At 32.0% G+C, this 110,613-nt stretch overlaps 14 protein-coding genes and 1 pseudogene across 20 annotated transcripts; 11 read left to right on the top strand and 4 right to left on the bottom strand.

Moving 5' to 3' along the window:
• Positions 1-3,001: 3,001 nt before the first annotated feature.
• Positions 3,002-18,514, top strand: LOC114191063 (histone-lysine N-methyltransferase EZA1-like). Its single transcript, XM_085670014.1, has 19 exons — positions 3,002-3,037; positions 3,512-3,616; positions 8,834-9,105; positions 9,250-9,411; positions 9,919-10,003; positions 10,141-10,299; positions 10,390-10,437; positions 10,523-10,591; positions 10,698-10,835; positions 10,917-11,008; positions 11,247-11,394; positions 15,391-15,596; positions 15,757-15,888; positions 16,310-16,397; positions 16,826-16,873; positions 16,951-17,079; positions 17,578-17,655; positions 17,772-17,966; positions 18,212-18,514. The coding sequence occupies exons 1-19, from the start codon at positions 3,002-3,004 to the stop codon at positions 18,242-18,244; spliced, it is 2,223 nt and encodes a 740-aa protein (XP_085526140.1). The 3' UTR covers positions 18,245-18,514.
• A 2,780-nt stretch (positions 18,515-21,294) lies between these two features.
• Positions 21,295-23,646, bottom strand: TBL6 (TRICHOME BIREFRINGENCE-LIKE 6). Its single transcript, XM_028061482.2, has 5 exons — positions 22,745-23,646; positions 22,436-22,628; positions 22,155-22,345; positions 21,792-21,950; positions 21,295-21,691 (listed from the first exon to the last, which is right to left on the bottom strand). The coding sequence occupies exons 1-5, from the start codon at positions 23,455-23,457 to the stop codon at positions 21,391-21,393; spliced, it is 1,557 nt and encodes a 518-aa protein (XP_027917283.1). The 5' UTR covers positions 23,458-23,646; the 3' UTR covers positions 21,295-21,390.
• Positions 23,647-25,039: 1,393 nt separating this feature from the next.
• LOC114179430 (cytochrome c oxidase subunit 5C-like) lies at positions 25,040-26,378 on the top strand. Of its 3 annotated transcripts, none has more exons than XM_028066712.2 (2): positions 25,040-25,194; positions 26,001-26,378. In XM_028066712.2, the coding sequence occupies exon 2, from the start codon at positions 26,030-26,032 to the stop codon at positions 26,222-26,224; it is 195 nt and encodes a 64-aa protein (XP_027922513.1). In that variant the 5' UTR covers positions 25,040-25,194; positions 26,001-26,029; the 3' UTR covers positions 26,225-26,378. The 3 variants fall into 3 exon arrangements, with proteins under 3 accessions (XP_027922513.1, XP_027922962.1, XP_027921935.1); XM_028067161.2 differs by having other exon boundaries at positions 25,046-25,249; positions 26,006-26,378; XM_028066134.2 differs by having other exon boundaries at positions 25,049-25,249.
• A 1,762-nt stretch (positions 26,379-28,140) lies between these two features.
• On the bottom strand, positions 28,141-34,906 carry LOC114182129 (Prolyl oligopeptidase family protein). Of its 3 annotated transcripts, none has more exons than XM_028068914.2 (11): positions 34,594-34,906; positions 32,979-33,966; positions 32,083-32,211; positions 31,243-31,542; positions 30,711-31,169; positions 30,503-30,568; positions 30,201-30,261; positions 29,954-30,103; positions 29,637-29,774; positions 29,187-29,494; positions 28,141-28,620 (listed from the first exon to the last, which is right to left on the bottom strand). In XM_028068914.2, the coding sequence occupies exons 1-11, from the start codon at positions 34,847-34,849 to the stop codon at positions 28,608-28,610; spliced, it is 2,868 nt and encodes a 955-aa protein (XP_027924715.1). In that variant the 5' UTR covers positions 34,850-34,906; the 3' UTR covers positions 28,141-28,607. The 3 variants fall into 3 exon arrangements, with proteins under 3 accessions (XP_027924715.1, XP_027924709.1, XP_085530482.1); XM_028068908.2 differs by having other exon boundaries at positions 29,175-29,494; positions 34,594-34,903; XM_085674356.1 differs by lacking the exon at positions 28,141-28,620 and having other exon boundaries at positions 29,171-29,494.
• Positions 34,907-39,956: 5,050 nt separating this feature from the next.
• LOC114167576 (calvin cycle protein CP12-2, chloroplastic-like) lies at positions 39,957-40,690 on the top strand. The gene has a single exon (XM_028052711.2). It carries the CDS (start codon positions 39,972-39,974, stop codon positions 40,494-40,496), a length of 525 nt encoding a protein of 174 aa, XP_027908512.2. The 5' UTR covers positions 39,957-39,971; the 3' UTR covers positions 40,497-40,690.
• Positions 40,691-50,461: 9,771 nt separating this feature from the next.
• Positions 50,462-51,711, bottom strand: BZIP53 (basic region/leucine zipper motif 53). Its single transcript, XM_028085113.2, has one exon. The coding sequence runs from the start codon at positions 51,197-51,199 to the stop codon at positions 50,765-50,767; it is 435 nt and encodes a 144-aa protein (XP_027940914.1). The 5' UTR covers positions 51,200-51,711; the 3' UTR covers positions 50,462-50,764.
• Positions 51,712-56,670: 4,959 nt separating this feature from the next.
• Positions 56,671-64,715, top strand: LOC114162647 (vacuolar protein sorting-associated protein 51 homolog). The gene is made up of 20 exons (XM_028046608.2): positions 56,671-57,065; positions 57,175-57,314; positions 57,460-57,514; positions 57,721-57,828; positions 57,938-58,036; positions 58,195-58,272; positions 58,560-58,637; positions 58,907-59,011; positions 59,961-60,061; positions 60,159-60,226; positions 62,068-62,141; positions 62,284-62,350; positions 62,614-62,723; positions 62,868-63,125; positions 63,214-63,330; positions 63,483-63,554; positions 63,656-63,706; positions 63,853-64,089; positions 64,177-64,353; positions 64,437-64,715. The coding sequence occupies exons 1-20, from the start codon at positions 56,892-56,894 to the stop codon at positions 64,548-64,550; spliced, it is 2,283 nt and encodes a 760-aa protein (XP_027902409.1). The 5' UTR covers positions 56,671-56,891; the 3' UTR covers positions 64,551-64,715.
• Positions 64,716-65,618: 903 nt separating this feature from the next.
• Positions 65,619-70,810, top strand: PRL (Minichromosome maintenance (MCM2/3/5) family protein). The gene is made up of 15 exons (XM_028085389.2): positions 65,619-65,805; positions 65,997-66,064; positions 66,156-66,215; positions 66,294-66,517; positions 66,641-66,818; positions 67,141-67,263; positions 67,392-67,481; positions 67,605-67,747; positions 67,902-68,079; positions 68,426-68,617; positions 68,773-68,945; positions 69,044-69,247; positions 69,440-69,605; positions 69,882-70,103; positions 70,437-70,810. Exons 1-15 carry the CDS (start codon positions 65,769-65,771, stop codon positions 70,539-70,541), a joined length of 2,163 nt encoding a protein of 720 aa, XP_027941190.1. The 5' UTR covers positions 65,619-65,768; the 3' UTR covers positions 70,542-70,810.
• Positions 70,811-71,977: 1,167 nt separating this feature from the next.
• MSH6 (MUTS homolog 6) lies at positions 71,978-80,756 on the top strand. The gene is made up of 21 exons (XM_028080761.2): positions 71,978-72,995; positions 73,434-73,530; positions 73,725-73,827; positions 73,910-73,963; positions 74,047-74,121; positions 74,230-74,298; positions 74,407-74,490; positions 74,655-74,849; positions 75,217-75,719; positions 75,815-75,944; positions 76,533-76,624; positions 76,735-76,913; positions 76,988-77,190; positions 77,277-77,378; positions 77,683-77,845; positions 77,951-78,240; positions 78,397-78,534; positions 79,085-79,164; positions 79,293-79,392; positions 79,629-79,758; positions 80,236-80,756. The coding sequence occupies exons 1-21, from the start codon at positions 72,164-72,166 to the stop codon at positions 80,478-80,480; spliced, it is 3,864 nt and encodes a 1,287-aa protein (XP_027936562.1). The 5' UTR covers positions 71,978-72,163; the 3' UTR covers positions 80,481-80,756.
• Positions 80,757-80,905: 149 nt separating this feature from the next.
• LOC114172685 (uncharacterized) lies at positions 80,906-84,554 on the bottom strand. Of its 3 annotated transcripts, XM_028057040.2 has the most exons (6): positions 82,980-84,542; positions 82,781-82,852; positions 82,135-82,202; positions 81,819-81,948; positions 81,382-81,462; positions 80,906-81,295 (listed from the first exon to the last, which is right to left on the bottom strand). In XM_028057040.2, the coding sequence occupies exons 1-6, from the start codon at positions 83,112-83,114 to the stop codon at positions 81,149-81,151; spliced, it is 633 nt and encodes a 210-aa protein (XP_027912841.1). In that variant the 5' UTR covers positions 83,115-84,542; the 3' UTR covers positions 80,906-81,148. The 3 variants fall into 3 exon arrangements, with proteins under 3 accessions (XP_027912841.1, XP_085530476.1, XP_085530477.1); XM_085674350.1 differs by lacking the exons at positions 80,906-81,295; positions 81,382-81,462 and having other exon boundaries at positions 81,469-81,948; positions 82,980-84,547; XM_085674351.1 differs by lacking the exons at positions 80,906-81,295; positions 81,382-81,462 and having other exon boundaries at positions 81,846-82,045; positions 82,980-84,554.
• Positions 84,555-88,472: 3,918 nt separating this feature from the next.
• LOC114176093 (uncharacterized) lies at positions 88,473-89,302 on the top strand. Its single transcript, XM_028061018.2, has one exon. It carries the CDS (start codon positions 88,552-88,554, stop codon positions 89,041-89,043), a length of 492 nt encoding a protein of 163 aa, XP_027916819.1. The 5' UTR covers positions 88,473-88,551; the 3' UTR covers positions 89,044-89,302.
• A 3,523-nt stretch (positions 89,303-92,825) lies between these two features.
• LOC146889004 (uncharacterized) lies at positions 92,826-94,695 on the top strand (annotated as a pseudogene).
• Positions 94,696-94,778: 83 nt separating this feature from the next.
• LOC114165477 (uncharacterized) lies at positions 94,779-95,890 on the top strand. Its single transcript, XM_085670352.1, has one exon. The coding sequence runs from the start codon at positions 94,779-94,781 to the stop codon at positions 95,718-95,720; it is 942 nt and encodes a 313-aa protein (XP_085526478.1). The 3' UTR covers positions 95,721-95,890.
• A 3,134-nt stretch (positions 95,891-99,024) lies between these two features.
• On the top strand, positions 99,025-100,071 carry LOC114194927 (uncharacterized). Its single transcript, XM_028085332.2, has one exon. The coding sequence runs from the start codon at positions 99,025-99,027 to the stop codon at positions 99,814-99,816; it is 792 nt and encodes a 263-aa protein (XP_027941133.2). The 3' UTR covers positions 99,817-100,071.
• A 4,861-nt stretch (positions 100,072-104,932) lies between these two features.
• On the top strand, positions 104,933-109,698 carry LOC114196284 (putative beta-D-xylosidase 2). Its single transcript, XM_028086883.2, has 6 exons — positions 104,933-105,431; positions 107,097-107,375; positions 107,476-107,645; positions 107,729-107,826; positions 107,923-108,273; positions 108,351-109,698. The coding sequence occupies exons 1-6, from the start codon at positions 105,033-105,035 to the stop codon at positions 109,370-109,372; spliced, it is 2,319 nt and encodes a 772-aa protein (XP_027942684.2). The 5' UTR covers positions 104,933-105,032; the 3' UTR covers positions 109,373-109,698.
• The last annotated feature ends 915 nt before the right edge of the window (positions 109,699-110,613 follow it).

Genomic DNA, 110,613 nt, shown 5'->3' with positions numbered 1-110,613 from the left:
TAGCTCGAGGGAAGGGAGAAACTTATGCCCTAATAGATTTTCTACTTCAATAAAGGAAGTAGAGAAATGAATTGGAAGTCCCTAATGGATGGGCTCTAGACCCTCTAATAAAGTCATGCCGAAACCATTTTAAACATAAAAAAAACTTACACGAATAGTTGAATAATTTTTATATAACTTTTGTAGACCTTGTTCAACTTATACAATATTTTATATATAAGATAAGTAAAGACAGTAAATAAAGTTATTAAAGTTATTGTAAATTCAAATATAAGATATATTTCGTATCAATAAAATAGCCATGACGGTTATATAAAAATTAATTTTTATGAACCACTGATGCAAAATGCTTTATTAAACTGCTAACCAACTAAAGATTTCCTAATATGACTTTTAATATACTTATTGTAAAATAAATAAATTTACTAGATCGATTTAATGGCTTAAAGTTAGATGACAACACAAAAAGGCTTACATAGTCATGATTTAATCATATAAAACTATATTTATTCAGTAAAGCAAACAAATTTTACACTTGTATTCCATCAAACATCATATATATATATATATATATATATATATATATATATATATATTAAATTTTCCAGTAAATAGCTTAATGATTGTCATGATTTTTGTTTGATAAATATTACATCACAGAGAAAAATTACATCCACATTTAACTTCTGCCTATTAAATAAAAGAAAGGTTGCAAGCAAATATTTGTTTTTACTTTTCTTTTGAAGTGGCAAATGCCAGAAACAGAACGAAATCTTCTTTTAACGTTTATTTAACTTCTAGAAATGTGTGTTAAATTAATTTTTAATACTAAAATAATAAATACCTTTCATATTTTAATATGAGAAATTTATTAATATTCATGCACTAAAATTCGTTATTCAATTTTTAAGAAAACATGGAATGAATAAGTTTCAAAAGGACACATTTCAATTCTTAAGAAAAATAAGTTTCAAAGGACTAATTAAACCAAAACATAAATATACTTCTAAAGTTTTTCCCAATACACATTTTATTATTAATTAAACTTTATTAAGAATTACAATACTATTTTAATGATACTCCTTGTTTAATCGCTTCAATAAATTTTTTTAATGAATTTAACTAATAAAAGGTGTTCGATATAAATGTTGTTTTAATTTTCTTACTAAATACAATTTGGGTTTAATTACTCTTTTAATTCCTTTTTTTGTCCAAAAATGTCAAACTGATTTTTCAATTTTTGTAAGTTTCAATTTGGTCTCAATTTTGAAAATTGATGTAATTTGTTTTTTTTATTAAATTTTTTGAAACAAATCAATATTTTTTTTTATCAAAATTAACACTGGAACTATGATTATCTATAACAATATATAGAGGGGATTCCTCTTTTTGTGTTTACTTTTCATTTTCCAATTTTACCCTTAATTACTATTTTAAAAATTAATTATTTTATAATTATTTTTTCTGTAACCGTTTTTTTTTTTAATTTTTTATTTTGACCGTTATTCTAAAAACCTTTTCAAACAATTATTTTATTTAACAACTATTTTAAAATTTATTATATATAATTTAAAAATAAATATTATTAAACTTATAAAAATTAAAAAATTGGATACACAAACGCTGTCGCGCCTGTGTGTTCGCTAGTATTAATTATATCAATAAAACAAATCATTATTATTAACAACTTTAACTTTAATTTAATTTTGATAAAAAGTTACTTATCCGTTTCAAAAAGTTTAACAAAAAAAATTAAATTACATTAATTTTAAAAAATTGTGACCAAATTAAAATTTATAAAAAACTGATAGGCTAATTTAATATTTTTTGAAAAGAAAACATAAATAAAAATATTAACTAAACTTAAAATTTGTATGTTTATTATGTATAAAATTAATCTTAATTGGTAAAAAGTATTGCAGTTGAGATTGGTGGTCTGAACACGCAAGCAATTAGTAAATGGAGCATTAATTTGCATGTGAAACGGTACCGTAAATTGTGCAATTGACAAAATGCTAACTCAGATTTTAAGAATGATATGTTAATATATTGTCTAATGCTCTGTTAAGATGAGGGAGAAATCGAGAGAAAAAAAGAAATTAAAAGTGAAGTTGTTTTGATTAAAAATAAAGTAAAATAAAATCAATTAATTAATTAATTAATAAAGAAAAGTTTAATCGATAAAAATTATATTTTAAAATAAATAAATAAATAAATAAATATATATATATATATAATTGTTTACAAAGTATTAAGTTTTAATATAGTTAATTTTATTTGATTTATTATTTTAATTAATTATTTAATTATATTATTAATAAAATAGGGTTAAATATATGTTTTTGTTCTTTTAATCAATTTTTGTTAAATTTGTTTAATATTTTAAACATTTCTCGCATGATAGTATTTTAGTTGACATCGAAACAAAAATGTGTTAAATGATGTGAACATTTCAAATATCACGAAATGCTCTTTAAACTTTAAATGTCAAATAAATTTGATAAAATCTGGTTAAAAAGATAAATCAATGCATTTTCAAATATGGGAGACAAATTGATCCAAAAATTTTAAGAAGGACTAATTTTAATTTTCACTGTTAATGATCAAAAATATATTTAATCCAATAAAATATTACTCATAATTTCTTTGCATTCTTAAAAAATCAATATTTTGTATGTTTTTTTTTATTTTGTATTTTTGTATTTATTTGTTTTTTTCAATTTTCGAACTTTCTTTTTCTTTTTTGAAGTATATTTGCCGGTTTTCGTCCTTAAATCTAAATAGGCTGTAAGTGACTATATCATATTTTGTATATAAAGAGAAATTGAAAAGAAATTGTTTTCTTTTGTTTTTAAGCTTTCTTTACATTTTGCAATATATTTATCGTTTTTCGTCCTTAAATCTAAATAGCGACTATATCACATTTCGCATATAAGAGAGAAATTAAGAAGCGGAACCAAAGTTATCTCTCTCCTCCTTTGATGAATCTTTGATAGTACCCATGGTTAAAGCAACTAGGTCATCCTCAAATTATCAAGTATGTTTTTCACTTGTCATTTTTGTGTTTTTCCCCTTTCTACGATTCCTTTCATTTAGATGTTTTATTTCTTCTATTTTTTTTTTTCATTTCATCTCTTCATTGAATTTTCATTCCATGACGAATTAAAATTAATTTTATTTTGTATCTAATCAGATAACGAAGGAAGAAATTAAACAAGCATGTGCTCCTCTTTCTGTGAACAAATAATTGACGTCAAAATTTGTTTTTTTTTTATCAGTGTGTTTGGCTATCGATAATTCATTTTATCAACTACTCATTGCTTTGTTTTAATGCATAAGGAGTAAACTTCAATTTTTGTTACTCTTTTTTACACAATCAACCATGATTTTGCATAGAAAAGTTTTACTGTCTGTTTTTTTTCTTAAATATATGAAGTGTATGTTTTTTCTCTCTTTATTTTATCTTAGTAGCAATATGTGCTCAGCTTTAATTGTTTTGTAACATTGATAGAAACAATTTCGAGAGACAACAAAAAAGGTTAGTAGAAGAATCTTGAAGACCAGGATTAAACAATCAGCAAATGAAATCCATGCAAAGCAAGAAAAATCAATTAAAGTAAGATCTTATTCATTCAATGTTTTTAAGAATAATTTTCAATTTCATAAAATTTCTTTGCTAGCACATTAATTTAAATTGCTTGTCTTTTGAACATTTTTATTAAAAAAAAAATTCTCTTATGCTTGAACAAAACACTCAAACCAAATAAGTTTTTTTTTAGGAAAAGAAAAAGACAGGAGAAGTTATCTTAGTTATTGATGTTTTTATTTATAAATGTTAATCCATTTCTATGAAAAAATAGTTATTAACTACGGTTAATTTGTTTTCTTAAAAGAATAAAATAAAATGAGTATAAATATCTTTGAGTTTTATAATTAGGTCCCTTAAATGAGATAATGTCCTGTGTTGAAAAACTAGTTGAGAATTAAATTTAATCTGGAATGAAATTTTGGACTCTTTTATTATATGATTTTTTTTTAAATTTAATAAAAATATGTTGAATATAAATTCTAAATTCATTCTAACATGATGAAATTGAATTGAAATGAATTTATCCTTCCGTACAAGAAAATTTCTTATATGATTGTTACAAACAAAATATATGGAAGGACCCGCTCATATAAACAAAATAAGTCTTGCTACTGAAATATTCTTCTTTTATAAAAAGGGTGAAAATAAAGAAAGAGCACAAATAAAGTAATATTGAAGTGTTGTCTATATTTATTCACTTAATAAAACTTTTAAATAGATAAATACAACTTACAGGAGCACTAATAAAAAATATCTGCTAAAATATTAACCCGCTATTTGATTTAACTTTTCGCAGCTATTTGCACACACGTATAACCTTAACAAATTCTCCCTTAAATTAAAAAAATTATAAATATTTTGTTTAAAAGATGATAGTTATTAAATGTAGACATCTAATAACTTTCTTAACTTTTGAAATACAACAATCTTTAGAGATTTAGTAAAAATATCATCAACTTATCTTCACTTAAATCAAATCAATGACTCCATTATTTGTGAGATCCCTCAAATAATGGTACTTCACATGTATATGTTTGTTTTGTCCGTGTAACACAGGATTCTTGGAAAGTTTAATTGTTGGATTATTGCCACAATAAATTATTGTTGGCCCTTGTTGCAATATGTGTAGTTCTTCAAGTATTTTCTTCTACCAAACAACTTGACAGGCACATGGTGTTGTAGACACAAACTCTGCTTTGGTAGTAGATAAAGTGATAATTGGTTGTTTCTTTGAGTGACAATTGGTTGTTTCTTTGATGACCAAGAAACAACCTCTGAGCTCAACATAAATGCATATCCTAAAGTATTGTTTCTATTATCTAGATCACCAGCATAATCACTGTTAGTAAAACCAAATAAATTTGTTTTTCCACCCTTTTTTTAGAGTAAACCATAACTAATAGTTTTTTTCAAATACCAAAGTATTCTCTTTGCAACTGAACAATGAATTTCCTTTGGGGACTCCATGAACCTGCTAATAAGACTTACAATATGCATAACGCCTGGTCTTATGGCAGTCAAATACATCAAACTTCCCATCATTTGCTTGTAGATAGTACTATCTACATTCTTTCCTCCCGGATCTATAATAAGCTTCATTCCCACTTCAATAGGTGTGCAAATAGAGTTACAATTCTTCATTTGAAATCTGTCTAAAATTTCTTGCACATATTTATTATGAGAAATAAAAATTCCAATAGTAGTAGATTACACCACCTCAATACCCAAAAAATAATGAAGAATGCCAATATCAGTCATATCAAATTCACTCATCATAGACTCTTTGAACTTGTTAAACATGGCAACATCACTCCCAGTAAAAATAAGATCATCAACGTATAAGCAAACAATAATCATTTTGTCTCTATCACAAACCTTGCTAAAAGAGCGTATGTCCATATGGGCACTTGTGAAAGCCTCTTCTTTTAGAAAGTAAGCTTCAATGTGACTATACCCAGCCCTTGGGGCTTGCTTGAGTCCGTACAATGCCTTCTTTAATTTATATACATTCTTATTCCCTTTTTTCCACATATATAAGATGTTGATCAACAAACACTTGTTTTGAGCTGCAATAGCGATTACCAACCTGATTGTATCATGGCAAACAATAAGAGCAAACACCTCTTTTATAATCAACACCAAATTGTTGCTTATAGCCTTTAGCAATTAAGCGTACCTTGAATTTGTCAACCTCGCCATTTTCTCTTAGCTTAGTTTTGTAAACCCATTTCACACCAATTGTTTTGTGCCCTTTGAGGAGATCAGTAAGCTCCCAAGTATTTTTGTGTTCAATGGTTGCAATTTCTTCATTCTTTGTCTTCCACAAATGACTTCATACCATGTTCAAAATTATGTGATTTTTCCTTCCACAAATGCCATTTTGCTAAGGTGAGTATGTTGCAGTCAATTGTTTCTTTATTCTTTGCTCATCACAAAAACTAATAAATTCTTCTGAATTGTATTCTCCACCATGATCACTACGCAATACCTTAATTGGGGTCCCTGCTTCTTTTTCAACTAAAGCTTTAAAACTTTGAAAGGCTGAGAGCTTCAGATTTTTCATACAAATAATAAACCTATGTTTTTCTACTAAAGTTATCGAGAACAATATAAAATATCTTTTACCTCCATTTGACATCTGAGTAATGGGTCACACAGGTTCGTATGCACAAGCTCTAACACCTTCCTTGCTCTTCATGATTTGTCTTTCTGAAATGGTTTCCGATGTTGTTTACCAATGACACATTCTTCACATATTTGAGAAGAAGTTTGTATTTGAGGAGCCCTGTCATCATATTCTTTTGTTGCAATGTCTTTAAACTTCCAAAATTTAAATCTCCATACTGAAAATATAAAGCCAACTTTAATCTTTCAACATTGCAGTAAAACATGAGTTGGTGATGGTATGGAGATATAGTGGAAACATCTTATTAGGTGTCATACCAACTTGGGCAATTAATCCCAATTTTCCATCTTGAAAATTTGGCAAAGTCCATCTTTAATACAAATCTCATATCCCTTTTCTTGTAATTGGCCAATACTAAACAAATTTGTTCTTAAATCTGGAACAAAAAGAACATTAGATATATTTTGAACAATATTTCTTTTTGTTTGAATTGCTACCTCTCATTTTCCCATTACAAAGACTTTAGAATCATCCCCAAACTTCACATTATCACGAAAAGACTCATCTAAAATAGAAAACGCATACTTGTCACTGTTCATATGGTTGCTGCAACTTGTATCCAGGTACCATAAATTATTATGCGTTTCTTCTATGACATCTTTCTTCACTGTCTACAAAGTTTTTTCTCCATTCTCATTATTCAAATTAACTCGACATTCTAATTTATAATGACCATACCTATGACATCAAAAACACTCAACATTTTACTTGTTCGCTAACTTTGTTCTGAAGGATGTAGAATGATGACTTCCTCGTCCTCTTCCTTGGTGGTGGTAATTTTGGTAACCAATACCTCCTCCAATACCTCCTCCCTGGTGATAATCGTGGTACCCACGACGTCCTCCTTGATAATGATTTTGGTAACCACAACCATTGTTTCCTTTACTTCTACCTCTATTGTTTTCTCTACCAGGACCTACTCTGAATGCAAAACTATTATTTGTAGAAGCCTTCAATGTGTGTTCCTCCTTCTCTTGTTGGCAAATTTTTCCTTCATGAATCAACAAAGAACTTTGCAACTCATCAATTGAAAGTTCCTCGGATACATGAGCTTCCTTAACTGAAAGTTTGGAGTTTTGAGTCATGAAGTGGAGTATCTTCTCAACCACAACAACATCATCTATTTGGAGTTTGTTGACAATGGTCATTGTACGTGAGAACCAAGGGCTTGAAGTTGCTGTCTTTTCGCCCTTGTAGAACCTGGTATTTTTTCTTTATGGAATCCTGGATATGTTTGGATGTATCTTTAGAGAGAGGATGGTCTCCATCTCCAAGATTGAACTATCAATTGGTTGGAAAAGATAATTTTTTTGCCTTTAAATCTTTCAAACATAGCCCTTATATTTCCTTTATTTGAACCTTTGTCAATATTGTGACCGACACCTATTAGTTCCTCAATGCTCCCAAAAATAACTTGTCAATACTCTTTCGAGTTCAAGAAATTCTCCATCACCATACTCCAATGATCGTATGGTCCATCAAAACTAGGGATGGATAATTGAACAAAGTTATCAAAAGCCATTATCTGTTTCCAATGGCTCTAGTACCATTCTTACAAACAAAATTTATGGAAGAACTCATTGTTATAAACAAGATAAATGTTGATACTGCAGGATTCTTCTTTTATAAACAAGGGTGAAAATAAACAAAGAGCATATATAGAGTAATATTGAAGTGCTGCCTATATTTATTGGCTTAATAAAACTTTTAAATAGATAAATACAACCTATTAAGTGCTAGAAATTAGAAACCCACTATCAAAAAAAACAAAACTATAGGAGGGCTAATAAAAAATATATGCTAAAAGTATGGTCATTAATCAACTACTTGATTTAACTTTTGATTTAACTTTCGCAGTTCTATGCACACATATGTACAACCTTAACAATAATAACTAATTTTGATGACAAAAAATATCATAGTTACAATAATAACTAATTTATATATTAATTTATAAATTAAAAAAGTTTTTATTATAATTAAAAATTATATTTAATGTTTGAATTGGTGTGTAAATAGGTTACTACCATTAATTATCAAAAGTTTTTACTACCAACTTGGTATCTAGAGTTCAATTTAATCTGACACATCTTATTAGAGTTCAACAATGAGGCTAAATCTAATCTAACTTTAATTTAATTTAACACATGTTGACTTGAGTTAAACTTAACTCAATCAAGTTTAATCTGAGTTGAATCCTAATATTTTATAATTTAAACTAATTAAAAATCACTAACTAATTTTATATGTCAAAATTAAAATATTATTCAATCCAAATAAAATTAAATAGATTAAAATCCAAGAATATAAATTTAGCTTTCAAACAAATCGATTGAAATAAAGTCAAAAGTAATATAAATTTGAATAATTATGGGTTGCTGTTGAAGATTTGAAATTTTTGTCCATACTTGTTATGTTTTCTTTTAATCAATCAGAGTTTTGGTTGGCAGTTTTATAATTCTTTTTTTGGATTTACTTTCTTCAATTGCAAACATTTTTGGTTAATCATTTTTTATAATCTCATTTGTGTTTTTATAATCTCATTTGTGTTTGGATAGGAGAAAGTTGAAAGACACTGGAGTAGTCTTGAGCCTTTGTTTTCAGAGGTTAAATCAGTAATATCAGAAAGGGAGTGTTTGGGTAGTGAAGAGAATATCAATATTCTATCTTCAAGAATTCGAAGTCCATTGTATAAGCACTTAAGTTCCCCCAAGACTATTGCAAATGCAGATAAGGTCATCAGCAACCAGGACTTTTCAATTGAAAAAAGCATTAAGATTCCATACTTGGAAAAAATACCCTCATATATATCTTGGATATATGTGAATAGGTGAGTTTCACTTCAATTTTCAAAAATAATTATTTTGTTGCCATGTACAATGCAAATTCACTAAAGCCAAAACTTCATGCTTCAATAAACTTAAATTGTTGACAAATTCTCTGATTTTTTTTCTAAATCTTTCATGTTAAACAGAAATGAGAAAATGGCTGAAGATCAATCAGTTATTGGCAAAGAACAAATGTACTTTGATATAAAAAGAGGTGAAATGGTTATATGCAGTGACAGTGAGGAAGAGAATGTAAAACTTGAAGATGTTAAACATGACTTCACTGAGGCTGAGGACCAACTTCTGTGGTAAATTAAAATGGAATTGTGGTTGCTTGTACAAGTTTTATTAATTATTTATAAATTAAAAATAAATTGCAATTAGAGTTAGAATTTCTAATCGCAATTTTCCAATGCTAAGGAAAAGAAACTTACATCGTTATGCAGCGATTGAATTGAGAATTATTTGATTTTATAAATTTTTTATTTAGTTTCTCTCAAGATTTTAAACTATATTTTTTAATCTTTAATATTTATTTTAGCATAGATAGATAATATTTATTTTACAAATTTAAAGGTATATCATATTTTGACATTATAGACCAACACACACAAAATTTTAAAAAGGTCATCGGACATTTTCTCCAATTTATGTCATATATAATACTAGGATAAAACGAAGTGATTTTTCATTTTGAAGAAAAAATAAATAAAAAATTTAGTGAAGCCTTCACCAGAAATCATTATATATTCTTTATTTAAATGCTTGAAGCTTCGCTGTTCTAAAGTCACAATTTTCACTCTTGAGTATATTAGGAAGACACTGAATGAATATGGATCAAATGAGAACGTGCTGAGTATCATCGAAGAGATTGTCAAGACTACGGCTTCACAAATCCAGGTAATTTGGAATAACTTATGAACATGATGATATGTTTTTTGCAGTTGATCCTAATTAATTATTGTGAAATTATGTTGCACCAAGAATATTTTGAGTAACCATTTTTGTGTATTAATTTTTCTCATCAAAATTTGCAGGAGAGGTTTGAAAAACTCCAAGAAATTAAAATGAGTGCAAACAAGACTTCTGAAGATTGTCATTGTAGAGGATGTGAATCGGATCTTGGGGCATGTTTGGAGGAAAGCTTGAGTGATACTTCAAAGTCTTTGGATAAATTCTTCTGTCGTCAATGCTTGGTAAATTCTAAAACGTTATCCTTTAAAATTCTTGTCATTAACATTGTGTCTAAAGATTGTAACGGTCTGTCTTATAATTTTCTTGAGCAGATCTTTAATTGTGCTCTGCATGGCATTTCTCAACCTTTAGTATATCCTGTAAGGAATAATTCTTCAAGTTCTTTTCAAGTTAATCTCTGTTACCAACACCAGCAATAAATCAATTTGATCATTTACTTCACAGGAAAAGCAACAACCTTGGTCTGAACCTGAAGGTGACAGACAACCATGCAGCGATCAATGTGTTCTTCTGGTATTCTTCTTTTTTCTTTTTCTTTCTCTTAGATTTCTGGTAATTTGTATATTTTCATGTTAGGGCTGTGGAAGAATATAAATCTAAAACTTTTTCTTGGTTTCAGTTAAAAGATGTCAGGCTTTCTTCAGGTGAAGGGTCTTCTAAAGCCAAAAGAGTTCATCCATCAGAAACATTGCCTCCAAAAGAGTCTCTGAGTTCTTGTAAGAAGATGAAGACAATCTTGTATGATTCAGATTTGGATGTTGTGGGTGCAGGACAAAGCACAATGCATGATCCAAAATTAACAGTTTCTGGTAGTTCTAACCATGGTGAACGAGACAAGGAGGTTGTGGAACTGCATGCAAGTAACCTGGATTGGAAACCTCTAGAGAGAGATTTATATTTGAAGGGGGTAGAAGTGTTTGGAAAAGACAGGTATGGAGTTTCTCACACTGAAAACACTTTGATTCATCTTAAGTTATTACATTATTACCTTCTACAAATCTGGTTTTTGCTGGAAAAATGGTGGCTTCAACTTGCATTGCGTATACACATAGTGGACTTGAAAAATTAGTTCTTATTTTTTTCTGTACATGTTCTGAGAGTGTGTTCAACGTTTGTTGATAACTCTCTGCATTGCGATATTTTACGTGGTGCTATTGACGATTTGCAGTTGCCTTATTACTCGAAACTTGCTTTCTGGGTTGAGGACTTGCTTGGAAGTAGCTAGTTACATGATTGCTGAGGAGGAGAAAATGCTCCATGGATCCATGCCACTTACAGATGCAAATAACAATGATCAGGATAATGCAGAGAGCACGGTGAGAATTGCTAATAGAGATATTTCCTAGCTAGTTCGTATACTATCATTTTTTGTTAGCGGTCAAAAATCTCTGTACGTTGTAATAGATAGGGGACTTAGCTACGAAGATAACCGGTGCACGTGTATGTTGTAACAGATAGTGGACTTAGTTCTTATCTCTATAACAATAAAATGTGAATGACAACGGTGAGAAATACAAAAAACAGAATGTTTTCTCTATTAATACTCTTCTTCGTTCAATTTTGTAAAGTTTTTACATGGGATCATTGAACCTTAATGGTTTAATACATCGCGATCTTTTTCTTCTTTGCATCTTCATCATTGCTTCATGACGACTCCTTCTAATGCGATTCTTGATTCTTCCGATCCCTATTTCATTACTAGTGGTGATAGCCTCGAAATTCCTCTTGTTTCGATTTAATTATCATTCTTAGTCTCGTGATAATTTCTACCATTCTTCGTTAAAAGAACAAGCTTCAATTCATTGGTGCTCTTCCTTGTTCACCACTTGGTTCCGTCCAATTTGGACACTGGGATCGCTATAACTCTATTTGTCATGCCTTGCGCAAAAGATACTACAAGGGAGGCGTATTTAGCATGAATTAAATCAATTTCTTCCTCCAACTTCTTGTCCTTGTGAGATCAAGTGTTCTTACAATCTTCTCCTTGCTAAATGTTTTTATCGTGATAGTTATTGTGTTCTTTTCAAAGGGCTTAATGAACAATATTTTGTTGTTCGATCCCAAATTATGATGATACACCCTTTACCAATTGGTCATACTTTGTCCATTCCCATTCAATAAAAATGCTAATTTGGTGTTTTGGTTAATGATCCCCATACTATATGGTCTCTTTTTCTTCCTTCACAAGAAGACATTGTAATTTTGGTCTTTACTCATAGTCTTCCTCCACTTTTGACAAGGGTTGCGGTTGTCATCACAATTCCAAAGTATGTACTCATTGTGATCCCTCCTCACATGCAGAATTTTCATTCTACTCATAATGTTTAACCGCTTGAAGATATTGATGAAGGTGGTGATACAAATACTGCTCTTTCTAAAAGAGACGTATCTTTTGTTCCAACTCTGACTTTTGCAACAATCAAATTTGAATAGTCCCTTGTTAATCACTTATCTACTTCTCTTACAGTGTTTGCACATTGGCCAATTTATTTCCTAAAGACCTTTGGATCAAACTCATAAAGACAATACTCTCACTCATTCATGTTAAACTACCTAATGATGTTGAAATTCAAACCAATATTTCTGGCACAATTTTTTTTCTCAAAATCTCTTTTTCTCACCAACAGTTTCTCGATTAATTTGTTTATCACCTTGTAAATCTTTTTTTTCTCTTCATAATTGTCAAATTTTGGATCTAACTCCATGAAGATGATTAGTGTAGCTAAAGTTGATCACGGCCTTTACACAATGAAATCTTGTTCCTATACAGTTGTACCCATCAATTGAATGTAATAAAATTGATTTGTTGGGCGAGTTTTGCCATATTCTTTAAACATAAACATTTTTTTTTATAATGATTTTGATTATAAATTATTTGATCTTGTACATATTGACATTTGGGGTTTATTGCTACACGCTCTTTGCATGGTCAAAAATATTTTTCATTATAATTGAACACTCTTGTTGTTTTACTTGGATTTATCCTATCATACTAAAATCAAAAACTGGTTAGTTAGTGCAATCTTTTGTTCCTTTTATTCAAACACATTGTCATAAAATCATTAAAATTATTCGCATAGACAATGATCCTAAATTTGACCTCTCCAATTTCTACAATGAAAAGAGATCATTCATTATAAAAGTTGTGTGAAAACCCCTCAACAAAATGACCTAGTCAAACACAAACAAAAACACATTTTAAGTATTACTAGGTCATATTTTTTTCATTATGGTTTACTGTATTGTTTTTGGAGTTATGTTGTTGCTTTAGTTGTTCACTTAATTATTAAAATACCTTCAACCTTACTTGACAACAAATCACTTTATTATGTGTTATATAACAAAATTCCTGATATTTCACATTTAAGGTATTTGGTTGTCTTGTTTTTACTTCCATTATTACTTATAGAAAAAAAATAGATTCTAAAGCACGCAAATGCATGTTTTAGGCTATCAGATAGGTGTTAAAGGTTTCATTTTATATCACTTACAAAATAGAGAAATTGTTTTGTCAAGACATGTATAATTTTATGAAAATATGTTTCCTCATAAGCAATCACATGGTTGTTCTCCTTACCTTCCACCTTCTCTGATACATATCTTGTTCAACCTACTAAGCTTGATGAAAATTTTCCTCTATCACCCACTAACATTACCCTTCCTTTTGTACTTGTTTCTAACTTGCTCTGACATATAATTCTTATTCCATCAACAACTTCTCTTCAATAAAGAAAGTCTTAGTTACCCATCAAGCCTCTGATCATTATGCACTGACTAGCAATTCATCTACATCATCTCCTTCTATGGTCAGATATCCCATCTTTGATTATCTATCGTACGATCGTCTTTCCCCTTCTTATAAACACTTTTGTTTATTTGTTTCTTGTGTTTTGGAACCCTCAACTTACCACGAAGCTTTTCAATTTGATTGTTGGAAAGAAGCCATTCAAACTGAATTGCTTGCTTTAAGCATGAATCATACTTTGTCTTTGACATGCTTGCCTAAGGGAAAGAAAATCATAGGCTGCTAACGAATTTTTAAAATCAAAGACAAGGCAAGTAGGTCAATAGAAAGGAACAAGGCTTGCTTAGTTGCACAAGGTTTCACTCAAACCTAAGGTATTGATCTTCTTGATACATTTAGTCTTGTTGTTAAGATGACTACCGTAAGATTATTTCTTTTTATTGTTGTTGTTCAACATTGACACTTAGAACAACTGGGCATTAACATAGTCTTTTACATGGTGATTTGGATGAGTAAGTTTATATGAAATCCCCTGCCAGATTGACACTTTTAGATCCTAATTTGGTTTACAAGCTCACCAATATTTTGCTCTGATATTCGAATGTCTATAACTGGCTTATGCTTCTTTCTTTGTTCAACTTTGATTTCTTGGAATCCAAAGAGCAAAATATTGTCTCAACTCCTCTAAAGCATAATATAGAGCATATTAGCACATGTCACTTGTGAAGCTCAATGATTGGTGTACCTTCTTTGAGATTTTTGCATGTGTATCACTCAATACAATTGTAATCTTTTGTGATAACAAATGTACTCTTCATATTACAAATAATCTTGTTTTTAATGAACAAACCAAACACATTTAACTTGATTGACACTTGATATGTGAGAAAATTGAGTCCAAATTAGTACATCTAATGCCACTCCTTTTAAGGAACAACTTGGATTTACTTACTAAGCCTCTTGGTCCAAGACCTTTTCAATACCTTATGTCCAAACATGGAATTATTAACCTCCATTCCAACTTGGAGGGTTATGTCAAAGATTTTTCCTAACTAGTTAGTTTACTATATTTTTTTATTAGCGGTTAAAAATATTTGTATGTTGTAACATATGGTGGGCTTAACTGTCAAGGATAATTGATGCTAGTATATGTTGTAATAGATAGAGGATATAACAGCACAAAGGATAATCGGTAAAAGAAATATAAAAGAAAAATGCTTTCTCTATAAAATTTGTTTTAATTCAATTTTGTAGAGTTTTCACAATAGTCTCTGCATCAATCTCATTTTTTTATTTCTTTTATGTTTTCTTGGCTGTTTTTCGGAGGTGTGGAAGGAGTAATATAATATCAACTCACTAGATAGAAAATTCAAATATGACTTTTGTATCTTAAAAAAATTTATAAATTTGTTGTCTTAATCTTTTTCTTTAATTTTTTTTTTCTTAAAACTTAAATAGTACAATAATCGATAAAAAAAATTCATATACGCATCATAAAACTTTTGGCACTTGAATGTAATTTTGGAATGATATTGAACCTCCTTTTGAATGTGAGTAATTTTGGTAGGAGCAAGAGACGCCATCAAAATCACAGTTGCAGCGAAAAAAGGGAAAATATTCTCGAAAATGCATTGGACTCTCACCTAGATCGAGAAAAAAGTCTAATGGGAAAAAACGAAGTACTACACAGTATACTCCTTGTAGGTGTCACGGAATCTGCACTAAAGAATGCACTTGTCATCGTGATGGTACTCGTTGTGAAAAATTTTGCGGGTATGTCAATTTTCACTTAATAGAGTGTCTCCAAGCCTTTCATATTACTGAAGCAGACACAATAGTTGTACGATGTTTCATATTTCTCATGTTCATGTGTTTGTCTATTTGAATTACTTTGTTCATATAAACTGATGATTTTTTTTATTTCTATATTTAGATGTTCAAGGTTTTGCACTAACAGGTTCAGAGGATGTTACTGTGCCAAGGGTCAATGCAGAAGTAACCTATGTCCATGTTTTGCAATCAACCGTGAATGTGACCCAGATATTTGTCGAAATTGTTGGGCTAGGTAATGTAATTACTTATTTATTTGCATTTTTAAATACAATTGCATCATCTCATTTTCCTTATCTTTCCTACTTTTGTATAAGTTAAAAGATATAATTGTCTAATTGTTTGCTTTGTGCAAGTGATAAAGTGATGATTAAAAGAAGTATTCACTTATACTTATGTGATAATTGGACAATAATGTATAAATTGTTACGAGAATTTGAATTGGACTATTGTTAATTTTTTGGATAGTGTGTAACCAAATTGTTAATTAGATTATGTATAAAAGAAAGTATTCACTTTTTTTAGTTTAAAAGGATGTTCATTTGTTTAAATAATATTAATCAAATGCATTATATTTCTATTAATCATTTCAATTCTAAGTGATTGGAAAACAGTTGCATCTTTCGCAATTTTAAATGACATTTTGTTTTGTATAGATGCAACGATGGTTCACCAGGGGAGCTAGCCGTGGATGGAGATGGTCAATGTGTAAATATGAATCTTCTTTTAGGGAAAAAAGAGAGGGTAAGTAACTAATTATTTGCTTCTCTTTTCAATTTTTAAATTTCTTTTTCACATAATTCAACAATCAACGTATCATAAAATACCTATTAAAAGTTGTTTCTAGATTAGTTGTTTTAAAAACCAATAAACAATGACATATATTTTTGTATAATTTTTTTTTTCTATTTCTTATTATAATACATTTTTTATTAAAATCATATTAGGCATTTTTATTTAGCAAGAAGTAAAGTACAAAAATGAAGTGCACTCCCCCTTGATCGAAAAGAGACCAAAAGTTTACATTGTTATATAGACAAGAACACAAACACAAAGAATATCTAGAAAAACTAATGAGACATACTTGAAATTGAAACACGGGTCTTTAAACTATTTCTATTTATTCATTGAAAAACATTAGTATCTTACATTGTTTTTGTTATATTTTTCAGATTCTTTTGGCAAAGTCAAATGTTGCAGGATGGGGAGTTTTTGCAAAGGTTAAGATGCATTAATTGGTTGTGTTTTAGATAATTTGAAAATATACCATTCTTACCTGTATTTACATGTATTTCAGAACCCAATTAATAAAGATGCTTGTCTCGGAGAGTATACGGGTGAACTAATCACTCACAGAGAAGCGGAAAAACGTGGAAAACTATATAATCGAATAAATCACTCATTTCTTTTTGACCTGAATGATAAGGCAAGTGTTTCTTTTGACCAAATTTTTATCTTAACTTAAACTTCTTCCAATATGCACTTAAGCGTTATAATAATTACCATGAGTGTGTTCAAATAATATTAAGATGAAAAATCTCGTAGTTGTTAGTTAACATGTAGATCATAATTTGTTATCTCTCATATTGAAAATGTCGGAAATAGTTTAAGTGTGAGTCAAAGTCCTACATTAAGACAAAGTTAAATACTATATAAGAATAAAGACTCATAATATCATTGTCTTAAAGTTTTGGAATTAAAATGGTGTCAAAGATATTATATGTGTAAGACTAATATCATATAATCATATAGAATCACAATCTCTCGACGACTATAAACCATATATACGAAAAGATATAACTCATCAAAAAATCCATTAGTTTTATTTTCAATTTGTTAACTTTCATAAATTTACCTTTCCCCTGTCGATTTTTTTTATATAAAAAAGGTAATATATATTTTATATTATTTGGATTTTTCATAGTGGGTTATTGATGCTCGTCGCTATGGAGACAAATTAAAATTTGCAAACCACTCATCAAAACCCAATTGTTATGCGAAGGTTAGTAAAAATACTCCATTTTATGGGAAGATATACAAGTTTACCATTTGAACTCTACATGGTGTACTTCACAATGAAACTGTGATAATTTTTAGATTTTTGTATTGATTGCATAGGTGATGTTTGTTGGAGGAGATCATCGAGTTGGCATATATGCGAAGGAAAATATTAAAGTTGGCGATGAGATTTTATATGATTATTTCTACAAAAAGGAATGTGCACCATCATGGGCTCGTCCACATAATGAAAAGGCTTCTAATCAACATAGATCAATTGTTTCAAAACACAAGACAAAGGTTCATGAGTCCAAGGTAAGGACTTGTGTAGGTTCAACTAATTTTAAGATTGTAAGATCAATTAACTTCAAACCAAATAATGAACAGATAAGTGTTCGCTATTTGATAATTGCTTTTCATTCTTAACTTTTTAAGAAATTAGTTATTGTATTATAGTTTCTTAGTTTTAGATTGTGAAAACTATCAAATAATACATGTATTGTGATACTAAATTCTGTGATTTTGATGATTGATGAATGTTTTAAATTTTTTTTATGTAGGAAAAAAGAAATAAGAAGAGGTCACTTGAGTGAGATATATCTTAAGTGACATAAAGATCAAAGAATGAGTAAATGGTGTGCAAATCTATACCAAAATATTTTCATATAGGTGAGAATAGTATTTTCTCGTCCATATGAAGATGGTTGTTATATTACTCATGTGGAAGGATTGATTCATACATTCATCTTTGATATAAGTTTTACTTAGACTTTAATTACTTATGTTCTTACTGATCATGGAGTTGATTTGTAGTTTGAAGTTAAACAACGTAACTTTCATTTTTTTTTAATTTTGTTTTATGGTCTCAGGAACAAAACATTTATGACTAAAATATTACAATCTAGGTTTGAAATAGAGCTTGTTAAACAATAATTTCCTTGGTATATGACTATGTTCAATATTTCAATCCTCTATTTTAATTTTTGTTTCTTATAAATTAGGTTTTCTAAGGCATTAGATATCCAAAAATAGAAATCAACCTCTATTCATAAGAAATTAAGTTTTGAGAACATTAAAAGGCTTAAATTTATAATAAATGGAAATACGGATTATAGATTCTTCTTTACATAATTTAGGTTCTTATGGACGACCAACTCTCTCTTATAAAGTTCTTTACAATTAGTTTCTATGACTGTTATTTGATAAGAGGGTTATGTTTTTGGTCCCTCAAGTTTCAATGAATTTTGAAATTAGTATATCTTCAAAACTTGATACCAATTTAGTCTTTCATCTTTATAAATGTATGAATTTAGTCCTTCTTACCAAATTTTGTTAAGTTTATCTAACATTTCAAACACATTTCATGATAGTATTTGAATTGTTTACATTGTTTGACACACTTTCACTTCAATGTTAACTTAAATATTATCATAAAAAGCATTTAAATATCAAATAAACTTAACAAAATTTGATAATAAGGACTAAATTCACACATTTCTAAAGATGAAGGACTAAATTGGTATCAAGTTTCGAAGAGGAACTAATTCCAAAATTCATTGAAACTTAAGGGACCAAAAACATATTTAACCCTTGATAAAATATCACATGTTTTTTGTTTGGAATTTACACTTTTATTGATAGATACATGTCTTTACTAATTTACTTAACTTGATTAATAAAATTGTCACAATTATCATTTATTGCACATATCTCTAAAAGGATAAAAAGTTCACTATTATAGTATGTTTGCTGCTCTTAAGAAATATTAAAGAATATTTTTGGATTGTTGTAAAATATCAATATTATATTGATATTCGTCGTATTAGAATGAAATATTAAAGACTTGAACTACATCTTATAATCTAAAATATCTAATCCTTAATACTTAATCAAGATTTATTCTGAAATACCTTGTTTAAATAAGATCTTTTATGAAAATGATGACAATAAAGTTTGTGAAAAATTCCTCGAGTGATACCGATGATAAAAGAAGACCCAAAAAGAAATTCATAAAGAGAACATCAAACTCACTCTTTATATAGTTTTAATTTTTCTTTAAAGTAATCTAAAGAAATTTTCAAATATAGGCAAAATTAGTGATTAAAACTTGTTTATCATTCTTCAACTTTAAAGCTTAGAAGCATCAACTTCAATAAATCAAATAAAAGAAAACAAAAACTTTTTTATTGTTAATATAATACATGATACAGGTATCCAATCTAATCCACACCGAATCCAATGATAATTGGTTTAGGTATGATATTTTTATTTACAAATGCAATAAACTAAACCAAACTATTTATGTATTACGTATTATGAGTATTTATGTTTACATATTTACTTTTATTATTTACCTTTATTTATCCCGATTATGTATTATGAGTATTTATGTTTTGTATCAATGAGTAGTGAAAGATAATATTAAAAGTTATTAATAATGAATATTAATTTGGCATTGAAAATATTTTTCTAAAAATTAAACTAAATTAATTATTTTCATTATTGCGTTTAAGTGTCTCTTAGTACATATAAGCAGGAATATTTATTACCATATTCTTTCTTTAGTTTATAATAATCTAACAATTGATTGAACGTTTCACAAAAAAAGAAAAATAACTTTTTAACAATTCACATTAGGAAAACTAAATTACACACTCCTCCTTTTTTTTCCGGTACTTAAACATTCCTTCTTAAACCTTTCCCAATGGTATTAATGGAAAATGACAAAAATAAAAATATAGAAATAGACAATTTGACTTGCCTGAAATACCAATAAATCCATGCTTTAAGTTACAGCTGTCAAAATAAGTAACTCGATCCGATTTAATTCAACCTATCACAATTAATAACTTAGTGAACTAACACAATTATTAGTAAGCCGAAACAATTTGAATCTGGTTCGACTCACCAGACGTTGGACTCACTTAATTAAAAAAATACAATTTTTTATTTTTTTTCAATCAAAACTAAATTATAATTAAAATTTAAATTTAAATAAACTTTAATATAATCCAAATACAAACTAAAATCACAAAAATATAAATTATGTATTGACTAAAAAAACAACCTAACTTGATCTCAATGCAAAGTCCAACTTAACAAAAAACATTTTTGTGACCTTTTATTTGCTGGTTGGTGAGTCAACCCAACTCACTACGGGTTCAACCTGGGTGAGCCGAGTTCTAGGTAGACCGGATCAAAAATCAATCTGTATTGAAATTTATTAAAAAAATTTAACCCAATCTGACCTAAATCCATGATGGACCAGATTGACTCACAAGTTCCAACCCACTTATAACTTTAGGCTAATTTGATTTCTATTATTAGCATTGGATATCAATATCCAAATGTCATTTTATACTTATTATTTCCCACAGGATGCCAAATATTCACCTTTTTTTGGAGAAATTATATCAGTAATCATATATAGACCTTGATTTCTCAACTAGGGCTTATAAGTAAGATTATTATTTGTATGTTCTACCCGTGTGGTGAGAATAACAACTCCATGAAAGGAATACACACCTCATGGGTCCAGTTAAACCCGTTTTATTGTACTCCAAAATTTGAAGTTTCCTCTGTTAACGTCTACAATGACAAGAACTGCAATCATAAAATGTTAAAAAGTGAAGATAAAAATAAGTTAAATTGGTGAAGAAAGGGAATATATTTCAGAAGCTGTGTATGTATATACAGGTTCCAGAAAAATGAAGGGCTCAAGAGTTTGAAGTAGTGACTGTCATCTACTCTGTAGATGAAAATATAACAATTCATTCCATGTATCTGGAACCCCTGGAAGACACCAATGGCTACAATCTTGAATCCTAGAAGACCGTGTTTTTCTCCCATAAATTGATGGGTGACCATCGATCCTATATGCTGACAAACTAGTTACATTCAACAATGTCACAGGAGTTTTCATTTGCTCTATTATCTGCTCTACGATTATGTTCTTCTCAGGATAAGTAGTGCTTAATAAGGTTTCATTCAGAGGAAGAGTTGCTTCTGTACAATGCCCTCCAGAATTCCAATCACCACCACTGTTGCAAAGCATCAACTTCACTAATCAGCATCTCTTAACATCTTAGACTTGGGAAAATACAAGAGCTATTGTAGAATGAGGGAATATCAGAAACAAACCTGAAATGTGATGGTGCTGAACTTCGGAAGAAAACTCTGGTTTTTCTGTGATTGATGTGTCTGTCCACCCATGAAGACCATGTCGTTAAAGCTTTTCTGAAAGCTGTGGAAACATTTAGCTGGGGATGAACTAGATTTCCTTCTTGGTAGAAATAAATCCTGTTAGAGAATCATAACGGTTATATACAGATCACAGAAATACTGATGTGAATCATGTATTGAGTAATTAGGAATCATGTATTGAGTAATCCTTTCTCTAACATAATTAACACACTGAAGTGCAAGTATTCTACTGAGTAATGAACACATCAACAAAGGTTTCTTTCTAGGCCTATAAACTAAAGGATGAAGAAAAGTGCTAACCCAGCTTTTGTTTTGTAATGTGACCACCAATGCGCAGTGTTGAAAACCAAAACATCAGCTCCCTTCCATCTTGATGAACCATGATCAATGGCATCAATTCGCAAGGTTGGTCTTCGTTTCTGCCCAACTCTTGCCTTGCTTTCATGAACTAAGAAATGACTCACATAGTATTCAACTGTACATTGATAATCCTGCAAGGTTGAAAGGGTAAAGTATGAAAACCTAATACTCCAGGACCAGCCATACATCACAAAAATAGAAGTACGGTTCTGCAGAATTACCAGAAACCTGAAACTATAATTTCCCTTCTCTTTCGTAATTTTCCTTCCATGGGTCTCATGCACTCTCGATGGATCTTTAATACCACCCAATAACATGCACAACATTGATTCCCATTGGTTCCTATTAATCGAGTCACCCACAAAAACAAGCCTTTTCCCTCTAATCAACTCCAGCATTTTAGTTGCATTGAACCTTCGCCAAAAATCACAGTACCAAAAAGCAAAACTTTCATTTTCCTCATAAATACTGCATCTGTAGAAAAATAAACAAAGGAAAAAAAAATCCCAAAAGATTGAAATTAGGAGTACCTCGGAATGTCACAGTCTTTGGGCTGCCATCTCCACTTAGAGTAGTCTCTATCCAATCTTCCATTCCCCACACAATCAAAACCTTCATCTATGAAAGGACACGAATCTTTGGAGTAAAGGGCATAGCTTTCATCAAAAACCCAATACCCTTTTGCTAAATCGCACCCTTCAACTCCCTTCTGCTCAATCTTCTTCAAAACAGGAACTTGAGTATTCCCATCTAAACCTCCAGTTACTATCTTCTTTTGCTCGTTGCTGGGTGCCCTCTCAGGCGAAGTTCCATACTCTTGCATTGCCGTGAAATTGACATTCGAAGCACCGACATGGTGTCGTACAGGTTCAGATTTGGATCCAGAGAGGCTTTCCTGGGTCCGGGAAAGACGGTTATCGATCAAAGTTGAAATTTTCACACCACTCACTGTGAAGTTTTCGGTCAGGGAATGAACAAATAAAGGTGGGAGAGCCACACTGTCACCGTCACCGTCACCGTCACCGATAGAAGAAGAAGAAACAGAAGATGAAGAAGTATTAGTAGTAGAAGTGGAGATGGAAGAAGAAGTGTTGAAATGAAGATGAATCTGTTGGTGAATTGAAGGAGTGTAATTGGTGAGCCAAGTGGTGAAGGTGGAAAGGAAGAGAATCGAGGAAAAGATAGTGAATGAAAAAACCAAAAGCCTAGTGGGTTTGAAGGAGAAACTTCTCTGTCTCTCCATTGCCAAGAACTGTTCTTCAATACGAGTCAATGGGTAGTAGTATCATACTCATGCACGAATGATTACGGAAATTGCAAAGAAAAAACTATTAATTATTGATTATTGTAGAAAGAAGTTAAAGCCAGAAACAATGTGAGTGACAACAGGGTGGTGGATTCAGAATAATAGATCTCTAATTTTTAGTGTCATAGGTGGTTCACGGTGCAGAACTGGTAATGGGCCAAAAATGTTCCCTAGTTTATGTCATAACTAAAAAGAAAAAAGAAAAATATAACAATATATTTGTAGGTAAGCATAGTAGGTGAGAGTAGTATATTTTTACATTACTATTAACAACTTTAAATATTATTATTTTATTTTAAAAAATTATTTATTTATATTATTATGGTTAAATATAATATTTTATTATTAAAAGAATGTAAAAGGAAGAAACAGGTGTGAAATCATAATTTTTCTTTTTAGGGACCGAGAGATACGTCCTTATCCACTATGATTTTGTCTACGCATTATGGGCATTATGAGGTGTTTTTCTTAAGCGAGAGATATATGTGTTAATTTTAACTTTTTAAATATACATTTATTTTTTGAAAATCTTACAAAAGTTTGTGAAATTAAATAATAAAAAATTAATTTCTTGGACAAAAGTTTGAGATTTTACAAACAATAAAAATTAAGATTGAATTACAGTGTCAGGGAATATGTTATTTATTCTTTGACAAAACCAACCTCCACCATTTTCTTAATGATTTTACTTACTTTCTCTAACTAAACCCTCATGACTCATCAACCACTGTTTTAATTATTTTAAGATGGGAATAAAGTCGAAGCTATATAGTGTACTCTACTCATGATCACATGCACCCAATATCATTATTCCTCAGCGAAGCATTTGGAACAAAACACGTTCAGGTCCTACTATCAAAATAATTATTATTTTTTCCCTGTTTTGAGTTTTTTTTCACAGTGGAAAGAATTATATTTTGGTGTATACCATATTATTAATGGGGTTTGCCCAACATAATCCAAAATATTTAGAAGAGATATAAATATAATTTAATCAGTCATTTATTATTTTTATTTGTCATTATTTTGAGATGATTTGATCATAGGGATGGAAACAACTACAATTACAAATTTAATTATTATTTTTTATTTTCATCCTCCTCATCTTACTGTAATTCTTTTATTGTTCTAAATATTAATTATATAATAATTTTATACAATTAAAAAACCACAGTATAAAATAGGATATTATTAGTGATTAAATGTCTAAAATCTAAAATTTTACACAATTAAATACTTAAAAATGAAAGTCAAATTTCTACCTATAACAAAAATAAACAATACATATAAAATATTTAGAAATAATTAAACGTGAAAGTCATCTTTGACATCTTTAATTCCGACAATGAAAAATGAGAAAGCTATATTTTTTATAGTAACGTGAAAGTTAATTTTAGATATTTAGAAATGATAAACGCGAATTATTAGCTTCAGCATCGAAAAATGTGGACATATGCATAGACACATTCATAGTCGTATTATTAATGCCAGCTGAGAAACCGATAATTGATTTGCTTGCACTTGCTTTAAGGTACACGGAAATTGGGCCTGTATTTCAACCCAAACTCTTAATTTGGGCTAGAAAGGCCCAGCTTAAATGCCGCGGAAGTTCATAATGTATATACATTTTCTTCTTGCACATTGTGAAGAAGAGATCTTCAGCCTGAAGCAGTGGTGAGTTCTCTAATTTGGTAGCTGTGTTATTAAATCTTGGATTCTTGTTCAAGTGGTACGTTATCGATCAAATTCTTAATTTATACTAATTTCCTCATTGTTCATTCCATAAGTTCTTTCATTATACATTTTTTGGCAAATTGGTAGGGTGAGAATGCTTGTGGTGAGTTTCAACTGCAATTATTTGAACAATGTTAATGTTGATGTCAGATATGGTGTTTGTTTTAATACAAACTAGATTAATTATTTTCGTTCGTAATAAGCATGTTCTTCATTAGAAGCATAAATCGGAACTGTGGGATGACGATTGAACGAGTCATGTTTCATCTCAGTAAATCTGATTTGATCCTTTATCCTTTTTATGTTGCTGCTGATAATGATAACAGAGTCACTCTCTTTGATTTTGTTTATTTGTAATAATGTAATAAACAAATGTATGTAGAAAAAAGACAAATGCATTTATAAAATTATTAGCAAAAACAACAAATAAAAATAGTAATTATTTTCAAATTAAGTTCATCTTGGTTATACTATTTGATCATGATTTTTAAGCGACATCTGATACTCTTTTACCGAGCAAATTTACTTTTATATTATTATGTTCAATCCCCAAACCTTAATGGCCAAATCTTATTTTTATTTTCTTCACTCTTTCTGGGGTTATCAAGGGAGAATATCAAACTTCTTACTTTCATGATTACGATATAAAAAAAACGTCTAACTATTTTCCTCATGTATTTTCCTTTACTCATCATGCATTCACTTGTGATCAATCTTACTAAAACCGAGGGTTTTGTAACTTGTAGAATAGACAAGTTTAGAGACAGTGAAGGAAATGGCTGGTCCTAGGATTACTCATGCTACTTTGAAAGGACCAAATGTTGTGAAGGAGATAATTATTGGAATGGTGCTTGGTTCAGCTTGTGCCACTGTGTGGAAGATGAATCAATGGAATGAAAAGAAAAAGGTCAGGTCATTTTATGATTTCCTGGAAAAAGGTGAGATTGGTGTTGTAGTGGAGGAAGAATGAAAATGGTTCTGTTTTCTGTAAAAACACTCCATCTTCTTTTTTTTCATTTATTTCTCTCTGCACTCAATTGGCTCTTTTGAGCTGACTTGATGTAAGATAATAAGGATTTTGTACCAAGGTAGAAATTTTATAGAGTTCGTTTTGTTGCTTTTCATTGCAAAGCTATTTTCCCCAAGCGGAGATGTCTTTAATATTGTTTTATCAATTAAAGTTTTTAGCTAGTTTTTGCAACTAATGAAGCGTTTCCAAAGGATAGCGGAAGGAACATAATATGTTACTTGTTTTTGTTAAACTTTACAATACAAAGTTCGGTATTAATGGAAAAAGACAGAAGTTAATGATTCTGGAATATGAAGAGTAATACAACTTCTCTTGATTTCATCCTTTCAAATTAGTTGTCTTGTTTCGAATCATACTGTTAATGCCTCCCACAGATTATTCCTCTCATTGGAAACAAAGCGAATTTACAGGCTGCGTCATGATGGAATTCTAGCCATCCTCAGTGGCAATTCTACAGCGATTAATTCATGCTTTTGCAGAAACTCAGTCATGATAAATTAAAAATTTCAGTGAACGGCAATATATTGGATTGTTGAACAATTTACACAGATTAAAGAGTTAATTGACTTGTCAGAAGTAGTTTTTATTTATATTTTCTGATTTTACCCATGTTTATAAAAATGTTTCAGTGACTTCATTTAATTGAAGTACAATCTAATTTTAAGGATATTGTAAGTGTTGTTAGTTTACATTAATTAGATGGAACTTTCAAGGGGGCTTCCCTGTTGATTCACCAAGCTAAAACACTTTTACAAACTAAATACTAAATATATTACATTCATCAAATTTTGAGGTTGTAAGTGGACAAGAAAATTTGGAAGCTGTTACCAGGGTATAATCATGCTTGGAGCTCATTGCAGGGTGTGGTGTACTTTTTGTGTAGTGACACTAATAATTTTAGGCAGCTTCTTCCTACACCCCACAGAAAAAATTGTCACCCATCAAAGCTTCACGCGGAATAGGATTATGATGAGTGTTTGTTCAGCCTTTTTCTAGAAGTTTGGAACACTGAACTAAATTTTGGACCATTATTAATGGAATGCAAATGGGTTCCAGGTCATTTTTTCTGTGGCTCCATAATTTTAACATTTATCTTCGAAATTTTTATATTTTAAAATATAATCTAAAATACAAGTTTTATATTTTAAATTATACATTTTAAAATATGAAAATAGAAAGTATATATTAAATTGTTATATTCCATATTCATATTTCTAATTATACATTACGGAATATAAAAAATTATATTCCAAAATATTCAATCTAAAATGTTTTATTATATATTTTAAATTGTATATTTCAAAATACAAAATTGATTCTTAGTTACACAATAAAATATAAAAATTTATAAGGAGGCAAGTTGAAATTATGGAAGTGCAGACAAAAATTGCCTGAATTCTAATGCTGAAGTTGAGTTGAGATGTTGCTTGTCACTGTTTAATAAAAGTTGTTATAATTAATAAAACATAAAATAAAAATAGGAAACATTTTCTGATACAATTCAACCTTCAATATTTAAGAATTATATATATATATATATATATATATATATATATATATATATATATATATATATATATATATATATATATATAATGCTTACAAACGTGTCAAAAGCAGCATTATAATTCAGAGAAAAACTGTTCCCTTGATTTGAAAATAATAAATGAGAAAAAAAAAATCATCTTCTAAATATATATATAAAAAAAATATTACCTTAGTTATAGGAACTGAGCATTTTAAGACCAAATATTCAACGCGCAAGGCAATCTATTATCAACCTTTTAGATATGTACGTCATAAAATTGTCAAGATTAACTCCTCAATTATCATGGAAATTGTTGCATCCCTCAGACTGACCCCGCAAAATATGTAGGTATTTAGGTAAACAAACATCATTCCAAGTTCCATCATTTGCCATCATAGTACAATTGTATATTGAGTAAAAAGAATCACACCTCCGTGATTACGGAGGAAGATATCAAACAGCATAGGAAGAATAAGTAGAGTTTGGTTACCTCAAGTATGTTAGATTGCTTTGTTTTTAGGTAAGCCGCAAAGGAGAGCCTTGTGAAAACATGAGCGACAGATGATGAATCATACTGCTAAATCATTCAAATATTTTGGCAACTTACCACTGCACCAGCAATGCTATTATTGCTACTGTAGTTTTTAAAGGATCTTTACATGAAATCGTCAAGTGCTTTTGATATCCCCAACTTGTAATGTAACTCATCCCTGTCAATTTGAATGTCCTCACCAGTGAAGGGCGTCTTGCAGCTCTTTCTTCCACATGCATCATTTGGATGATTCTATTCCAAGTTCAGATAATTCCTCTACAACAATAAAAAAGCTCAAGGTTAATGCATAGATAGATGGTAAAAAAAAGCAGTATGTGTTTTAATATAGTCTAAATTATTTGGTTGCATGGGAAATGCCAAAATTACGGTGCACGCACGCTCACGTCTACACTTCGCAAGGTAGCAAGAATATGGCCAAGCCATACAGGGATTTACTGCTCGTAAATCTACCATTGTGAAGAAATAATTAACTTTCAGGTGTCTTTTGGAATTAAAATTTATGTTTAACAAATTTTGAGTACCTCCAAAATAAATTTCAATGTTTGTATATCCAACATCTAATAAATATTTTAAATTTTGTTACTTTTGGATTGACAGCATTGTAAATATCTTACTAAGATAATTAAATATCAACACTGTGAACTCATGAATACTAAAATTACTGTAACAACCAAAATAGCGTATTCATTAAATATTGAGTACTAGAAACACTAAAGAAAAAATGAAAATACCAATTTCAATACGAACTCATTTTGGAGGTACCAAAAACTTATTTAACTCTAAAATTTTAAGGCTGAAGATGTGGTTACCACAAGGAAGACCTTGGCAGAGAATGAAATTCTTCATATTCAAGCTCAGACGCTTCTCTGTTGCCACCTCCGCTGGTTGCAACCACTTTGCTTTCAGCATTTGTGGTTCCTTTGCTAACATGTTCTTTGACGGTGCCAGTTTCATGGTCTTCTTCTGCATCAGAACTATTGGACACGCAGTGTTTATGCAACCATCTATCTGTTTCCCAAAGTACATGCATGATGCTTTCTCTGGCAGTGTAACCATGACTCTCATGAGGGAGAATGACCAGCCGACAAAGAGCGCCATGACCCTTCAGTGCGTTGAAAAACCTGTCTGACTGCATAGCGGGACAAAGGGTAAGCAGAATGCAATTGGATAACGATAGATCCCAGGGTTCTTCCTCCAAAATAAAAACACGCAACAACCAATTAATTGATGACAACATATGAGAATAGCCAAGGCAGGAATTCCTCTCTTACCTGCATGGTTAATGTTCCTGGATTATTGTCCTCTTCCCCGTGAATAAGCAAGATGGGTTTCTTTATTTTATTAGCCGACATAAAAGGACTCATCTCAACATAAGTATTAGTAGCTTCCCAAAGAGTTCTGTCTTCATTCTACAGAAGGATGTGCACGAAACATAATAAGACCTCATTCTAAAGTACACTTAAAGTCACAAGGTAACATGCAGTTCAAAGAAGATGGTGTGAAAGCAGATTAGAGGGAACTGTAGGACAAAACAAAAACAATTTATGGTAGTAGAAGAAAGAAAAATATAAGCCATTACAAGAAATACCTGAAAACCAAAAGGAGTAAGTGTTCTGTTGTAAGCACCAGAACGGGCAATTCCACAACAGAAAAGATGAGGTGCATGGGCCAGGAGGTTAGCAGTCATGAACGCACCATAGGAATGTCCACCAACAGCTATTTTCTTTGGATCGGCTACCTAGATGTGACAAGTGAACCCCCCAAAATTGCTTCAGTCGTATTACTTGTATGGACCAACAGTTTTATATTCTTCATACAATAAATATAAAGCTTACCCCACGCCTGATAACTTCCTCCACAGCAGCCTCAGCACTTGCAACCAATTGTTCTACATACCTGAAATGCAGATATTTGGTTTTATATCAGATAAACTCTAAAGCTTTACTAGTTATGAGGTATGATTACATAACAGTAATCTGAAGAAAAGAACAAACGAAGCCACCGTCTCATATGTCCAAAAATTTGAAACTCCAATTTGAAGAGAAAATAAGATTGAAATTCATGGGCCTGAACAACTATTAGTGATAAGTAAATGGTAAAGATCCCACAGATGTAACAATATCATTTATCAAGTTACCTATCATTTGCCTCTTCATCACCCTCACCAATAATAGGAATGGTAGGCCCAGATAGAATTGCAAACCTGCAGTATTTAAAGTATTCAAAGAGAGGTTCATCTTATTATTCACAAAACATATATTGAATTGGGAACAGAGAAATAAAGTAAAATTATGCTAAATAAAAATAACCAAATGAAACCCATTGTCGGTAAAGACAACCAATACCTTCTAGCCAGCCAAAGAAGGGCAGATGTAGAACCTATCCCAGGAAATTCATTTGGAGAACCACGAACTTGTCCAGCGGCATCTTTACTCTTGAACTCTCCAGGGTAAGACCAAACCAGGCATGGCAAAGGACCATCTGTTGATGGATTGTAACCTGGTGGCAGGTATAATGTAGCTGTAAGTTGAACCCCATCTTTTCTCTGATACCTGACCATCTCCTTCTGCAATGATGCAAGTTGAGGGTACGGATGAGGGAAATTTGTAACCTGAACAGTTTTTTTATCTGGCCAGCTAACAAAGTAATATTGGGTGTTTTCAGTTTTTGACTCTTTAGAAGTCAGTATCTTCAGCTTATCCAAATGCAAATCCCCTTCTTCCTGATCAGACATTAGAGCAACAACAGTCTCATAATACTTTTCTTTATCGCTCTGCCAGATTCGTTCTGTTTTACGTGTATTTCTGCAACATTTTGGTTCAAACCATCATATATGAGAACATGTCAGAAGCAAAATAAGCACTTTAAGATACTTACATGTCAAACAGATCAAGGAATGGAATGTTCCCTTCTGGTGTAGCACCAACTCCATTTAGTATAACATATCTTCCTTCATCACTGGCCCTTTTTATCCTTGCAATGATGTATGTCCCAGCTTGAGTCCTCCGCAACATGGGAGAGCCAGGATCAGAGTACACATCCTCTGAAGATCTATCAAATAGGATGTCTGGAGCTACATCTTCAGATCCAGGAGAAACTAGCCATGTTCTTATTTTCCGAGTTTTGTACCAAGACTCATACACCAGAGCCAGAGAATCATCACACCATGAAACCCCTCTGTACATATGGGGAAATCAAAAACAGTGTCTAAGATTTTAGAATATAAGCACAATATAATTGTGTCCATATATCTCTCAACGCTCCCTCACCTCAAAAAATAAAAAATGAAAAAAGTCTGAAGTTTACAGTAAGCATGGTAAGGAATTATCTTAAAAACTGCTACTTAGATATTCAAGCCATGAGCTAGACATAAAATAAATAATAACTCGGACTATTCTTTGCAAGTACAACTATCAGTCCAGACTATGAAAGTGACATGCAAACCAGCCCAAAGGCTGGTCATGATGATCAAGAGTGCAAAAAGATATGAATAGCAATTACAGCATTAGGATAGAATATTTGAGAGGCTAAGGCATGGAATTCATACTAGTGTCAACTATAAACCTCAGCAATCAGAAGCATATTTACAATACAAGAAGCAACAACTTATTTTTGAAAGGATCAAATAATGCCCACATATGTCATTGTGAATACACTGACAAGTACATAAATTATAGAGGGAAGAAACCAATGTAAATCAATCAATTGAATCCATACCCATAGCGGAAATCAAGCTTGTGGAATATCGTTGGCTGTTCACCTTCTATAGGTTCAGCAAGCTGTGTATAAACTATATCACGAGGAGAAATTTCAACCTTTGCATCACCTCCATCTTGAGTTTCTACCCTAAAAACCTCAAATGAAGCAATTTAAACAGATTAAGAAATCACGAATTATATAATATGGGACTACAAAAACAACAATGCAAATGAAGAGAAAAAATTCAGAATTTTATATTGAATAAAAGAAACATCTATTTAAGAGAAATTCATAAGTCAGTTGAAGAAAACAACCATGCATAATCCATCATAGACAAACAACTGGTTCTGCAGTAAAAGAAAGGAACATAAACTATATTTGAAATACAAGAACATCATAATCCATGAGCACACCCTCAAATACATGTTATTTTGGATGGGGAGGCTGTGAATGTACTTTATCCTCCAATCGAGAGTGTATAAATATCCAGGTTATTCCATTGAACTCTCAATCAATAACCTAAACAATTCCATAATTATATGATTTGTACATCAAGTTCGTGTTCACGCCCTCAAGTGGATATTTAATACATGTGCATAAAGGTATATTTACTACATGCCTGCATGATTGCTCTTGTAAAGTAAATGCTTTATTTGCATGACAATGAACTTTAACACTGAAAAGACACAGTAGGGAAGTTTAATTTTTAACCACTACTAAGTTTTGAGAGGAAATAGTGAAAAAACAAAAAAAAAATTCAAGCGCATATTTAAAATGTATATTTTTTTAAAAAAACAAATGCCTTTTAAATTTAATCAAGCATAGTAATTGCTAACAAAAAATAGTATAATAAATTTTAATGTCCACAATGTACTGCCACAGCAGTAAATGTAAATCCAAATTCAGATCAGTACCAGTAAAGTGTTGACGGCTTATCAGCTCTCCAATTAATGGAGCGCATCCCTTTTCTCACACTATTGAATGCAATTGGAATGTCCTCAGCAAGGGGCAAATCACAAAGCACCCTGATTAATTTTCCCTCAGCACTCCATAACTCTACCTTCTTTGGAAATCTTCCACAAGGTACAATGAAAGAGTATGGCCTGTGAATTGAACTAATCAAAATGTACTTGTCATCTGGGGAAGGGTCCATTGAGGTATAAACAGCTGGTGCGCCAATTTCTTTTGCAGAACCATCCAAAGAAGCTAAAACAAGTTGTGAGGTGGCATAGTAGTCAAACAAATCTTCGTCGTATTCATCCTTCAGCAAATCCTGGAATGTTCTTACTTGAACAATGTTTTTCTCCTCATTAGATTGAATTTTGGGGCCAGCGGGAACCAAAGGTTTCTTTGGCGGAGCTCCACGTGATGATGGAATGGTACAAACAAGCAAAGAAGAGTTATTTACCCAAACATAATTGTCAAAAACTGCATTCAAGTGTACATTTGGTGACTTAAACAATTCTCTGGCTTTCCCTGTTTTCACATCTGCAATCCACACTGTGAGTTTACTGCTATCACTATCCTCCTCATTCACACGAATGCTAAAGGACAAATGGCAACCGTCAGGAGACCACGAAACAAAATTTATTTTAGCACCATCAGGGAAACCATGCACCTCTATCTCTGGCCCTAATGTGCCATCAGGAAGAATTTGATGGATCCCTATACCTGTGTAGAATGACATGCGACTCCTAGTATTGCACTTTCCATCAATACGTATACCAGCCAACTTTTCCTCCGGCCTTGCTATTTCTGTCAGTGGAGGTAGAGCTCTTCGCTTGAGAAAGATAATTTTGTCCCTGAGTGGTGAAAATGACAATGCAGGTACTGGTGGAGCATCAACTATTTTACTGATCTCAGGTGGAGGAACACGATACTTTGTTCCTACAGTTGACTCGTCTAGTATTGGAGAATCAGAATAAAAGGTCAGCATCTAGAAATAAGTAAAGCAATCTAAACAATATTATAGATCTGAATATGAATTTCACAACTATGTCTACGTGAGGCTCGAATACAAAAGGACTACAGAGTATACGATAGAAAATGAAGTGAATATCTTGCTTCATATACCAAATTATTCAGGAGCTCAACCCTCAAACGTTGTTCATATAAAACTCTATGCAATCTTCAGTCAGTAAAAAGAGTGTGGCAAATCATCGAACTACACACAAAAGTTCAATAGCCGCAAAAATATTTAAACTATTGCAAAATAAGTTCATTAATACGGCTAATGGTGAATTAACGATGGGTTATTCAATTACTTTGATAGCTATGATAATTTCGTATTTTCACAGCATCAGCAACTTAATAATTGAGTGAACTAGTACAAAAATCAAGGAGCTGAAATTTTACTCCAGCTAAACGATCAACCGCATGAATATGCGTCAATAGATTAATAAGTATAAGGTCATCAACGCACGACGCTTCCGAAATCGAAACACTGTAAGAGGAAAAAAAACAACAACAGCATCTAGTTTTGCCGTACAACAGCAAAAACAGTGGCGAAGGAATGAGTGCTGAGCTAACCTTCGTAATCAACAGAAGTAACGGCGTTGGCAGAGGAAGAAAAGGCGGCAGTGGCATCTTCAGTAGGAGCAGCAGCCAGAGGCGCTAGATTGCGCAACCGCAAAGAAGCCATGGATGCGAAGTTCACAGCGGTTCGGAGACGGAGCGTGAGGCGCAACGGAGGAGCGAGAGGAATAAGAGAGGGATTGGAAGGGAACGATGATGGCGAAAAAGGGAGAAGAGTGAAGCGATGGTACAGTTTGTGAAGTCGCATCATTGATAAAATAAAAAATTCTATTCCTGTTTGATATTTTTTTCTCTCAAAGTCTCGGTATATCCGTAGTTCGTAAGTCTTCCACTACCAATAGCCTCAATGCATTTCGATCTGTTATTGATTTTATTACATCACAAATTAATATTTTAAATTAAATTTTTATTGATTTTAATAGTTTTGATTTGTAGCTGCACGTAGGGAGGATCCAAATTATCCATTTGCTTCTCATAGAGAAGGAAAATAAATAGAAGGAGAAGAGGAGAAAAATAAATACAAAGTAGTTTAAACAGAAGTATTTTAGTAGAAATGCAATGAGTATTGAAAAAATATATATTTTATTATTAATACTATTTTATGAATATTATCTATTGTAATAAGACAAAAAAAATAGTAAAATTTGAAAGAAAAAAATCACCTATAATCAATTATGAGTGAAAACATAAGATATTAGCTTGTATTTCTTTTATCTTTTTTTCTGACGTGCATTCTTCTACATGGTTGAAAATGATTCAAGCAATTCGTTAACTATTTAGATTTAATTGATTAGATAGTCATTGGAAAGTGATTTATAAGTTAAATTATCTGAATTCAAATTTTGAAAACTTGATATCAAGAACTTGTACCGAGATGTTACCTTTTCTTCAAGATTTAGGTTCTGTTAGTTAATATTAAGTTGCATTTATATAAAATACTAATTTTTTTTCTTTAATATATGAATCATTTATCTAAAAACGTTTATGACTATTTTTTATTAGTAAATTAGTATAAAACATCTAGAGGCTATAACGATAAAATTAATAAAAATAATTATAATAAGTTAAACAAGTCAAATTCAAAACGATATAAGGTTAGACTGTGATTATCTTTTAAAATGATATATGCCTAGTCTTCAGAAAAAACAATATAATAATTATTTTTTCAATAAAAAATTGTGCACATCTTACGATATTTTGCTAGTATAACATGGGCTTTTTCTTCCTGCACCTTTATTTTTTTAATTGCACTCCTGTGAAATCTGTAATTTTCAAATTATTTTTTATATAACTGTAAAATTGGGTTATAATCACCACGAATTTAAATGGAATTGGATTAAAAAAATTGTAAATTTTAGTAAAGGGTTAAAAATAAACCTGATTCACTAAAACTCGGTTTACCTGCATTAAAACTATGATGAGTTAGGTCATCCTATCAAATTTAAATATTAAATTATTTAAAAAAAAATTAAAATCCTAAATGTTCTTCCTTTTCTAATTCTCTCCATAAATTAGTGTAAGTAATCTATTTTTTTTTGTGTAAAATGAATGATAAAATTTTTTATAGATATTTAGAACAAATATAACTGTGTAAATCGTATAACATAAAATTTCAACAAGTGAAATAATACACAAAAATCATACTTATTAACTTAATGTCACTTCTTTTAACTTTTAGTATCTGTTGAAGGTAAGGTAGATTCTATAAATTATTAACCTAATATGTCTTAGATTTATTCATATTTTAATTAAAATTATAATTTAATTTTTTTAGGATCGAAGAAAAAAATTATATATTTTTAATTAATATCTTTTTTCAAAAGTCTTATGAATTAAATATTTTAAGAAGTATTTCTATATATCCATAAATAGTTATCAAAACATTCATTTTGAAAAATATTTTTATTTTTTAAATTAAATATTTCAAAAAATTGTTTTTTATAAGAGTGATTAATTTATTTTATATTATTGATAAGAATCAACTTTTAGAAAAATTACGGATAAAGTTAAGTCGTGTATTGTATACATGACTTATTTTGAATAAGTCATAAAATGCATGATTTCATTTCAAGAAAAATTCCAGGAGGTAGGACAACTTTGTTAATATCGTTGAAGTCCTGTACAACTTAATTTAATATTAAGATTAATTAAGCACGTATTAAAGTAAAAGTAAAGTAATGGAATTGAGTGGTGACTTTTGAAAATAATTTGTAAACTAGTTATATATATCATTGGCGACTTGTGTGAAATTCTTAAATCATTGAAGTCTGAAATCATGTTTAGAATTGACGATTTTGGTGTAAAAATCCAAATAAAGAAATCGTGTCCATGGTTGACAACTTCACTTATAATAATATGAAACTCTTTTATAGAATGAATTAACCTGGAATTTCCCGTGGTTTTCAAAATTACATATGTCTTTTAATTAATTAATTAATTTTTATATATTATATATATATATATATATATATATATATATATATATATATATATATATATATATAACACTTACACTCTATATTTATAAAAAAAAAAACATTGATTCTTTAGTTGGATATCATTTTGTGTTTTTTTTTTATTAAAATATCATTCAATCAAACATAAAAAGTCAAGAAGGGAATTTTTCTTTAGTTAAATTTTAATGTTTTACTATTTATACATTTTTATTATTTTTGTATTATAAAATTGTAAGTATTTTAAAAAACAGCAAATTTTTCAAATAAAATAATATTTGACAAATTTGAATAATTATTACTATATTTATAATTTTAAATTTCTTTTATATCAATAAATAAATAGCATACTTTACTGAGAAAAATACAATATATATTGCCATATATATTCATAAACAGTGGCGGATCTTGACCAACATTGTTGGGGTGTCCAGATAATACATCCAAAATTTATACATTTCATTATTGTCACTAACATAATAAAAAATGAAGTATACGAAGAAAATTGAGAGACATAAATATCAAAAATGATTTATCAATATACCTATTTAAATAATCTATTCTTTTATTCTTCATCAATATACCTATTTAAAAAATAATAATACTAAAAAATGATTTATCATGATCTAATAAAAATCTGAGAGACATAAATACCAAAAAAAAATTCGATGATAATCAAACCACACTTAAAACTCAATTATAAAAAACACACAGTATAATCATATGAATGTCTTCGTGGGGGACTTGATTTTACCAAAGATGATGAAAATGTGAATTCCCAACCATTTATGCGTTGGAGAGACCGTTTCTTATTTTGTGCTGAAGCAATTTTTAAATCACAGGCTGAAACAGGTGAAATTAAAGGGCATTACTTGAATGCAACTGCGGGTACATGCGAAGAAATGATGAAAAAAGTTGTATTTGCCAGAGAATTAGGCGTATTTGATAAAATAAAAAAATTAATATAAAAGAGATTCATTAAATAAATTAATAAACTAATATTTCACTATCAAGTAAGACAAAAGAGAATTACTTTCTTCTTAATTTTTTCGAATGGAAGAGAACAATTAGGTGATGAAAGCAAAAATAATTTATCTTTTTCTCTTCCGAAAGAAAATAGGTAAGAATAGAAGATGAGAACAATTTATAAGAAATTCAAGACATAGACATATAAAAGAGGCTCATTAAATAAATTATTGAATTAATATTTTACTATCAAGTGAGACCTTCTTCTTTTTTTTCCTGGAGGATGGAAGAGAATAGAGGAGAAGTAAGAGAAAAAATAATAGATATTTTTCTGTTCAGAAACAAAAGAAAACATATGAGAATGAAATATGAGAACAATTTATGAAAAACACAATCTATAATGAAAACAAATAATAAAAAATATCTTGATAAATCTTTTTAATCTTTATTCTTTATTATATTTGATTTTATATTTTATTATTTATTAGTATTAATTATTATATTTATAAAAAAAATAAAATATTTAATTTAATATTTATAACAAAATAAAATCAAAATACTTAATATCTATAATAAAGAAAATAAAAATATCTATTGTATAAAAAATTTCAAATAATATTTTTGGAGGGCCAAGGCCCCTCCCTATACCATGATAATCCGCCGCTGTTCATAAATATGGTAAATACAATAACTATAATATATTCAAATCCTCAAACAACTTCCAACCTGTTTAGGGCAGTAACCAGAATTTATTTGATTTTATCACTTTTCAATCTGTTTTTTAATATTATTCAGTTACTTTATTGAATTGGTTTGAAAATTTCTAATGTATATTATAAAAGAAACGATTAGTATAATTGGAATTTTTTATTTTAAGAAGTACAGGAGAAATCATATAGAAAAAACACAATTCACGATAATTACGTCATGTATAGTATAATTTTAATTTTTATAATAAAAATAGGAATGAGTGTTAACCAGTAAATTTTTTAAGAAAGAAAGTCGTCAACCAAATTCATGATCTCTGTTTTGTTTATTTTATGAAGATCTCGTCAACCATGGACACAACCTCAGCAGATATGATCTTTTAGGATTTTTATGCTTAAGTCGTTAATGCTAAATAAGTTTTAAAAGTATATTTAAGACTGAAGTAACCAATGATACATACTTGAAAGATTACTCTCATAATTAGTCACTCACTTCTACAACTTTGTTTTTAATTTAATTTGTGTTTAATTAATTTTAATCTTAACTTTAAAATATAAAACTATTTTTCAAATTGAATATTTAACATTTTTATATCTAAAAATACCTTGCAGGAATAAATTTTGTACAGGATGCGTGAAGAAGCAGCAGTGTTATAGAATAAATAAATATATATATATATATATATATATATATATATATATATATATATAACAACGTAATATTTAGTTGTCAGTTCTTACATCAACAAGATAAAAAAGATTATGCAACTAAAGAGTCATATGTCTATTATCAAATTTAACACCTACGTTGAAACTTAAAAATTGGCTTAACTGGTCAACACTATAACACCTTCTTTATGTTATGATGTAAATTCGTGATCTGCTTAAGAGAAAATAAAGAAAGATTGCCGATAAAAAAATAACATTATTACCACCTGTTCGTAAAAGTTGAGAAGTAACAAACAAAGCGATAAAATTATCAAAACATATGAGAGAAAAAGTAATTACTGTGATAATAGTTATTATTATACAAGTTCTAGATTTTTGTTTTTCTCAAAAAATGGCCACTTTATTAGTGAAGTAAAATAGCTGTTAGATCCAAATCATTAAACCTTAACTTTTCTCAGACCAATTTCACCGATAATTTCTCACTTTTTTTATTGAAAAGATATTTTGAGAGAAAAATGTCGTATACATTGTGGACTTTACGTGGGAGAATATAATTGGTTGGAACCAGATAAGAAACATGTGTACACAAATCTTCCCGAGCAATAGCTATAATCTTTCAATTCTATTCCTTAGACTGCATCTTAAACCCAAAGAACACGAAACAGAAACAGAAACAAAAGGAAGAAAGCGAAGAAAGAAAACAAAAAGAATGGCAACCATAACTGGTGTGAGTCTTTCAAGCCCCAGGGTTTTGTTCAACGCATCTGGCTCACTGAAAAATGCGCACGCCATAAAATTCGCACTTCCACCGCGCCAACCTATGCGACCGGGTGGTGTCCAGATGGGTCGGGTGCTGAGGATCCAACCCGTTCGCGCCGCGCCCGATAAGATATCGGAGAAGGTGGTGGAGAGCATAAAGCAGGCGCAGGAAACGTGCGCCGACGATCCGACGAGCGGCGAGTGCGTGGCGGCGTGGGACGAGGTGGAGGAGCTGAGCGCGGCGGCGAGCCACGCGAAGCAAAAGGAAAAGGATTCAGACCCTCTGGAGACCTACTGCAAGGACAACCCGGAGACCAGAGAGTGCAAAACCTTCGATGAATGAGTCTGCAACATAAATGGGAGTGCACGATGGTATTGCCTGTGTCAAGTAAAACTATTGCCTTACACAACATATCAATTCTGAAAAGCTGTGTTAATGTTTATTTACCATAATTCATAGCATATCATCGACACTCATCGTACTTTCATGGTTACTTATGTTAAATCAAAGCCTTATGCACTCTTTTTTTTTTTGTATGTGTTGTGATGCCTGAAGAACATGTTATTGCTAGTTAGAGTTAGTAGCTACATGAGGTTGGATCAAATCATCGAATTCACGAAATAGATATCGATTGCGTGAGTGAGACTGAAGATCTATTATACTGTTGCATTCTGATTACCATAGTTCTAATACTCGGTTCTTTCATAACGAAACGAAATTATGGTCTTTGATATGTAAAATTCTTCCCATTTTTCTATTTCTTATAATTGATGTAATGGATGTGGTCCAATGAGTGATTCGAATAACTTAAAAGATAACAGATATTTGGTATGATAATGTTAAAACGATAAATCTAACAAATAAATATAATTTTTATAACATATTAATTTTTTAAATATGAATAATAGTATCTTAGTAAATGATAATAATGTAATGTTATTAAGTTAATATATAAAATAAATTTATATTTATTAAAAATGAAGTGAAATGTTAAAAATAAAATGAAATGAATAAAAAAGTTAATTGTTGATGAATAAAAAAAATAAGATAAACAATTTTATAAAAAATAGGTAAAAATAACTATTAATTTTAAAAAATAATAAATAATTATATTATAAAGAGTAGAATTGGTATTATGAAATGTGGACACAAAAGATTGAATCCTCCTTATTATTGTTATAGATGAATAAGTGAATTTTAAATTTAAGTTAATTCTATAAAATTGATTATTTATAACATAAATTTTACATTCATTTATATATTACAATTTTTTTTAATCTAAATTATACTAGATAATTTTAATCCAACTTGTTTAATTCACATGCTAAATAATAACTATAATTCGTAAAAAGAAAATTAGACTAATAATATTTAAGGAGAATATATATATATATATATATATATATATATATATATATATATATTATCAATTTTTTTATGTAAAAAAATAAATTCATGTAATTCATTTGATTCAAATTTTAAAATACATAATCTAATTTTAAAGTATTCTAAGAATTACAGTTTTTTTTTTAAATAAAACTGGTTACGGAAAATTAAATTAGGCTTCAAAAATTGCAATCCTTCCTACGGTTTCTATACATTTGTTTTCATCTCATGTAAATAAAATTTCCATTTTACTCTTATCGGATTATAGAGTACGAAAATAAATAATAATTTTCAAATTGTATAATTTAAAATCTTTTTTTTTTCGAAAAAAATTGAATTGTATAATTTAGAAGTTAAAAATAATTTTTAAATTGTCATAGTTATATGGTTTTAAAAATTATACCATTAAAAAATATTTTTTTAATTATTTTTAACTTCTAAATTGAATAATTCAAAAGTTATGTTTTATTTTTACATTACACAATTTAAAAAGGACAAAATAAAAAATAAAAAATAAAACTTTTTATAGAGGTGAAAGAAAAAATAACAAATGGAAACTGTCTCCAACTTTTAAACTCTTCAGCCTTACTAGTTGGGCCGGGCCTGGCAATTACTCTAGCTCCTGAGTTTGTTTACTCGCATGGAAACTTATAGATATAACACAAACGATAGAAATTGTACTCACTGCTGCAAAGCTTTATTGATAAGTGATTCTGGTGCACCATTTATCATTTTGGAAAATGATTTTTTATTACTAAGTTTTAACTATTTTTTAAGAATAAAAAAATAAAAAAAACTTAAAAAATATTACTTAAGATTATAAAAAAAAATTCTCAAAATTTATTAATCAAAATATATATTTTTTTATCATTATTGCCGCTGCCAGCCCCATCATTTTCCATAGCATGAAGCTCTGTCCCACAACCTCACAACCTCACACTTTATAAACTCAATGCCATCTACTACAACAGTAGTGTTAGCATTGAATGAAATAAAGTAACGACAAGCTTTTTCAAGTTATGGAAATTGTGAGTCCCAACAAAATAATTTAAAATCCTATTAAATCTCTCGCTCTAGAAGCTGCTTCCTCCGGTAGACTTATCCACTCCGAACGTCGATATCTGTAAGAGAAAAGAAAACAAACTGACAATCGGATGTCCAAATCCGATGAGGTGAGAAAAGATAAATGAGTAAATATCGGACGTCGACATTTTAGGTTAAAAGGAAAAAGAAAAAAAAGGTCAGACCCTTTTTGTCCTCATTTTCGTAGTGTTTGTTGTGGATGATCCTCATTTTGACAGAATGTTTAAAATAGTCCTTATTTTTAACGAATGTTTAAAATGGTCCTCATTTTCGCCATTCGTATTTTATTTGGTCATTTTATGTAACGTCGTTCGTACACGTGATACGGTTTGTATTAGGGGTGTTACGTGTACGGTACATATGACTAATTAGATATTAAGGTGTGTTACGTGTTCGTAGATGGATCTCCTGAAGGAGATTGGTATGAAGTCCTCAACATTGACATAGATGAAATTCATTGCTGCAATAACATGACAGTAAGGGATAGCAGTTAGAAGCCATTTCCTACCCCTGCAATGTTGAGCATCCACATTCAGTGTGTACTTATCTCCAACCATATGTATAATACACGTAACACACCCTAATACAAACCGTGTCACTTGTACAATCCTTCGTTAATGATTTAAACGGCGTTACAAAAAAGGACCAAATAAAACACGAATTGCGAAAATGAGAAACATTTTAAACATTTTGTAAAAATGATGATCATTTTAGACATTCTGTCAAAATGAGGATCATCTACAACAAACACTACGAAAATGAGGATCAAAAAGGTATTTAAGCCAAAAGGTTAAATATGATTTTTTTTTTAATTTTAGTGAAATTTAGAATTAGTTTTTTTTTTAATTTTTAATTTTTAAAAATGCGTGAATTTAGTCTTTTTAACCAAATTTTGTTAAGTTTATCTAACATTTCAAGTGCATTTCATAATAATATTTGAATTGTTTACACTTTTTGACACATTTTCATTTCAATGTTAATTCAAAATTTTCAGAAAATACGTTTAAAATATTAAATAAAATTAATAAAATTTAATAAAAATAACTAAATTTACTTATTTATAAAAGTGAGTAACTAAATTAATATAAAATTACAAAAAAATTACAAAATTTACTGAAACTTAAAAATAAAAAATATATATAACAAAAAAATTTTAAACAAATAATAGGATACATCCGATGTAATTTGGGAGGTGACACTTAGTTACTCTGAACTAAATAGGAGAGAGAAAAAAGTATAACATAATTGTTTGTAAGTGCAAGGCCACTTTAAAATTATCCTTGCATTTCTTTTAAACAATCCTTACATGGTTTTTAATCAAACATGTGGTTCTACTAAATTGAATAGAGAAATAGAAGGCAATTGTAATTAGTTGTAGGAATAATGTGTTAAAATATACATTTAAAATAGAGAAGAAAATAATATTTTAAATGTTTAATTCAGAGAATAGGAAAAGAGAAGATTCCGTTTATTACTTGTACATTATAATTATAAGATAATTATTTTGTTATTATTTATATCTTCACTATCACCCTTACTTTCACGTCACCACACCACCATTTTCACAGAACAAGTCAATCAACACCACTATAACTATTTTCTTACCCTTTATAACCTTTGTATTCGTTATTATAACATTTGTATCTATCCTCATCTTATTCTAATTATGAGACAGACATATTAAATATGTAATTGGCTTGTTAGATTTTGATTAAAAGAAAAGAGAAATTAATGATTGATTTGTGATGCATTGTCGCTGATGCTTATCTAAATCAACCTTTGGAAATTATTATTAGCATTGATGACACCATAGTCTTAGTCTTACAATCAATAACCAACACCTTCCCTTTACACAATCTCCGAATTAGTTCCTTAATAATTATGCTGCTGCAAGTGGAATCTTGGAATATAAAATTGTTAAAATACAAGTTCAGTTCTCATAAACAAATATTTATGGATTGGTTGAAAAAAAAATGTCTTATTAGTAATCAATTTCAGTGATTAAAAATTGTTAGTCATTATAGTGACCAATTTAGATATTAATTTACAAAATTAAAATTTATTGGTTACTAAAATAGTCACTAAATTTGTCATTAATTAATTAGAGAGCAATTTAGTAACTAAGTTATTCTGGTAGCCAAAACTTAAATAGTTAATTTTTAGTGACTAGTTTTCTTTTGTAGCCAAAACTATGGTAGCTAATTTTAAAAATCAATTTAGTGACCAATTATAATTTTTTATTCATAGTAACTATTTTAGTAACCAATGATTTTTTTACTTTGTAAACTTGTATCTAAATTAATAATTATAGTAACTAACAACTTTTGGTCACTAAAATTGATTACTAATGAAGCATTTTCTTGTAATGACACCTTTTTATTTAAATGTATTTTTATTGGATTTTATTATCATTGTTCTTTTTGTTAGATATTGCACTAAAGTCATAATAGAATCTGAAAAATAGAGAATATGTTATAGTAGAAGAACTCTTAAGATCTATACGTGATTTTAGAAAATAACTCTCTAAACTTTATTTTCAAACTAATCACGAAAGGAAACAAGCTAATTAACACAAGAACCAATTCAAACCATAATAAAAATAAAAGAATAGATTAAAATAATAAAACATGTTGAAATGAAAAACAATATAACTATATGAACAATAACAGAAACATATTCAAAATGGACAAAAAATTAGAACAAATGTTATGTTTCTATTGCCTTTTTCTTCATGCTGGGTAGTGTCTACTATATGATAAAAAGGAAAGAAGAAACTAGAAAGGAATAAAGGGATGAAGAATATAAATTATGTAAATGATAAAGTATCTTTTGCACACAATTTGTCTTCTTTTGACATTCTTAATCTGAATATTTGTTTTCAATTTCAATTGTTGATTTTTAATTTTCCAGTTAATTCGAGTCAGTATATAGTTGACAAACTTATTTCAATTCCTTGCAAAATTATAAAATCACTAATGTTTGAATCCAACAACGGATTTACAATGAGTGCGGAGAAATATCAATGGTATTAAGCATAAAAAACGATATAATTTCTTTTTAAAACTTTCTTCACGACTGTAAGAAGATTTACGAAGAAAAAAATATTCTATAATTTCTTTACGATTAAAAAACATTTTTTTTATTGGTTAAAATACTTTTTTGTCTCAATTTTCGTCCAAATTTTTTTAAATAAGTTCTAATTTTAGTTTTGTGTTCAAATAGGTCACAATTTTCGTCAATTTTGTTCAATTGGGTCCTTTTTTGCTAACACCGTTTAAATCATTAATGACCATGAACAGTGATTGCCACGTGTCACTCCGTGGTTTTTTTTTTTTGAATTTTTTTAAATTTTTTATTTTTTTTAAAATGTACACGTGTCAACCCAGGAGTGTGTCACATGTCACTTCGTGTTTTTTTTATTTTTTTTTTGAATTTTTTTTGAATTTTTAAATTTTTTTTTAAAATTTTTTTAAATGTCCACGTGTCAACCAAGTAGCGTGTCACGTGTCAAAGTCAATGTTCTAAATTCAATTTGGTTCCTATATTTGTTATTTTTGTTCAATTAGGTCCCAATTTTTGTTAACATTAACCAATTTGGTCCCTCTCCAAATTAAAACCAAATTTAATTTTTATATTAAAATTCACATGTGGCACACTACTGGGTTGACACGTGGACATTTAAAAAAAAAATCAAAAAAAATCAAAATCAAATCAAAAAAATTCAAAAAAACCACAAAATGACACGTGGCACGCTTCTGGGTTGACACATGTACATTTAAAAAAAATTAAAAAAACTTTAAAAAAAAACACAAAGTGACATGTGGCAGTCACTGTTCATGGTCATTAATGATTTAAACGGTGTTAGCAAAAAAGGACCTAATTGAACAAAATTGACGAAAATTATGACCTATTTGAACACAAAACCAAAATTAGGACTTATTTGAAAAAACTTGACGAAAATTGGAACCAAAAAGGTATTTTAACCTTTTTTATTCACCTGAATAAAATTGAGTATGTTGAAAGATAAGAGATATGATATATGAGATAAGAGATATGAGACAAGAGATAAAATACAAGAGATAAGATATAATATATAAGAGATGAGAGATGAGAGATAAGACATAAGAGACCATAAATAACAAATAACAGATAAAACATAAAACATAAGAGATAAGACATGAGATATAAGATATACGAGATATGAGATAATAGATACAAGATAAAAGATAGGAGATAAGAAAGATCATAAATATTATTTTGGTTTCAAGGCACCCGACAAGGTTAAGTGATATGAGAAAATAGATAAGAGATAAGAGATAAGAAATAAATGACAAAGGATAAGTGATAAGCGATACACGATAAGAAATAAGTGACAATTGATAAGAGATAAGCGATAAGAGGTAAGTGATAATGATAAATGACAAGTGATAAGTAATAAGTGATAAATGATAAGTGATTACTGCTAACTGATAAGTGATAAAGGATAAGTGATAAGCGATAAGCGATAAGGGATAAACGATAAGCGATAAAGGATAAACGATAAGCGATAAAGGATAAGTGATAAGAGGTAATGGATAAATGATAAGGGATAAGGGACAAGGGATAAGGGATAAGTGATAAGTGATAAGTTATAGGTAATATGTGATAAGTGATAAATGATAAGTGATAAGTGATAAATGATAAGTGATATGTGATAAGTGATAATTGGTAACTAATAAGAGAGAAGAGTTAAGACACAAGAGATAAGAAGAGATAAGAAATAAAAGATATTGTTGCAATCGAAATCACGACGGGATGACCAATTAAAAATAAAATTTTTAAAAACTGAATTTGGAGTCATCATCATAGTTTATTCTGATAAAGTATGAAAAAATCAAAAAGATAAGATAGAGTTTGCAAAAACCTAGATTTTGGGTCTGAGAGTTGGTTACCCTTGGGGAAGGTATTAACAATCCACAAGGATGTGGGTTTTTTCGAAATGTTTATTAAAAAAAACAACAATAAAAGAATGTAGAAAAGAAACAAAAATATTTTTTATTAATCCTCACTCCTACGTAGTATATCCATTTATAATGGAGAATCAATGTTACATAGTTCATTATGAAAAAACTATTTGAATAAATATTTGGTTTTTCATTTTTTTTTTAATTTTGAAAACTTTTTTATACATTTTTAATATTTTTAATTATTTAAAAATAAGTGTCATGCGACGCGAACGACCGGAAAGACATAAAAAATAAACAATTTTTTTTTGTTATATATATATATATATATATATATATATATATATATATATATATATATATATATATATTAAAAATGAGTGTCATGCGATGCTCAGACCAACTCTAAAAGAAATAATATTTTTTTTGATGATTTTTAGAGTAAAATATTTGTGAATAATAGAAAATAATGTCCTCAACATTAAATGCGAAAATTATGCGTAAAAAAGTGGAAAAAAACGCATGTATAATATTAAAACAAAATATAATAAAATTTGTGAATTTAATAAATAAATAAATAAATAAATAAAAGCGAGTACCTTGCAAACTCTTGAATTCTTCTTCTTTTGTATCAATCTCACTTTCTTTTAATTTACATTACAATTACCTCTTCTCCTCTCTCTCTTTTTTTTTTCTTTTTTACTACCTCCTTTAATATGTTTTTTTTTATTATTTCAAAAGAGGGATAAAAAGGACGTGTGTATGTGTGAGTGGGAATGTGAAAAAATTGCAGAAGCGTTGAGATTATTATTTTTTATTCCTTTTCATATTACAAACTGTGTATTTATATCCACACATTGCATTATAATACCAATGTATAACAATACATTACCATAATCAAATCACAACAAATCATGGCACAATATCAATCATCATCAGTAATATTGATTCTAATTGTTAGAAGAGATGTTGCTTCAAATTATTAGAATCATATCACTATTTCATGAACAAAGGGTAGAAAATCAAAGAATATAGATGAAAATATCTTGGGTTATTAGACTCACGAAAAGATACAATATCAATCATAATCAGTAATATTGATTGTAATCGTTAGAAGAGACATTGTTTTTAATTATTAGAGTCATATCATTATTTCATGAACAAAGGGTGGAAAAATCAAAAGAATATGTGTGAAAATATCTTGTGTTATTGGACTCATGAGAAAGAGTGTGATAATTAAAAACAAATTTGGCTCTTCCTTATTTTTTTTTCTTTGTTTTGTCTCTCTCTTTTTTGTCTTTTTTTTGCTAAAATTAAAATTTGAAAATCTTTGAAGAATATTTTATTTAACCATTTTTTATTTACAATTAACTAAAAATCATTTTTTATTTCTTTTTTATTCACCCGGACGAAATTGGGTGTTGACAGGTATGAGATAAGAGATACTAAATAATATAATAGATAAAAGATAAAAGATAATAGATAAGATAGATATAACATATAAAATATAAGATATAAGAGATAATATATGGAACCATGAATGTGTCAAATGGTGTAAATAACTCCAATACTAATATGAAACACGTTCGACACGTCAAAAAAAGTTAACATAATTGGGTTAAAATGACTACGTTCGACACGTCAAAAAAAGTTAACATAATTTTGGGTTAAGATGACTACGTTCGTTCATTTTTTAAATTTATGACCAAAATATATCAAAATTTTAAACATGATCAAATTTTAATGTTTTGTCAAAATTCATGGACTAAAATTATACTTAACCTTTTAAAATATAACAAAAAAATTCTAAAAAGGAATAATATTCAATTTTATTTAATTTAACGATAATATATTAAAATTTTAGAAAATGATGCACCGTTACGAGTTGTATTCCTACTAACACAAATTCTTTCTAAAAATATGACAGAGAGAAAAAGAATTAAAACATTTGCACTAATTACAAAAATAGTAAACATGAAAACTACAATAAAAGCTGTCAGAATAAAAAGCTATAGAAATTCAAGAGATGGATAACATACCATTCAACAAATCTTGATAAAGGAAACTTGAGAGATGTCTTAGTAGCAATACAAGAACTAGAAAGTCGATTGTATGTATTGGAAAATTCAAAGTTTGAAATGTTTTTAAAGTTATTTTCCCTTCAACTTCATCATATTACTTAACGTGTACGTATAAAGTCCATAAGTTTATAAAGTACTAACCACAATCAAGATTAACCCCAAGTCTAATCTCATCCATTTTATTCATTGTCCCATCGTGTTTTGGATAAGTTGTCACATAATGCATTGAGATGACATGAAATTGTTGTGGCGGACATTTATCCAAATGGGCAGCGTTAAATCAAAGGAGAAAAATATATAAATATAAGTAAATTATCCAAAAATTGAAAAAGGGCATACACCTGTTCTGAAGTGAGCAATTTAATAACGACTGCTCAGTAACATGGATATAGTTGTTCCAAATTTAGAAATAAATAATTTTTGCGCCACTAACTTCATTATAAAAGCATATAAATAAGCAAGGAGACCGTCTAAAGGAGAAAATTCTACACAGAAACAGTTACAAATATTTTTGTAAAATTAAATTACTTTATATCTAAATCATATTTTTTTAAAAATTGATATAAATTAAATTAAGATAAAAGAAATTATATTTTATTCAAAGATCTTTTAAGGCTAGTGTGAATGAATTCTATCCTGAGTTTAATTTTAAACAATCGTGAACACAAATTTTTCAATAACAGTTGGTTGAAAACTATCTTAAAAATATTTTTTTAAAATAATTATTACAAATTTCTACATTCTTTTAAGAATCCGTACTTATCATGCATTATAATTCTTTATTAGATAATAACAAGCGACTTTCCGCTAATGCTGAGGATAAAGCGATAACATTTTAATCATGAAATAAAACAGCCACCATTAAAAATGATTACAAGTCGCGCAAAGGGACAAGGGACACTGCCGCTGCTAACCATCTACACACCCTGTACCTCACGTTCATCTCAGGAATCCAATGCATACTGGACCACACGATTTTGACGCAAAACGACACAACACATAACATCACATAACACTAATACAGGCACTAATAATGCACATGACAAATATTACGACGCTAATAACCCTAATTAATTAATTAAACTAATAAACATAAAATCCACGGGGATGAAATGGATCAACGCAGAAACATATTTGCCGTGGCCATAATCGGTTGCGTCGGATGAGGAATTTGCCACGGCTTGAGGAGAGGATCTGGAATATCGGGAATCTCAACGGATAGACCTCCGACCTCTTCAGCGATTTCAAGGATAGAGTTCAAGAAGCGCAATCGTTCGGTCAGTTCCAGGGTCTGAGCCCTCAGAATGCTGTTTGCGGCTTCGGTCTCAGCGCACGCTTCTTCCTTGGTCTTTATGTTCTCGACAAGCTTCTTGTTCGCGCCTTGCAATTTGCTAACCTCATCGGTCAAATCCTCCAGCTGTTTCTGCTTCCTCATCCGCGATCGCCGCGCGGATTCGCGGTTCGACAGCATCCTCTTCCGCTTTCTCTCGTCGATTTGCGGATCTCCTGCTTCAGATCCAGAGCTCGTCGCCGAACGTTGAATCGATGCCATTTCCGACAAGGAGATGGGATTTGATTTGATGACAGAACAAAATTAAAAAAAAATAAAAATGAAAGCTGACGGAAATAGGAATTACAGATCTAATTAATTGTTGGAATAATAGAACAGTAATTAACAACGGAGACGGATCTAATTAATCACGGATTTGAGAGAGAGTTCATGAGAAAACATAGAACCAGTACAGAAACACAACGGAGAACGAGTGCAGCAGACGAATTCGACGCATAGCGTGTGTCATAAAAATTCGGAAAACATTGGTGTGTTTTGCAGAAGGCCTATACTCTCATAACACAATTGAAACTCAAGCGAGTCCTGATTTGGGGCAAGAAAACCCTAGATCTGAGACAGATCTGCTCCGGAGGGACTAATTGAATTTCTGAAACGAGATAAGACAAAATGAAACAAATGGGGGAAACCGGCGAATGAGAGGTTGTTGGCGAAAGAGAAATGGGGGACAGAAGAAAAATGTGTGAAAAGGGTTATGATAAAGAAGGTGATAATTGAAGGTGAGGTTAGTTTTTATAGAAAAAAGAGCGAAGGGTCGGCAGTGTTTAATTATTAGAAAAGGAAAATTTCAATGAATGCCAATTTCCGGGTGCCTGAGAGGAGCCTCATTGCTTGCGCATGCAATGACGACAGTTGTTCCACCGTAAAATCCTGTGCAACTTTTACCTCTTCTTTTTGTTGCGGTAGATAGTTGAAATACGGGTAGACGGTAATAACAATAACTAAATAAAATTAAGTTACCTTAGTTATTATGTCTTTAGTAGTTAAATTATTTTATAATCAGTTAGAGGATTTTAATTTGTTCTATGCAAGGGATAATTTTTATTTTTATATAGTTAAATTTAAAATTTTTACAGCATCAAAAGAATATTTACAACAAATAAAACCAAATTTCATAATTTTACAAGTATTATAAGTAATACTTTCAATTTAAAGTATGTATATTAAAATTTTATTACTGGAAAACACTGTTTTAATTTTTTAAACCGTTAAATTAATATTAAAATGCAATTTCAGTCTCTCTTTTTTGTATGATTCTTTTCTTTTTAAAATAGAAATTTCTAATTTTAAAATTAAAAAAAATAGTGAGTATTAATTCAACTTTCACTAAAGAAACAAAAACTTTGATATATATATTTCTACGTTACTTTATCGAAAATCAATAATTTCTTAAAAAATACTATAATATTGGAAACCTTTTTTAACGTTAACTTCTTCTTTTTAAAATTATTAAAATATACCTACAAATCATATTATTCAAATAGACCTTATAGTCGAAATTCGTCATCGGGAAAGATGAATTCTGACCTTGCACCTTGGTACCTGAAAAACAGATCGAAATTCAGTTGAACGGAACCAATTTTTTGCCATATTTTCCATTTTTTCAGAAAATGAAGAAAAATAAGATAAAACTAATAAAATGTAAAATAAATAATAATAAAAAGGTTACATTGGTCTTTTCATTCTGATTAAAATAGTTTAAGTATTTTTTTTTCTTGATTAAGTCTCATTTTAATAAAAAATTAAATTAATTAGGTTATTATTGTTAAATTCATATAACAATAATAACCTAATTTTTTCTTTAATTTTATTAAGAAATTAAAACTAAAAATACATATATTTATTTGTTAAAAAAATAAAATTTGTAAATATTTAAAAACAAAATTATCTAAAAATTTTAAAATAAGTCACATTTTCACATAAAAAAAATAACAAATTAAGTTTGTATAAAAGTATAAGTCTCATCTTTTGAATACGGAATTATTGTTTTAAATTTTGTTCTTTGAACCTAACTTGACATGTTTCATTATTTTGGTAATATTTTTAAAATATGTCTAGATATATAATTTTGAGAAAAAAATTATACTATTTGATAAAAAAAACTAAACAAGGACAAAGATGAGACATATGATTGGAATTAAAAAATATAATTATAAATTGGCTTTAGACTTGTAAATTTATTTTAAGGTTAAATATGTCTTTATATTTTTTTAATTTATCAAATTGATATATCTTTGTATCAAAGTTTTTAAAATTTTAAAAATAAATGAATATAATGATTTTAATATAATTATGTTTAATCTTATTGATGTGTCAAACATATTTCCAAACGTGTATTTGAACAATAATATGTTGAATGATATAAATAATTTAAATGAGAGATGCATTTTACATGTAAAAAATAATTACTATTATTTGACTAAAAGAATTATATTTTAAATTTAAGATCAAGATATATCAAAATTTCAGACAAATATTTATTCTAATTTTGCGTTTAAAATAAATGGTTAAAAATATATTTAACTCAACAAATAATGTAATGTTATCTTGTAATTCTTTGTTGTGAATTTGGAGGAAGAGGTTGAATTTTTTTTCAGCCTTTAATAATTTGTGTCACATTGATTTATGTCGTGGATGATATCAACAACTTGAATTGAAAATCAATAACTAATTCATTAATTATTTTAATAACTAATTCATTAATTATTTTGTTAACTAATTCATTAATTATTTTGTTTACTATATAGTATATGTTTCAATAATGGTATGAAACAGCTAATCAAAAGTACAGTTGCATTGGATGATTATTGTTTGTAGGGATACATATATAATATATGTAAAAGCATTTATATGTAAAAAGCATTACCATTTTGACTTTCCATAATAATTTCGTATTAGATAAGTCATTTGAAGTGAAGTATTACTCTTACATAAATTATGGGACTAAGGTTTGCGGAAAAGTTTGCAATAAATGGATTTAAAATATAATAATTTTTTTGTATAAATATTTTAATCTTCGCATACAATCAAATCATGCTATTACAATAAATTATAATATGTTTTTAAATTTTAAATTTTTTATATAAAATTTAATTTTGTTATTATTTCAAATTTTAAATTATTTTTACCTTAAACTTTATTAATAAATAAATATAATTCTCATAATAAATATTTATTTATATGATGTTGTCACATGTATACCATTTGTTGACATGTGAAAATAGAAAAGAGGTTTTAAAGAACACTCGAATTATTTTTGTCCTTCTTTTATGCTTTAACTTATTTTTTATATTTTTAAAAGAATTATTAATATAACACCATTCTCTATTTTAAGTTTTTTAAACACGTACATTCGCAAACCCCACCTATATATTAATTCTAGGTCTATATATATTGTTATGTTTTTTATATCTAAATAAATTTATATCCATACACATGAATTTGTAAATTGGTTCAGATGAACGTTTTCTTCTTTAATCTTTGTTCGTATATTTCAACATCAATCTTAAGAGTGTGTTTGGATAGACTATTTTAATGAAGCAATTCATTTTTTTGAAGAATTTAGATTTCTATGTAATGAAATGCTTTGTTTGGATAGAGAAATTAAAAAGCATTTCAAATATAAGCATTTTTTTGAAAGATTTCAATTAGCTAAATTAGTAGAAATTCAAATACCCTCAAAATAGGTGAAATTTGAAATTCTTCTCACTCAACCTTACATTCTAGACGATCTAGATGGGCACGACGATGCAGACATGCCCGACGACCCGGACGGGCCCGACAACCCGAACGTGCCTGATGACCCAAACGGGCCCGACGATCCGAACGTGCCTGACGACCCGAACGGGCCCGACGACCCGGACAAGCCCGACGACCCGGACGTGCCCGTTGACCCAAACGGGTCCGATGACCCAAACAAGTATGACGACCCAAACGGGCCTGACGATCCAGACAGGCCCGATGACCCAGACATGCCTAACGACCTAGACGAGCCAGACAACCCGGACGAGCCCGACGACCTGGACGGGCCCGACGACCCAAACGAGCCCGACGACTCAGACATGCCCGATGATCTGGAAGTGCGGGACGATGCGGACAGGCCCGACAACCCGGACGAGCCCGACGACCCGGACAGGCCTGACGACCCAGACGGGCGCGACAACCTGGAAGGGCGCGACGACCTAGACAGGCCCGACGACTCAGATAGGCCTGACGACCCAGACGAGCCCGATAATCGGACATGAACGATGACCTAGACGGGCCCGATGACACGAACGATCCCGACGATCCAGACGGGCCCGACGACTCGTACGTGCCTGACTATCCGGACCGGCCTGACGGTTTGAAATGGCCCGTACGAGTTGTCGGGCCTGTCCGGGTCGTTAGACGTGTGCAATTCGTCGGGCCCATCCGATTTCTCGGGTCTATCCTAGTCGTTGGACTCGTTCGGGTCTTCGGGCTCGTTCGGGTCGTCAAACCCGTCCGAGTATTTGGACTCATCCGGGTATTCGGACCCATCCAGGTATTCGGCCCCGTCCGGATTGTCGGGCTCATCCAGGTCATCGGGCCCGTCCAGGTCTTCGGTCTGTCCAAATCGTTGGGCCCGTCTTGATCGTCGGGCTCGTTCGGGTCGTTGGACCCGTCTAGAGCATTAGGCCAATGACCTAGACAGGTTGGACCGGGCCATATTGACGAACTTGACGGCACAATCGTGTAGTATGGGCCGTCAGGCCTTTAGATCATCGGGCCACCCAGCCTGTTTGGGCTTCCCAGTCGGTCCAGCTCGGGTGGGTCATCAGGTCTAACCAATTCGGTTGCGTAGTTGGGTCTGCCCGACCCATCTGGGTTGTCAAGCATGTTTTCAAATTTATCATGTACTGAAAGCATAATTAAGCGTAAAATAAATATTGTTAAAATTAAATTTTATCTCACAATAAATTCAATTTTTTTTTTTCAAACAAGAAATTGAAATGTAAGGTATTTTAATTTCCTTATCCAAACAAATTATTTAAAAAATGAATGAAATTTAATTACAAGCAATTCAAATACAAAACATTTCAATTTCTAAGCATTGTTAAAATGTTCCATCCGACCACAACGTAAGGGATATTTTAATTTATTTAGTGATTAATAATTTTCCCTGTATAGATGTGTGATTCTTTTAGGTTTATGGTAAAAAACGTTTGCTTACTGCTTTTTACTTCACCTAATAAATAATAGTTGTTTTATTACAATTTTTTTAAAGTCTCATTTAAAAGACATTCCTCAGTTAGTTTTTGTCATATTTGCTTAACCTTTTCAAAATAATAAGTTGTACAGAATTTAAAATTTAAATAAAATGAAAAGGATGTTTTGAATAGACTATCACGTATTTTTAATTGATTCTTATTCGTAAACAAACTTAAACTTGCTTGTATTTTTTTTTTAAAACACCTAAAAAATATTCACCATTATTTTACATTAGAGATTTTTTTTAAGAGCTTTTAATTACGTATAAATAAATGTATGACGGACAGACAAATTGATCGGACTAGAAGTCATGCCAGGAATTATAGGCAAAATATTTACTTGCCCAATATTTTTAATCCTCTAATTTTAAATCATATTTTTATCATGTTTATATATATATAAAAAAAAAACAAGGAAAAAAGATCCATTACTACAGCATATGGGAATCTGAAATTCTCGACGTTTGGAGAGGGCGCAGTGAATAATGTTACAGAACCATAACTGAAAAAGTCTCTACAGCATGCATTGGATGCAAATTATGCAAGGAACAGCTATTCCGATAAAGACGACAACGTTTCATTCGTCGTTCCCTTATTAATTCGAAGATTGAAGGAGAAGCGTTCACCGTCTCACTCCGATTCTACCAACAAGGCACAAAAAAGAAGCCATGGATATCGACGAGACACTATTGGACGAGAAAGCAAGAAGAACGAGAGATCTGCTTGCCAGTTTCTACTCTCCAATCCCTTCAGGGTCCTCCAACAATCCTTTTTCCAAACACATTCCACCAGATGACATCAATTCCTCTTCCTTCCAACCTGATCAGTACATGAAAATCATGGTACATGTAGTTATTCTTTTCTATTTTTCGAGATTGAATGGCATTATACTCTCGTTTACGCTGATGAATGCGACTGTGATCTGTTGACATTTAAACAATCGCTTTGAAGGCGCGAAAGTGCAATTTGGAAGGTCTACTCCAGAAGCACGTTGAAATGGTAGCTGAAATAAAGAATCTAGATACTGACTTGCAAATGCTCGTCTACGAGAATTATAATAAGTTTATCTGCGCAACAGATACTATAAAGAGGTAGAGTCTTTGTTACACTGTATTGTGAAAATTTGTTCTATCTTATAACGTTCGTCTTGCTATATATATGTGTGCGTGTGATTTTTTTTTAACGTACGATTTACTTTGGAGAAAAGAAGACCAGAGTAGTTTTCTTGTCAAACAGGATGCAGAGTAATATTTTAGGGATGGAGGAAAATATGGAACAGCTTCTTGAGAAGGTAAGCATTTACAAATTTATTAATAGATTGATTGATCGAATATGAAACTAAAAGAGTTTTTGAGTTTCTAAATTATATTCAAACATATCCTTAATCCGTTTTGAGATTTATTGTTTTCACTTTTCACTCCTCGAACTTTCTTGCTGTCAAGAAAAAAAAAGATGTACAAGAATTCATGAGTATTCCACGTTTTTTTCCCGGTGCAGATAATGTCTGTACAATCAAGGAGTGTCAGCGTTAACACTTCTCTGTGCGAAAATAGGGAGCATATAGAGAAAATGCATCGGACGTGCAATCTTCTTCGTAAAATTCAGGTATCAAAGTTATGACTCTGCCTCGCAAAGTTTTTGATGGAATTCATATACTTTTTCCTTATTCGCGAAGGTTATGTTTTACACAATTTTCTTCGTTGTGGATGAGCAGTTCATATATGACCTACCTGATAGATTAGGCAAGTGCATCAAGGCTGAGGCCTATGCAGATGCAGTCAGGTTCTACATCGGTGCAATGCCAATTTTTAAGGTCCTGTTTGGCTGATATTATTAATGATTCAACCTGTTTGGCTGCTTCTACGGTTTTATACACCTTTACCTCACACACTCGGACAGATTATTTTCATATAATGTAAAAGATAGGCCTCAGATGAGATATCTTTCTTTTCCTTTTTCCCTCTTTACTAGGCCTATGGAGATTCATCATTCCAAGATTGTAAGCGAGCATCTGAAGAAGCAATGGCTATCATAGTAAAAAATTTGCAGGTATAGTTCTTTTACATTTTTATACATTTTATCTTCAGCTTGGTACATGCCCATTGTTAGATAGAATTTGAATAAGAAACTCATGATAACATTGGGTTAGATTAGATTATATTAGATTAGCTTGTTTTATCCTTCCTATTTAAACCAATCTTCTAAACATGATCTAAGAGCTAAGGAGTGCAGTGAACTCAAAGTCTCTAATAGTATGCTTAATAGAATAAACAACTGATGGTTATTATGTTTTGAGAAGTTTTACTTCATAATTTGACATTTTTTTCTCTAACCAGGGAAAAGTATTTTCTGATTCTGAATCAATGCAAGTGAGAGCCGAGGCTGCAGTTCTCTTGAAACAGTTGAATTTTCCTGTCTGTACTATTCTCTTTTCCTTAAAACATTTTGTACCGTGTTATCTGTTGAGGTTTTGTTTATTTTTCAATACTTGCAATAAACGGGAAAATTATATTCTTGTGTAAAAATCCATTTTTTCTTCCATTTTGTGAGAGTTGCAGGGACCGAACATGTCTCGTTTTCTCTAATACTGCTGTCCCATTCTCTGGAGAGAAATAACCTCGTTAGTGTTATCCTATGTGTTACTAATTCAGGCCATAGAATGATAAGTTCAGTTTATTAACAGGTGGACTATTTGAAGACAAAGCTACTAGAGAAGTTGGAGCTTTCGCTTACAGACGTGCAGTTTACCCCTGAAGTAACGAAGAATGAGTATCCCTCTGCTCACGAGGTAAGCAGTTCAGAGTATTATCCTTTGTCTAATGCACTTTTCTTCAAAATCTTATACATGTTTTTATCTGCTATACTATTATTATCTTTGTTCGGTTAAGATTTTGTTCAAATGCTACGTTGTGTGCGGCTCTTGTATGTAGCTCTTATTAAATGGTCATTGTTTAGGTCATCCGTCCCCTTGGTGTGACAACACACAAACGACATTAAGATTATGTGTTTTAGAAAAGCGTCTATGGTAAGATATAGATGGTTTGGTGAAGCGACACAGGGATATGAGATAGTCATGTTGGGTAATAAATTCTTGTAGAATATATAATTCGTCACAATATTTGGGAATATAGCTGATTCATGTGCAGAAAAAGGATATCAGTCGCTAAAAATGATTAAGTAGAGGACATAATATCCAGGATTGATGCTGTCAAATTACTTGTTAAGAAATTAGGCCATAATGAATTAGTAACTTCGTTTGAAAATAATTCTTTTATAATTTTAGTCTTCGCACATTGCTTAAGAATGTCAGTAAATATTCTCAATTTCAAGATAAAAATAAAGGTCAATGCTTTGAACTGTATTACCCTGGTATTAATTCCATTACTGCTCTCTTATTCCAATTAATTGAGATACCAAATGACAATGATAAACTTCAAAAAAGTAACTAACAAGTTATTGGTTTTGTAGTAAAAACAAACTAAAACTTTTGAAGCGACAAATATTTTGAAAGGGAGTAGAGAGTAATTTTTATTATAAGATGAATTTTACTAAATTCATAGAGTCACCCATCCTGCAATTAAGTGAGACAAAGGTTTAGTCATTGTAATCTGTCTGTTAAAAAATAATTATCGGGTGAAGGAGGGGTGTTGCTTCATGCTATTATTATCTTCTTTGGTAGTTATGGTTAGATGACTGATGAATTCAGCGTACGGTTCTGTCCCTATTTCCTAACACAGGCAGCCATTAACGAGTTCGTGGAGGCCATTCGCGCATTTCGTGTAATATTTCCAGATTCAGAAAAACAATTAGTTAAACTTGCTCAAGACCTACTGACCAAGTTAGGATCTTTATGTTACAATGCAAAGTACTGTCGAATTTAATACATTACATAAAATTTTCATTATATGCAAATTAACATTTTAATTGTTATTCAGGTACTTTCTAACTATAGACGCGTATGTAATGACACGGATTTGTTCGGAAGATCTACTTGGTGTTCTTAGTAAGTAGTGTGATTATGTTACTACGTCACTCATTGATATGTTAATGTAGTTTCTTACATTAACTGAACAAACTTGTTTTCATTTTTCGATTCCTATTAATTTTTTTATAACCATCATACAAAAATTATTATGATTCCTGTAGGACTGATTTTGTGTAATGATAGTTGTTTTGTTAAAAAAGATAGCCAAGTTTAAAAGGGATGAATTGAACTCCCTTCATAATTTTAAAAATCTTTTAATTTTAGAATGAAAAGGTTTATAAACTAAATTTGACCAGAGGATTTAAGATTATCATTTTCCAGATATTTGAAATCAGAGATTAATGCTGCTTAATCACCAAACTAGAAATATCAAGTTATGCTATTGTATGCGTGAACAAAAGTTACACAAAACTGATTGATTCAATTAAAATGCAGAAACAGGAAGAAATAAGATAGTTCACTAAACAAAATTAAATTGAGTAGAGGAGAAAAATTGCATACACACTTTTTTATACTAATTCACTCTTCACAGAGCTACATTTAGTTTGCCTAGCCACATTAGCTAGGTTTCCATTGAACAAAAAGTTTATAACACTTAATACACAAGAACACACTCAAGAACACCACTCTTGCACCCTACAAAATCTATTCTTGACACCAATAACACCATGTTACTGAGCTGTCAGTGAAAAATTTATTCAGAAACAACTAAAAACACATACAATAAACAAAAAACAAGGAACAATATTGCTTGATTACAGAAACCAGTGCATAGCAACATAGTTTCTGGTGAGAAGAACTCAGTTTACTTTTTCAAAATGATTAATTTAAACTCGTTTCTGCCCCTAAATTACTCTCTCTCTCTCTCTCTCTCTCTCTCTCAAGATTGCAAAGAATTTAAGAAAAAATTGCTCAAAAGTTGTATCATAATAAGTCAGAGTAAGAGAGTTAATAGATTCAAACGGTTCATTATATGTTAATTTCACTTACTAGTGAAATTAATGCATTAAAACTATGTTTTAACAAATTAAAACAGACTAGTCTAAACCTTTTGAAAGCACAAAAAAGTTTAATCTACTAAAAAGTAGTTTTAATATATTAAAAACTTCTCCTCAGAACAGATCATGATTCTAAGTAATTTTAATAAATCAAAATGAATATTTAATCAATTAAAATGTTTTATATCAAATAGATAAGAACATTTTAATATATTAAAATCATCTCTTTAATCAATTAAAATTTTCTTATTACCAAATTAAGCTCAAAAGTAGTTTCAAGTGACTTTATAAATTCATTTATCAGATAAAATCATCAAAGTGAAACCCAGCGAAGATATACTCTGATCTATGCAACTACTTATAATGAAAATACATTTTCTAAACCCGTCTTTACTCTTCAATCTTCAAGACAAGATAAATTCTCTAAACATCTAAGTCTTTAGTCTTTAATCTTCAAGACAAGACATGTTTTTACAAGGTTGTATTAATAAAATCTTCACATCTTCATCAAAGTGTGTACAGTACAGCAGGAACCTCAATAATCTCAACATGTTTAACTCAACATATGCAATGCGTTTTTTCTATTCTATTTGATGATTTATTGCAACAGAGTGTATACTCAATGATATCTTGCATAAAGCATTAGACTTTAAGGAAAATTTCGTCATGATCTCCATTTATTGCAGCTGTATAGATATTTGCTAAATCAAATTAATTAAAAGAGATATCTTCTATGATATCATGCTTTTAAAACGCTATAATTGTGTTCTCAAGAAATATTTCCAAAGCTAACATTAATATAAACAAAGTTTTTGGATCTGATTTTGTTGTCTTCAAATGTGTAATTTCACTTGGGAACAGGAGTTATCTGGAATGACGTGCTCCGATTGGTTGAAGTCTTAGAGGATATCTCTCTCTCTAATCATTCCCTTGAGGTCATCTATCAATGTTTTAGCTCCACTTTGATTTTAATCAATAAATTTTGCTTTTCAAGTCAGCATTCTCTTTTTCTCTTCACAATACAATCCCAATGAAAGTTCCAGTTCAAAAAAGGAATTTCATCCAAAACATTTCCAGGCTACCAAGGATGCTGTCAAGCTGTATATTAGAAGTGCATTTTCTCATCTAACGCAAGACATCTCAGGTTAGTTCATACGAAACATCTGATTTTAAGCGTAAAAGTTGAAATGTTTACATTGTCACACTATGGGAGAAAGGAGACATAAAATCCTTAGACTGTTTGTGTTAACGATCATAAGCACAGAACGGACAATGCTATGTTGCCAGGGATTCTAGTCTTATAAAGTTTGAAGTTTAATATATATTGGCTGATTTTATTTGGCCACAAAAATAGTTAACAAACAGTTTGTGTAATAGCCATTATCTGAGTTAGCTTCTGTTTGGTAGATCACCTCTTAAAAGTGCTGAAACGGGGTGGAGCAGAGGAGTACTCATTGGAAGTTGCCTTAGATGCTAGCATCAAAGCAGTTTTCGACGGAGGCAGAAACGTTTTGCTGGTAAACACATTGGTGTACCTAGACACGTAGAAACAAGATCATCTTTATGCATGTATAAACACATAATATCGTTGTTAAAAAACTCACATCAGTTGTGTTTTGTGTTGTTTAGTTTATGTTTAATCTTTCTCTCGATTATTTCAGGATATCCACAAAATTCTAGATGACAACTTAGAGATTGTAGATAAACTAAGAGAGTTAATAATTGATTGGGTTCAACAAGGATATCAAGATTTTTTTAGGGAACTTGAGGTTCAGTTCCTTTCGTTTTTAGGAAGAAACATTTCTTCAGGTACTCAAACCGAGGGAGCTCAAGTTGACAAAGCCTTTCCTCGCCTTGCTCTAGTGTTGGCCCAACTGTCTGCTTTTATTGGACAAACTGCCATACCAAAAATCACCGAGGCAAGGTTTCACTTGATTGCCTCATATTTGATATTTAATTCCTTGAAATTGAATAATTATTTGGTTAAATTTCCTGTAATATATTCAGGATTTAGCAGCTTCCTTTTGTCATGGAAGTGTTGGAGGTTATGATCATGTACTGTCCTTTGTTCCTGGAGTGATCTCTCAAAAATTTAGGGCAACTGGTGAAAAGTTCTTGCAGCTGGTATATTTTAAACTCCATAATTTTTATTGCAGTATGTACATTTAATATTTATACCCTTATCCCTCTTCCTTCTCTTAGTAGAGTCTCCTCTATTAAAATAGCAATGTACAAGTTCAGTAGCCGTTACAGATTCTTTATTTTATTCTTTTTAGTACATAAAAATGAGAACTCAGAGAATAGCACTTCTCCTGAAGAAGAGGTTCGCCACACCCAATTGGGTTAAGGTACGTATGTTCTTCTTTTTGTTTCAAAAATAAAAATACCAATTTTATCTTTGAAATAATTTGAAAATGAAGTTGTTGCTTTGCTTTGTTTGTTTGCACAGCACAAGGAACCGAGAGAAGTTCATATGTGCGTTGATTTATTTCTACAAGAGGTGGGTACTTTCAAATCAATGTTTTTTTTTTTCCGTCTTTTAAGTTGTTTTGAATTGTTTGAGGATTGTACTCGAAAAGTGATTTTTTTTTTTTTAATTTTTCTGACTGTTTAATACTTATATTTTGATTTATCTTGATGTTACAGCTCAAAATTACGGGTAATGAAGTGAAGCAGATTTTGCCTCAAGATTTGACGAAGCACCGAAGAGCTGATAGTAATGGAAGCTCCGCTTCATCTAGAAGCAACTCTTTCCGGGAGGAGAAGGAAAAGTTGAGTCGCTCCAATATTCAGAAGGGAAGGAGCCAACAGCTTTTGGAAACGCACCTAGCGAAGCTGTTTAAGCAAAAGGTTGAAATTTTCACAAAAGTAGAATATACACAGGTATTGAACAACCATCATGTTAGTGATGCAAAATTTAAATAATTAGTTGCAAACAACTTCTTATCAATCTGTGCTTGCAAACTGCAGGAATCAGTGGTTATGACCATTGTTAAATTGTGCCTTAAAAGTTTACAAGAATATGCTAGGCTCCAGACTTTTAACCGGAGTGGATTCCAGCAAATTCAATTGGATATTCAGTTCTTGAGGACTCCATTGAAAGAAATAGTTGAAGATGAGGCTGCAATGGACTTCTTGCTTGATGAGGTTGGAGAAAATAATGGGTCAACTACTTTCTTTTAATTTCATTATTTATTTATGTTATTTTATTTCACTGTATTTGTGAACAGGTGATTGTTGCCGCTGTAGAGCGATGCCTTGATCCAATTCCTTTGGAGCTCCCCATATTGGATAGACTTATACAGGCAAAACTGGCACAACATCACGATTTAATCTCTCCATAGACGTTTTATTAACAGGACACCAGCTTTTCCCTACACTCTTTTTTTGATAAATTTAATATTTAACCAGTCTTTTATAAAATGAATTTAATATTTAAATAGTATTATAACTTTGTATTGAAAACGTAAATGATTATTTTTATATAATTAAGTATAAAAAATAAATCTTAGTTTTATTTGACCACTTTATCTTTTCTTGATAAACTATAGCATGAAAATGAAAATTGTTGAAACTACTTGGGTTTGTCAGATCTAATTTGTTTACCCATCCTTATTTTTTATCTATGGTCATTGATAAACAAATTACATCATTAACTAATTATGAATGATATAACAGTAATTTTGCAAAAGATTATTAAAAGTAAATAATATCTACGCGTGACTTTATCATTAAATAATAACATAATATTAATGTACTCTAACTATATTCATCCTTAAATATATACCCATACATACTGTATAAGATTCTAATATTATCATGTATAATACATTCAAGGTCTAGATATAATATGTAATAATGTTGTAAGGAGTAATTTACACACACATACAAATAAATATGCATTATATACAATTTTGTGCTCGTGATGTTATCTTAGAGTACGTATGTAATGATTTTGACATGTAAATTTAAAATACATGATTATTAATTAAAATATTAAAAACTAATTAGTCACTATTTAATTTCTTCTAAATAAAATATATTAATAATGATTATAATTTTAAAATCTTATACTTTTTTAATAATATTAAGAAAAGACACTACGTGAACAAAAAATTACTTAGTTAAAATTATAAATTTACGAAAAATAAAGGTATACATTTGAGAAAATTATATGTAGTTTATATTTAAACATAATTTATTCTTTATCCTGTCATTATTTTAATATAAAACATGACAACCCAACAATTTTTTACTTTGTAATATAGTATTAATTTTTTTAGTTTGTAATATAAAATTAATAACAAGAATTAAGAAAAATATAATTTATAATAATATTTTACGGAACATTACACACTTCACTTATACGACTCGAATACTTGAACATAAACGTTACTGTGTAGCCCATCGCAGCATATTCCGAAGGCTGTTCCTTTTCCCGCCAAAACTTGCCTTCTTGTTTATATACTTTGGCGCCCAATTCTCAGACCATTTCCTAGGTATATTTTCCCGCCTTCTTATCTTTCTTCCTCTGTAGCAATCGTTCACCAATCTTCACCACCATGACCACCAAGGATCTTGATTTCAATGCAGACATAGGTAAATCTTTTTTCTTCTTCCGATCTATGTCTTTGGATTAGGGTTATTACCCTAAATTTTATCTTCCTTCTTCCTCTTTCCCTCTTCCCTGTTAAGTTTATTTCAATCTAGGGTTTGTAATCTCTCCCTTTCTTTACCCACTCTCACTGATTTCTTTTCCGATTCGGTTAATTCAATTGTTCTTTCTCCAGCTCTGGCGAAGGACTTCCTTTCCAATTTCGCAGACGCCACTGGCGAAGCTAAATACCTTAATATCCTGGTGGGTTCTTTATTTTTCTCTAATTTTCATTTCTCTCCGATAACAACTATGTTAACTCTGATCTCTTATCTTATTGCTTTTCGTGTTTCAGCAAGACGTTGCAAACCACAAAACTAAAGCAGTTCAGATCGACCTTGAGGACTTAATTAACGTAATACTTGTTACTCTATTGTGCTTCTTATTCAAAACCCACGGTTCTGTTAATTTTTTTTTCTCTGGGGAATTTCAGTACAAGGACTTAGACGAAGAATTTCTTAGGCGTGTTACCGAGAATACTAGAAGGTATATTGGAATTTTCTCCAATGCAGTTGACGAACTCATGCCAGAGTCTACTGAGGCATTCACGGATGATGATCATGACATATTGATGACTCAGAGAACTGATGAAGGAGGGGAAGGTGTTGACGGTTCGGACCCCCTTCAGAAGATGCCTCCTGAAATCAAGCGCTACTAGTGAGATTCCCTCCGTGTTTTGTGCTTTTCTTTGAATTTATATAGCGATTTTATTGTTGTAATTGCAGAAGTTTGTTATTTGTGATGCGACGGTCGTAATATGACATCGTGATTGTATTCCAGTGAGCTTTATATTAAAGCATCTTCGAAAGGACGACCATTTACAATTAGGGAGGTGAAAGCTTCGAACATTGGTCAGCTTGTAAGAATCTCTGGTATTGTGACACGTTGTTCGGATGTCAAACCATTGATGAAAGTGGCTGTATACACGTGCGAGGATTGTGGATTTGAAATTTATCAGGTGATTGATGAAATGACTGCATGAACTGCATATTTTAGACACTAGATTTTATGCCGTAAAAAAGTAAACAAAAGAACTATTGTTTGATATTTGCTTGGTACGATTTCAAAATAGTCCATTACACTTTTTGAAATTCTCTCTGCCCAAACGATTTGATTGCCTGGATCTTAAACAACAATATTTTAAAGATTATAATTTTCTATTAAAACCCCTTAAGGTTTTTGTTACGAATTTATACTTTTTCTGGGGTTATGGCTAGACTATTATGGTACTTACATGCCAGTTGGTTCTTGACGTTGTTATTCTCCCCCTTCCTAAACAGGAGGTAACGGCTCGAGTCTTCATGCCGTTATTTGAATGTCCATCAAAGCGCTGTGATACAAATAGAAGAAAGGGGAATGTTATCCTTCAACTGAGAGCATCTAAGTTTTTGAGATTTCAGGAGGTTTGCTCTCTTGTTGAGTCATCAAAACATATGCATTCACTTTCATTTTTCATATTGTTCTATGTAGTCCATACAATTGATTATTTACTTTAGAATAAGATGGTAATAGATTTATGATATGATTCCAGGCCAAAATTCAAGAATTAGCTGAACATGTTCCCAAAGGTCATATTCCACGAACAATGACTGTCCATTTAAGAGGAGAACTAACCAGAAAGGTTTGGTATTTCCTGCCTATTGGCTTTAAATTAGTAGTTACTTCATATGTTGTCTTGTAGCTGGAATTTAATGGCTAATTAACTGCTGCTGTTTATTAACTTATGCTTGCTGTAAATTGTTAGGTGGCTCCGGGTGATGTAGTCGAATTCTCTGGGATTTTTCTTCCTATACCTTACACTGGTTTTCGAGCAATGCGCGCAGGCTTGGTTGCTGACACTTACTTAGAGGCCATGTCTGTAACTCATTTCAAGAGAAAATATGAAGAGTAAGTTAGTTTTCAGATCTTAATTAGTAATACTGACACCATTTTTTTACTGCCACTTAGTACAGATATTATTGTGGCTTGCTTGAACATAATGAATACACCTATCTAATTTGGGACGTAACAACAGCCGCTTAACAAATTTGTTTTGTCATAGATATGAACTTCGAGGAGACGAGGAAGAACAGATTGCACGATTAGCAGAGGATGGTGACATCTACAATAAATTATCACGATCACTTGCTCCTGAAATTTTTGGACATGATGACATTAAAAAAGCACTGCTTCTTCTCCTTGTTGGTGCTCCACACCGGACCTTGAAGGATGGAATGAAGGTAAGGAACTATGAGAATAAAACAACGAACTGGGTATAAACAACCACAAACTGGGTATAAATAAAACCACGTGCTTACTTAAACTTTGTATGAAAATCAAGTTGAATTAGTTGGGATTAAGGCATAATATCATTGGAAAAATTAAAATTGTATTAGTGGTAAAATTTCACGTATGGAATCACTGTTTTGTCCTCTCCCTTTCACTCTGTTGGCATTGGTCATTTTCCTGTCTTACTTTCTGTGGTTGAAGCTTATTCTACATTGTGCTTTCTAGTGTTTATGCTATACGTGCACATTTACATGTACATGAGTAAACCACTAAATATCAGTCTTCATTTAATTGCAGATTAGAGGAGATTTACATATATGTTTGATGGGTGATCCTGGTGTTGCCAAGAGTCAGCTTCTTAAACACATAATCAATGTAGCACCCAGAGGGGTGTACACCACTGGCAGAGGAAGCAGTGGAGTAGGTCTAACTGCTGCTGTTCAAAAAGATCCAGTGACAAATGAGATGGTTCTTGAAGGTGGAGCATTGGTAATTAATTGCAACCAGTCCTTCCATCCATATATTGTTCTTATATATTTTAGGTTGAGGAAACTAGAAAATTGTGGTCAAATACGCATATGAAATGTTGTCTGTACATGCAAATAATCAGATGAAAATAACTGGAAGAACTTTATGAATTTCAGGTGTTAGCAGATATGGGCATATGTGCCATTGATGAATTTGACAAGATGGATGAATCGGATCGTACAGCTATTCACGAAGTTATGGAACAACAGACTGTTAGCATTGCCAAGGCTGGAATCACGACATCTCTGAATGCAAGGACTGCTGTTCTTGCTGCTGCTAATCCAGCATGGTATTATTTATTTTCACCTTATTGAATGCAGACCTAATCTTATAGGTATCCACACTTGTGCTTTCAAAATCTAATTTTATCCATGTTTTGTTGTGAAGGGGAAGATATGATCTCAGAAGAACTCCAGCTGAAAATATTAATCTTCCACATGCCCTCCTATCAAGGTTTGATCTTCTGTGGTTAATCCTTGATCGAGCTGATATGGATAATGATCTTGAAATGGCTAGGCATGTTGTATATGTTCACCAAAATAAGGAGTCTCCTGCTCTAGGATTCACTCCTCTTGAACCATCTGTTCTACGGTGAGTACAGCAGAAGTACAGTGATCTGATTTTAATTTTAAATGGTTAGAACTGCGTATGGTGCATGTGTTGCTCATCTGGTTGTATGTTTATTCTAACTTCTCATTTAGTTTCATATAGGTGATTGTACCAATTTTCTCTTTACTTGTAAAAGGAAACTAATACAGAATGAAATGTTTTGGTTTTATATAGTGCATACATATCAGCTGCAAGAAGACTGTCACCAAGTGTCCCCAGGGAACTGGAAGAGTATATTGCTACTGCATACTCCAGCATCCGTCAAGAAGAAGCAAGGTCCAATGCTCCACATTCCTACACTACTGTCAGAACATTACTCAGTATTCTCCGCATATCAGCTGTAAGTCTCCATCTTTTCCCAAAGAGATCAGCAAAGTTAAGCATTTAGATTATATGGACTTTCCTTTTGGGGTTAATGACTTATGTACATACGTGACTTCAAATTCAGTTTTTTAAAATTAAAACTGATTTAGGTGTTTACTAATAACTTTTAGCTTCGAAAGATCAGTTGTCACTCGGTGGGCTCTGCCTTTAAAAGCACAATCTATAATAGTAAGCATTATTTATAATTGTATGTGGCCTAAGTAAAAGTATTCCATTCTTAATTTCTGAACAGGCACTAGCAAGACTCCGTTTTTCTGAAACTGTTGCTCAGAGTGATGTGGACGAAGCACTGAGGTTAATGCAGATGTCAAAATTTTCTTTGTACTCTGATGACCGTCAAAAGTCCGGTCTTGATGCCATATCTGATATTTATTCCATAGTACGAGATGAAGCAGCTAGAGGTAACCGAGTGGATGTCAGCTATGCCCATGCGCTGAACTGGATATCTAGGAAGGTTAGTACGTATTGCTAAATGTTGAATTTTGTCTATTATGAAGTATTTTAGATGATTTTTGCGTCAAACTTGAGAAGAGAAGTTTGAATCTTGAACAAGAGGGCTCAAAAGTAAAAGTTTATGGAACAAAAGAAATAATACTTTTTGTAATTGCACTAATTGTTTATTGATCCTCTCTGGATTTATTTATTGGCAATGCAAGACATGGCTATGGAATTAATTATTGTTTTAGACGTGTGAAGCCGGAGCAAGACCATGGTTTTTGATGAACTACCTGCTTTGTTTCCCTCTCGATAATATATTCTGACAACAGAACTTCCGACTATGAAACAGGGTTACAGCGAAGCTCAGTTGAAAGAGTGCTTGGAAGAGTATGCAGCACTAAATGTATGGCAGATACATCCTCATACCTTTGACATTAGATTTATTGATGCTTGAGGCACTTTTCTTCCCCATTAACATGATTTGTGGCAATCTAGTTTCAAGAAGCTGGACTAGTAGTTGGTAGACTTGGGCAATCATATTCTGTCATTTGGTTTTTATTATTTTGATTTAGGTTTTTGTATTATTACAGTTTAGATTTGTATTTTTTACTTGAGTACAGTAATTGCAAATTTAGTACCTACTTGAAGCTGCATAAAGTTGCTTCCTGATCCTAAAATGTAGAACATTATAAACTTTGTATGCAATGTGTTTATTTTTATTTAGTCTGACACATTTGAAAGCTATAATAGGAAGCTATTGACCTTGCATTGTGTTTTTGTTGTTGGAACTTGGAAGTGTCATTGGGTCGCTAAAGAAGTTTTAATCAGAACACAGCAAAGATGTTGAGGGATACGATAAATCCATAACGAAAACTTTATTCGATCAGAAAAATCTTTGGGTGGAAGAGAGAATATTTGTTCTGGGATTTTATTAAAACGTTATGCTTTTATAATTTGTATTGCTCAATTTATAGTGTTAATTAATTACTGTATATTTCGTGTGGGGGCAAAAACTTTGCGCGGGTCATTATATCGTAATCGGTTTTTGTCATCTTAAGATAGCTTATGATAAAATTTCCAAATAATAATTATATATAAATGTTAAATACCAATCCAATAATACCTGGTTACTTTAGCTGTTACCATCCTTTAAAAAACATCACAATGAGTATATTTAAACATGCAAAATAGTGTTATATTATTAAAATATGATAAAAGTGTCTGTTATAATACTAAAGGACGTATGCTTATAGTTTAGTATGATTTTATGTAAGTGTAACTTTCCCTATTTCTATAATACATCTTTATTCGTTATAATATTAACTTTTAATTGTTTTTTCTTTATAAAACATATCTAAAGAATAAAATATCACTAAATTATTTAAATTTTATTATAATATATTCAATAAAAATAATTTATCCAATAAAAATTATTTAAAACAAACAATGCCAAATTCTTTTAGATAAAAAGTAAACAATTTTCGTAGGGATGGACAAATTCATATTTAACTTTTGATTGTTTTTTTTTTATAAATCATATCTAAAGATTAAAATTTAAGAAAATTATTTAAATTTTATTATAATATATTCAACGAAAAAAGTTTATATCCAATAAAAATCAAAACTCTCTGAAATCACAGTTATGCATGCTTTATAACGGTTAGTAACTAAGTATATATTAAAAAAAATGATATTTTGACTACCAATGACAATTTTTTTTATAATTTGAGGTATCATTTTTTAAATAATTTTAAAATATTAAAAATATAAAAATATAAAATTAAAAATCACCTAAAAAATAAAACCTAAAATTATAAAAAAAAATTCAAAATTTAATAGCTAAAAAATTATTATCTGTATATTTATTTTTCCAAAACGGTAGAACCTGAAGCGGGCGCACTGGGCTCGAAAACCGAACTACCATTACTAAGCACTGAGAGAGCCTGAGACTATATATAGCGTCAATTCCCGCCACGCACGAGAAACAATTCCCGCCACCGCTACCACCACCACCGCCTCCTTTTATGTTACGATAACCCTTCCCTCACTGCACTCTGCAACACTCTCAACACATCAATGGGTCCTTCTCGTCGCAACAGCAATGGTCGATCACCGCTCGTCAATCAACAGCGTCAAATCACTTCGTTCTTCACCAAAACCCCGTCCCCCTCTCCCACCCTCGCCAAAACCAACCAAAAGCCAAACCCTAACCACGATTCAGATTCTAACCCTAGCCCTAGTTCCACGACTCTCACTCCCTCACCCCTCAATCCCAAGCCGAACAAATCCCTTCTTGTAATTGGCGCTTCCGTTTCTCCACCCTCCGCTTCGTCTTCTCTCTACGGCCAAGAAGTCGTTGGCCGAAGGGTCAAGGTTTATTGGCCTTTAGACAAAGCCTGGTACGAAGGTTCCGTCAAATCCTTTGATAAAAGCACCTCCAAGCACGTGGTTCGTTACTTAGATGACGAAGAGGAATCGCTCATCCTAGCCCAGGAGAAAATCGAGTGGCTCCACGAGTCCTCTACGAAGAAACTTAAACGCCTGCGTCGCGGATTCTCCGACATTAGGAAGATGGAGATTGACGAGGAAGAATTAAAAGAAGAAAGCAACAAAGGAGAAGAAGAACAACAAGATAATGTTAACGATGATGATGATTCCAATGACGAGGATTGGGGGAAGAATGCTGCATCATTGGAGGATGCTGGGGATGGGGAAGAAGATACGGATTTGGAGGACGAGGATGAAGAGGACGTAGCCGGGAGTGCTAAAGGAAAAAAGGTTGAGGCTAAAAAGCGGAAACTAAGTGCAACGGATAAACTAGAGCCTGCGAAAAAGAGCAAGAGTGGAGTGGAAGTTTGTAAAGGGAGTTTCAAGCTCTCAGTGATGGAGCCTACTACTAATTTGGAGAGTAAGTGACTTAATTAATCATTTGAAGGGAGATTTCAAGGACGGAAACTGTTTGAGTCTTCTGTGATCAGATTTTGAACCTTTGCAACCTCATTTTCGTTACCTTTTTTTGTATGGTCGTTAGGAGTGTGTGCGTTAAATATGGCAATTTTCAAATTTATGGGCAAAAATTAAGAAGCACGTGTTGGTTAAATTACGCATAGTGATGAGAAAGATTTCCTAATAAAAAGAATAAAGCAAAAGAAAAAGCAAGAAGTCACTCTTGTAGTTGTTTCTGTTTCTCCAATGGCTAGTATTTTATTCAAGCCTTTTTGTCTTCACTGGCGCATTTTTCGTATGCTTGTACTTATTTCATTGGATGATGTCGCTAGCCAACTGAAATGCAGGGGTTAATATATTTTGTAGTTTATAATGTAAGTCGTGTCTTTGAATTTTGCAGTTAAAAAGACATCTAGTGGCGATGACAATGTTTCATTTACTGAGACCTCTGAAAGATTTGCATCTCGTGAAGCTCAGAAACTGCGCTTCCTGAAAGTGTGAGTGCTGACCTTAGTGATGTAGCAATTCAAGTTTTTCCATGCCAAAGTCTTTTCCTGTCCAATACAGTAGTTTTTTATGCCAACTGGTTTATGAGCTTGCACCTTATCAACTGTCAGCGTCATTTTTGTCAGTCGTTTAACTTTTTGATTTATACTACATGATGCTATTTTTGTATATGGTATTGGTACAGAGACCGCAGGGATGCCAAGCGAAGAAGACCAGGGGATGAAAACTATGATTCAAGAACTCTCTACTTACCTCCGGATTTCTTAAGGAGTTTGTCAGAGGGTCAGGTAAATTACTGCTAAAGCCGTTGGGTGAAACTCTCAAATTTCAAAGGCGCATGCAATTAATATGGTCATTTGATGAATGCAGAAACAATGGTGGGAGTTCAAGTCAAGGCATATGGACAAAGTGTTGTTTTTCAAGGTTAAGTTGGCTAAGTTTGTTGATGACATTAGTCCATTCCTTCCAACCAAATCAAACATATTCTCTCCCTATTTGTGGTGCAGATGGGTAAATTTTATGAGCTTTTTGAGATGGATGCACATGTAGGAGTTAAAGAGCTTGATTTGCAATATATGAAGGTGTGCGTGAATATCTAGAGTTGTGAATTTTCTTTAGAATCTTGAGGTGGCTTACCTATTTGCTTGCTCTAAATAATGCACACTTACCGATTTATATGACTCTTTCAGGGAGACCAACCTCATTGTGGATTTCCAGAGAAGAACTTCTCAATGAACGTGGAGAAACTGGCTAGGAAGGTTTGCAACTTTTTTTCTTATTTCATTGTTGCTACTGAACTAATTAACATGTATAACGATCCACCATGCTACTTGGGAGAAACTTACTACGTTACCTTGGTTGGACAGGGTTATCGAGTTCTTGTTGTGGAGCAGACTGAAACACCTGAACAGCTGGAGCTTCGACGTAAGGAGAAGGGCTCTAAAGATAAGGTATGATTTACCGTAACCAGAGAAGCAACTGTTTTTGTTCGTTTTTTTTTAATTGTTCCTTATAGTATGTGTTGATGAAATGTTTTAGAGAGTTACTTTTCTCGTTAACCCCAGTTTTGATAGAGGAATATTTGTCTCTTAACTTTGATGATCTTTCTTTCTAGGTTGTAAGGCGAGAGATATGTGCAGTGGTAACAAAAGGTACATTAACGGATGGGGAGTTGCTGTCAGCAAACCCCGAAGCTGCATATCTAATGTCCCTAACTGAGCATCATGAGAAACTTCCAAATGAAATTTCAGATCATAACTACGGTGTTTGTATAGTTGATGTTGCCACGAGTAGAGTTATTCTTGGACAGGTATGAATTTCTACATTCATTTAAATTCTCTGCCTAAATTTTATAATGCATAATATTGTTCCAGATCTTGGATGGGATCGGCAAAGGCCATCTACCTGTGAACTGTATAATTCTTCTACCTAAATTAGAATTGAAATAGATTGATTTGGGTGGGGATTGGGGGTGATATGTTGAGGATTTTAAGCTGGTAGCTTTATAATGTGTTTGTTCATAATTTCATAATTTATTTGGTTACTTCATTTTAAAGTTTCATGAATTTATGTGAAAAGTGCACATTATATTTATGCTACCTAACATGGACCTAATTAATCTACTAACTGCTTATTATCACTTATGTAAAAGAAGAGTTGACTTCTCTAAATGGCAGTTTAAGGATGACTTGGACTGCAGTGCATTGTGCTCTATCTTGTCTGAGATCAGGCCTGTTGAAATTGTTAAACCTGCCAAACTACTGAGTGCTGAAACGGAGAGAGCTCTGCTGAAGCATACCAGAAACCCTTTAGTGAATGAATTAGTTCCAGGTGTGGAATTCTGGGATGCTGGCAAAACACTGGATCAGTTGAAGAAAATTTATGGGAACGCTAGTGATGTTAGTGTTGAAGATAATGGGTTAGACTGCCTGCCAGATGTTTTACAGGAGCTGGTGAAAACAGGTGACAAAAGTATAAGTGCACTTTCAGCACTAGGTGGTGCTCTCTATTATCTGAAGCAGTCTTTTCTAGATGAGAGATTGCTTAGATTTGCACAGTTTGAGTTACTTCCGCAGTCTGGTTTTGAAGAACTTGCTTCAAAACACTACATGGTTCTTGATGTGGCTGCCATGGAGAATCTTGAGATTTTTGAGAATAGCAGGAATGGAGATTCTTCTGGGTATGTTTATCATGTGGTTATATGTAACATTTCTGTTTTAGACAAGATGGGTAAGTTATGTGTTTATGTTACTGAAATAGTGATGCTTCTTGTAGCACACTCTATGCCCAACTAAACCAATGTGTTACTGCATTTGGAAAGAGATTGCTAAAGACATGGCTTGCAAGACCGTTATGTCATGTGGAGTCCATTAAGGAACGCCAGGAAGCTGTTGCAGGTTTGAAGGTAGGTAGACCTTGTATTTTGCCTCTGATTCTGTTAGTCCTTCAGTATAAAAGTGATATTTACAAGGGGGCTGTTGCTACATCATCCAGTTAAGAAGGGCTATAAACTGTTGGTTTTTGTTTTATGTTAACTATACCTTATTCATGTTCATATTTTTGTTGGTATTGCCTTTCAGTTTGCCCCACTTTTTGACTAATATTTCTAGCAGTAGTCATGTGATGTTGTGGTCATTTGAAATAAATCCAACACACTTGCTATACTTTTTTTATTTTTATGGTGTAATTAATTACTAACCTCTTCTTTCCTTGGGAAGTATACCCATCTTGTTCTATGTAGGCCTCAGCTCTAGCAGTTCACTTGATTTGCTGTGTTCAATAATATATGTGGGGTATTTTGAACTTGTTTAAATTGTGCTTTTCTATTTATGTTGCTTTTGAAGTGATGTAGATAGAGATTAGATGTTGTGTGTGGGGTTGGCATGATGACATCTACTAGATTATATATGTGGCTAGGTTAGCCGGTGATAATAATCAGATGAAATACCGTTGCATAATACTGATTATTTTTTATATATGATTTGCTTTTTAGGGAGTTAACCTACCATCTGCTCTAGAATTTCGTAGAGCATTATCCAAGCTACCTGACATGGAGCGATTGCTTGCACGCATATTTTGCTCTAGGTAAAAACTATTGTGCAACAACCACGGGTGATATTTATATCGACCATACTGATTGCCACCATCTTATAATGTACTGAAGTATATATGCAACTTGGTTTTCTTGAATGCAGTGAAGCTAGTGGAAGGAATGCTAATAAAGTTATTCTGTATGAAGATGCAGCTAAGAAGCAAGTACAAGAGTTCATTGCAGCTCTCTGTGGCTGTGAACAGATGCTAGAAGCATGCTCTTCGCTTGGTGTCATTTTGAATAATGTCCAATCTAGACAACTTCATCATTTGTTAACACCAGGTATGCTGGTCTCATATATGTCATTAAATTATTCTGTTGCTGCTTGTTGATGTATTGAATTCTATTAAGTGCAGGTAAAGGTCTTCCTGATGTTCTGATGGAACTTAATCATTTCAAGGATGCTTTTGATTGGGTGGAAGCTAATAGCTCTGGGCGTATAATACCTCATGAAGGAGTCGACACAGAGTATGCCTCAGCCTGTAAGGCGGTTAAAGAGATTGAGTCCAATTTGTTGAAGCATCTCAAGGGGCAAAGGGAACTACTTGGAGACACATCAGTAAGAACTCTACCTGAAACAATTGGAGTTTAATCTTTTACATTGCATAAAATCAAATTTTTGATGTTCTTGTATATTTATTTCAGATTGTTTACGTCACAGTTGGAAAGGATGTGTACCTGTTGGAAGTCCCAGAAAATTTGTCTAGGAATATTCCTCGGGATTATGAATTGCGTTCATCCAGAAAAGTAAGTAGACAAACTGTGCTCTGAAAATTTCATCTCAATTCCAGAGATATCTATTTGATTTCTGTAATTGAGTGTAAAATAATATTTTGTTGTTTGTTGGCTTTACTTGTAAATAATCCTGCATATTTTTGTCCCAATTTATCTTTTGTACATTATAGTATATTATCTTGCATCAACAATGATAAAAAAAATTAATTCCCATGAAATTGTTGGTTAGTCATTGATACATTATTATCTGCACTGCAGATACGTCTGTCAATATAAAGCGGTTTTTTCTCTTATCTTTTTCGTATGATACATGCAGGGCTTCTTTAGGTATTGGACTCCAGATATTAAGATTTATTTAAAAGAACTCTCCCAAGCTGAATTGGAAAGGGAATCCTTGTTGAAAAATACGTTGCAGAGATTGATTGGGCGCTTTTGTGAAAACCACACGAAGTGGAAGCAGTTGGTCTCTGCAACTGCAGGTACATATTGTGGTCCTTTCACAAGATGGATTTCCCATGCTGCATTTAAATAGAAAAGTAAAAGCTTTTCTTTTGTATGGCTTAAACTACATTCACATGTTGCAGAACTGGATTTGTTGATCAGTTTAGCAATAGCTGGTGACTACTATGAAGGACCAACATGCACACCAACTTTTGTTGGTACATTATGTACTAAAGGAGCTCCTTACCTTCATGCTAAAAGTTTGGGACACCCTGTCCTCAGGAGTGATACCTTAGGCAAGGGTGCGTTTGTTCCCAATGACATAACCATTGGTGGTTCAGATCATGCCAGCTTTATCCTTCTAACAGGTCCTAACATGGGTGGGAAGTCAACTCTTCTTCGTCAGGTTTGCTTGACAGTGATTTTGGCACAGGTGAAACTTTAAGTCATTTTCAGATTATATATTCATTGGCTTTTTTTGTAAGTGTGTATGTGGGTGGGGGGTGTAGAACTGTTGGTCTTGCCCTTTGACTCATCTTAAATAAGCCCATTTTTAATCTGTGGAGTACACTTTTAATTTCGTATGCAGGTAGGAGCTGATGTCCCAGCAGAAAGCTTTGATTTGTCACCTGTTGATCGGATTTTTGTTCGAATGGGGGCCAAAGATAATATAATGGCTGGCCAAAGTACATTCTTAACTGAGCTTTCAGAAACTGCAACGATGCTGGTGAGATGTCTCTTCGAGTATTCAATTTGTATTACTTTTAATTTGGTGAAGCATGCTTATAAAAATAGGCTGCTTATAAGACTGAAGGTTATATTTCAAGCATTGTTTCTTATTTGATAAGTACTAGCGACATGTTCTTTCTGTTGGTTAAAATTTATTGAAAACCAATTTTTGGTGTGGGGTTCGCATTTTTCATGAGTCTAAATTATTAATTTAAATTGTAGTAAATAGTGTGTTTTCGGAAGAGTGGATTGCTAGGACTTTTCTTCCTTTGAATATGAACAAACTATGTGGTTTATGATAGTTATTTTTTTCTCTAAAATGTAAGAAGCAATGACACAGCATTGAGGAAGCAAGCATTTGTCTCGTCTTCTTTGGAGCTCACTCAATTTAATGTTTCACCTGCAATAGATTAGTTAGTTGTGTTTAATTCAGGAAGCTCTTTATGCCCCTTTTATTTTGTTATGCACATTACAGATGCATATAGATCAATCTGATCTTGTTAAAACATTGTTTCTTTCTAATTAAGTACTTTTGATGGTGAGTGCAGTCATCAGCAACTCGTAACTCATTGGTGGCTCTGGATGAGCTTGGGCGAGGGACTGCAACTTCTGATGGACAAGCCATTGCGTAAGTGTTTATTGTGGGATTAGTTGGACATATTTTTGTCCCACATGGTTTCATTATTCTTCATTGAGTTTATAGTTTCTAGTGAGTCCATCTCAGATTTTGCCTTTTGTATTTCAAATATTTGACAGGGAATCAGTATTAGAACATTTTGTGCGGAAGGTGCAGTGTCGCGGATTGTTTTCTACCCATTACCATCGATTAGCTGTAGATTACATCAACGATCCCAAGGTATTCCTAGTTTTTTCTATCCAGAATAATCATCAATGTTAGTTAAATTGAATTTTTTTTATCTAAATTTTCTTAATTTACTTAATTGGCCATAAATGATTGTAAGTCATGACAATATTTAGATGTGGTATCCTATAGAAAGTTTACATTGTGGTGTAGAGACTGTTCCACCTGCTTTTGGTCTGTTTTAGTTATGAAAAATCGTATCTCTGAATATGCTTTTGTGCTTGTAAAAGGTCTGTCTCAGTCACATGGCATGCCAAGTTGGTGATGGAATTGCAGGTTTAGACGAAGTCACCTTTCTTTACAGGCTAACGCCTGGTGCTTGCCCCAAGAGCTATGGTGTTAACGTTGCTCGGATAGCTGGTACGTTTTTGTTGTTTTGAAGTTTAATAAACATGGATTGTGCTCCTCTATAGAGAGGGGTATACTTTCAGAGGGTAAAGTGCCAAATATAACCTCGTTGTTATAACACGTGAATTGTATTTTCCAATTTCAACCAATAATTTTCCAATCGACAGTTATATCCTTGCACTTGCCCTATAAAGTGCACTAAATTTAGAGGAGACTAACCTGACATTGGTAGTGAGCATGTTCTCTCCAACATCTGCAGTTCGCTAGTTTTTGGTTCATCGACTTTTAAGCTTAAACATCAGGTTGACTATCTCGATATATTATCAAAATGAGTTGTGTCTGTAGATGACTTTTGGATCGTACTGGAAAACTGTTAAATCAGTGTGTTGATTATACTATTTGCTACGAATGTGCTATGCTTTATTTTCTGTCGTATGTATAATTATTAACAAATTCATATTATCATGAAGCAAATTAATTTTATTTCAGGACTTCCAACTTCTGTGCTTCAGAAAGCTGCTGCCAAGTCTAGAGAATTTGAGGCAAGTTATGGTAAATGCAGAAAGGGGTCTTCTGAAACAAACTCCCCCAATAAAATCTGGGTTGATGAGATAGCAGCTATCATACGAAAATTGACCGAAGTTGCCACCAATTTGAGTTGCCAGGAAACCCTTTCCGTTAGTTCCCTAAGGGAACTTCAGGACAAAGCACGAGAATCGATGCAGCGATGTTAAACTATTTAACAAGATAGTTCATTCTTTGAAGAAGTAAGCATACTTCTACGGCCGTATTCTCCGTTAATATCATTCCGGACAGTATACGGCCAAGTTTTGCCTTGTATGCTGGTGGTCTAACATTTCTGTTTTGTTGTGTAGCACATGTATATATTTTTGCACGTGAAGAGTGTCCGATACGAGTTCGATTAATTAGGCTCACCCATTGTACATATTTAGCAGCTATCTAATTGAATTTTTTTTATCTAATACAAATGTCAGCTTGGGTTTTCCTTCTATCAAGTGATTAATACTTACTATTCCTTTGATTCGTCGTTGAATAAGTTTTATATTTTAATTTCTACAATTAATAATTAATATATTTTAAACTTAAGTTTAAAATAATGCTAAAGTTTTGAACAGATTGAAAATGGTACATCTGAAGATTTAAATAAATAATTTCTAAATATAAGAACTGAAAAAGTTACATCTGTAAGATAAATGTTATTAAACTTTTTGTATGGTATGTAACGGGATCGGACGCCCAAAGTACCTAACCTAGTACTTTATTAGTGTTGGGCGGGGGCAAGGGAAGGTGCATTCCGATCTGAATTCCATTATCTTAAATTGTGCCGCAAAATGTTATTTGACGAACATCTCATAATGCTCTTATACAGTAAACAAATAATCTATGAATGTCTTAAATTTACATTATGCTGTATCTCATCTTCATCATCAGAATCTTGATACTGCTTACTACTGTTCTGAATGGCTCCAATAATCTTAATAACTATGTACATAGGTATAATAATTCCGCTAGCCTTTAATATAATTACCTGCATAAAAAAATGGTATATTAACCGTAAGCGAAAATTGTAAATATTTCTTTTCCATTTTATACTTAAAATTGGAGAGCACTTACAGTAAATAGTGTAAATGGGTAATCTTGCGTTCCGTTTGAAAGCACTGCGAAAAAATGTCTTACTAGCAAGACAATCGTAAACTGCATAGAAAAGGTAGGTGGTTATTTTTCAGCATGTTTACGCGTTACACAAATAAATGAGTCACATGAAGAAAAGTTTTGTTTGTTTGTTTGAAAGAGAGAATGTTGATTTCAACTCTTGGGGCGGCCATGCGTTGGAAACCCAATTCAACGCAAGTGGCAATGCAGTTGGCAATAGCAGAAGGGAGTCTGAGTCCACTCTGACTCGTTGCTTTTCACAACTTCACCCAACTTTATTTTATTCTTAACTAATTATTTTTTATTGCACAGCACAAGCAACCTTTCTGTTGCCATGGCTAATATTGATTCAGAAGTAGGACGCGTGAAAAGAAAAAAGCTAATCAGATAATGCTTACAGCTATTGCAAGTGATCGACAGCAAGACGCGTTTCTGTCCCCGCCTGAACTGCATTCCGAGTAATCGCTTTCCACTGCAACTCCTTCAACCGTTATCTCTGTTCTTTCGTTTGACTCTTCTTCTTCCTCCCTTTAAAGGTAAATTATTTTAATAATAATAAATACTAATCTTATAAAACAGTTTGTATTCCTTGCTCCCTCTCACGTAGCCACGTGTTATCACAATTCTTCATTAATTAATTAAATAATTAGTTATAAAGATCACTTTGATTGAATCGGACGCGGGAAATATACATATTATATTATGAAAAATTACCTAATGGACATTGCTTCATCATTTATCTTAGACTTCTTGGGTGGAGCTGAATATCCGGGTTCATATTGCTGCAATAACAAAACTAATATCAATCTACATACTCATCACACAATGCCCTTTTCAGATAAATAAGTAATTATGCAATAAATGGGTCTCACTTCATTGAATGTATGATAAAACAAATTTCCAACCCCACTTTCCTACAATATGTCAAATGAAATCGAAGATTCAAAAAGACAAATAAGTGAAACTTCGTCCTTTGGAGAAACAGATAGGTGTTGATATAGAAATGGTATACTAATGGGTAGAGACTTCAATATTCAGCAAAGTTAAGCAAAAGACAAAAACAAAAGCAACTGCGGTTTGAAAATAAACAAAAGGGGAAAGGAAGAAAAAAAGGAACTTATTATCGTTTCTATGTCAAAATCAGATAAGGAAGCGCACCCAATCACCATAACAAGGACACCAAATATTAGGTACACTCCGATAACTCTCTTTCTTCCCTCTTTTCTCTAAACAAAAAATTGATTGGCATCAAGAAATCAAGTTCGGTTATAGCTTACCAAAACCAGATGAAATTAACGCTACGAACAGAGTGCAAAACTAAAAAATAAAAAAATGAAAATTGAATGACCAAAGTTCATACCTGGAGACATATTTCACAGGTTGTATTTCCTTTCTCGTTACACCATCTTTGTATGCAATCTCTATGAGCAAACTGCGCAAGAAAAACGCAGTTATTAATCAGAATTAAAATAAAAACTCGAGCGAAGAAGCATAATAATAAGCTATTAACAAAAAAAATCAGGTGTTTAAGATTAAGAAGTTATGTATTTTTTATTTACCTTAACGGTTCCAGAACAAGCACAAGGTGCTTCCAAGGTTTCTATGCTTTCAAACTCTTCTTCGTGACAAATTCTACAGCGAGGAACCCCAGAAAGCAGCTTCAAATCATCGACTAACAAAACAACCTCTGCCATATATTTCACACCCAGTAGCGATCTCTGTTTCTTCAAATTCCAGCCTTTGTTTTCAAATTCTGTCGGGTACTCTGTTTTTTCGTTTTCCTTTCTACGCTCTCTTTCTCGGTCTTCTCAGGAATCTCAGAGTTTATATACGAACAATAAAACAAGGACATTTCCCATTTTACCCCTGTTTTTAATTCTCGAAGAAAAAACTAATGGCCTAATTTTCAAAAGAACCAAACCACGAAGGCTAGCTTTGACCTTAAAAACTTGGCAAAAAAGGGACTTGCTTGTAGCTTAGGATCAAACAAAAAGATTCTCTAATTTCCTTTAGGTTGGTTTGTTTGAAGTAGTAAAAATTGTTGAACAACCAAGCATTTAATCAGATTCCTTGCTTACAATAAATAAATAAAATTGTCTTAATCTGTGGCAAATTGGGAAAGAAGAAAAGAAAGAGGAAAGAAATGTATATTTTTTCTACTCTTTAGTAAGGAAAGCATATCTAAGATTGAAATAGAGGCTATCATATCAGAAGATACCCCATTTTGTTTTCTCCAATGGAAATTATTTAAATTTAGATTTAAGCCTATCTAGCTAGTATCACATATACCCAGTGACATTTTAGATTATGTTTCATTTATTAGGTGATCTTTTCAATCTTCCACTGTTTTGTCAGATATGCATGGGTTGACAATAAATCTGAAATCCCAATGTGCACCAACCAGTGTTGCCTATTCAAGAATGTTATGTTCTTTTTATCATTTTCCTTTTCTTTCTATTTCGTTGTTGCAATCAATAAAGTAGAGAGTTACAAATGGAAAATTGTCCTAGATTTAGTTGTTGTTATTACCAACTTAATAATTCATGATATTGAGTAATTGATTGTCTAAATTCTTACCCATTAACTGATTTCATTATCCCTTAAAAAGTGGTTGCATGTGTTACATGTAAACATTTTTTAACGTTAGGTTGCACGTCCTATTTCAATAGAACTAAATGCACACCAAATATATGCTGAATTCACACCCATCCCTTCCAAGCAAAAAACAAAATGTATGGGTATGGTTTCAATTTAATGAAGGGTTTTTTAAAACAAGAAAAACAAAAACAGAGAATGAAACATCCTTTGTACCTTTCTATTTGCTTATCTCTGGTTGGGAGGGAAGGGGGCACCATTGCAAATTATTGCATCTATCGAACCAAAATTTATGACACTAACATTACCAAACCAGGTTTAAATCTGGGACCTATGATTCTTCACCAACGGTAACAAACGTTCAAAACAAACTGAAATTTGAAATCATGGGTCCCTCTTTTTAGTTATGGTGATCACAGACCAAAGCCAACGCCACACCCACCATAATGCATCATGCTGCTCCTCCTTTACACGCCAAGCTCTTTATTCTCTTAGAATCTTTGGGTTTTTTAGGTAATCAATAGTAGCAAATGGATAACAAAATTATCAAATGATTTATTTATGTTCTTGTATTTCATAATAATATGTGGATAAATATATAAACGACACGTAGATACGTGTGTGACATAACAAATGAGATCCTAATATTATTTTTTTCATAAACTGATTTCAAATTTGTCTGCTTTGAGTGAGAAAAGAAAAGAAAAAAAGGCACGCGATTTAATTAGTTTCGTATTGTATGCAAGGAAGCTGACGCACGTGCTTATCCTTTCTCTTGTTCGTTCTTATCGTTTCCTCAAAAACATTTCTGGATTTATCCAACAATTATGAGCAATCCTTGTCATTTAGAAGATTCACAACACACAAATCACAAGTAATAGGGATTCAGTTTACACTTTCCTATGCGAGCTTTTCCACAAGCAAGTGGTCGGCACTAAGTTGCGCCTGTGGGGACAGTCACCTTCCATTGAGAAAAGTGGACCTTATCTATCCAACATAAAATTTCTAATTTCGCACCTAACATTTTCTCATTACCTATTTCCATAACACACCCATGGGGTCTCCAAATAAACTTCCAGGGTAATTTATGTATATAAAAGTTGGGAGATATTTGGTGGTGGTTTGAGGATGAAGTTTGATCCGTACTGTTAGATGAAGCTAATGGTGTCACTGTCGAGTTGGGTTTAAGCTAAGTGTTTTTGTGATATAACTAACTACAGAATGTGCTTTAATGCACAGAATAAAGAGGGACAAAGCAATGGGTCACCCAAAGAGTATGTAAGTTTAACTCTTTTGATAAGAAATGCAAACTAGAAAGGTGTCCTTAGTTGTTGAATATCATCGATGTCTTAGCTTCAAAGTTCATGCATTTCTATGGATAATATCATTCATATAATATAAGATAAAAAAGAAAAGTAGATAAGATGGAATATTTTTGGATAAATGGCCCATAATATGATATAATATGACATAAAAGCATTTTCTCTTGTCACCGATCAACAATAGTGTATTCCCGTTAGTGTATGGGCTAATGTCGAAGTTCCGTTGGTCCAGTTGTCTTTGGGCTATTGTTTCGTACTTTCACTTATTTTCATTTTATTGATTCAGACTTTTTACATCTATGTTAATGAAAAAGACCTACCGGGATGTTTTGTAAATAAAATTGTTAACTTGAGTGTAATGACATCATATCACTCATAAATAACTCACGTCATACTCTTATTAGTAAGTCATGATTCAATAATTTTTTATTTATAATTTAATATTTTACAATTTAAAATTAATATAATTATTATATTATTTTCCTTTGTTTATTTTTCTGTCTAAATATGCGAAAAAACCAATTAAGTTAGAAAACTCAAAATTTATATGTCTCTCTTAAGTGATCTTTACATCTTATAGTACGAGAATGAAGTGAGTAAAATATAACTTTAATAACTGTAAATGCTTTATATTAAATTTTTATTGCACACCAACTGTTTAATAAAAAAATATATATTGTTTTTTTTGTGAACTTTGTGATCTAATATTGAATGTGAGAGTCGTCGTGTATTGCGCAAGTCCTTTAAAATATAACTATATTTATTATTTATTACGTGCGATTGATGCACTTATCGTTTCCAAGTGACACAATATTAAATCAATAGTGTATGCATTATACTTAAGTTGTCTTAAGACATTATGATGTGGTTTAGTGAGCAATGGACGTGTTGTGGGGTGTAACATAACTACGATCCATGAAGGTTGCAATATGTCATTGTAACAAATGCAAAAACTATGACATCGTAATTGATGTAATCATAACTCTTGATGAACTCTATGTTCTTTAATTGACTATGATTGTCATGGATCTAATGTCCTCAAATGAGCTTTATGGTCTATATCTTCAAATTGGATTTATGATTGTTTATAGGTTCAATGTCCTAAAATGAATTATATGTGAGTTCTATGTTTGACAAACTTAAAGTCATCAACTGGATTTTATGGTTATCAGAAAACTTTATAACTTTAATTTGAATTATATATATATATATATATATATATATATATATATATAACTTTGTTCCTACTTAAACCATTGGGTTTAACAAAAACCACTAATCACTTTCTCATTATGTCTAAATTTATTCTATTTGTTTTCTCTATTTCATCGTCTAAAATTCTTGTCTTTCATAAGGATATTCACTCTTTATATAGAGCCTCATACAAGGCTCTTCTATCCATATTTTTTCGGAGAACAAGTTTATCAGAGGCATCTTTTGAGGCACATATCCCTCGACTTCCTCCGGTTGTGATGTGCTCCTGCATTTATGGGCGAATATATAAACAATCTGATTGATTCACACCAATAAAACATATTAGTATACATTTGATGTACAATCTCACCTTTATATCAGTTATGGCACAAGTCAAATAATTTCTCACAATCGTTATTATTGTCTTCCCGTCACTATTGCTTTCGTAATAGACTATGTGGACCGAATGACACAATTACTTATATACTAGACCAATAATCATTAATTACGACGAAGAATAATAATCCTTAAATATTACAATAAACCAATATATATATATATATATATATATATATATATATATATATATTATGTGGTATCAATTTTGTTTTAGTTAATTTCTCTTAAATTTAATAAAACTATATATATATTAATATAAAAAAGCACAAGTCTTTCAAAATTTCCATATACATACATGCGTGAGAGAGAAAAATCCGTAATAGAACATATTAATATTGATATTCAATGGACGTATTCGCCTTTTAATTATTTTACAATTTTTATAATATATACTATAATTTTTATTGTTTATTTATTTTTCCACTTGTATATTAGAAAATTATATGTAATACGTTTTTCTGTTAAACTATTTATTGCATTTTAAACTTCTTCTTTGTCATATAAAATAAAATGAAAATTTAAATTCTGAAAATTGAGAGAAGTTGTCATAATAGTCTTTTGAGATAACCATATTATTAGTATACTATATTTAGCATCTCTATTGGCAGCAATTTTTCATCATAAGATTTTGGTTGACTATATTTAATGAATTTTTTATTCTCAATTATCATGATATTTAAAATGTCAAATGAATCTATAAAATTAAAATAACTACTATTTCAGTCTTAAATTAAAATTAATGTCTCTCTAGTAAAAGAAAAAAATATTCAACTTGTAACATCTAGTTATTATAATAATCCCAAACTGAATTCACGATGAGGCCTGATATAACTAATAAATTATAGTTTCAGGAATTTGTTTCATATCTTAATAATTTTTGAGAAAGATAAACATTTTTGGAGCCAAATAATATTTGTCTAACAAAATATGATGTAACTTTTCTCTCCTACATATTAACAATTGACCGGTGATTCCTACAACTGTAAAGCACACTGCCCATGTCAAAAGGCTGCATCATTACATAAATCTTTTGCGTCATTCTCAATTCTTACACCCAAAATTTGGTATCCTCAAAATTCCAACATTTAAATTATCCTTCAATATGTGTTCCCTTTAACGTGTTTGAAAAATTAACTTTGACGAAAATAAAGTCAAACTACAATAAAAACACACACATATTTAATAAAGTCTGTTTTCTGATAAATTACAATATTCATTCATTTATGTAATACTTTGATCAAATTCTGATATATTTATAATTGTTTTTTTTTTCTGGTTGGCCTGGTGTTTTTTCTATCTTTCACCAATTTTATAGTTGCTGACAACTGACTTTTTGGAGTTACAAAAGCACGATAGTTATTGAAGTGTAAAGGTTTTAAAAAGGAAAGAAGGGAGAAAAGTAAAGAGTCAACGAGAAAGAAATAGTAATAAAAGAAAGAAATTAATTCCGCGTTTTAGACACCAGTTCTCCATAGAAGCCAAAATTCGCGTCACTCCCACAGCCACGCCTTTCACTGAAACGCAAGTCCACAGAATTCTAAACATTCCCCCTTACCTAAACCCTATATATACTTCACTCTCATCTTCCACCGCACAAAATCAACCCTCTTCTTTCTATTCTATGGGGAACGCCACTTCTTCTTCTTGTATCTCTAACGGTGTAAGTATTGGGAAAATTTTGAAGAAGAGAACAAAACCTACCAAAACAGCTATTCTGTTGGAGAGTGGTGGGAACACGCGCGAGATCAAGCTACCGGTGAAATCGGGGGAGCTGATGATAGAAGAATTCGGCCACGTCGTCACTCCGTTGGACGAACTCCGTAGAACGGGACGGGTTTCTGCTTTGTTGCCCGAAGAGGACCTTGTACCGGGGAAGGTTTACCTGCTGTTGCCGGTTAGTAGGGTCCATTCCAAGGCTTCAAAATTTGAGATGGCCATTGCAGAGGCACAGAGTAAGAGGACAAGGGGAATCAACATGGCCAAGGTTTCACCCTCACTCGTTTCGAGTTCAAGTGAAAGAGATGCGGAAAACGAGGTTACCGTTTTCCCTGTGTGTCCGAGGTTGGGGAATCAATTACGATGGAATCCCGTTTTGGATACCATCTTCGAATAATTCGCCCTCTGATCTCAACCGATTTGCCCAACAATTTTCTTAAAATTTTGTCTTTCACACACATTTGTGTTCGGTGTATTGTTTTTCCAATTTTTTTTGTTAAACTTTACACTGACCTGGGTAGTTTGTACCACTGGATCAACGCCGAAGGATGTTCAAGTCCACACTTAAAACGTGGAGCAATGCTGATGATACATTTTGTTTAAATTAATTAAAATTTGTAACTATGGGATTTCATCTACAAATAGTGTTACCAAAACTGCTCTTGCAAAAAGAAAATTCTCCAGTTAGTTATATACTGGAGCGGAATACTAGTATTGGGTTAGAGTGTAGAAATCCAGTCCGGAAATCACTTTAGCGGCCCAGAGTTTTAAAGGCTAACAGCCCATATAAATCTAAGCCCTGTTCCAACCATGAAAGGTTGAAGGTTTTTTCTTCGTTTTAGTTTTTGTAAATTTTTGTAAAGGTTATTTTATTCCAAAAAATTCTTTCCGAACAAGCCTTTTTAAAATAGAATTTGGAACAGATCTTAAGAACAAATCCTTGCCTTAAGAACAAATTTTTAGAATAAACTTTTCAAAACATATGAAAATTTAAAATGATGATAGTGTAATTTATTTTTAAATTATTTGAATAGGTAAAATTTAAAAAAAAGTTTAACTTTATAAAATAAAATAAAAAATATACAAATATATCAGCACACTAGTGTATGCATTTCTATTAGTCTTAATAATAATTGTAATAGTAATTGTAATATTAACAATACTATTATCCTTCTAATGCTAAAAATAATTACGATAAAAATATCATTATTAGTGATATTTAATATTATTTTTTATAATTATAATTAAATATTTATTGTAATAAAATTGAAAGAGAATAAAGAAATCCAACTTCAATAATATTATAATTATTTTCTTTAGGTTACCATTATTAAATGATTATTATTAATATTTATATTTATGCCTGTTAGACAAACTTCAAAATAATAAATAAAACAATTAACGAATGTAAAAAGTGAAAAACATTTTCAACGACAAACACGATACTTTTGAGAAAATAATCAATGATCATGTAAATTAATTTTATATTGTTATTTATTAGAAACTGACATTCATTTTCTTGAATTATATATATATATATATATATATATATATATATATATATATATATATATATATATATATATATATATATATATAAATGTAAATTTATCACATTTTTTTGTGTGTTTACTTTTCCGCACTTGGATCTAAAGAGAGACCGATCTATTTCGGTTGGCAAAAGGACTGATTTTCTGTTACAATTATATTTCTTTCTTTCCATTCCTCACTTCTTATAATTTTATTCAAATATAAGAATTGAAAAAATAAAAATATTTTTTTATCAAAGATTTTGTTGATAAAGTTGATGTGATAATACTAGATAGAAGAAGGGAATAAGCAAGTGAAGGAAGAGAGAGGAGAGACAGAGATCTAAAACTTAAGAGTCACACGAACTTTGTCAAAGTTTGTAATAAATTTTTTTATCAAAATATCATTATTTTTGAAAAGAAAGAAAAAAGAAAAGTAATATTTATGTGTTATTAGTGAAATGATTGTATTAATATCAGCACAAGTGAAAAGGTAATGTGGGCATGTGACATGTTCTTATGCTATTATTATGATCCCCACTTTGCAATGTTTGTGGTCATTTTTTTGTGTTTGCAAACCTAACTAATAGGATATTAATATGCACCATCACATCGTGTATCTCCTTTTTTACAAGGGTAACAAACTTCCTATTTTATGATATTTGAAGCACATAAGTTAGGAATATAGTAATAGTTGCATTTTGTAATATTTTAGTCAAATAATGAATAATTAATTATGTTGTTGACCTTAGATCGTTGTGCAGAGCGAAGTCGCCAACTTAGGGTGGGTTCTTTTGTGTAGATGGATATGGGGGAGAGTGTGAAGATGGATTTGTGTAGATTTAGGTGGATGGATATTTGTGTTTTTTTGAGTGGATTTAGAGGGTAAAGTGAGTAGATTTGGAGATAATTTTTATGAAAGTTAGTGAAAGATTTGATTGATGTGATAGATAAAATTATATGTTAAAATAGATATATTTATTAAGTTACCATAATATCCTTGTGTAAAAAAAAAGAATGATTTTGTAATTTGATGTTATAAAAATAATTATCATTAATTAATACGAATTAAAAAAATATTAAATTTATATAAAATTTTAAAATAAAATTAAATTAAATTTTTATGAATGTAAAAAAAAGTTAAAAAAATTTAAAAAAAAATGTCAAAAGAAGTTAAAAAAAAGGTAAAAAAAAAAAAAAAATCAACGACACCGGTGTCGTAACCGGTGTCGCCCTTTGTAAACACAAGGCACCGGTTACGTAACCGGTGCCATTACTCCACACAACACCACACTAACCAGCGAGGGCAAAATGGAGGGTAAAATGGGAAAATGACCATCTTTATTCTCTAATCTTCTCATAAAAGGGTGGATGGAAAAATGCACACATCCCTCAAATCGGCGCTCTCTAATCAGCTTCAATACATACAATGGAACACGATAAATTTTACAATCTGCGCTCCCTAATTCACATTAACAGTACTATCCCTACAAACGAACATGCCCTTAACCCCACTCTTAACTCAAGGTATTCAATGGGCCAATACTATTCCACCCCCCACAAAAAAGAAAATTACTATATTATACAATATATTTACTAATCAACTAACGCAACAACTTTTTAAGAAATTATACTTTTTATCTATTCATACTTTTTATCTAATTGCAGTATATACTCTGAAATGGTGGGGGCACCACCGACAACTTATGTTAAACTATATTTGCATATTAAGAAACTTGTTAAGATTCCAAAAATATACACCTTTTTTTCTTTTTTACTGCTTGTAGCGTTGCCATTAATAGTTTTAAGCCCTGTGGGTATATACATAAAAAAGAAAGAGGTGAGTATATCAGAAGACAAAGAGATTTAGGACAAGATTAAGAAAAAGAAAAATCGAAATAAGTCAGTTTAGGAATAGAAATAAAAAATATTGAGAATTCAAAATATCATTAAGAGAGACGTTCGTTATATTAAATCGAAGGGTTAATTATGTTTTTCGTCCCCCTACTATTAGTGGTTTTTGGTTTTAGTCCCCCATCTAACGATTGATCCATTTCAGTCCCTCACCTTTTAAATTGCATGGAATTGGTCCCCGATTTTAAACTCCGTTAAATTGAATTGACACCTGGCTAACGGATGGCCACGTAAGGATCCCGTTTAAGGCTTTCTCTTCAATTACAATATTATGCACGTTTTGGTTAGACTGTAATAATGCTTTCAGCTCATGTGTTAATTAATTAAAGAAGTGTTGTTATAGTAGTAATGTTTTCAGTCACGTGTTCATTAATTAAAGAAGTATGGTTAAGTTAGTAATGTTTTCAGCTAACATTCTGCGAAAGTAAGCATAACCTTTGAAATTAGAAAGGGTTTTTTGCTAAAAACCCTAAACTTGAGGTGGTGAACGACGAAGTCGAAGTGGGTTGCACTCTGCGAAGGATACAGAAACTTCATTGACAGAGCGAAATCAAAGTGGTTTTGTGGTGATATTTGAACGACGAAATCAACATTGGTGAACTGAGGTAAGTTAAGTTGTATTGTTTACAAATTTTGTTTCGTTCATTGTTCGATTTACTCTGGTTTTGCTGTTATTAAAGTTTGATTGTTGTTGTTTTTGTTGGGTTTGTGCTTTATTTGAAATGTAGGGTTGCAAATGGGGTTTGCGGTGGCATTTCATCATATGGGTAGGTTTGAAAGGAATAGGGGATTGAAATATGTTGGCGGTGAAATCCACGTTGTGAAAGGGATCGATCCAGATTTTTGGTCTTTCTTTGAAGCATTAGGCATCGTGAAGGAGTTTAAATACGCTGGCGATGTTAAACTGTGGTGGAAGGGTTCCAAAGAGAAGCTGTTAAACAATCTAAGATTATTGAGTGATGATAAGGAGGCATTAGCTTTGGCTAAGTATGCAGAGGAAAGGAACGAAGAGGTGGATATATATGTTCAACACATTCCTTGTCAGGCCGAAGTGGTGCATTTTATAACTGGTCCTGAATTGGATGAAGAATTCAGTCAGCCAAACGTGGGGGGTGAACAAGATGTGGTTCCTGATGCAGCTGTAGTGGATGAGGCACCTGAAGTGGTTGAGGTTGATGTTGCTGGTGAGCCTAGTTTGGTGAGTGAGGCAGCTGTAGGGGTTGAGGTTGATGTTGCTGGTGAGCCTAGTTGGGTGAGTGAGGCAGCTGTAGGGGTTCAGGCAGAAGTGATGGGTGAGGCAGAAGTGATGGGTCAGGGTGATGTGGTGACTGAGGTCCAAATGGAGGATGAGGCTCATGTGGATCCTGAGGCAGAATTGGGAGGGGTGGCAGAACGGGTGGTTGAGGCAGAAGTTAGGGGTGAGGAGGATGTTATATGTGAAGAGGTTGAGTCTGAAAATGATGAAGGGGCTGGTGCAGACAAACTGGATGATAGTGAAGAAGAAAGGGTGGCAGATGATGATGATGGATTTGGTGTAGATATTCAGCCACCCGTGAGAAAACTTGGAGCTGTTTTGGATAGGTGGAAAGCAATGAAACGCAATCCAAGCACAGTGAGGACTAAAAAGGATGTTGGAGAAGGTTCATTTGTCACTAATGCTGAAATTGGAGTACATGACATAAGTGAGGAGTACGATACTGATGAGTTAGAGTCTGATGTGGATAGTGAGAATGGTATGGTTCGTGATGGGCCCAAATTTTCGAAGTACAGAGCAGAAGATATGACTAAAGACTTCAAGTTCAAATTGGGAATGAAATTTCGTTCTTTGAAGGAGTTTAAACAAGCATTGATGGAGCATAGTGTTTTGAATGGGAAAGAAGTACAATTTGTGAAGAATGATCAGAGGAGAGTCAGGGCTGTATGTAAAAAAAAAATGTGGTTTTTTAATCATGGTGAGTAAGGTTGGAGGTAGGGAAACATTTCAAGTTAAGACATTGGTTGGGCGTCACAGGTGTGGGAGGGTGTTTGGAAATAAAAATGCAAATAAGGACTGGATTGCGCAGGTTCTAATAGATAGATACATGAACGTAGGTGTCATGACAGTGTGTCAAATAATTGATGAAATCAAGAAGACATATAGTGTAGGCATTACTCCATGGAGGGCTGGAAAGGCAAAACAAATTGCAATGGACTGTTTGGTGGGGGATGGACAACGTCAATATGGTAGACTACATGATTATATTGCTGAATTAGTCAGGGTCAAGGCTGGAACTGTCAAGATCAAGATCAATCAACCCCAACCAAGTCTGCCACCAAGATTTGGCTGTTTTTACATGTGCTTAGCTGGCTTTAAGACTGGTTTCTTGGCTGGGTGTAGGCCTTTCATAGGTGTTGATGGTTGCCACTTGAAAACAGCATATGGTGGTCAACTTTTGGTTGCAGTGGGCAGGGACCCCAACGACCAATACTATCCATTAGCGTTTGCTGCAGTTGAGAATGAATGTAAAGAGACATGGAGATGGTTCCTAACACTATTGCTGGAGGATATTGGAGATGTTGCAGATCATCGTTGGGTATTCATCTCAGACCAACAGAAGGTAATTTAGATAACATAAAATTTTCCTTTAGACACACACAATTAATTGACTGTTTCCCTCTGATTAATAACTATTGTATTTTGCAGGGACTTATGTCTGTGTTTGATGAAATTTTGAATGGTGTAGAGCATCGTTTCTGTTTGAGGCACCTGTACAGCAATTTCAAGAAGAAATTTGGTGGTGGGGTGGTAATCAGAGATCTTATGATGGGGGCAGTAAAGGCTACTTTTTACGCAGCCTGGGAGAAAAAAATGGGTGAGTTAAGAAACATCAACCCTGAAGCATATAATTGGTTAGTTGCCATTCCTAGAAGTTCATGGTGTAAACATGCATTCAGCATTTACCCTAGATGTGATGTTTTAATGAATAACTTGTCTGAATCATTCAACAGTACAATTTTATTGGCTAGAGATAAACCAATCATTAGTATGATGGAATGGATTAGATCATACACAATGAGTAGATTTGCTACACTTAGGGAAAAGCTGAATGCATATAATGGTAATGTAATGCCTAAGCCTAAAAAAAGACTTGATAGGGAGGTGGAAAAAAGTGGGAACTGGCTTCCAGTATGGGCAGGGGGTTCTAAGTTTGAAGTCACTCAGGGGTTCACTATGGAGAAATTTGTAGTTGATCTAAGTAAGCATAGTTGCACTTGTTACTTTTGGGATTTGGTAGGTATTCCTTGTAGACATGATGTGGCTGCTATTAACTATAAGATAGAAAATCCTGAGGCATACGTGCATCCATGCTACAAAAGACAAGCTTATCATGCTTGCTATAGCCCAGAAATCACCCCTATAAATGGACAACAACTATGGCCCAGAAGCAATGAACCTGAATTGTTCCCACCCATATACAAAACACCACCTGGCAGGCCAAAAAAACTTAGAAGAAGGGAAGCAGATGAAAATGTGAGTCATTCAAAACTTTCAAAGAAGAATCTGATCATGAAGTGTAGTAGATGCAACCAAATAGGACATAATATCAGAAGCTGTAGAAGGGGGATGAGATTCAGAAAGGTAATTGAGTAATGTTCTTTACTTCTTATTGATTTCTGTTTTGGAAATTATAGATCTGAAATTTAAAAACATACTGAATGGACAGGGAAACACACAACGCACTCCAACTGCCACTGCAGCTACCAACGTTGCTGGACCATCAAACCAAAGCTGCAGTAGAAGGACATCCACACCCATAGTTGCTGCAAACGTGAATGAAGGTGAAAGAGCACCAAGAACACAACGAAGGAGCAGGGCAGCACAAAGGAGCAGGGCAGCACAACCATTAGGGTCTCAAGCTAGTAGTAGTACAACTTGTGCACAACCCACGTGAAAATGAATGAAGATTCCAACTTTTTCTTGCTTTTTTAAATGCATCTGTAATTAATCAAGACAGCTATAACGTTGGGCATAGTGATAGTGGACCAATATTTTGTTTTGGAGAAGTGCTATTGTAGTTAAAGTTATGGACCACATGCCTGGACCACTTTTTGCATTATTTTGCATTATTGTATTCAATCAAAGCAAATACTGTCCTTGTTGTTTTGGACCACTTGTCTGCCATTATTGATCAATGAAACGCGTAGGATTACTGTTTATTCATTCCAAATTTAATTGTCATACTATGAGAATTGGTAAAACACAAAGTTGGAGAAAATTGGGGACACCGTTTCGTACTTTCATATTCTTTTAATCACGAAAATAGGAAAATTGAGCAAACAGGAATTGGTAAAACCCACTGTCATAGTGTCAAATAACATCACGCATGACAAATTGGAGTAATATTCTGATATTGTAACCACCAAGCTTAATACATTCCAAGTTTAGTACACCAAACATGCCTAACACAACATTAACCACCAACTTTAATAAATTCCTAATCACTGCTACAAATACCTAATACATTCCTAATTACAATTAACCTTCAACAACACCATAATAACCACAACAACAGTTGCAACCCACGAAAAAACGAATAAAAGTTGAAGAAATTTTCCAATGTTCTTCTCTTGTTGCAATTTCTTCTTCAGCTTGTCATTTTTCTTTATCAACTCCATTATCACTTTGTCCTTTTCCTCCTTTTCTAAGCAACAAACTTTGTCTTCTTCAACAGTTTTTCCTCCGCTCGATTCCAGTTCAGAGTCTTTCCCTTCAAACGTTGATTCCGACTCATTAACCCATTCAAAATAATTACAATTGGAATTCGACTGCACAGAAAAGGAAACGATTACAAAGAAAAGCAAATGAAGGTCGAAAATAACTTAAGGAATTTCTCACTTACAGCCCAATTCCTACACCTCCAAAATAATCTGCCTTTGTTCTTCACAGTACTTGCCTTTAGAAGCAACAATTTCTCCCCACACCCACACACTTTCGATGCCATTTCTGAAGAGGACGCACAACTTCGCCATATTTTCGAACCACTACTCCTCTGCGTACAATCAAATCCTTTGGTTCCGCTATTCATCACTGTTTTAGGGTGCAATCCGCTATTCTCCCCACACCCACACACGTTCGATGCGATTTTCAATCCTCTACGTGCAATCCGCTGTTTCTCAAATTTATCCAATTTTAGGGTTTCATAACATACCCCCAAACGTGCATAATATTGTAATTGAAGAGAAAGCCTTAAACGGGATCCTTACGTGGCCATCCGTTAGCCAGGTGTCAATTCAATCTAACGGAGTTTAAAATCAGGGACCAATTCCATGCAATTTAAAAGGTGAGGGACTGAAATGGATCCATCGTTAGATGGGGGACTAAAACCAAAAAACACTAATAATAGGGGGACGAAAAACATAATTAACCCTAAATCGAAAGATGGATTAAGTGAGATCGATAGAGAAGTTGAGACATACGGTAACTACGGTAAAATATAAATTTAAGAGATATAACTGATATTAGGATGTTATTGCAAATCATATAATTTTCTTTTATTTAGTTTGACTTAACTCCTAGAAAATGGTGGAAAAATATAAATTGGTTGTTTATATGCAAAAAAAAAAAATGACAAATTATATTTATAATACAAATGGTTTGAGAATGTCATAAAAAGAACAATGGCTAATTCAGTAATGATATTTGTTGTAATTTTGGTCTCCACTCTTGTAAAAAAAAATTACCAATTTTTGTTCTACCTTGATAATTTATATTTCTGTATTTATATTTTTTGAAGTTTCTCAAACATTTCCACTTTAATCAAGTTCCATATCTTCACCGTTCTCGTTCAACTTCTACTTCTTCATCTCTGTACACAACATCATCTCTATTCTCACCGTTTTTACCCATCTAAAACATTTTTTCCCAAACAAACAGGATGTGATCGATGTGTTTCTCTTATCACCAAGAGGTTTTATTATATACCATTTTGTTGAAAAAATATTTTACATTCATTTCCATAAAGTACATACTAAATAGTTTATAATTTAATATAGAAACTAAAAACAATTTTTAATAATAGTTTGATAATGAAAAACATATTTAATCTTTATTTTTTTAATAAATAATTAAAATGAAAAGGAGAGCAAAAATAATTTTGCCGATAAAAAAAGTGAATTTTTACTAGTTGATTCTCTTTCTATTTAAAAGAGGAAATTAAGATAATAAATAATAAGACATTTTAAAATAAAATAAATAATTTATTTACGCCCTGTTTCATCTTCCTACATTACTGATAAATCTGATCAAAACTTTGGGAGTGAATTTTGCATACAAATAGCATGCTATGCTACCTTCATGAAGTCAGTATGATAAAATTAATTCGTCACATTCACATATTCCGTATTAAGGTACGTCAAATTATTTAATGATACCCAGTAACGTAGGGTACCCTGCTACAATGCACGTACCTTCTGTTCTCCATCTATTTATAATAAAATTTTACAATATTTTTTACAATTCACTTTTTCTCTTATCTTTCTTCTTTTCATCATTTGTTGTTTTCTCTTTCTTTAAGAAATGTATTGAAATTAAATACATCTTCATTATAATAAGTTTATATATATTATGAATATTTACTTATAAAAAGTTTGATTAGAATGGCTACTGCTGACACTGAAAAGAAAAGGTCAGGAGGTTAAAATTATGGAAAAATAGCACCGACAAGCAACCCAGAATTGGTTGAATCAAATTTGAGAGAGGCCAATAAAATTATACAACGTCAAGTACTATACAAAAACTTTACTATAATATAAGCCAATCAAATTATTTCACTAAATTGCAGTTGAACGGTTCCTTGAATTGATTTTCCTGTTTGGTAAACAGAGAAGGCAAAATTAAGAGCAATCTGATTAGTGAAGGTGCATCCTACATTTTGAGCAACCATCTTATTTTTCTTATGAGATTAATTAATAAAAGTGTGGGACAGGGCAATTCCAAGTCAAAAAATGTACTTGTAAAACTTCTTCACAAGCCCAACGACTCAGCAAAATCTAACTACCAAGTCCACCATTATATCCTTCACAAGATGGAGCGGTTTAACAAACATACTAACGTAATCCTCAATATAAGTCAATTCACATTCCCTCTCACATATTCTCTCATGGGAAACCAAATAGCCACAGATCATGCCACCGCCAAAATCATCTACTGGGATGGTTCCGTTCAAGAGTTTCACCAATCGTTAACGGTGGCGGAGCTCATGATGGAGCACCCACAACAGGTTGTGCTTGATTTTCACTCCGCCGTCAACCAGAAAAGGCCAACGCCGCTTCCGGCAGACCAAAAGCTCGAGATGAAGAAAACCTACGTGATGGTTCCGGTGAAGCAAGGGAAGCCTGTGGGGTTGAGCACCGAGGATAGTCGCCGCATTCTCTTCATCGTTAACTCTGCTCTGTGTTCCAAGTTTTTTGTTTCTTCTTCGGGGTTTCTTCCTTGGCTTGCAGGGTTGTTCCGATCTGAGAGAGGGGTTGCAGTGTTGCAGGAAAAAGAAATGGAGAACGCCGAAGAAAAGTACGGTTTTTGTGAGTTTTTGCCGGAGATGGCGGAAGGGAGACCGGAGTATTTGAGTAGGCAGTTGTCGGGAAAAGGTTGGAAACCTAGTTTGGACACCATTAAAGAGAAGAAGGTTAACACAAAAGTATCTCGTTGGTTACTGTTCCTCAAAACCTTCACTGCAGCAAAGATTTAGATTTTATTATATTCTGTCACATTCAGTGAGTGTTGGTTTATGTGGGCATGGCTTGTGTTATGTATGTGTATATCTCGCGGTGAATTAGTTTGTAAAACTGATGTTTGAAGGAGATGAAGCCTGTTCTGTTTAGATGTTATCAAAATCTAGCAAGACTTACAAAATGTGACCTCCTATCATATAAACTATCAGATCTTCTATACAATAGTTTATTTTTGTTCTAATTTAAGTTAGAATATGTATTTATACTATTAACCAACATAGATTGAACTGCTGCTTTTTTTTTTTTAAATTACCAAAAATTAATTTAGGTGATTGAATGCAAGTAAAAGAATGTTAATCAAATTATTTAACTGCGTAGACGAATTAAAATAGATGTGAGTCAAATTAGGAAAATTGAGTTGGATAACTCACGATTTCTCCTAGAAGCAACAAGCAATGCCGCACCACGTCGTACGTAATTTCATATAACTAGTGCATTTGTCACTTTGCATTACTTGTTTGATATAATAATGTTGATGACATTTGTTTAACAATAGTATGATGTTAATGTTATTTGTTAAAAACAAATACAATGTTCATGTTAATATATACACGAATATTATACTTTTACCTTCACGCTATTCAAATTTCTTTTTCTTAAATTACTTTTAAAATTTATCCTTATTTTTAGAAAATAGTATTCTTTATTTATAGAATATTAGAAAAGTGAACTAGAATAAAAAAGGAGGTAAAATAATTTGTGTTCTCTCTCTTATTACTTTATTGCATGAATAGATAATGTGATAATATATGTTCATGTCGGTTGAGACCTAAATTGATACTCAAAAATAAATATTAAATATTCAAAAATCGACCTAAACTTTATGGTTCTATATATATTTTATATTTAGTTTAAATTTTATTAACATACAAAATATCTTATATATTATTATTATCTTTGTAGTATCAAAGACTATATATATAAGTAATTTTTATCTTTTGTTATTATCCTTGTAATTATGTTGTTCTCGTGTTATAGGAGAGTAAAAAAATCTATAACGTATTTTTCTATCAATAAAATGCTAATTCTCATTACCAACGAACCAAAATATTTTGGTTTAAAGGTAGTCATAAATTTTGAGTGAAGAAGTTCTAAATGTTTTTGTTTTCGAAAAAAAATACTCAATTTTTTATTAGAACAAATTGGCGTCTACCGTAGAATCTCATTAAAACTTAATACCAACTGCACTCAATGAAGAATCAATGACTTCTAGTAATAAATTAAGTGTCTTTTATCAAAAACAAAAACAATCAAAATCTTTTTCAAAGTTTATAAGTACATCAAAACCAAAATAGTTTTATCTTTTAGTTTTATAAGTACATCAAAGCCAAAATATATATATATATATATATATATATATATATATATATATATATATAAAATATTATTTGGATTTAGTATATTTATTTAGATCCTTTGTAAAATAGAAAAGAGTTAAACAAAGGTTAAATTGTAAAGAAAAAGAAATAAATTAAAAGGTAAAAGATAAAAAAATAATAAATGATAATTATAAAAATAATAAGAAGACGTAATAAGGAAAATATGATAGAAAACGAGATAAAAGAAAAAACATGATATATGTTTATGTTTAACTTTTTCCATGATAGTTCGCTTCTTAAATTTTTTTCTCTTATGCTTACACTGGTACACATTTTATTTTGTTTGGTTTTCGAAGAATTTTGTTTGAGTATGTATATTGACCCAAAATTTGGATGAAATAATCAAATTATTTCCGTCATTTAATTTATACCGTCAACTTGCAAACATTCTACATCAAGCCAAACTAAATAAAACCTAAAAAATGCAAATTGAGGAGGGATGTGATGCTTTCTGTAGAAAGCATTTTGATACCCTCATAAATCTTTTCTTTAGCCACAATAAGCTTTTAAGTATTCCGTCACTACATGATATGTCTTGTGTCCTTGAAAGTTAGATTTTTATAAATTGAATGTTTATAAATATATTTAAAAATAGATATATCATGTAAAATATAAATTATTAAATATTTTCAATAAAACAATACATCATATAGATAAAATGTGCAAAGTGAATGGTATAGGAAATAAAATAAAACGTAAAGTGACTAAAATAAAAAATTAATACAAATACATGAGAAAAGTAAAAAAATAAAAAGATAAATACTTAAATGTAATAAAGTTAAAGAAAAAAAATCGCATCTCATCCAATGAATCCAGAACTTTTCAAACTATTCCAGATGCATCGTACCACGCTTAATCAATTGTACTTATCAAATTGATTTGCTTGATTCATTTTGAGCTAAAGCTACACTTTTTTTAGTTAAAGCAATCAACCCAGTTTTTACATCTTTGGTCTAAGGTACCAAATATTGTTTATACAACTTTTTGATCAAACTCGTGCAACTTTATGTATACGTCATACCCTCGTTAACTTTTTTTTTTCTTTTGCGCAGCATTGTTTAATTCCTTGCACAAATCCTACCAAGGTCTTTGTCTTTGTGTTGGGCCATCTTAGCAACACTGATTGATTATGTGTAGAAGAAGTTGGACCCAGTTATTGCAAATATCATTTTGCGTATACGCCAAAGAACAACGTAGTCCCCAAGTGTATTTATGAATCATTTACCATGATGCTTAATTTGATTCCTGTTTTGGATTTTAGAGTATACCCAAAAGATCATCATTCATATGCATTTGAATCTGATATGAAAAGGTTGGTCCAACAGGTCAATAGTTCACCCTGACTTCAACCTGACTCTGAACTATGATTGTATGATGGTTCAGTTCCCGTGATTGTCTTTGTATTTTTCCTTTTCTCTTCCGTTTGTTGTTTGTTTATGTTTTGAAGACCCCCAGGATTCTGCAGTGAGTGACGAATCAATGAGTTAGCTAAAAGTCTGTGTTATGTAACCCATATTCAAATGTGTCATAGTCATGGACCACTTCCATCAAAACAAGATATTCCTAACAAGTCCATTGATGGATCTTTCCTTAAGAATATGGAAAAGACATCATTAATTATTTCTTTCTGTTGTTGTGTTAAGTCTAATACCCAGAAACAGGAGTGGATTGTATTTTACATCAAACTTTACATGATCCAAAACAAAGATTATTGTGAACAAAAATTAGAAGGACAAAAATGGGTCCAGTCACGGATAGAACCAGACAAGACTTTGGTAATACATTAAGGAGGTCTTCCCAAGAAAACCTAACCATTCTTCTCATTAATGTTCTGTTGCCACCAACTCACCACCAACACACAACACAAGTGGATATTTTCTTAATATATAAAATCCTCTGTCTACATGCTTCCACAGTAATACTCTTACACTCATCCTCAACTTCCACACAATTACCTAATTCCAACACCATGAAAGAACTTTTGCATATTTCTAACATTACTGGTGGATAGAGGCTGTTAAGTTCACAATCTCTATTATTAGCTTCTTCTAATCCAACCTATGTTTTCTTCATCCTTAATTTTCACTACGTTTGACTGATAACTCTACTTTTTCGGTGTCTGGATTTTTTATTAGTGTTATACTAATTACTCTTACCCACTTTTATAAAAGATTTGCGCAAAGTTAACATCTTAAAACTTAAAAGGGTCCTAACTATTAAGTCACTGAATCTCAGCAAAAATGTTTAACATTACGTGTCTTTCACCGGTTAACATCTTAGAACTTAAAAGGGTCATAATTAAGTCACTGAATCTCGGCAAAAAGTTTAACATTACGTGTCTTTCACTCTTTCGATTCATTTGATGTTGCAGCAACTATGTCAATTATTAATTCTGAATATGGGACATTTGGCAGAGAAAAACTTTGTTCATTACGTGATAACTGCAGCTTCCTTTTCTATTTTTTTTTTGTGCCAGACCAACTACACTTTGTACTTACATTACTCATAAAGCATAATCTATCTTTGGACATTGTATCAGATAATCATTTTCTGAGCCAAAATAATTTGTACTTGCCAGGTATGTGACAATAAAACGAAACAATGAAAAACATTACCTACAAAAAGAAGATATTAGATCCCACTTGCCACATATCAGTTCATACCTACTAATAAAAATATATACAATAAAAAGTGACAATTACACCGTCATTATTTAAATAGACTTGGACGGTTTTCACATAACCTAAATCTTTGATGTTTTAACTAAATAGCTCGTTTTTCAAAGATTCTTAACTTGTTCAACGAATGACTTTAACTTCAATCGATTTGTCCAACCCTATAGATATGATATATATGAAATAGGTCATAGACTTCTCATGAAAAAAGGTTGACCCAATTTCAACCCTATTTACACCATTACAATAATTAAAAATCAATTCAAACTTAACAATAATTCCTACAGAACATATAGTTACAAATCAAATCATTCTATAAACAGGAAATTATTCATACAAAACTAAACCTACTTTTTTCTTGAGATAAATTATACCTGTCCAGTAAATTTGTATACTCTCTTTCATCAAAAAATTATAAAATAGTGAACCACAACATTAACTAAACTAAGTAACGGTGCGATTAAAGGAAGAAGGAGAAGGAAATGATAATATAGTACTAAAAGATGTTGTAATGCGTATGTGACATAGAAGGAACACTTTCCTTTATACCATGGTTGTCCGGGCGGTGAATTTGTGAGGTTGTTAACATGTTAAATGATGAACAGAGTGATATATATATATATATATATATATATATATATTTTGAGATGAAAAATAATTTTTTAACTACTAAATTTTAACAACTTTTTTTTATAATTTTAGGTGACATTTTGTAAGTGATTTTTCATTTCTTATTTTTTCATTCTCAATATTTCAAAATTATTTAAAAATAATACATCATATTATAACACAAAATTATCAAAATTTAATAATCAAAATATCGTTTTCTTAATAATCAAAATATCGTTTTCTTATCGAATCTCACCCGCAAACAAAAGTTGTTTGATGCCAATAATAATAATACCAGTAAGTAAAAAAAATACATAGTGGAAAATCCAATCATCAAATTTAAAGAGCCATCTACTAGCTTGGCCTCACTATTACGTCGTCATTATCATCCTACACTGTCATTTACATATTCCTCTCTCTCACGCGCGCACACACCCCTGTTGTGCTCTGTTGTATATATAATGTTCTAACCAATCTTCAACACTCACCTTTATTTCCTCTTTGCTGCAAATGTCTTCAACCTTCTCACCTCTAGTTGCTGTCTTTCTCCTCCTCTTTCTTCTCCGCTACACGTGTGAGGCACGTGAAGCATTCGCCTGCGACCCTAAAAATGCCGCCACCAAGAACTTACCGTTTTGCAAGGTCTCTGTGGCGATATCGGAGAGGGTGAAAGACCTTATCGGGAGGTTGACGCTTGAGGAGAAGGTTAGGCTTCTGGTGAACAATGCCGCGGCGGTTCCGCGGTTGGGGATGAAAGGGTACGAGTGGTGGTCGGAGGCACTGCACGGCGTTTCAAATGTGGGTCCTGGAGTCAAGTTTAATGCAGAATTCCCCGGCTCAACTAGTTTTCCCCAAGTCATCACCACCGCTGCTTCCTTCAACGTTTCACTCTGGGAGTCAATCGGACGGGTCAGATTTTCTTACCATAAATTTTACAATTACTATAATTAGCATTCACAAATTTGAAGAAGAAAATCGATTTTAATTATGAATGTAATCGGCATGCAATCACACCACCCAACACAACACTACACACTGAGGCAATAAAATTTCACACCCAAACAAATTTATCACATGTGATGGATTTTTAGTTGGCAAACATGTCTCTTCTATCTTGTTTGTGTATAATAAAGTGACAATAAAAAATTTAGGTCCCAATATAAATTGCATTTAAGATCATTTTGATATGTGATCCCACTTAAAGTGCTTGACTTTTCTTTTGGTCAGGGTTTGTTTTTTCCTCTAATTTTTTGCTGAGATTCAGTCAAGTTGTGTTGCCATCATATGCTACTTTTACCCTTTACTCATTCTCTTTGCCTTGGGCGCGCCAAATACTTAATATTCAGCTACTATACACGAGAAATCCCACAATTTTTGTTGTTCTACATAATAAATATTTTTTATTTTTAAAAGAATTGTACTTACATTAAAAATATAAATATAGAACCATAAGAATATAAATCATACCATGTCTGTATTAAAATCTAGTTTGTAAAAGTAATTTTAGAAATAACGTGACATAATAAAACATGTAAAATTAAAATAATTAAAGGGAGAATGGACCTTTGAATAGAATTATGCAGCAGCGTGCATTGTGCAGGGTGAGGGAGTCATTGATGTAATTAATGTTCACTTTTCACTCACGGACTAGATGTGGAAACTCCCGAGAATCTTTGCAGGCTGCTACATTGTCTTCCTATTGTTAGGGCGGAAAATTAAGTTTAACTTATTGTGATAAAATGGATATATAATATGAGATCTGTCCTATTATATTAGGTAAATTAGTTTAGTTTTTGGGTGATACAATTTTTCTAATATATTTTCTTAATATTGGTAACAGGATAAATTAAATAAATTTTGATACTATTTTAATAAATAATTTTAAGCAAAATTTATTTTTATAAGATTAACTAGTAAGAAGGATTTGTTATTAATATAAATTAGTTTTAAACTTATGTATAGTTTAGTGGATACATAAGATGTAATGGAGTGACTCTCACGATAAGGTTGTTTTTATCATCTTATAATAATTAAATGATTTAACTATATTAAGCAAAATAAATGCTTTCTTAACTATATTAAGCAAAATAAATGCTTTCTTTCAAACACAGTTGCTAATTACTAAAACTAGTTAATTTAAGTAATGACAATAAAATATAAAAGATAGTATGGATTGAAATTTATAAAAGAAAAGAGCATCACTTTCATTTAGTTTCTATAAATAATAATAAAATAAAAGTAATGATTATGATTCGTGATTAGACCGAGTATATAAAGGTGTTCCATGTAAAGAATAAAATAATCCGATTCCAAGAAAATAATGATTGGTTAAAATGTTTTGGTGAAAAAGATTGAATTTAATAGTAGTGATGGGTGATGGGTTTACTTCAACTTGCGTATCATTTGTCTGTAGGGACCTGTTTGGCTGTTCAGTGTCCCCTTTTACTAAGCCACTTGCAGCTAATAATGCCACTCCCAAGATAAAAAAAGAGAAAAAGAAAATCTTAGTGAAACACATTAATTTTGATTTAAACAAAAGGAAAGAGTATATGAACGTAGGGGTTAACGACGCAGGTTGTATCCGATGAGGCAAGGGCCATGTACAACGGTGGAACAGCAGGTCTCACCTATTGGAGCCCAAATGTTAACATTTTCAGGGACCCAAGGTGGGGCCGCGGACAGGAAACTCCCGGTGAGGACCCTGTGCTAGCCGGTATCTACGCTGCCAGTTACGTTAGAGGACTACAGGGAAACCACCCTAACCGGTTGAAGGTTGCAGCGTGTTGCAAACACTTCACGGCTTATGACCTCGATAATTGGAACGGCATGGATCGCTTCCACTTCAATGCACAGGTGACCGATCTTTAATTAGTTTTATGTGTTCAAATTTAATCCAGTTAATACTGTCATACATGGGACCGCCCCTTCAAAACAAATACAAATTATACTGCAGGTAAGTAAACAGGACATAGAGGATACATTCGACGTGCCATTCAGGATGTGTGTGAGCGAAGGGAAAGTAGCGAGCGTGATGTGTTCTTATAATCAAGTGAATGGGGTTCCAACTTGTGCGGACCCCAACCTCCTCAAGAACACACTTCGTGGCCTGTGGCAACTAGACGGGTGAGCCTACTTAATAATACTCATTCACTTTCAACTCTCTCAACTATTCATCTCATCAAAACCCTTTACTTTTCTGTGCCCAGGTACATTGTATCAGACTGTGACTCTGTTGGGGTGTTTTATAGTAATCAACATTATGCACCCACCCCAGAAGAAGCTGCTGCTGATGCCATTAAAGCAGGTCAGTCACTCTCTTTAACAACCCATATTATATACATCAAACATCTCATGCAACCCACAAAATTCAGATCAATTTTGTTTTTTCCCCATGTCACAGGTTTGGATTTAGACTGTGGTCCCTTCCTGGCCGTGCACACGCAGGATGCTGTGAAAAAAGGCTTGCTAAGCGAAGCTGACGTGGACGGGGCCCTGGTTAATACACTAACGGTCCAGATGAGGTTAGGGATGTTTGATGGAGAGCCATCGGCCCAAGAATATGGTAAATTGGGCCCAAATGACGTGTGCAAACCGGCCCATCAACAGCTAGCTCTTGAAGCTGCAACACAAGGAATTGTCCTTCTTAAAAACACTGGCCCCGTTTTGCCTCTCTCCCAACACCGTCATCGTACCGTGGCTGTCATCGGGCCCAATTCCAAGGCCACTGTTACAATGATTGGAAACTACGCTGGTAAAGTCCATCTTCTCCCATAACTTTTAGGAAAAGAAAATGCTATGTATCTAATATCAATATGAATGCTCTCATAGGTATTGCTTGTGGATACACCAGCCCCTTACAAGGAATAGGAAGATATGCCAGGACTATTCATCAGTTGGGTTGTGAAAACGTAGCTTGTAAGAATGACAACCTTTTCGGGCCCGCTATAAACGCAGCCCGTCAAGCGGATGCAACCGTTCTAGTTATGGGCCTGGACCAGTCCATCGAAGCTGAAACAGTGGACAGGACTGGCTTGCTTTTGCCGGGGCGTCAACAAGACCTCGTTTCAAAAGTGGCAGCTGCCTCAAAGGGACCAACCATTCTGGTCCTAATGTCTGGTGGGCCTGTTGACATCACTTTTGCGAAAAACAACCCTCGGATCGTGGGCATCCTCTGGGCCGGTTATCCTGGCCAAGCGGGCGGTGCCGCCATTGCAGATATAGTGTTTGGAACATCTAGCCCAGGGGGAAAGCTTCCGATGACGTGGTACCCAGAAGAATACCTGAGAAAGTTGCCGATGACGAAGATGGCAATGCGAGGAAGTGAATCAGCAGGGTACCCAGGAAGAACGTATAGGTTCTACAAGGGTGAAGTGGTGTATCCATTTGGGCACGGGCTAACTTACACTCACTTTGTTCACACACTGGCAAGTGCCCCCACAGTGGTGTCAGTTCCCGTGAACGGTCACCGGCGTTCGAATGGCAGCGACATTTCCAACAGAGCAATCAGAGTGACGCATGCGCGGTGCGACAACCTCTTCATCACCCTTCAGGTGGACGTTAAAAACGTGGGGTCGAGAGATGGGACACACACGTTGGTGGTGTTCTCTGCTCCACCTGCAGCTGGTGGGCATTGGGCACTGGAGAAGCAACTCGTGGCCTTCCACAAAGTCCATGTTCCTGCGAAGGCTCAACACAGAGTTGGAGTCCATATTCACGTCTGCAAGCTCCTGAGTATAGTGGATAAGTCTGGGATCAGGAGAATCCCGTTGGGCCTACACAGTTTTAACATCGGTGACGTTAAACATTCCGTCTCACTTCAAGCTGCAGCACTCGGGATCATCAAGTCCTGATTTTTTACCTCATTGATTATCTCTGCCCTTCATGCCACGTACATACATTGAACCTTCCTTCTAAGGACCCATCATTATTCAGAGACAAATGTTGATAAACATGGACTCAAGACGATACGTACGTGTTAGATATTATTCATCTATCACACTCAAATAACGCCGTAGGATTCATTCCATTTTGATGAGAGATTAAGCAAATCAACTCTACTCTCCACTTTTAGGAATTTTACTTTTGTGTTACCGTGTTATCAATAGGAATAGTTTTCTCTTTGTAATTCTAATTTCCCCCTCTTTGGTAATAATCAGATCGAGTTCATAATCCGTAATCATTTCTAAACAAACCAAAAAAAAAAAATGGGACATAAAAGTGTATGACTAAATTTTTTATTTCTACTAATCGTAGTTCTCATATTCACACTTTTATCAATAGTATAATAATTATGAGACCGAAGAGATTCTTATGTGAGTGAGATTAAAAGGGAGTGGCCAAGAAGGCAAAATCATGTGCAACAATAATGTTGCACTTGATGAGCGAAGCTGGAATGAGGGTGTCTGTTGGGCCAATAAAACATAGCCAACAAAAAAAAAACACAAAAGACGGCTTTGAGAACTGAAAAATGGCATTGATGTTGACATGGTTAGATCGAATGTTGTGCATCCACAACAATAATGGTTGATGAGCTCTCACAAAACCAACCATACCAAAGCATCAGCGTCCCCATGTTTCATATTCGTGAATCTCAGATTCATGTTTCAAATTCGAGAAGCATCAGCGCAGAAAACAGCTAAATGAAGAAAATAATTGTTTGGTTTCAAGATAAACGCAATAATGTTTTACTCTTTTTAATTTGATTGAAAATACAATACTAATATCATAATACTCCACATATACTTTGTTAATGTATTTTTGTTTATATTATACTTTTATTTCATACTATTATACACAATAATAGCATTGGCAATGGGTTTAAGTAGGAATATGTTTGTTTGGGGTAAACAAAAGGAATAAACGGAGGGAAGAGGAAGCAAAGTAGGAATCTGTGAGAAAGAGCTTTTTCACTCTCCGATCCATGTCATGACACTGTTCTAAGGACAATGAGAAAAAACATAAAAATTAAAAAAAGAAAGAAAGAAAGAAAGCAATGTGTAGAGCAGAAGTGTACAAATTACAGCACAGCACAGCATTACAAATGTTGACGCTTACTTTTGGCCTTCATGTTTCCAATTATTGGGAGATACGG

Source organism: Vigna unguiculata, chromosome 1 (genome assembly GCF_037176805.1).
Source record: "Vigna unguiculata cultivar grain cowpea cultivar isolate G323 ecotype 2 chromosome 1, ASM3717680v1, whole genome shotgun sequence".
NCBI lineage: Eukaryota > Viridiplantae > Streptophyta > Magnoliopsida > Fabales > Fabaceae > Vigna > Vigna unguiculata.
The sequence above is the reverse complement of the archived record's forward strand: the minus strand, read 5'-3'. Positions and strand labels throughout refer to the sequence as shown.

What these genes read in the sequence shown, in the direction of transcription:
- PRL (XM_028085389.2), top strand. Translation starts at nt 65,769, where the DNA reads ATGACCACCAAGGATCTTGATTTCAATGCAGACATAG. An exon ending in GAGGAGAACTAACCAGAAAG is followed by an intron (nt 67,482 to 67,604) that starts GTTTGGTATTTC and finishes GTAAATTGTTAG; the next exon opens with GTGGCTCCGGGTGATGTAGT. An exon ending in TTCTTGAAGGTGGAGCATTG is followed by an intron (nt 68,618 to 68,772) that starts GTAATTAATTGC and finishes TATGAATTTCAG; the next exon opens with GTGTTAGCAGATATGGGCAT.
- LOC114165477 (XM_085670352.1), top strand. Translation starts at nt 94,779, where the DNA reads ATGTCTGTGTTTGATGAAATTTTGAATGGTGTAGAGCATCGTTTCTGT.
- LOC114179430 (XM_028066712.2), top strand. Translation starts at nt 26,030, where the DNA reads ATGGCTGGTCCTAGGATTACTCATGCTACTTTGAAAGGACCAAATGTT.
- LOC114196284 (XM_028086883.2), top strand. Translation starts at nt 105,033, where the DNA reads ATGTCTTCAACCTTCTCACCTCTAGTTGCTGTCTTTCTCCTCCTCTTT. An exon ending in GGCCTGTGGCAACTAGACGG is followed by an intron (nt 107,646 to 107,728) that starts GTGAGCCTACTT and finishes TTCTGTGCCCAG; the next exon opens with GTACATTGTATCAGACTGTG. An exon ending in TGCTGATGCCATTAAAGCAG is followed by an intron (nt 107,827 to 107,922) that starts GTCAGTCACTCT and finishes CCCATGTCACAG; the next exon opens with GTTTGGATTTAGACTGTGGT.
- MSH6 (XM_028080761.2), top strand. Translation starts at nt 72,164, where the DNA reads ATGGGTCCTTCTCGTCGCAACAGCAATGGTCGATCACCGCTCGTCAAT. An exon ending in GCCTACTACTAATTTGGAGA is followed by an intron (nt 72,996 to 73,433) that starts GTAAGTGACTTA and finishes TGAATTTTGCAG; the next exon opens with TTAAAAAGACATCTAGTGGC. An exon ending in GGAGTTTGTCAGAGGGTCAG is followed by an intron (nt 73,828 to 73,909) that starts GTAAATTACTGC and finishes TGATGAATGCAG; the next exon opens with AAACAATGGTGGGAGTTCAA.
- LOC114194927 (XM_028085332.2), top strand. Translation starts at nt 99,025, where the DNA reads ATGAGATTAATTAATAAAAGTGTGGGACAGGGCAATTCCAAGTCAAAA.
- BZIP53 (XM_028085113.2), bottom strand. Translation starts at nt 51,199, where the DNA reads ATGGCATCGATTCAACGTTCGGCGACGAGCTCTGGATCTGAAGCAGGA.
- LOC114162647 (XM_028046608.2), top strand. Translation starts at nt 56,892, where the DNA reads ATGGATATCGACGAGACACTATTGGACGAGAAAGCAAGAAGAACGAGA. An exon ending in ATCTTCTTCGTAAAATTCAG is followed by an intron (nt 57,829 to 57,937) that starts GTATCAAAGTTA and finishes GTGGATGAGCAG; the next exon opens with TTCATATATGACCTACCTGA. An exon ending in CAAAAGTAGAATATACACAG is followed by an intron (nt 64,090 to 64,176) that starts GTATTGAACAAC and finishes TGCAAACTGCAG; the next exon opens with GAATCAGTGGTTATGACCAT.
- LOC114182129 (XM_085674356.1), bottom strand. Translation starts at nt 34,849, where the DNA reads ATGATGCGACTTCACAAACTGTACCATCGCTTCACTCTTCTCCCTTTT. An exon ending in AAGCCGTCAACACTTTACTG is followed by an intron (nt 32,212 to 32,978) that starts GTACTGATCTGA and finishes TGAGGTTTTTAG; the next exon opens with GGTAGAAACTCAAGATGGAG. An exon ending in TTCCTTGATCTGTTTGACAT is followed by an intron (nt 31,170 to 31,242) that starts GTAAGTATCTTA and finishes AAAATGTTGCAG; the next exon opens with AAATACACGTAAAACAGAAC.
- LOC114176093 (XM_028061018.2), top strand. Translation starts at nt 88,552, where the DNA reads ATGGGGAACGCCACTTCTTCTTCTTGTATCTCTAACGGTGTAAGTATT.
- LOC114172685 (XM_028057040.2), bottom strand. Translation starts at nt 83,114, where the DNA reads ATGGCAGAGGTTGTTTTGTTAGTCGATGATTTGAAGCTGCTTTCTGGG. An exon ending in CCTGTGAAATATGTCTCCAG is followed by an intron (nt 82,203 to 82,780) that starts GTATGAACTTTG and finishes TTGTTATTGCAG; the next exon opens with CAATATGAACCCGGATATTC. An exon ending in GATGAAGCAATGTCCATTAG is followed by an intron (nt 81,949 to 82,134) that starts GTAATTTTTCAT and finishes TTACCTTTAAAG; the next exon opens with GGAGGAAGAAGAAGAGTCAA.
- LOC114191063 (XM_085670014.1), top strand. Translation starts at nt 3,002, where the DNA reads ATGGTTAAAGCAACTAGGTCATCCTCAAATTATCAA. An exon ending in TCTTGGATATATGTGAATAG is followed by an intron (nt 9,106 to 9,249) that starts GTGAGTTTCACT and finishes CATGTTAAACAG; the next exon opens with AAATGAGAAAATGGCTGAAG. An exon ending in GCGATCAATGTGTTCTTCTG is followed by an intron (nt 10,592 to 10,697) that starts GTATTCTTCTTT and finishes TCTTGGTTTCAG; the next exon opens with TTAAAAGATGTCAGGCTTTC.
- LOC114167576 (XM_028052711.2), top strand. Translation starts at nt 39,972, where the DNA reads ATGTGTACACAAATCTTCCCGAGCAATAGCTATAATCTTTCAATTCTA.
- TBL6 (XM_028061482.2), bottom strand. Translation starts at nt 23,457, where the DNA reads ATGGAGAGACAGAGAAGTTTCTCCTTCAAACCCACTAGGCTTTTGGTT. An exon ending in ATTATAGTTTCAGGTTTCTG is followed by an intron (nt 22,346 to 22,435) that starts GTAATTCTGCAG and finishes TCAACCTTGCAG; the next exon opens with GATTATCAATGTACAGTTGA. An exon ending in TCAGCACCATCACATTTCAG is followed by an intron (nt 21,692 to 21,791) that starts GTTTGTTTCTGA and finishes GCTTTGCAACAG; the next exon opens with TGGTGGTGATTGGAATTCTG.